Source organism: Myotis daubentonii, chromosome 3 (genome assembly GCF_963259705.1).
Source record: "Myotis daubentonii chromosome 3, mMyoDau2.1, whole genome shotgun sequence".
NCBI classification, from domain to species: domain Eukaryota; kingdom Metazoa; phylum Chordata; class Mammalia; order Chiroptera; family Vespertilionidae; genus Myotis; species Myotis daubentonii.
The window spans coordinates 6,696,430-6,836,008 of record NC_081842.1 but is presented as its reverse complement, the minus strand read 5'-3'; the positions used below and the strand labels follow the sequence as shown (position 1 = coordinate 6,836,008).

The 139,579-nt window shown below is 54.4% G+C and overlaps 2 protein-coding genes and 2 long non-coding RNA genes across 6 annotated transcripts in view; 2 read left to right on the top strand and 2 right to left on the bottom strand.

Annotated features, from left to right (window-relative positions):
• The window catches only part of PRDM15 (PR/SET domain 15), a 50,574-nt gene extending 19,669 nt beyond the window's left edge, over positions 1–30,905 (top strand). The window contains exons 5-25 of one of the 2 annotated variants that reach the window (XM_059686508.1): positions 892–1,144; positions 3,997–4,098; positions 5,635–5,871; positions 6,692–6,824; positions 8,340–8,521; positions 8,645–8,739; positions 9,128–9,215; positions 9,871–9,930; positions 13,416–13,583; positions 14,445–14,539; positions 15,551–15,682; positions 17,322–17,456; positions 18,259–18,422; positions 19,233–19,312; positions 19,656–19,775; positions 20,152–20,283; positions 21,794–21,877; positions 22,286–22,461; positions 24,457–24,537; positions 26,285–26,494; positions 27,442–30,905. In XM_059686508.1, the coding sequence (XP_059542491.1) occupies positions 892–1,144; positions 3,997–4,098; positions 5,635–5,871; positions 6,692–6,824; positions 8,340–8,521; positions 8,645–8,739; positions 9,128–9,215; positions 9,871–9,930; positions 13,416–13,583; positions 14,445–14,539; positions 15,551–15,682; positions 17,322–17,456; positions 18,259–18,422; positions 19,233–19,312; positions 19,656–19,775; positions 20,152–20,283; positions 21,794–21,877; positions 22,286–22,461; positions 24,457–24,537; positions 26,285–26,494; positions 27,442–27,921 (3,207 nt within the window). In that variant the 3' untranslated portion in view covers positions 27,922–30,905. The remainder of the gene's footprint in view (positions 1–891; positions 1,145–3,996; positions 4,099–5,634; positions 5,872–6,691; positions 6,825–8,339; positions 8,522–8,644; positions 8,740–9,127; positions 9,216–9,870; positions 9,931–13,415; positions 13,584–14,444; positions 14,540–15,550; positions 15,683–17,321; positions 17,457–18,258; positions 18,423–19,232; positions 19,313–19,655; positions 19,776–20,151; positions 20,284–21,793; positions 21,878–22,285; positions 22,462–24,456; positions 24,538–26,284; positions 26,495–27,441) is intronic. The other variant, XM_059686509.1, reaches the window with a different exon arrangement.
• Positions 30,906–46,414: 15,509 nt separating this feature from the next.
• Positions 46,415–55,164, bottom strand: LOC132229898 (uncharacterized). The gene is made up of 3 exons (XR_009451750.1): positions 55,036–55,164; positions 53,267–53,462; positions 46,415–48,458 (listed from the first exon to the last, which is right to left on the bottom strand). It is a non-coding gene; the product is annotated as an uncharacterized LOC132229898 (long non-coding RNA).
• Positions 55,040–80,269, top strand: RIPK4 (receptor interacting serine/threonine kinase 4). 2 transcript variants are annotated; one of them, XM_059686507.1, is made up of 9 exons: positions 55,139–55,277; positions 64,363–64,514; positions 64,640–64,931; positions 69,504–69,652; positions 71,915–71,964; positions 74,093–74,251; positions 75,055–75,158; positions 76,615–76,876; positions 77,892–80,269. In XM_059686507.1, the coding sequence occupies exons 3-9, from the start codon at positions 64,674–64,676 to the stop codon at positions 79,049–79,051; spliced, it is 2,142 nt and encodes a 713-aa protein (XP_059542490.1). In that variant the 5' UTR covers positions 55,139–55,277; positions 64,363–64,514; positions 64,640–64,673; the 3' UTR covers positions 79,052–80,269. The 2 variants fall into 2 exon arrangements, with proteins under 2 accessions (XP_059542489.1, XP_059542490.1); XM_059686506.1 differs by lacking the exon at positions 64,363–64,514 and having other exon boundaries at positions 55,040–55,277.
• A 33,496-nt stretch (positions 80,270–113,765) lies between these two features.
• LOC132229191 (uncharacterized) lies at positions 113,766–116,510 on the bottom strand. Its single transcript, XR_009451649.1, has 3 exons — positions 116,417–116,510; positions 115,334–115,445; positions 113,766–114,128 (listed from the first exon to the last, which is right to left on the bottom strand). It is a non-coding gene; the product is annotated as an uncharacterized LOC132229191 (long non-coding RNA).
• Positions 116,511–139,579: the final 23,069 nt, after the last annotated feature.

Sequence of the window (139,579 nt, the reverse complement as noted above, 5' to 3'; positions counted from 1 at the left end):
GGACCATGAGTAGAACCCCAGAATCCCAGTTCCTAACTGGGCCGTGGGTAGAACTCAGGTGTCCCAATGACACCTGACCCAGGTGTAGAGCGCAGGTGTTCCAGTTCCCACCTGGGCCAGGAGTAGAGCTCAGTCATTCTAATTCCCAACGAGGTCATATTTAGAACTCAGCTGTCCCGATGATGCATGGACAAGGGGTAGAGCTCAGACGCCTCAATGACATGTGTGCTAGGAGTAGAACCCAGCTGTTCTGATGACACCTGAACAAGGAATAGAACTCAGATGTCCTGATGCCACCGAGACCAAGAGAAGAACTCAGATGATTTTGCCCACTCCAGGAGTAGGCCTCAAGTAGACCTCAGATGTCCCACTTCCCTGCTCGGTCATGCAGAGACCTCAGGTCTCCTGGTAACTCTTGGCCTAGGAGTACACCTCAGGTTTCCCTGTGCCACCTGGGCCACTAATAGGACTACCCAGGAACCCACCTAGACCACAGCTCAGAATCGGGTGTTCCAGTTTCCAGCTGGGTCGTGCATAGAACTCAAGTGTCCCAGTGGCGCCTGGACCAGGTGTGGAGCTCTGGTGTTCCAGTCCCCACCTGGGCCAGGCGTAGAACTTGGCTCTCCCTATGACAACTGGATCTTTCACTGTGTCTATACCGATGCCACGAAGTTTCAATCGCACTGTACGTGTGCGCCCGCACGCGGTATTTTGTGGAAGAGCCACACTCAAGGGGCCAAAGAGCCGCATGTGGCTCGCGAGCCGCAGTTTGCTGACCACGGGTCTAGACTGCTTAGCCCCCTACCCCCCCTGCATCCCCCCCACACGCTGACACACAGACTGGTGGGTAACAGGATCCTCCTTGGCCCCTGGCGGGCGTGCTCCCCGCAGGTGTTCCAGAAGGACGGGCACCCCGTGTGCTTTGACACCTCCAACGAGGACGACTGCAACTGGATGATGCTGGTGCGGCCGGCGGTGGAGCCCGAGCACCAGAACCTGACGGCCTACCAGCACGACAACGACGTGTACTTCACCACCTCGAGGGACATCCCCCCGGGCACCGAGCTGCGCGTCTGGTACGCGGCCTTTTACGCCAAGAAGATGGACAAGCCCATGCTGAAGCAGGCCTGCTCCAGTGTCCACGGTATGTGGGAGCCGCGCCCTGGGGACCGAGGGCCTCTGGGCTGCACACAGGAACCCGGGGTTAGTGAGGAATTGTGCTGGCAGCTGGCTGTGCGTGGGGAGGACAGAGGGGGTGGTCTTGACCCCTCTTGGCCAGGTCTGTTGTTCTGCTTGTTACATATCCCAGCTGATAGACAGTTGGAGCCCACACCCGAGCCAGACACCTGCTGGCGGGAACTCGTATCTCTTATCTCTGCTGCAGTAAGCCCTTCGCGCTCTCCACACCGTGACTCGGCCTCGTCCTCTGAGGTTGCTCATTGTCCCTGGTTTGGGCAGAGGAAACCGGCGGGAGAGAGGGTGAGGAGCCTGCCCTGTCCCAGCGCAGGAGATGGAGGAATCTGCTCCCGAGTGGGGCTGTCACCTTGCAGCTCCCCCAGAATCGGGGTGTGTGCACACATGTATGTGTGTGCACACATGTATGTGTGCGCAAAGAAATACCCGTGACAGTCATCCATGTGATTGGCTCAAACCCGATGTTTCTATTGGAAAAGCAAATCAAAGTGCGTACCTGACAAACCAGGGTCCAGGAAAAATAAATAAATAAAAGTTGAGCGACTAAATAAATAAATAAAATGCCGTCTTCAACTTAAAAAATCTTTCCTGTCTTGGTGGCACAGGTCCTTTCCATGGCCCCGAGAGACCCCGTGACACGGCTGACACTGGGCACTGTTAACCCAAGGGCACCGAGCTCTTTCTGCCCTGGTTTCTTTGTGCCCGATTCCTTGTGGCTCAGGCCGCTGACGCCGTGTGTGCCTGGGAGCAGCCCGGACGGCACATCAGCATTTGGGTTGTTAGAGGCTGAGCTTGTCATTTGTGTCCTGGATGATGGCACACCCCTCACGACTTTCAAGGTCAAGCTCAGAGCAGAGCCCGGTGCCACTTACCGGTGTTACAGTTGTCCCGTGCCTTTTTACCTGCTGGAGAGTCTTTCTTTCATCTGGAGCTGATTTTGGAGACAATAGATTTTAATGAAATTAGTCCTAACCACTCTCAGTCAGGAATACGAGGTGGCTGGTTCCTCCTCTACGCTTCTGAGAATGGGGGGCACTTAATAATTATGTCAGGCCCTGACCAGTTTGTTTCAGTGGATAGAGCGTCAGCCTGCAGACTGAAAGGTCCCAGGTTCACTTCCAGTCAAGGGCATGTACCTTGGTTGTGGGCACATCCCCAGTAGGAGGTGTGCAGGAGGTAACTGATCGATGTTTCTCTCTTCATTGATATTTCTAACTCTCTATCCTCCCTTCCTCTCTGTAAAAAAAATCAATAAAATATATATTTTTAAAAATAATTATGTCAGGACAACCAGCATAAACTGGAAGGCTGGCTCACCCTAAGCAAGGCTTTGAGTTGGGAAAAGAAGTAAGCAACTTAGGTACTCTCAAATTTTAGAAATACTTTTTATGGTTTTCGGTTTTGAGACAAGTGGCAAGCAAGTATTTCTGGAAATGCATTGAAAGTTATTGCTTACTCTTACCTATTTGGTTCTTTTTTTTTTTTTTTTTAATATATTTCATTGATTTCTACAGAGAGGAAGGGAGAGAGAGAGTTAGAAACATCGATGGGAGAGAAACATCGACCAGCCGCCTCCTGCACACCCCCCACTGGGGATGTGCCCGCAACCCAGGTACATGCCCTTGACCGGAATCGAACCTGGGACCCCTCAGTCCGCAGGCCGACGCTCCATCCACTGAGCCAAACCGGCCTCGGCCTATTTGGTTCTTTGGATTCTTTATTTCTTTTCCTCCTGAGAGCACTCCCTGTTGAATGTTCATGGAGCCCTGGCAGTGCTGGTGACTCTCCCCTCCTCTGTGTGCCAGGCCGTTGGTAAACTAGTGACATAGCAGCTGCCCAGGCCCCTGCGCTGCCTCTGCCGCCTTTTCCCCGACACCGAATGCACGGCAGTCTCAACTCTGGGTGATGCAGTTAAGGGCCCAGGAGCTGCTGTGCGAGTGGCCCATGAGTGCCAACACAGGCTGTGTAGTGACAGGAGTAGACGTGGTGGGGATGGCTCATGGCCCCGGCCCAGCCCTGATGCAGCCAGGCAGGGTTAGAGAAACCAGGCCGGGCCAGACGATCAGGGCCCCAACATTGAGGTCCCACGAGAGCACCGTAATTTTTTTTAAAGGAGCTGCAGTTCCCCTCCTCAGAGCAGGGCCTCCCTCTGTCCTCCACGGAGGCTAGTCATCTTCTCCCTCCGTAGCCCCTGTGCTTCTGCAAGGAAGGACGGGAGGCACTGCCTGGACACAGCCGCCTGCCCCGGGGGGGGTGGGGGGGGGGCTGTTTCAATCCAAATTCAAATGAAATGGATGTAAGACTTCAGTTCCTCTGGGACACCCGCACGCGTGGCCGCTGTCCCGGACAGCCGGTTACAGAGTATTTCTATCGCTGCACCCAGTGGTGGACAGCGCTGGGCCGAGGCAGCGGCCACACCAGGCTCAGGGCACACTGCCTGGCTGTTTTGGGCCCCTTGTTGTGTGAGCCGATGAGAGACTGAGGAATTTGTTGTCTGTAGGATGCATGTTTTTTCTTGAGGTTGTGTGACGGGTGGGCCTGGTCCCACTAGGCTGGCTTCTTGGAGGAAGACACGTGTCTGACTGGAGACAGACCCTGCATCAGGCGGCGGTGGCTCTGGGAGCGCCGTGTCCTCATGTGTGAAATGAGGACATTCCGAGAACAGAATGGAGCCTGGACCATTGGAAGTGGTCCATGAGCGATCGCTGTTGTCAGTGTCACCTGTAGGACAGGTGCATTCTCGGCTGGCTGGGCCTTCGTGGACAGATGAACTGCCGTGGGTCACCTTGTCTCTCTTTGAAGCTGCAGGCACCCCGGAGAACAGCACCCCGGTGGAGTCAGAGCCGAGCCAGTGGGTGTGTAAAGTGTGTTCCGCCGCTTTCCTGGAGCTGCAGCTCCTGAATGGTAAGGCGGGGCAGGCGGGGGCAGGTTGTTGAGTCAGTTTTGAAAGCCCTCTGTTGCGGTCACTGTGATTTGGGTTCTCCTGCACACCATCCTTTTGGACAGCAAACCGCATGGCCATCTGAGGCTCCCGGCTTCAGTGAGCTGCTCGGCTCTGAAGCCTTTCTCCCAGACCTGCGTGCCTGCGGAACAAGCCCCGCCCAGTGCCTTCGCGCCCCCGCGGCCCCCCCCCCCGCGCCCCGCCCCCCCCCCCCCCCCCCGCCGACCCAGTGCCTCCCCCAGCCCAGTGCCTCCGCCCCCCCACCCCTGCCGACCCAGTGCCTCCCACACCCCCACCCAGTACCTCCCCAGGCTCAGTGACTCCCCCACCCCCACCCAGTGTCTCCCCCAGCTCAGTGCCTCCCCCTGCCCAGTGCCTCCCCCTGCCCAGTGCCCCCCACACCCAGTACCTCCCTTAGCCCAGTGCCCCCCCAGCCCAGTGCCTCCCCCAGCCCAGTGCCTCCCCCAGCTCGTGCTTTTACACTTTGGCTTGATCCCGTCTGCGTATCTGGCATCACGAGGTCTTCTCACTCTTAAGCTCAGCAGTGTATGGGGGGCGGGGCGGGGGAGGAGAAGTCTGTATTTTATCTAGTCTTTCCAGTGTTTGCAGCCAGTGCGTTCGTTGTTACCTTGTTCTGCTGTGCGGCTGAACTGCCAAACCCTTCCTGTGACGTGTCGCACAACATGGTGTTTGCTGTGTGATTTTCTTTTCTCACTCGTTCTTGCGGGCACGCACCCAGCACAGCGTCCCTCCATATGGGACAAATGAAGGCGTAACGGCCACTTTGTACACAGCACCTGCGTCGACCCAGTGGCGCTTTCCAGCAGGAAGAGTCAGTCCTGGGCCCCAGTGAGCCCCCAGGTGCCTCTGTCATCTGCGTGCGTTAGTCCCGTCCTCCCACCGTCCTCCCTCCTTCCTGCTGCCCCGCGGGCCAGCGGGTCTGTGCCGGACTCACCTTCACTGGGACTGGGGCCGCTCTCGTCCAGCTTTCTTGTCCTGGGAGGCCCCTGAGGGCTTCTTCCGTTGAAAATAAAGCACAGTTTCTGTTCTTTTGCTTTTATGCAGTGTTTTTAGACAGTTTATCACAAATTGAATATTTCTCTTTTCCTCTTAGAGGTTACATTTGTAAGTAATCGTGTTAGGTATTTATTGTGGAAAATTAGAAAATGCAAATAAGCTTACAGACAAAAATCACAGTTGCCTGACTGTTGCCATCGAGAGAGAGCACGTGGGTGTGGCCTCCCACAGTCCTCTTCGCACGTCGTGTGGCGCAGGCTTTATCTGTACAGAACGGCCCTGCCTTTAGCACCTGACTGACTGAAATAGTCCTCTGTTTGGTGCGTGGGAATGCTTTCTTCTCAGAAGCAGTGGGAACACGGTTTACCTCTGCAGAGGGCGCGCTATCAGCAAATAAAATTGAAAACGAACGAGCAGTGGGGGAGGGAGCGGACGCTGACCGGCTCCCCGCGCCCCGGTGCACCTGCCTCCCTCTCCTGCAGAGCATCTGTTGGGTCACTTGGAACAAGCCAAAAGCCTCCCCCCGGCCGGCCAGCAGGAGGGGGCTCCAGAGAAGGAACCTGACGGGTCTCAGGGGGAGCCTCCCGCAGTCCCCAAGAGCATCAGTGCCGCCAAAGAGCAGAAGAAAAAGCCTCGAAGGGGGAGAAAACCCAAAGCCTCGAAACCAGAACAGAAACCAGAGCAGCCCCTGGTCGTCATTGAAGACAAGGAGCCCGCAGGTGAGGGCTGGCCCTGGGGGCGGAGCCAGCAGGTGAGGGCTGGCCCTGGGGGCGGAGCCAGCAGGTGAGGGCTGGCCCTGGGGGCGGAGCCCGCAGGTGAGGGCTGGCTCTGGGGGGCAGAGCCAGCAGGTGAGGGCTGGCCCTGGGGGCGGGGCCAGCAGGGTGTGCTCTGTGGCCCTGACAGGGCCTGAGGGGTTAGACTTCCTGCACAGTTTCCCTTCCCTAAACAGGCCAGGCCAGTGAAGGGGCAGGAGCCTCTTCAGTGATAGGTCCACTAGTGGTCAGTTGCATGAGGAAGGCATGTGGGAGGCAAGTGGGAGGACCGGTGCTAATTTGTGTGTGACCTTCCCGTGTTTCATTTGTGCAGAGGTTCAGACCTGGGTCCCTGTTACTGTGGTTATGTCGTGTTTGACTCTTGTGCTTGCCGTTATTTGCTTTTGAACATACTCACGGTGGCTTGTCTAATAACAAAATTAATATTTCTGAGTCTCTGTCACCATAATTTAATAAATTTTAAGATCCCAATATATATGAAAATGTTGTGGTTTGGGTTGGTATGCTGAGGGATTGAAATAGTGCTAGGACTGTCGTGGTTTTAAAGAAGCATCACAATTTATAACTAGTTTTGAGTTATGAATATCACTTTGATTTTCTATATATACAGATAAATATGTAGGTTCTAAAATACTGCTAGTTTTCCTTTCTTTCCTTGTTAACCGTGTAAACCTGTCCCGGCTGTGTCCCCTGGGCGTGCCGTCTTGGCTGGCTGTGTTCTGCCCCTGCCCGGCTGTGACGTGGCTGTCCCGTTCTTTCTGCACAGAGCAAGTGGCCGAGATCATCACCGAGGTGCCCCCGGACGAGCCCGTGTCTGCGGCGCCGGACGAGCACATCATGGAGCTGGTCTTGGGGAAGCTGGCCACCACCACCACCAGCGAGGCCCCTTCAGTGCCCAAGTGAGTCCTGCCACAGCGCTCGGGGCAGGCAGCGGGGGGGGGGGGGGGCGCAGCGGCTTCGTGGGGGGCGGGGGAGGGCCTGACGAGTGGGGGTTTGCTTCTCATGGTGGAAGCGGATGAGTGTGTTTCTGAACAAGCAGCAGGAACACTCTGGACCCAGGAGCTTAATGGGGCGTCCACTGTGAAAACAGTTTGAAAAATATTTTTATTGTGGTAAAGTAGACCTAACATGAAATTTACCATCATCATAATTTTTAAGAGTACAGGTCAGTGGTTTTAAATACATTCACATACATTCACCATCATCCATCTCCATAACTTCTTTATCTTCCTTGAACTGAAACTCCATATTATTTTTTTTTAAATATATTTTATTGATTTTTTACAGAGAGGAAGGGAGAGGGGTAGAGAGTTAGAAACATCGATGAGAGAGAAACATCGATCAGCTGTCTCCTGCACACCCCCCACCGGGGATGTGCCCACAACCAAGGTACATGCCCTTGACCAGAATCGAACCCGGGACCCCTGAGTCGGCAGGCCAACGCTGTATCCACTGAGCCAAACCAGTCAGGGCTCCATATTATTTAATAATTATTCCTTAGCCCATCCCCAGCCCCGTCTGTGAATCTGAACAGCCTAGGTGCCCGTGTAAGGGGGATCACACAGGAGTGGTCCTTCTGTGACGGGCTTGCTCCACTCAGCATGCTGCTCTCCAGGCCCATCCAAGTGCAGCCTAGGTCAGAATGTCCTCCCTCTTCAGGCTGCGTGACGGTCGCTGTGGGTGGGCCACGTTGGCTTGTCCATTCCTGCTTCCGTGGCGCTTGGGCTGCCCCCCTCCTGCCTGTTATGAATATTGCTGCTGTGATAAAGCAGTTTTGTATTGGAATTTCTATAAATAGCTTTCCTTACTTTGTGTTTTCCTTTTTCTTTCAGTGACCAAGGAAAATGTTTGCATTTTGTTGTCATTCTTGGGAAATTATTGTCCTGAAGCTGAATAAGCTGGTGGCAATTTTTTCTCCACTGGCTCTTTTTGGGGTTCCCCTTTCTATTGTCAAAGTGCACCTGGTCCTTCGTAGGCTGGGAACCTGTGGAAATACTGAAACCAAAGGCATGTCAGAAATGCTGTTACCTGTTTATTTATTTACAATCTGAGTGCCCGGAGAGTTTCCATGGAAACAGTCAGAAACACACAAGCAGATGAGATTTTAAAAACCCGGTTCAGGGAGAATATAAAGCCGAGAGGCCGTACCCGTGAGGAGAGCTCAGGGCCCTGGCTGCTCTAGGTGAAGCGCGCATTGTGTGTGACGCTTCCCGGTGGCCAGAGGTCAACGCAGTGAGACGTGCGGCTGGTCCGCTCACGGTGCCTCTCCTCTGGGTGCCCCTGGCCCTGGGTGATGCCGAGCTTGGCCCCTTTCTCCCATCGAGCAGGGCTGATTTGGGAAGACCCTTTCCGAGATGACTGTAACCTTGAACTCAGCCTCCCACCTGTCCTCCCGTCCCCTGTCCACCTGGCAGGTTCCCGCATCATCAGAGCGGCAGCATCGCCCTCAAGAGGAGTCTGATTCTCTCCACCCGGCATGGCATCCGGCGGAAGCTGGTCCGGCAGCTGGGGGAGCACCGGCGGGTGTACCAGTGCGGCACTTGCAGCAAGGTCTTCCAGAACAGCAGCAACCTGAGCCGGCACGTGCGCTCGCATGGTGAGTCCCAGCCTGTCTGTGGGCAGCGTGCCCAGGGGCTGCCCGCCCGCGTGGAGGGCCAGGGCGCGCATGTCTCCGGCCGCGCTGCAGTCCTGGACCGGCTTGTTCTTGTTGGCTCCGTAGGTGATAAGCTGTTCAAGTGTGAGGAGTGTGCGAAGCTGTTCAGCCGAAAGGAGAGTCTAAAGCAGCATGTCTCCTACAAGCACAGCCGGAACGAGGTGGGTGCAGCCACGGTTGTCCTCCCAGCTACAGGAGAAGCAGGCCACGGACCAAACAGTCCGAGGGGGAGAGAAGTTAGAGTCAGGGGAGAGGAGAGAACCACAGCGGCCGAGCCCGGCGGTTCTGGACACATCCAGGTGGCCTGGCCTGGCGGGAGCAGGTGGCCCTGGGGGCTGTGCAGGTGCCTGAGTATGGGGTGCTCTTTCTAGTGGAATTGGGCGGGAAGAGTGAAAATTCTTCATGTTCCTAAGCTGAGTAGGAGAGTAGTAGAGAAACGTCGTAAACCACACACACATGGAAGTTGCTAGAACATTTCCTCAGGGAGGCTCGTTCTGCTTGAGCCTCCCCTGGGCTCCTCCTCTCACTGACGTGCTGCCCTCTGCCCAGGTGGACAGCGAGTACAGGTACCGGTGTGGCACCTGTGAGAAGACCTTCCGCATCGAGAGCGCGCTGGAATTTCACAACTGCAGGACAGGTGAGCGGGCCGGCCAGCGTCGAGTCCCAGGGGACGGGGTGGGAGCTGGGGAACGTCAGAGGGGGTAAAGGTAGGGTTAACAACCCCACCACGCATTTTGCTTCCGAGCAGTCATTAGCTGGTCTAGAGACAGACGGAGACATCCCGGGTCTAAAGGAACTTATGTTCCCACTTCCTGTTACACATGCCCCCCATTTGAGTTCCCACACATGCCATCCTTGCCAAGTGTGGCGGGCAGCGGTGTCGGGTTTGCGCTAGGACCATGTGCGAAAGAGTGGTGGGTGGTGCCTGCAGGGGTGTGTCTCTCACTTGTCGGAAGGGGCTTCCGGAACCATTAGCCTCCCTTCTACATGGAGCTGCCAGTGTCCAGACCATGTTGTTCTGAGTCCACTTCTGTCCACCCATCTCCAAAAGTGACAGGAACCTCATTTCCTCATGCTGCCACGAGCCCGTGCTGACGGGGCCTCTCTGGGTCTGGGCAAGCATGCCAGGCACTGTCTCTGGCAAACTGGCAGCTGGCAAGCACGCGTGCTACAGACATCCTCGTGGACAGCAGGAGGCAGTGGCTTAGGAGCCCAGCCCCTGGAGGAAGCCCCGCCCTGTCCCCACTGCTCCTCCTGTGCACCGGGGTGACTTGCATTCTCCCTCTCTCCAGGAACCCTAGCTCACCCGGGAGAGGGGGGGACCAGTGGCAGTCGGCTTAGCGACCTACCAGGTTAGCCTTTGATACCGACCCTTTCCTGTTGGCCCTCTGTGTGCGTCACTGTATCTCTGTGGGGGTCTTGGTCAGGTGGGTCTCCGGGGAGCCTTAACCGGCTTAGCTAAGTCTCCACAGCCCCTCCCTCCGCAGCCAGCGCCTGCCCGGAAGCGCCCACTGTAACCCTTGCTTGGCTTGTGTGTTTGTTTGTCGTGTTGGAGGGTCCTGTCTGGAAGCTGGCATGTCTCGCCCATGGCGCCTTGCTCCCGTGGCGGGACTGTTCCGAGTGGCAGACGAGCCCTGTTTCACCTGAGCTCCAGCTGCTCCGCAGCATCTGAGTCTGTGGCTTTAAGTGGCCTTGGCAGCTTTCGGACGAACTTCCTGTGTGCCGCACACCTGCACCCTGAGCCCTGCACCCAGGTGCTCCCCAGATCTGGGGCAGGTCCCCCAGCAGTCTCCATGCTGCACCAGCTGCAGCCGGCCTTAGCCTGGGCTGTTCTGAGCCGGAAGACGCTCGTGTGGCCACTGGCAGGTCTGCGTGCCTGCAGGGATGGGGCGGGCTGTCGGTGTCAGGAACATGAGTGGCACCTGTGCAGTGTTTGGTGAGTGACTCAGGGTCCAGGAAGAGGAGGTGTCCTCTGTAGCTGTCTCTCTGGACAAGGTGAAGCAGAAAGTAACAGAAGTCAGAGCCCCGGGTGCTACTCGTGGGTCAAAGTTCTGACAAAGCAGACCTTCCCTTTGTCACATGGAAGTAACAGCAGCAGCTGAAATGCACCTTCTCTTTTCCCAAGATGCTCTTTCAAAGGGTAGAAGTTGTGGATGGAAAATAAAGGTTAAGCCTGGATGTGAGCTCATTTGCAAAATGCAGTATTTGCATACTGTTACGCTTTTTTATGTGTTCACATAAGAAAATGTGTGTCTTCCATAAACCATTAAGCCAAGAATTTGTCCAATGTGAGGGAGAAGCTTTGAAACGTGTAGTCTGCTGGGTTTTTCTCATCCTTCCACTTAGCAGGGCCGGCCCTGGGTGTGACAGGTGTTGGTGTAACTCTTCTGAGTGGTCCCTGAACTGCCCTTGACCATCAGACTGCGCTAGTGAATAGCAAAGGTTCACGTCCAGGCTCCCATGCAGGTCGGCTCCACTGGAAATCTGCTGTCTTATCTCTGGGTGACCCTGCACCCACCCCCTCACCAGAACCCAACTGATAGGCATCTGTTTTCAGTCGCTGCATTTTATTAAAACATTAGAGGCCTGGTGCACGAATTCATGCATGGGTGAGGTCCCTCAGCCTGGATGGTGATCGGGGCCACGGGAGGTTGGCTGGCCAGGGGGAGGGACTGCGGGAGGTTGGCTGGCTAAGGGAGCACACTGACCACCAGGGGGCAGCTCCTGCATTGAGCGTCTGCCCCCTGGTGGTCAGTGTGCATCATAGCAACTGGTCAACCTGTTGTTTGGTCATTTGGTCACTTAGGCTTTTATATATGTAGATAAATGTAGACCTCAAAGGCACCAGGGTTATTGGTGGGAGAAAGTTATTTTTGGAGCCAGACGCCCATCTGCATTCCTAAACTGGTCATTAGATGCCACACAGGAAATGCACCCTGAGTGAGGGACGTCCCGAAAGCCCTGCCCGCTCCTGCCTGGGCAGGGCAGCCACCCTGAGTGAGGGACGTCCCGACAGCCCTGCTCACTCCCTCTACCCAAGCAGAGGCCACAAATGAGTCAGGAATAGTTACAGGTGATTTCTCACCATATGCTGGAGGGACTCCTGAGAGAGAAAGCTAAAGCCATGGGCACACTGTACCTTCCACGCTAGTGGGGTGCCTGCCCATGAGGGCAGCCCACCTGTGCTGTTAGCACCTGCCCAGGAGGGCGGCTCACCTGTGCTGTTAGCACCTGCCCAGGAGGGCAGCCCACCTGTGCTGTTAGCACCTGCCCAGGAGGGTGGCTCACCTGTGCTGTTAGCACCTGCCCAGGAGGGCGGCTCACCTGTGCTGTTAGCACCTGCCCAGGAGGGCGGCTCACCTGGGTGGTTTTGCAAGCCTGGGGTGGGTGGGGGTCTCTGTGATCTGATGGGACAGCTCAGTAATGGTGTGGCCTCCACAAAGCAGATGCAGATGCCCTTGGTCTGGTGGTCCCATCCCTAAGAAGCCATGCTCAGGGGATTCAGCAGAGGCCCCTGGTGACACGAGCCCAGCGTCCACGCCCCGGCCACACTGAGGGAGGGGAGGGGCCTCGGGCTGGAGGCCGGGGCGAGGGACACTGGCGTTGTTGCAGGCGAGCTGAGGGACCCCCCCGCCCCCATGCACAAATTTCGTGCACTGGGCCTCTAGTAAAAAATAATGCAGTAAATTGTGGTAAAGGAACCAGGTGGACTAATACATAGCCTCTGAAATGAGCATACTAAGCACACATACTGCATACATGTGTGTGTAGGGGATCATGTAGATGCACCTGGGCTGCACACTGAGGTCACCTAACCCCCTGCCTGGACATTTTGGTTGTCACACTGGCTGTGTGTGTGTGGTGGGGGGTGCTGCAGGACATCCACAGCACCAGGTCGGCCCCCACAGAGGACGATGTGGCCCACGTGTTGCCAGGGCCCAGTCTGAGACCCTGGGTGTGTGTGGGGGGGCAGGGGGTACTTAAACGCACCTCGGGCTCCGTGTACAGCAGAGTGAGAACCATCAGATTCACGGTAGGAAACAGCAGGACTATGTGCAGCCTCAGGGACATGTGTGTTTGGCAAACGTTTGTTGACTCCAGGAGCAGGTCAGCGGGCTGGGGCCCAGGCCCAGAAACAAGGATGACACAGTGTGTCCTGAGGCCTCCCTCTGAAGGAGGATGCCCCTGTGACCCACCTGCAGGGGGACCCGGCGTGGGCTGGTGCTCCAGGAGGGCTGTGGGCAGTGAGGGCTGCCTTCAGGGCTTGTGTGGAGGACAGACCCCTGGATGGGGGTGGGGTGAGGGGCAGAGCACAGAACAGCACAGAGAGGGTCGGGGCCTGTGCTGGGCATGAGGCCCTGGGATCCCTGAGCCAAGGGGGGAGTCCAGGTGGTCCAGGAAAGACAGACAGCTGGAGGGGTGCTAGCGCCATGCAGGTGCCCCACGCCCGCTGCCTGTGCTCACCCAGGGCAGGCCTTCAGGGGACGTCCTGGCGCCTGGAGGGAGAGCGCAGTGGCCCAGAGGGAGCGGGTGGGGACTGTCCAGTTCCCGGTGGAGCACTGGGGTTCCTTGGGCGGAATCGTTGAATACCGTGGGGGAGAGGAGGTGGCGGAGGATGCGGGCTGGGCTGGTGGCGAGAGGAGGCGAGCTAAATCTTGGGAACCAGCCCTCCAGCCTGTGCTTGGACAGTAGCACAGGTGACCGGCTTCCTGGCCGCGTGGGCCTCACGCATCTCCACCCTTCACCTGCGCCCTTGCCATTCCCACGGCCTCACCATGGAGCCTGCATCCGATGCCGTTGACCTAAAAGCTGCTGTGTCTGCTTGCTTTCTGGACAGATGACAAGACGTTCCAATGTGAGATGTGTTTCAGATTCTTCTCCACCAACAGCAACCTCTCCAAGCACAAGAAGAAGCACGGGGACAAGAAGTTTGCTTGTGAAGTCTGCAGCAAGATGTTCTACCGCAAGGACGTCATGCTGGACCACCAGCGGAGGCACCTGGAGGGTGAGCGCCCTGCGCAGGGCAGGCCTGAGGGAGGGGAGGAGTGGGCCCGTCCTTGCCACCACCCGATGGAGTCATCGAGCTGTGGGGATTCAGCTCATGCAAAGGGAGGAATCCGTAGTGTCAGGTGGGAACTACAGGGACAGTTGGGAATGTCCTAAGTATTCAGGAGGGAAAGAGTTAAGGAAACCAGGCTCTCTGTAGGATTGAATGGTAGGCAGTCATTAAAAGCTTTTCAAAGAGTTTTTGAGTATTATGGCAAAATGCTACCCATGATAGAGAGTAGGAAGAAAACTGTGAAACTGACGCAGTGAGCTCTCCGCATGTGTGTGGAGCATGTTCCAGACAGAGGCATTGGGGAGCCCCTGACTGGTTTTCCCTGGCTCCTCCTCTGTGTACCCCGAGAGGCCCCCAATGCCTGAAAGCCGTAAGGATTTTGTTATCAGCTGACCTTGCACCCTGGCCCTAATTCAGCTGGTTTAATTTGAGGGATGAGTATTAGCCTCTTTTTAATAAAAAGCCTGCCTTTTCCCTGAGCCTTTCCATCGGGCACAGACACCTCTAGGTCGTTCGTTATAACCTTCCACGCTGTAAAGTGGGAAACATCGCTGCCCTCGTATTTCCAGATGTTTCAGATGCAAGAACCCTGTCACCGGGCCCATGGGTGCTGCAGTCTCCTCTCCCCTGGGGGCCCGTAGGAGCAGCGGTTAGCGCTGATGCTCACATCACGCCCAGGGACACCCGCTCACTCATATGTCTCCCCACTGTGGGCAGCCGTCTCCGTCCTCTGAAATGACACTGGGCTGCAGCAGAGCTGGCTAATATCATGTATTTACCCTCTCGCTTGGGCGGTGGGCCTTTCAGGCATCAGGCGAGTGAAGAGAGAAGACCTGGAGACCAGCGGGGAAAGCCTGGTCCGCTACAAGAAGGAGCCTTCGGGGTGCCCCGTGTGTGGCAAGGTAACGCCGCGCTGCCCCGCAGTCTAACGCACAGCTCACCCCTTCCCGCGGTGACGAGTCGGAGCTCTGCCCACTGCAGGTCCGGAGAAGGTCCCGGGGACATGGACACTCGGGGTGTCCTAAGCTGCAGTGTCCACTCACTCGTGGCCTTGTCATTGTGATCTTTTGCTGTCGAGCCGGGTCTCCAGGGAGGGAGCTGAGGATGAGCGTTTGCTCTGTCAGAGCCTTTTTCCTCGTTGGCCACCATCTCCACCTGCGTGCACCCGAGCTCACGCTCTCTCTCTCCGCAGCGTCTCTGTGACCTGTCCCTCTGGCAGAGGTGGGAGCCGGTCACCGGGGAAGTGGGAGGTCCTGGGGCTTAGTTCTGCCTGCTGGTGCTGCTCTCCCCTGTGGCATCTCTGAGTGACAGCACCCACAACCGCGTGGCTACGGCGGTTCCTGGCATGTTCCCCGAGTGAGCGAAGTGTGACGTCAGCCTTATGAGCAGATCCCTTCAGGGAGTGTCAGGCGACTCCTTAGCTTGACCTTAAATGTCCAGCAGTGCACTGCCCATCAGAGCCCCGGGGTGCTGTCAGCCCGTGCGGGGGCCACAGAAGTGGGGTGTTCTTCGTGAATGAGCTCCAGGCCTTGGCCCTCCTCAGACTCGCCTCCCAGGACGAGATTGTGCAGAGGCCACTGTGTGCCCAGGCTAGAGAGCGTGTCCCTCTCGGATGCAGAGCACTTGCTGCGGGGGCCCAGGGGGACTCCCAAGGGGGCTCCTCGCCCCCACAAGCTGGGGTTGTCGGGGACAGAACCACCAGCCTGGGCTTGGGTAGTTGCTGGGTCTCAGCCACACGCAGTTCTGTGAGCCGCTGCCAGGCCCGGACAGTGGGGAGCGATGGCCGCAGGTGACAGCCAGTGGCAGCACTGCCAGCGTTGTTGCCTTTGCAAGAGGAAACGGAAACTGTGGTTATGGTTTACGCGAAGCTGGTGTTGGGAGCGGCGCCTCCATGTCCGCCTCTTCGCCCGCAGGTGTTCTCCTGCAGGAGCAACATGAACAAGCACCTGCTGACCCATGGCGACAAGAAGTACACCTGCGAGATCTGCGGCCGCAAGTTCTTCCGTGTGGACGTGCTCAGGGACCACATCCACGTCCACTTCAAGGTGCCCGCCGTGCGCGCTGTCCCGGTAGCTCACTCGGGGCATGGGGGCCTCCGGCCAGCGTTCTGATCACTGGTCCGCTTGGCTGCACGCCTCTTGTCAGATGCGGCCTCATGACCGTTTGCTGGTCTCGGGCAGCCCCGCTGCAGGGCTCCCAGTCCGGTGCCTCCCGCGGGTGGATGGGGTGCTGGTGTTTGCTCCCCTTCTCCCTGCCTCGAGGAAAGTGAGGAGTTGGCCGGAGCTGGGGAGGCAGCGAGGACTCGGGGCCATGGGGGCAGGAGAAGTGCAGATCCGGGGAAAACAAAGGGATGGCAGGTGCTGAGGCCCCGATGAAGCTGCGCTCACCCTCGTCACCTCCCTGCCTGCAGCTCAGTGACGGGCAGTTCCCAGCTCCGGTGCAGGTTGGGCTTTCCCTGGGCAGATGCTGGGGAAAGTGGGGGCGAGGCACGAGTGTGGGAGGCTCCCAGTGCAGGTGCAGAGCCATGTGGACCAAGCTGGGGAGGAAGGAAGGGCCCCAGGAGGGCGAAGAGCCTCGAGGAGAAGGGCTTGGACCTCCCGGGACCTGCGGGTACCAGTTCTGCCACCCCTCTGAGCCTCCACATTTCCCTCTGTAAAACGGGGCCCCGAGCCCTGCCATGGAGAGTGGGTTTCCATGAGCATTAAATTAGACCCGACAGGTGACGGGCCCAGCGGGTCTGAGTGCCCATGCCTGTGGTCTGTAAACAGGTGCTAGTCCTCCTCGGGCAGTTCTCCTCTGAAAGAGGGGTGCCCTTCTTTGCTGACGGAAACTAGGGGTTCAGTTTGAGTCGATGTGAGAGCCGACAGTAGAAGAAACGGAACGGCGGCCCTTGTTGAAACCTCGTGCTTCAGCCGAGGGCGCGGAGGGAGGGGGCGCGAGCTCTCCAAAGGAGCCCATCCCCTCTGGGTTCCAAGTTTGCTCACTGAGGAAACGTGGCCCTCAGCGCCACGCGGCCGGCAGCCTCTGCCTGAGGATGGGCAGTGGCAGGGAAAGGGGCAGCGCCCTCTGCGGCCGCTGGAAGGAGCTGCTAGACAGGGAGCCGGCCACCAGCCTGGCGAGCCCTCCTCCCTCCCAGTGGTGGCTGCTGGCTCCTGCCACGCTGCTCCCTCAGCTCCGGGCTCGCCCCCGGGCTGCTCATCCCTAGTGTTTCTGCCTGCGAGTGACTGCTGGAGTGATCCTTGCAGTCTTTTGCAGAAAAGTAAGTGGAACTTCAGAAACTTCAGGGAAAGCCCGGTCACGTCCACAGGAGGAGGCCTTAGAGACCACTGACCCCACCCCACTGACAGAAGCCACCATCGAGGCCGGGACGTTAGGTGTTCCCAGGTTCAGGCAGCACCAGGCTCACACCAGGCCCGCGGGAGGGAGCCTGCTGCTCCCTGCCCACCCCGCGGGGCCGGTGCTGTGCATTGCAGAATTATCTGAGTGTGAGCAGGGCCTGGTGGGTTTCCCGTCGGGAGTGGGGTGTGCAGGGGGCCCACACAGGACGCAGCAGGCGGGAGCTCCTAGGACGTCCTACCCCGCAGAGGCGCTGCCTCTCCGCGTGGGTGAGCCCCTGCCGCCGTGGATAAGGAGCCGGTTAACGCTTTGCCACGCGCGTTAGAAGTCGGGCTCCGGCTCTTCCAGGACATCGCGCTGATGGATGACCACCAAAGGGAAGAGTTCATTGGCAAGATCGGGATCTCCTCCGAGGAGAACGATGACAATTCTGACGAGAGCGCGGACTCGGAGCCTCACAAGTACAGCTGCAAGAGGTGCCAGGTAACCTGCCGCTCAGAGCGTCGGGGAAGGGGGCTCGGAACAGGCTGCCGACCGACGGGCCGGGCTCGGTGAGCGGAGCCCCAGGCGGTGGCCCACTTGCAGACACAGCTGTCCCGCTGGCTGCCCCAGGTCACTTGGGTTCTCGGGGAGGATGCCTGGTCTCACTGTGTCACACGGACCATCCTCGCGGAACCAGTCTCCCGACTGGCTGGCGTACGTCTGTGTGGCTCACCCGGTGGGATCTGGCTCCCTGGAGGTCGGCCGCATGAGGGGCCTCCCTCCCGCCCTCGGACCAGTGGCTCTTCACCACAGCCTGCCCCGTGCGTGGAAGGGGGGCGTGCTCAGAGGGGGTGGTTCTGTCCTCAAAGGGCCCAGGCTCAGCAGCGTGCTGTGTGAAGGCGGTCCCTGCACTGGGTCCCCTGCCTGGGAAAGCGCAGTTCACTCCTGTTGAGTGCAGGTGCCATGTTCTCCGCGAGCACCAGCCCGTGTGCCCATCCTGGCACCTGCCGTGCGCCTGTCAGGACCCTTGGGTGTGAGGGAGGTCAGGGAGGTCAGTGGGTGGAGAGGAGGCAGTCAGGCCTGAAGAGGAGTCCGGAGGCCCGGGAGGAGCTGGGGTCCACTCCTCACATCCCCCCCCGCTGCACAGTTTTGCCGGCACTGCCCCTGCCCCTGCCCTAGGAGTGCCCTCCTCACCTGCCAGGGTGAGGGGCTCTCACCAGCGTCCCTGCCCCGTGGTGCGCGGCAGTGCGTGCTGAGCTGCAGCGCCGAGCTGGGCGAGTGGTGAGCGTGTACCTGTCCGCAGCTCACCTTCGGCCGTGGGAAGGAGTACCTGAAGCACATCATGGAGGTGCACAAGGAGAAGGGCTACGGCTGCAGCACCTGCAACCGGCGCTTCGCCCTGAAGGCCACCTACCACGCCCACATGGTCATCCACCGCGAGAACCTGCCCGACCCCAACGTGCAGAAGTGAGGCTCCCGGGGCTGCGGGCTCAGCGCTGGGTGGTGCCTGAGGGAGGTGCCCGAGGGAGGTGCAGAGAAGCGATGCTTGAAGGGGCAAGTCCCTCTGCTCTGTGAGCCCCACTGGGGCCTGGGGAAGTACCTGTCCTCCACCGGTCCTGCCTCGGCCCCACCCCCTGCCAGGACTCAGCATGAGCAGCGCATCACAGGCCTGGGGAGCCACCGGGAGCCCTTTCCCCAGTGATCAGGGTCCCTGAAGGCCAGCTCCTGTCGGGCTGCAGCCGGAACCAGTGCTCTGAGCCTGTGCGAGGGTGGATGGTTGTGGCTGCAGTGGCTGCAGTGGCCAGCTCGGTCGCCCGAACAGAGTGCACAGGCCGGAGGTCCGAGATGAAGGTGTCTCAGGGCTGCCTCCGACTGTGAGAGCATCTGCCCCAGGCCCCTCTCCTTGGCGTACAGATGGCCTCATCTCCCCGTGTCTGCATGGTTGTCCCGCTACCCGGGCCTCTGTGCCCACACGTCCCCTTTTCATAAGGACACCAGTCATACTGGCTCAGGGCCCATCCAGAGACCTCGTTCCAACTTCATCACTTGTTAAGCCCTGATCTCCAATACAGTCACGTTGTGGGGAACTGGGGATCAGGGCTTAAGCGTGGATTTGAACTGGGGGCACATTAAGTTCACGACAGCCTACAGTCCGTCTTCTGTCATCTCCATTACACCTTTTGGTCTCATCTCTTGGTCTCTCGGTGCCTAGGAAAGGTGTGCCCCCTGCAGGGTCCCCCCATGTGGGGCCGCCCTGAGGCTTCTGTCTGGTTGCAGGTACATCCACCCCTGCGAGATCTGCGGCCGGATCTTCAACAGCATCGGGAACCTGGAGCGGCATAAACTCATCCACACGGGTAGGTGTCCTGTCGGGCACAGGGCCCCGGGCTGACGGGGGTGGACCGCCTTCTCTGTGGGCTTCGTGCGCAGAGCAGTCACGCATCGTCCCCCTCAGTGCATTCCTTGGTCCCGCTTCTCGTGTCCTGGCCACGGCGTCCGCTCCCAGCACGTCCCTGCCCCATCACCCGCTCCAGGTCCTCGGAGCCTGCCACCCAGCCCAGAGGAAGCCCTGAGGCGGTGGAGGGAGGGGTGCCCGTGCTTCCGGCTGTGGGGAGGCCGCTTTCCTCCCAGTTACTGCCTTGCCGCCTTCCCCACGCCTGCGGATCTTCCAGGAGTGACATGGGGGTGCCTTGTTGGTAGGTGTGAAGAGCCACGCCTGTGAGCAGTGTGGGAAGTCCTTCGCCAGGAAGGACATGCTGAAGGAGCACATGCGTGTGCACGACAACATCCGGGAGTACCTGTGCGCCGAGTGCGGGAAAGGTGCGGTCCCGGGCGCGCCCACATGGTGCTGGGACCGGCCTTCAGGGGTGCAGCTGCTCCCCGTTGCGGGGAGAGCCTTTCAGAGCGGAGCCCGCCTTCTCTCCCCCTTTCCGCAGTCCCTGACACCTGTGCCTGCCCAAGGGTTGGGGTGTGGGCACTGGAGGGGGGTCGGGCACAGGTGCTGGGGGATCCAGGGCACCAGGGTAGTTAGGGGGATCCAGGGCACCGGGGTGGTTAGGGGGATCCAGGGCACCGGGGTGGTGAGGGGGATCCTGGGCATGCGGAGACAGGTCCAGGGCACGGTCGCTGTAGGGGGGCCCAGGGTGCGGCCCGGAGGCGCGGGGCGAGGCGGGCGCCCACCTGCCGCTGTCCGCAGGCATGAAGACCAAGCACGCGCTGCGCCACCACATGAAGCTGCACAAGGGCATCAAGGAGTACGAGTGCAAGGAGTGCCACCGCAAGTTCGCGCAGAAGGTCAACATGCTCAAGCACTACAAGCGGCACGTCGGTGAGTCCTGCCGGCGGCGGCTGCGGGCAGCCGCTGGGCCTGCTGCCGAAATGGCCGTAAGCGCCTCTGGAGGCTTCTCACTGTCCTTGGCTCCCCGCGGGGCCGGGTCCGAGCAAGCTCTGCTCTGGGAGGTGCGGGGCAGCAGCGGGCATCCGGGAAGCGTCCCGTCCCCCAGGCGCCCCGGTTTATGTCACTGCGCATGCGCACAGGAGTCCAGGCGCTGCCAGTTCTGCAGGGCCCTCGCCCTGCTCAGCCATTCCCCGTGGGAGTGTGTGCCTAGGAAGGGAGCAGGCAGGGTCCCAGAGGTTGTACAGCTGACCTCAGATCCTGGGACGTCTTAAGTGTCCGTCGGCAGGGCAATGGCTAAGTCGTGCAGCCATTAAAAAGAACGCAGCTGTCAGAAGCGATGCGATTCTCGGTAGTTTACATAGAGCTCATGAAGGAAAACATCTGCAACATCACAATGAGCCCCTGTTTGGAAACATGGACCTGTGGGTCGACGTGGGCGTGTGAGGGGGCGTTCAGGTGGACACCAGAACCGAAGGGAGCTGGCCCCTGGTGATGGGATTTGCCTGAGCCGGACATTCCTGGCAGGAGCCTCTCTACCGTGTTCCCTGTTCTCGCTACGATGGCCTTGGCTCCTGCCACTGCCTGGCCCAGCTTCTCTGTGTGCCTCAGCTGTCTGTCCAGGCCACCATGCAGGTCGGCTTGGGTCCCCACGCACTGGGCTTGCACAGTGTGCTGCCCTTGTCTGCCTGGGAAGCGCGCCCATTATCTGCCTCACCTTCTCCGGGAAGCTTTCTTGCTCCCCCAGGACTGGGTCCTGACCCACCTCTAGTGCTGCAAACTGTACCGTTCCACAGTACTGCTCTGCTGTACCAGCCTCCACACTCCACCTGCTGCAGCACCCACTCCCCCTTCGACCCCTCCTCCAGCCACGATGAGCCCAGGCCCTGTGCCTCCTGGGGGCTCTGTATGTACTCACAGCACCCAGTTGGTGGGCCCTTCACTCACTTGTCTTGTTCCATTTTGGAGGAACCTTTGTTTAAGAGGCTTTCTCGGGTCCACATTCTTGCCAGTTTGGGGAATACATCTGTCTTGCTCACCCGATGCCTGCTCCCCAGGTTGCAGGCAAGCAGGATGATCGCCCCCGACTGATGGCCTGTGGGGGCACTGGGGTAACGTAACCACCTGTTTCATAATGGCGTCTGCCTTCCCTTGTCATGAGCTAATGCAGAATAAAGCTCATTGAGTCGGATTCTGTTCATTGGGAATGACTGGCAGTCCCGTGGCCCCGGGCTGAAACTGACCTGCCAGCCTTCCTGAGGAAGCACCTTGCGAAGCCACCTGCAGAGGGCAGAGTTTCCAAGCCTCAGCTCAGTGCCCGTCTCCTGGCAGCCTCCCTTCCCGCAGCCTCTCCCAGTTCCGACCTGTGTCAGGGACAGGACTCCCGCTGCGTGTGGTTGAAGCACTGCGAACCATCTGAAGCTAAGTGTGCCTTTTTCTGCAGGGATTAAAGATTTCATGTGTGAATTGTGCGGAAAGACTTTTAGTGAGAGAAACACCATGGAGACCCACAAGCTCATCCACACAGGTAAGCAGGGTGCGGCCTGGGGCGGGGGCGGCTGTGTGACCCGGCATTGCAGACTGTTTGAGAGTATCGAGTGCCGTCCTGCCTCAGTGGTGGCCCGTTGCCTCCTAAAAATCAGCCCAGTACAACTTTCAAATATCTATTCTTAAATTTTCAATTATTGGAGCAATGATGTGGCTCCACACTCAGCGAGGGAGGAAGCCACTGTCCTGCTCACCTCAGGCGGTGCTTGTCCCTTTGGCCTGACCAAGGGCCGGTCCCAGCAGCACGTGCAGAGGGTGAGGCGCCCTCCTGCCTACCCTGCAGGCTGTGGGACAACCTTGCTCATGACCTGTGTTTGTCTTTTCCTCTGTGTGTGTGTGCGTGTGCGTGTGTGCATGTGTGTGCATGTGTGTGCATGTGTGTGTGTAGTGGGCAAGCAGTGGACCTGCTCCGTGTGTGACAAGAAGTACGTCACCGAGTACATGCTGCAGAAGCACGTGCAGCTCACACATGACAAGGTCGAGGCACAGAGCTGCCAGCTGTGCGGGACCAAGGTGTCCACCAGGGCCTCCATGAGCAGACACATGCGACGCAAGCACCCGGAGGTGAGCATCCTCCCTGCTCCCCCCCCCACCCCCGCCGGCCTGGTCCCTCTGCCCTCCGCCTGGTGCGAGCTTCTTTTGACCTGAGACCCCACCACCCTGGCTCAGGGGTCTGTCTCCCTTTGCAGACCTGGAATTCCTCGAGGCCGGGCCTGGGTCTTAGGTTCCCTCTGCACTGCAGCGCCTGCATGTGGGAGGGAGGCACTGAATGAACAGAGAGAAGAGCCTTGCTTGTTATTTGCTAAGGTTATAGGTTAATTTTCACTGGAATCACAGCAAGATGAAAGTACAAGCCTGCCCCTTGCCCCACTCTTTCCTTTGAGTGGCTAAGAAAATGTGCAGAGCAGGGCGTATCTGGGTGGTGTTGGGGGCGATCAGGGTGGCATTGAGGACCCAGAGGGAGAACTTGTGGAAGCAAGAAGACTTGGCTCATCTGGAAGCCTGTTCCAGAGGAAGGTCCAGGGCTTTAATAACTCATTGTGCTTCAAAAAGAAGCAAACTGGAAAGCAAAACTGGCAACCAGCTCTCAGATCACCAGAGGGAAAGGCTCTAAGCAGAAGAACAACAAAAGGTGTCACGAGCAAAAGCCTCAGACTTGACTACGTAAGCAACATGACACTTAGAAGTGACGTAGTTAATGAGCAAGCAAGCTGGCAGGTGCGTGTGAGATATTACCGTCGTTCACAGACACTGACTTTACTATCAGAGACGATAAGCATTCAGTGTGCACGTGAGAGGCAGTTCTGGAGAGGACCTGCCTCTGGTTAAAGCACAGGAAAAAGCACTCCCCTTCACTGAATCCCAGAGATGCAGGCACTAATGTACAGGGGCCCCTCCATCCACGAGTGAGCCAGGAGGTTTTAGATTCAGAGCGAGCGTGCGGGCGGGCCCTGCGTGGCTGCGCTGTGGAAGGCAGCGGGGCCGTGTCTCCAGTGCTTTATGAATGATTCTTCGGACGCCTCCATGTCAAGCCAGGGGATGGGTTAAATTAGTGATGGTTAACAATGTGCTTGGCTCTATAAACGGAGTTCTAAATAAGATTGTAAAGAAGCAGGATGCGCTGTGAGCACTGCAGCGACGTCCAGCGCGCTGTACGTGTGTCTGCAATACTCGCCTTTATCATGTAAAGGAGACGGGTGAGGAAAGGAAGGCAGGAAACAGTCCAGAGTGGTTTTCTCCTGGGGGCGAAGTTATGGTCGTTTCTCTACGTGTTTCTCCATTTTTAATCCTTGCCTTTAATGAACGTGGGGCCTCCCGCAGTGCCGGGGTCACCAGCTGTTTGGATGAGGAACACTTACAGACAGGCTTTTACAGTTTCCCCTGATCATGTCTAGTGTTTCTACAGGGAATTCCCTTTGTTAGTAGCTCGCCTTCCTTACACCTTTCTGGAGTGTGCATTCACTCTCTGCATGCGTGTTCCATTGTCTCACATCTGACTTGATTTGCTTACGTAACCACAGTCCAGGGGCAACCGGCAGAGGCAGGCTCACGGGCGAGGACCCACAGCTGGTGGAAGGGACGTGTGGGCCCCGGGAGGGAGTGAGCATGGCGTGGGGGCTGCAGTCAGGGCCAGGCAGCGTGGCTCACGGAGAGAAGGTGGGGGAGGTGGTACCCACCTTGGGGCAGGTTAAAAAGTAGTGTTTAAGGCACAAATGTCTTGTTCTTGGTAATTCCGTATGGGACATGGATATGAAATAACACGATTCATTGAAATGTCACTTGCTGAAAGCACGTTAGTAAACAAAAAAGGGAGGAAAGAGAGTGTCCCCCTCGGGCATGGGTGGGTGGACATGAAGTGATGCCCAGACGGGCCAGGGGCACCCTCCATGCGCAAGTTCATTGCAGACACTGGAGGTGAGGGCACATGGCGTGAGGGCAGGACAGGAGTGGGTGGGATTCTGGAAGCAGGCTTCCAGGGTCACTGCTGATGGACACATGGATGATGCCCATGACGGAGGAAGGAGAGTCATCCGGCTCACTGCCCCGGCTCTCCTGCAGGTCCTGGCCGTGAGGATCGACGACCTGGACCACCTCCCGGAGACCACCACCATTGACGCCTCCTCCATCGGCATTGTGCAGGTGAGCACAGAGCGGCCCTGTGTTTGGGGGGGAGGGTGTATGGGGACTTCCAGGTACGCAGACACCCTCGGGTGTGGCCTCCAGAACCCAGGCAGCAGTCGGGAGCACTCTGGGAAGCCCCGTGGTCCATGCTTTGTGTCTCACCTTCGTTTCATGCTCCATCTTTTTGGTCAGTCATCTCTCCAAGAGCCTTTTATTTTCTGTAAGTTTCTAGAACTTTAAGGAATCACTGATGTGACATGGAGACTGGTAGGTTTGAAATCTGCAGGGTAGAGGGCAGACTGGAGACCCAGGGCAGGGTTTATGTTGCAACTCGAGTCTGAAGGCCAATGGAGGCAGAATTCCCTATTCCTCCAGGGCCCTCAGCCTTTCTCCTGGGGCCTTCACCTGATTGGCTGAGGCCCCCACAACATAGAGCAAGTCTGCTTTACTCAGTATCCACTGACTTAAATGTTTTTTGTTTTTTTGTTTTTTTTATATATTTTATTGATTTTTTACAGAGAGAAAGGGAGAGAGATAGAGAGTTAGAAACATCGATGAGAGAGAAACATCGATCAGCCGCCTCCTGCACATCTCCCACTGGGGATGTGCCCCTCCTGCACATCTCCTACTGGGGATGTGCCCGCAACCCAGGTACATGCCCCCGACCGGAATCGAACCTGGGACCTTTCAGTCCGCAGGCCGACGCTCTATCCACTGAGCCAAACCGGTTTTGGCGACTTAAATGTTTATGTCATCTAAAGAGTACCTTCCCAGCAGCATCTGGACCGTGTTTGACCACACAATTGGCCCCCTACCCCAGCCAAGTTGGCACTTAAAATTAACCATCACAGGTAGTTTCCAGGAAAGCTTAGCATAATTAGTTTACATACGAAAATTCACTTTAAATGTATTAGATGAACCTACTTTTTAAAGGAGTTTTTAGGCAATACCTTCATAAAAATTTCTTCTATTATAAAGAGAACATGTCACACTCTGAGCTATTTTAAAGGCCTATTTCTACCTCTTTTTTTCTGAAATGGTGTTTTGAGCACAGTGCTCAGGTGCCAGGTTGGACTGAGTGAGCGTGAGAACGCCTTATTGCCCCCGAGGTCCACGCCCACCGTGTGAGGGCAGTGCCATGGTGACCAGGCCTGGCAGGTTCCTCTGGGCGTCTCTGCCACTGGAGCGGACCACGTCTCATGGGGTGGCCCCAGAGGTCCAGGAGGGTGGAGGGCCGGAGTGGAGTTCCTGGCTGGACAGCCCTGCCCAGGGCCTCAGTGACCGGCCGCGGCGCACCAGCTCCCAGAGAAGCATGTGGGGCTCCATCTGGGTCGCCGTGATGGCTGGGCCTGCTGGCTGTCCCCCGAGGAGAGGACCGGCTTGTTCCTGTGGTCAGACCTGTTTTGATCCAAGACATTCTGGGGATGAGAACCTGATGTGAAAACATTTGCAGCCTCAGGCTGAGCTCATCAGGACTGAATCAGTGGCTTAAAAATTCTGTTTTTTATGTTTTTGTTTATATTTCACCCCAAAGTGTAGCTTTTTAAAATATGACTTGTATGTAATTTCCTCCACTTAACAAAAAACCCTGAAACTTGCCTCAATCTTTAGAAATAAAGTGATCAGACTGTGGCCACTGTGTTTCCTGCGGCAGCTGAAGGCCCGAGAGCCTCAGCGCTGACCCTGGATGTGTCCCCGGCCCACACTGGCCACCTGGGCTCACAACCCATTGACCTGCAAGTGGCTGAAACTTCTTTTCCCGCAGCCTGAGCTGAGTCTGGAGCAGGAAGATTTAGCAGAAGGGAAGCCCGTGAAAGCCGCCAGGAGAAGTCACAAGAGGAAGCAGAAGCCGGAGGAGGAGGCAGGGGCCCCGGTGCCGGAGGACGCAGCCTTCAGCGAGTACTCGGAGAAGGAGCCCCCGTTCACGGGCGCCGTGGGCGACGAGACTGACTCTGCCGTGCAGAGCATCCAGCAGGTGCTGCTTCCTGTGCCGGAGCTGGGGCCCAGTCACTGTGCGGGGGGCAGCTGCCCTGGGCGCCGGGGGCAGGGGGAGAGGGAGATTGAGGCGGGTGGGGGCCCACATGTACCCGCTCCCCTCCCTGTCTGTCACGCCTGTGGGCGCCGTTTTTCACCTAAGCTCTCCCACCTAAGCATTTCCCAGTGTAGACCTAGAATTCACACTTGTCCTTGTGAATAGCAGCAGGACACCCCGGATGGTGGGAGAGCCGGCTCCCCTGGTTGGGCACCGGGGGTGTCTGAGAGTGTCTCTTCGTTGTGGAAATGGCCCAGTGCACCTGCCGCCCACTCAGGGAGAGTGGACCCTGCAAACCGAAGGAGCCGTCCAGCGGGTTGGAGGCTGCAGGTGGCCAGCCAATCTGCTGCCTGCAATAGAATCTTCCATTTGCTCATCCTCCCCGCTTTGGCTTGAGGCCCTGAATCTCGCGTCAGTGTGTCTGGTGCTGCGCGGACACGTTTCCGTGGCCTTCCGTCCCTCTGCACGAGGAAGAAAGCTGCTGTCTTGTGATCTGTTAGCTGCTGCTCCCGCAGACTTGTTCGCTGCCCTTTTGGCTTTCTAGTTGGGCTTTTCACTGCCCACCAACAAGGCCCTTTAGAGGGCGAATATACAGTGATCTGTCTTTCTCATTATTACTTTTCTCCATTATTTTCTAGCCTGTGGAATCATTTGCTTCTCAGTTCGACCTAATGGCGTCTATGCTATGTCTGTATCTTTTTTTCTCCTTTTCACCAGAGTTATTGTTTCAGGACAAAATTAACTTGATTTAACCTTTTACCCAAAGATGCTTCGCTCTCTCCTTTGGGCCTGTGCTTATTCCAGCATGATGACCCGCCTGTCACCGTGCGGAGAGGGAACCTGTGTCCTGCCCTGTTCAGGGACTCACTGTTTAATGTTGGCTCTTCCAGGTGGTGGTGACTCTGGGGGACCCGAACGTGACCACTCCATCGAGCTCGGTTGGCTTGACCAACATCACCGTGACGCCCATCACCACGGCAGCCGGGACTCAGTTTACCAACCTCCAGCCGGTGGCCGTTGGGCACCTAACCACCCCGGAACGTCAGCTGCAGCTGGACAACTCGATCCTGACCGTGACCTTTGACACTGTCAGTGGCTCCGCCATGTTACACAACCGCCAGAATGACATCCAGCTGCACCCCCAGCCGGAAACCTCGAACCCGCAGTCCGTGGCCCACTTCATCAACCTGACCACGCTGGTCAACTCCATCACGCCCCTGGGAAACCAGCTCAGTGACCAGCACCCGCTCACGTGGCGGGCAGTGCCCCAGACTGACGTGCTGCCGGCCCCGCAGCCGCAGGCCGCCCCTCAGCCGGCGGCGCAGCCCCAGGTGCAGGCCGAGCAGCAGCAGCAGATGTACAGCTACTGAGGCGGCTGGCGGAGGACTTGCAAGGGAACCTCAGATGGGCTTCCTTGTGTGTTGTTGAGATTTGTTTGCTGGATACCAAACAGAAAAAAGAATCATCCATTGCCATGTAAGTAAGGTTGATTAGCTTTTGCAGACGTGTCTCCAAATCCCCCAGCAACCATCACGGTCTCCCAGTTTGGCTACAGCAGGTGGCTGTAGCCCCAGGCAGGTTGCAGGCACTGCCTTAGCCGGACTGCTGGGTGGGCTGTGGCCACGCCTCCAGCCTTCCCCAGCAAAAGTGGGTCTGGTGGACACTGCTCCAGAAAGCCACACTTCAAGAGAAGCAGGACCCCAGGAGGCGAGTGCTATGTTATTGGGAGCATAAGGGGTTTGTTTTATTTTTCCTCTGGAACTCAGTTACTGTATCAAAACGTGGACAGTCCCACGTGTGGCAACAAGCTGCAGTGACATGCAGCTTTCTCCTTGCTCCTGGATATCTTTTGCAAGTGAGCAAGTAGAAGTTCAAGTAACACTGAGTCTCCACTTTGAAATCTGAGTTGAGCCGAATTTGTTTCACAACTTTGGGCTGAAACCATGTATGAGAAGATGGCTGCGAGAGCACAGGGCCCCCTCTGGCTTCAGGTTCATCCCAGGCCAGGGGTCATGAGGTCGCTGACTCAGGCATAAAGGCCTCTTCCTAATTTAATTGATTTTTAGGATCAGTTTTTCTTTTTTTACTTTATTTCAAGCATATATTATGTATTCAAAACTCAGTTGTGGCCATGTTTCTTTGTTTTTTATTTTAACATGCAAACGTCATTTGCACTGTAGGACGGTTGGTCCATGTCCAGCCTGCACAGCTGCCCCAATGCAAAGGGGCGCACAGTTGTGGGCAACAAGGAAGCCTCGTGCTCCCCTGCTGGTGGCCCCTTTGGGAATGACTTCCCTGCCACCACATGTATTTATCATGACGGTGGCTCAGCCAAAACCCCCTGAACTGAAGAACAGGGAAGAAATTCATGTGTTTTCTTCTGTTTAAACTTTAATTCTAAAGGTTGATGTGGTTCAAGATCAGTTTTCTCTACAAATGTGGAGTAGGATTGGAAAGCAGAGGTTTTTGTAAGACACAGTGATACTGCTGTTTCCTGCCAGGCAGTGAGGAAAGCAGAGGTTAGTTCAGCAGTGGAGCCACTAATGCGCCCATGAGCGTGCTGAGTAGCGACCAGATCTGCTTCCCAGGACACGCCCTCCATCCGTGCACCCATCCCAGGTGGTGGGCGAGGCCGAGGCCCACCGCAGCCCGCCCTCCTGCCTCAGCCAGAGAAACAGAACTAAGTTTGATTTTTACTCTCCTAATATTTTTAACGCTGTCCAAAATGAAATGATAAATTTGCCTTATCTGTCCTTGCTCACTCTGCCCCAGACCCTGTATGATTTGGGAGATCCTCTTGAAGAAAGACTGAATAGGAGGCGGCAGGAGCTAAATGATATTGCCGGTGAGGCTGAGGACGATTTGCTACGCAAAATGAATTTTCTCAGCACTTCGCTTTGTTCCGCATGGCGAGAGTCTGAGGACAGGGCTAGAGTTTGTTTTGTGCAATACACGCCTTCACGAACTGAGGAGACTCCTCGCCCGGTGGCCGTGGAAGGGCCTGTAGAGACCCCTTCCTCCACACAGCTCACGCATACACTCCCAGCTCTCGCTCGGACGGTTGAAGAAATTGTGGGAGATTGTTTGACTTTTTAATTTATGATCGTTATTTTTATGTTATTTATGTATATAACTACCTGCTTTTTACATAATAGTTTCATCAAAGGAATTTGGGTGAGGGGTGATAGATTTTCTAAAATATTGTCTCCTTTCTCCAAATGTAAGGGGTCCAGGTACCCACGGAATTGCCCAGAATGCCAGGGTTCCTAAGTATCACCAACACACTGACAATTTCTTTTTGCATTTGCAGAATATAAAGGGCAAATGACCAAGTAAAGAAAACAAAACAGACATGATCAAACGTCTGCTAGCATTTCCCTTTTACTCCTCTTCCTTGTGAAGCAAAGGCCTTTTAAATCACAGTTTTATTTTTTTAAAGAAGTTGTGTTTGTGCCTAGAGTAAGAATGCACCGGATGTTCTTGAAGAGCCTAACGTAGGTTGTGTGGCCTGGTGTCCTACCACTGTTCATTTAAATAACGGACGAATAATAACACGTCTTGTTGTAATAAGTGAGAACTCCACATAAAAGTGAGGTGGAGTCCTGAGTTTCCCGTGGATGGATTTGGTCTTCATAGGGTTGCTGTCTGAGGCAGAATGGGTTCAGGTGTCTTAAGACAGTTGCTCTCTGAGTGCATGTGAAAGCTGGGGAGCTAGAACCCCGAGTTCTGCTCAGCCCCGAGTCATTGACTGTAGATTGTTCTGCACCTGTATCACTGATCACTGGCAGGAATGTTTCATTTTTTAACCGATCCCAGTTGCACAGCTGTAGCCATAAAAGCAAATTGGCTCCAGCCCTTGTGGCCACCAGGCTCTGTGAATCCATCTCGGTTGTTCTAAATTAATAAATCATGAGAATTTATTTGGGGGCCTCTGGATTTGTAATGTTGTGTCATTCTGGGCCACAAGATGGCGCGAACCTTGGGGAGTTGGACCCCAATTCTGACTCCTGAGTTCTGAGCCCGGCAGCAGGAAGGGACTGAGCCTCTGGATCGGCCGTCTGCTGGGACCTGTTCTCTGCAGGCGCCACCTCTGGGTCCCACAGGAAACCGCTTTGGAGAATCCGGGCGTGGCAGGCAGAGTCACGGACTGCACACATGTTTCCCGAGCTACACGTGTGTTTCCCCAGCTACCGTGTCCAAAGGTGTAAGGCTCCTGCTTCCCACCTGGAGGCGCTGTCGGGACATTGCCGTTGGTTTTGAAGTTCATTAAGACTGTTTGGAGAAGTTAGTGTATTTTATGTCCCATCAGTTTGTTTAATGAAAAATAAAAGGTGCTGTGACCTGTGTTTTTCAATCGCTGGCCCTCTCTCAAATCCCTGTTCCAAGTAGTGGGCGCATCCTATCTAATAAAGAGGGGATATGCAAATTGACTGTAACTCCGCCACAAAGATGGCGGGGCCCACAGCGGAGGCAGGGGTTTCTGTAACACAAGATGGCCACATGCACAGTGGAGGCCGAGTTCCCATAACGAGCCTTAATGAGCAATCAGCAGGGACCTGAGGCTGCATCCCCCCTCCTCCCATGGGGCTTGACAGAGGTGTGCCCCCCTGCCCCAGTGCTGGGCCAGGGGAACTCAGGCTGCTCCCCTCGCCCCGGGCCAGCGGACCTCAGGCCGCACCCCCTGCCCAGCAGGGCTTGACGGGGGACCTGAAGCTGCACCCCCCCCTCAGGCTGTGTCCCCCACCTGGCAGCTTCACAGGGAACCTCAAGGTGTGTGCCCCGGCCCAGGCTGGGGTACCTCAAGCCGCCCCCCTCCCCTGGTGCTGGGCCAGGGGACCTGAGGCTGTGCCCCCCCGCCTGGCGGGGCTTGACAAGGGTGGGACCAGCCGGGTCTGGATCTAGCCCAATGTGGGGGTGCCAGCTGGGTCTGGGTCTCACGCGATTTTGAGACACACGTGGGTGGGCGGGGACTTGACTCCAGGTCCCATGGTGTGCCCCAGACTCTGACAGGAGGAAGATTTTCATATACATTTTACTAATTTCCTTTCATCTCTGACACTTATATTATAGAGAAATGGCAAATAGCAATATTAAAATATTTCCTCTAATTAATCCCCTTTTAATGTGCACAAATTTCGTGCACAAGACCACTAGTTTGATATATTTGGAGAACAGTTGTTTTCCTGCTGCCGAAGACAGTTTGATTTCTCTGCAGCCTGGAACCTGTAGAACGTTTGGATTACTTGAAATGTTCTGTGAGGTCTCAGAGGCTTTCCCAGGGGTTAAAAAAGGCCAACAGAGAAGGTGCAGGTAGCATTTCTTGCAAAACTTAGATTAGCAAACAGACACAAAAAAGATGAGGAGCCAGAGAGGGGAAAACTTCATCCAGGCATTTTTTGGGGGGCTGCTGGTCTGGAACAATCCCTCATCCGTCAAATATTAAATTATATATCCTGCTCTGGCTGGTGTGATTCAGTGTTTAGAGCGTCAACCTGCACATCACACATCAATGTTTCTCTCTCTCTTTCTCCCCCCTCCCTCCCTCCCTTCCATTCTCTCTAAAAATCAATGGAGAGAATATCCTTGGAGCAGGATTAACAATTATATATTGTGATTGGAGGGGTGGTCATTGTAAAGTTATGCACCACCTGACATGTCATCCAGTCTTCTAAGGATTTGAACTCAGAAATGTCCTACACACTTGAGTCATATGTGTGATATATAGGGTAGCAGTTCATTTGGCCAGTGAAGGGCTCATTCTTTTAACCGTCAGCAAATTCTGAGCACCTTCTTGTTTGCACCAGGCCTGCCGGTCCTGCTCACGGTCGACCTTTCAGAGCATCCCTGGGCAGTGGCGGTGGCAGGCGCTGTTCGTCACTCTCAGTTCATCCATGCCCTGTGTTTCTTGGTGAAGTCAGATTACCAAGTGGCGCTTGGCTCCACTAACAGCCGTGGGACAGACTCACCTGCAAACAATCCTTTCACTGCATTCAGAACAGATGCTGGGACCAGCCATCATGGCTCAGTGGTTGAGCGTCAACCTATGAACCAGGAGGCCATGGTTTGCTTTCTGATCAGGCCACATGCCTGGGTGGCAGGCTCGATCGCCACTGTGGGGCATGCGGGAGGAGATGATCAATGATTCTCTCTCATCATTGATGTTTCTATCTCTCCCTCTCCCTCTCTGAAATCAATAAAAAAAAGATTTAAAAACAAACAAACACAACAACAGATGCTGGCAGAAAGGGGGAGATGGCTGGACCACTGGCTGCCTCCTCCTCAGTTTTTTGGTTTTTTTTTAAAGTATATTTTATTGATTTTTTACAGAGAGGAAGGGAGAGGGATAGAGAGTTAGAAACATCGATGAGAGAGAAACACTGATCAGCTGCCTCTTGCACACCCCCCACTGGGGATGTGCCCGCAACCAAGGTACATGCCCTTGACCGGAATCGAACCTGGGACCCTTGAGTCCGCAGGCTGACGCTCTATCCACTGAGCCAAACCAGTCAGGGCTCCTCAGTTTTTATGTCTTGCTTGAGTACATCAGCATCAAGGGGTCCTTGCTTTCAGTGGCAGGGCCGGATGATCGTACTTGGGTGGTGATGCAGTCAGCGCAGTTACCAGACATGGCCCTGAGCTGCCTGGACAGAGCTGGCTGGACCTGCCCTCCCACCTGCGCCCTGCTCCCCACAGAGCTGAGGCTCCCCCTCCTGGGCCCCACCATCCCAGGTGCAGGCGCCGGCACTCCCAGAGACACCTGAAGGTGGCACTCCACACCCACGCCGCCTCGGAGCCGCACAGCCCGCTCTCTCCCCATTGACGGGTCTGCTTCCCATCGTTGCTCCAGAAAAAAGGGTGAGACCCCCAGGGGCAGGTGCCCCTCCAATGCGGCCTGGACCCCCCTGTGCCTTCACAGAGAGCCTGGCCCAGCACACTTCCCCAGGGAGAGGGAGGATGGAGGACCTGGGATTTCGCTGGACTCGGCCTGTTCCGCGCAGGGGGACCCAGATCGTCAGGAATGCCAGTGTGTCGTCCCCTTACGTGACAGCTGGAGCGTGGCCTGAGCCAGAGTTTCACCCACAAAGGTAGGGCCTCTGGGAGGTGGTCAGGCCGTGAGGGCGGCCCTCAGGAATGGATCATTGTTCTCTGAAAGAGACCCCAGAGACCCCCATGAGGGGACAGCGGGAAGGCACGTCTGTGAACCAGGAGTGGGCCCTTGCCAGACACCAAATCTGCCGGCACCTTGATCTGGGACTTCCAGCCTCCGGAGCCGTGAGAGGTACATTTCTGGGGTTTTTATATGCTGCCCAGTCGGTGGTATTCTGTTACAGCAACCGAGGGACAGTGTGCGTGTGTGTGTGTGTGTGTGTGTGTGTGTGTGTGTGAAATGCTGTACAAGTTCATCACTTGTGGTTTGTGTATCATCACCGTCAGTATACTAAGTATGTTGTTTTTTTAGATTGGCTTTTTAAAAACTACATGTTTTCATTGATTTCAGAGAGGAAGGGAGAGGGGGAGAGAGAGAGAAACATCAGTGATGAGAGGAAATAATTGACCGCTGCCTCCTGCACGCCCCTCCTGGGGATGGAGAAGACTGGCTGTTTTTCACTGCGTCACACCCTGGAGAGCTACCCGAGAGCCTTGTTCCCTTCTGTTGCTGAGTCTGTTGTGTGGATGTGCAGTTCGTTCAGCCCGTCCCCCACTGAAGGACTTTCTGAGTTGTTTCCGGTTTGGGCCTCTGAAGATAAAAGGTGCTGTGAACACCGGTGTGCTCATAGTTGTGTGTGCACACGTTTGCATTTCTGTCGGATGACGCCAGGAGTGCGATGGCCAGACTGTAAGGTGGTGCATAGACTCACCTGGGGAACGGTGTGGGACTGCCTGTGAGCCGGCGCCAGGTCGTTTCACGTGTGGCTGTGTTAGCGGGGGAACCAGTGTTCTAGGTGCAGAGGCGGTAAGAACCACGTGTGCTGTATCCTAACAGCAAAACCTGAAATCTGAGACCGTGGTTTTGGGAAATGAGAAGAAGAGTTTGCCCAGCCCAGATGCCTTGTGGAAAGGAGGGACTCAGCCCTTTTACTTGAGCCTGTGGGAAGGTGTGCCCCTAAGTGCGAGGGAAAACATACTCTCTTGACTGCCAAAGCTTTGAAACATTAAAAAACACCGGAATTTATTATATCCAGTTGGAATTATCACGTGAAATTTCTATGTCTTCACAGACTTTCGGAAGCCCGGACTTCCATGTGGATCGCCCCCACACATCCTCGTCTTTGCTACACAGCTCTCCAGGACCCCCCTGTGCCGGCCCGTGAGAGCCTCCTGATGGAGGCAATAAAAGAACAGCGGACCCAGCCGGTGTGGCTCAGGGGTTGGACATTGACCCATGTACCAGGAGGTTGCCAGTTCGATTCCCAGTCAGGCACATGCCTGGGTTTCAGGCTCGATCCCCAGTGGGGAAGTGGGCAGGAGGTGGCCATTCCGGGATGTTTCTCTCTCATTGATGTTTCTCTCTCGGCGGTGTTTCTATCTCTCTCTCTTCCTCTCCCTGTCTCTCTCTAAAATCAATACAAATATATTTTTTAAAAGGAACAGTGGAAATTTCCCAAAAGTACCATAGTGGAAAAAATTACTGGTGCCTTGTGTTCTTAGAATCATGGTGTCCCTAGCAAAGATCTTGTTTTGTACTTGGTTATCTTTCTGGTCGGTTGGACAGTGATTTTTCCAGTTCCTTAGAATGTGAGAGCTGAACTGTGTGTGGCTAGAGTTTCAGCTCTTAGACACATCTTAAAAGCAGCAGTAAAAATATGTAACTGAAACAAATCGTACTTCAATGAATAGCACGCCAGGTTAGAATCAGAACAATAGCTCTGGCAGGGCCTGTACCTGCATTAGCTCCGAGATGGCGTCACTCATTGTGGGGTGAGGGGGTTCCCAACACCCCGGGTGCAATAGGACCATCACAAAGCTTGGTCTTCATGAATCAGCCATGTCCTGTGTGTGGAGTCGGGTCTCTTGTGTTGAAAACAGTGTGAGAACTTTTAGAGAAATTGTGGACTTCGACTTTTTTTTTTTTTTTTAACTAGAGGCCTATACTTTTTCCTTTTTCACTTAAAAGGCAACAACAAAAACAGTAAATGACTTTACGGGGCTCCTAACTGACTGTGTCATCTGTGGCTCCATGGGGAGCTCTGGCTATAATTACCCCCCACCCCACACCTGCCTTCAAGTGGGGTCGGAGCCGGGATGATTTAACCCATTATTCACCAGCCACAGTCAGACTTCTGACTCTGCGGGGCTTGCGGCACCTCACCTCGAGGCCGCAGGGCAAATGGCTGGGAGAACGTCCACTTGGGCTCCGGTGACTCAGCTGAGTGAGGCGCCCTTTTCTTCAGCTTGGGACCAACTCCAGCCTCATAGCCTTCGGCTGTGACTTGGTGCCTTTACTCCAAACCAAGAACAGAAACATCGTGTGCCTTCCCCAGACCTGATTGATTTTGTTACTAGTGCGGCGAGTGGAAGAGATTTTCCAGCATTACACGGTCATCGAAGGGTCCCCGTCCAGGAACACAGTCACGTAAGATGATGCAGGATATGCCTTCCTGTTCTGCGCGTGCTAAAAAATAAGTAAATGAAAAGATGAAGAAGAGCTGATGCTAGCCTTCTGTCTAACAGTCTTTCACTTTGTAAACCCACGCGCTAAGCCCTGGGCCAGCCCTGGTCCTTCAGCACCTTCTCCAGACACTTCCTCCTCGGTGTCAACCTCCGAGGGCTCCACCAATGGGCTGCAGACCCCGAGGTCCGGTGTCACTATGCACATTCCAGCGAAGGCTCCGTGTGCGACTGAAGTCCCGTGACTTAGAAACTCCAAAATCACCTCACCTCGCATTGTGACTTGGGTACGTAGAGATTTTCTAGAATGTGTTGACTGTCGTACTGTCTTCGGGGATAAAGTTCCCAGAACGTCACTGGGATGGCGGCCTTTTAAAACTCCTTGCTTTCCCGGGATGGATAAAACGACGACGTGTCTAAATCCCTTTCCTGTGACCTGAGGAAGGAACACGTGTGTCTAGTCATGCAGCGGCCTGTGTCTGTCACAGGAACAAAGGGTGGCTCCTGGGACAATGCACGATGGCCCCCCCCCCAAAGGTCCTGCACAAAGGACATTGCCCGAAACAGAGCCCTTGCACGCTTCTGAGCCGCGAGCACAGCGAGGGGGAGGCGCCTGCTGCTCCCTGCGGGCTCTGTTCTTAATGCACATCAGCACCATGCCTGTCTGTGTGCGGTCCACGCCATCTCTTGTTCTTGTGCAAAAACAGGGCAACTCTGTGGTTTCATTTTCTATCTCAGCATATAATAAACGTTGAACTTAATTTCTTTAATGATCAGTTTTTCAGAGGAATGTAAAATTGCCAGGAGCCGGTCCATCCTTGCTGTTTCAAGGGACCTGGCATATATGGCATACGGTTCTTAATATGTTTGCTCACCTTCTTGGCGCTGTGTTTTAACCAAGGTCACCTCTCCGAGAAAGGTTGAATCCCCAGGTAGGGATTTCCCCCTGAAGTTAGGGAGGGAATAAAACCCCTCAACTAAGTGCCAGGCGGGTAATTAATCACTTTAACTATGAACAATCATGCTTAAACTACATAATCTTTACTCCCTGGAATGGAGATAAGAAACGCCCTAACCTTTGTAATAGAGATTGATAGGATTGAATCAACTGGTATAAATACAGATGTAACAAGACAGCAACACACACAACTTAGGAGTCAGAATTCAGAAGACAGAACCTACACGGAGCCTGGAGACAGAAGAACTTCGCTGGAGAGAACATGGCAATAGATCCTGGACTGAACCTGACTACAGAAATTGGCAGGAGAGCCTGACTAGAACCTGGTGACTGAACCTGACTGGAGAACCTGAGCAGAACCTCTCTGGAGATCCAGACCAGAACTTGTCTAGAGATCCTGGCTAGGCTGCTGATCAACTGAAGGCTGTCTCCGTGTCATTCCTTCTTCGCCGACTCCGTCTACACCTTTGGGGACCCCTGGACCTGCTGGGGTTGGACCCCGGCATAAAATGTTAACCTATCTGGCATCCAAAAGCATCAAGTCTGAGTGATTCTACAACTTTAAGTACTGAGCTGATCTTGGACCTGTCACATGCTGCACATTTTTCTTAGTCTTTTAAGGTTCTTTTATTTTTATTATTGTTATTTTTTGTTAATCCTCACCTGAGGACATTTTTTCCATTGCTTTTCAGAGAGAGGGTAGAAGGGAAGGAGGGAAGGGGAGAAAGAGAGAGAGAGAGAGAGAGAGAGAGAGAGAGAGAGAGAGAGAGAGAGAGAGAAACATTGATGTGAGACATATTGATTGGTTGCCTCCCACACGGGCCCATCAGGGGCGGGTTGTGAACCCACATCCCAGGTATGTGCCTTTGACCAGGAATCAAACCCTTTGGTGCACCAGCAGACACTCTAACCATTGAGCAGCACCAGCCAGGGCTTTTCTGGTTCTTTAGAAGAGCGTGTGCCAGCAGTGACCCATCCTGTCATTACAGTCCCATCATCACTAGACGGTAAGTGACACCTTCGGGATCCCACAGTCTTCCATGTGTGCTTTCCATTTCTCGTCCTGTTGGGCTGCTGTGAATACAGGGCTCCAGGAGACAGACTGTAAATACTGCTACGTTAATCATCCGTCTTCCACGTTGGGGCGGCCTTGCAAATAGCAACATCGCCTCTATCCCACGGCCCAGCTGAAGGAGCCTTTTATAATCTGCAAGGACGCGCCCTCAGGGTCGGGCCAGGGACACACCCTCGGGACAAGGTTGCGGCTTGCCCTTCTTGCCCAGGAATGCTTTCCAAAAATATAAGTTTTTGATCTTGTGAAACAATAAGTTCCAGAAGGCAGTAAGTCGATTACTTTTTTTTTTTTGTAACGAATGAAATATTCTTGCATTATCATTTTTTCTGTGGTCGGATTCCATTAGGACATTAAAAGCCTGACGTTTTGAAGGTTTTTGAATCATAGTCAATGCTATAAACCGGTCCTTCCTTTGGAGTCTGAAGTTAGGGGATGACTCTGTGCATGGATATTGGACATACGACTGTTCCAGACAGGCTGGCAGGTAATTACTCAATCTTTGCAGTTTAGTCTTTAATAACTTCTATTAGAGTCGAACTGAATTGACAAGACTGTGACACCAACATCGTCGTGTCATTATGCAATGAAGTCTCATACTGAGGACTTTACCGCTGACGTCAAGTGGGCTCGGAGCCCGGGCAGATGCCCTCGCCTGCTGCACGCATAGCTCGCTGTCCTCCCAGCTGCCACTGTGACAGCACGTTCTGCAAGGTGCTAGAAGGGCTTTTCCAAATTATTCTATTTTGATGTACAAAGCAAAGAGTTGAGCGCAGATGGGAGGAATTTAATAATTTAATAATTATTCTATTCTATTCTTTTAAGGTTTAGAATGTGCATTACTTATTGTAGGATAGGGGAAATGGAAGTTCAGAAATTGAAGGTTTTAGAAAGGCTTAGAATTTTTTAAAGAGAATGGCGTATTTTTTTATGGGTTTTGTTTTGCATTTGTTTAAAGAAATAGATTTTTTTTCTTTAGCAATCTAATGTGTGTACTTTTGGATAACCTCCCAATGAATAGCTTCATCCTAGATTAAAAATTCCTTGGCACCTTTATGCTATGGAAGTTCTTATTCTGGATATAGGGATGAGGAAAGGCATTTACCAAAAAATCTAAGATGCCTTTATAGGCATTTGTCTTTCATATCTTATAGCTTTGGGTGATTATGGGTCACAAATTGCTTTTGTATTGACAAATCTGGGGCAGTCTCAGATTATGTAAGGAATCAGGGTGGCATTGGGCTCTCGGGGTACAGTAGCAAGAAAAGAATTTCGCACTATTCTGAAGCATCAACTTAGAAACCTTCCTAATTTTATACTGATGTGGGAGGCTTGTGGCCCTTTCTCATCCTATATAATCAAGAGGTAATATGCAAATTAACCCTCACACCCTCACAAGATGGCTGCCTATGACCAGGCCAGCAGGGGGGTTAGTGAGAGACGACCAAACAACTGAACAAGCAGGCTGTGTGGGGCAACCAGGCTGGCGGGGGGGCCATGAGGGGCGACCAGGCCAGCGGGGGGTGGGGGGCAGTTGGGGGCAACCAGGCTGGCAGAGGGGGGCAGTTAGGGGCGATCAGGCCAGCACGCAGAGGCAGTGAGGGGCAATCAGGCCGGCAGGGGGGCAGTTAGGGGTGACCAGGCAGGCAGGCAGGTGAGCGATTAGGAGCCAGGGGTCCAGGATTGTGAGAGGGGTCCCGGATTAGAGAGGGTGCAGGCTGGGCTGAGGGCCCCCCTCCCCATGCACGAATTTTGTGTACCGGGCCTCTAGTAAACTATAAGCTGCTTTGTTCCAAATATCTCTATTGCATCAGAAAGAATCAGAATGTCCTTGATTTCTTCATTTCTAAATGGGAAGAATGCAGGTGTGGCACATTTTAAGATCAGGCAGGACATGGCTTGACTCTCATGACCTATAATAAAATCCACCCAATTCTGCTTTCCAAGTGGGGGCCTGTGCATAGGAAGCTTCTTCCATAGAAAACATCAGTAATTAAGAAAATATTTTCTTCTATGCAGCTCTATCTCATATGCATAATCTCACACATTCTCTCCTCCCCCCCCCCCACACACACACCTCAACTTCAAGATTTTCAGTTAGCAATTTCAGAATAATTTTTTATCTTTAATATTCACTTAATTTGTCTTTGCAAATAAATGTTTAACATTAGTACGTAGAGTATAAGCAGGCATATCTTCTGAAATATACTTGCTGATTATTATTGCGATTTTGTATTTAAATTGCAGGGTTTATTTATTTGTTTATTTACTTTCTTAATTGCAGTTTTTATTGCAATTTTACTTTATTTAATTTCCTCCCATCTGTGCTCAACTCCTTGCTTTGTACATGGCCTTCATTGTTATTTACTTTTATCTCTTACAGATTTCCAGGGAATATATGAATTCTATTAAGAATCTTTCATTAAGCCATACTTACCTATGAGTTTATGTTTAATTGTAGGGCATGTACTATCAGTACTGCAGCAAATACTTTGCCAGTAAGAGTTTGCTTTGGAGCTGGGCCAGAAAGCATGCCAAGTTAGTTCCTTGTACTTTTCCTATAAGCGCAGATCACGTAGGGAGACTTTAGACTTAAAAATATGTCATTGTATAACTATGTAGTAGTCTACTCTGAAAAGGGCAAGAATAAGTCAAAATTTATGCTTTGGTTAATTAAAGTCTACGTAGCCGAGGAAAGAAAAACAGATGAATCCCTAGAAAAGTTGAAGAATTCATCTTTTTTAAAAAAATTAACTCTTAATATTCTGAATTTCCTTGTAATGAGGTGTTTTGTTTTCATTTGTTGGCACATGGCCTGTGATTTGATGCTGAACAGTTTAGCATAGAAAAATGGAAGGTTTTCATAACAATCACAATTTCTCTCTCTCCCTGCCTCTGACCTTGTGCCCAGCCACGGTGTGGGGGGCACTGCATTCTCCCATACATTTGAGTGGCCAGGGAGAGCTCCTGCTGGCTGGGGCTGCCCATCCTGGCAGGCCGTCCCTCATCAGTGCTGGGTAGGGCAGAGGAAGCCAGCTCAGCAGGGCCACGCACTCACCCCTGACCACTGTCCTGGAAGCCGGCCCATTTGGGCTGTAGGCTCAAATATTTCACACTTTCAATAAGTAATACTACTACAAATGTTACAGTGTCTGCTTGCAGAGGCTTTTGATTTGTTTTGCAAATCAAAGAGTTAAAATCCTGAGTAAAAACAACAACATATTGTTTTAACGTTTCCACTGATCTATTTGTTAGCCACACGAGGTGCCCAGTGTTTCCCGGGTCCGTGTAAATGTCTCCCCTCTGAGGTGCACGGCCTTCCCTCCGTCATGGCTTCTGTGATAACAGGTAAGAGACACAGATGAGAAGACGGACAGAGATCCTGGCGGTGGGCTTTAGCCAGGGAACATTGGTAGTAACCCTGTAAAACATGCGTGTGCCAGGTGTTGAGTACTTAACTACAACATGAGTCTTTTACTGACATGAAGAAAAGCACACGGGTAGTTTTATGTAATAGATCCAAAAGAACCTCCGGCAGGCGTACAGAATCCCCTGGCCCCACAGGCAGGCGTGTCTCCTTGAACTCTGCGCCTGGAGCAGCAGGGCTGGGGGACTGCACCCACGTGCCCGGCTCCTCAGGGACTGCCCTGTCAATATTTACCCAGGTCGGTGCGCTCGCTCCTTCTCACGCACGCACCTCTGCCTGTTCTGCACGCTGTGGAGCTGTACGCAGGTACCAGCTAGTTGCAGAAAAAATTATTTCCACTGAAAGTGAAAGTCTTTACGTAGAAGCATAGAACAGACTGGGGAATCTCAGAGGGAAGGCAGGGGAGGGTGGTAGGTGGGAAGAGATCAACCCAAGACCTTGTATGTATATATGCATAACCCATGGACACAGACAAGGGGGTGGTAAAGGCCTGGGGTGGGGGGTGGGGGGCAGGGACGGAAGGGGGTGGGCTAGAAGGGGTCAATGGGGGCAAAAAGGGGACATATGTAATACTTTCAACAATAAAGATTTCATTTTTAAAAAAGTGAAAGTCTTTAAAAATTGATCTAAAGATGTGGAGAAAGGGAAGCTTTTTAAAAAGTCAGTCAATGTTTAATTCATTTAAATGTTAATGTTAATTTACTCAATTTAAATGTTAATTTTAAGTTATTAGTTTATAACAATTTATCAATATTGGTTTGTAAATTATAACAAAATACCACAGTAATAATGTTAATAATAGGGAAAACTGTGGCGGGGCTGAAGGGCCTGGGAGAGGAGGGGTTTATGGAAGTTCTGGCCCTTCTGTGTAATTTTTCTGTAAGCCTAAAACAGCTCTAAAAAATGAAGTCTTTAATTTTCTTAAAAACAATTATATGTATATGTATATATTATTTATATGTAATATGTATATATGTATATGAATATATAAAATATATACTATATATAATTAAATGTGTATATATTTATATAAAATAATTGCCTTTAAACAAAGTTAATATATGTAGGTGTATTTGTGTATGTATATATGTGTATTAATATGTATGTATATATTTATGTATGTGTGTATTTGTATATATGTATATGCGTGTGCTCACTGTGTATTTGTATATGTGTGTATATGTGTATGTATGCATGTGTGCATAGTGTATATTCATGTATACATGTATGTATGTATGCATGTGTATATACGTATACATAGGTGTTCGTGTGTGTCTGTGTAGAGATATACAGCAAGCACTGGAGGGAGATTGAAATGATTAGGCTTCCTTAGAGAGCTGTTTGTCAGTATCTTGTAAAGTTAACATACCTCTTCCCCACAGTTTAGTCCTGCTCCTAGAGTGCCTTACGGCAGATGCACCCACCGGGTGCGGGATGAGGGTGTGAGAAGATGGGGTGCATTACTGCCTTCCCTCCCTGTTTTCTTTCTTACAGTTTCCACTTTCATCGCCATGATACACGTGCGGTGTGAGCGAAGGGCGTGGGGCACAGCTGGTGGGCCTGCCCTGGGGGCATCTGGTGCAGCTGAGTGGGGGGCCTCTGCTTCGTGCACATGCGCACACGAGGTAAAGCAAAGCGCGTTAGCCTTAGGAGGGGGGCGATCTGAGGATCACGTGTCATGGAAATGAATTCATTTTTTCCTTATTCTACAGCCACACCTTTGATGTTTTCCTGCTTCCCACTAGATCGGTCTTATATTTGAGCCATATTCTTTAATAATAAATATTGACTTTGCCTTCAACACATGAAAAACGAGTGTTTACATAATGGATCATTTGTTTAAGCTTTAAATTACAGATGCAATGAGTAGTCACAAAGCGGAGATGTGTTTGAAAATAATGTAAAGATTACATTAATTAAAGTCGCTTTCATCTGAGTTCCTCCAGCTTGGGAACCGTGTGTGCTCCGTAAGCAAGCACAGGGGAGGTCACCTGGCCTACCTGCTGGGATGCGGCAGGTGACTTCCCGCACGCACCTTCCAGAATCCAATGGGGAGTCAGACTGAGGCTCTTGCTATAACATGAAAACCCTGGCTTCTGCAGAACCTATTTTATTAGTTCCATGTATAACTTTGACCCACTGCTCCATAACTTTAAAATGATACGTGACTATGGAAAAGTGAATATGTTTTACTGACCTTGGAAATTAGTAGTAAAAAACCCCAAGAAATCATGATAATCTCACTGTTGCTTATGGAGGGAAGTAACTGATCAGTTTGCTGGGGTCCAACCCCAGCAGGTCCAGGGGTTCCCAAAGGCGTAGACAGAGTTGGTGAAGAAGGAAGGACACAGAGACAGTGTTCAGTTGATCATCAGCCTAGCCAGGATCTCCAGCCAAGTTCTGGTCTGGATCTCCAGAGAGGTTCTGCTTAGGATCTCCAGCCAGGTTCTGTGGCCATGTTCCCTCGCTAGGTTCTCCAGCCAGGTTCTGTCTGAGATCTCCAGCCAGGTTCAGTCACCAGGTTCTAGTCAGGTTCTCTTGCCAATTTCTGTAGTCAGGTTCAGTCCAGGATCTTTTGCCATGTTCTCTCCAGCGAAGTTCTTCTGTCTCTAGAGAACGTTCTGTGTAGGTTCTGTGCCTAGGTTCTGTCTCTCTTGGTTCTCTTCTAAGTTCTGTGTTCTAAGTTCTGTCTTGTTACATCTGTATTTATACCAGTTGATTCAATCCTATCAATCTCTATTACAAAGGTTAGGGCGTTTCTTATCTCCATTCCAGGGAGAAAAGATTATGTAGCTTAAGCATGATTGTTCGGAGTTAAAGTGATTAATTACCCACCTGGCACTTAGTTGAGGGGTTTTATTCCCTCCCTAACTTCAGGGGAAAATCCCTACCTGGGGAAACAACCTTTCTCAGAGACCTTGGTTAAAACACATAGTGCCAAGAAGGTGAGCAAACATATTAAGAACAGTATGCCATATATGCCAGGTCCCTTGAAACAGCAAGCATGGACCGGCTCCCGGCATCAGTTGGGGAGGCAGTTGGCATTTTAAGAAACTGTAAGTAAACTTTGAACAATATATCTCACCTTTTGTTCTTAGAACGGCCTAGACCAGGGGTGGGCAACCCCTGGCACGCGTGCCAAACATGGCACGCCAGTAACTTTTGCTGACACGCGAAACCCTCTCTTATAATCTTCCATTTACAATTTTTTTCTTAATATCGACTTTTTTATTTTTCAGATAAATTCAGTGTAGGTGCATCTTAGATAAATAAATAATTTTACATAACATGTATACATTAAAAAATAAATGTATTTTTCATCATCATATACTGTGTTTTTGTCGCTCGAATGAATTTTATTATTTCTTCAAGGTTATTCACATATGTACACCTTAAGAGATATCAAGTAGGTGTAACATGTTCTCAAAAAATTAGGGTTGGCACGCAGAAGAATTTTGAGTCAGAGATTTGCTGGTTTTGGCACACACTCATGAAAAGGTTGCCCACCCCTGCCCTAGACTTTGGCTGCATTAAACAATACATGCCATTTTGCTAGAAATGGGGCTGTTGTGTTTACAGAAAATCGGTTGGCAGGAGGTACAGAGGAGGAAGAGAGAGCTGTCTCCCCCCCCCCATATGTATTTAGATGACGATGAAGAGTAGCCCATTTACAGCGTGTCTGCGTTATGCATTTTTCTTAATTTTTGCTGGCTATTCTGTGCCAATAGTTCCCTTTCAAGTTCAGAGCTCCTCACACCAAAGCTCTCCACTCCCCAGAACACAGGTAATGACAGACCCTGAAAATCACACTTACACTGCAGTCCCAAATAATGGCACCCACAGCGTGGTCCCTGGAAAAGCTCTAAGGCGGTGGTTCTCAACCTTCTGGCCCTTTAAATACAGTTCCTCATGTTGTGACCCAACCATACAATTATTTTCGTGGCTACTTCATAACTGTAATGTTGCTACTGTGATGAATCATCATGTAAATATCTGATATGCAGGATGGTCTTAGGCGAGCCCTGTGAAAGGGTCGTTCGACTGCCAAAGGGACCGCGACCCACAGGTTGAGAACCGCTGCTCTAAGGCATCCTTTCATTTTTGTAGTTCTTTTTGTCCTCAGCGTGTTTCCCACAAGGGGTGACTTTCAAATGCCCACTCTTTAAAGCCACTTGGAATAGCTCTGGTTGGCCAGGCCGTCCACTGGATACACATTTGGTTCTTTTGTCTTATTTTATTTCTGGTATTTAAGGATTGCTTTTTAAAAGTCAACTCGTTTTACAAGTAAGCAGAATATTTGCATGGTTCCATTCTATACAACAAAGGTGTGTTTCTATTCCAGGTCCTTCTACTCTCCATCCCCACAGGTACCCTTCAAAATACTTATGGCTGCCCTAGCTGGTGTGGCTCAGTGGATAGAGCATTGGACTGCGGACTGGAAGGTCCCGGGTTCGATTCCAGTCAAGGACACGTGCTCGGGTTATGGGCTCAATCTCCAGTAGGGGGCATGCAGGAGGCAGCTGATCAATGATACTCTCTCATCATTGATGCTTCTGTCTCTCCCTCTCCCTTCCTCTCCGAAATCAATAAAAATATATTTTTAAAAAAGAAAACAAACACTTGAAAAAAAAAAAGCCCCACCAAAATACTTATGGCTTAGTCTCTAAATGCTTACTTTTCAAATAGAAGCAGCCTAGATAGATAGATAGACAGATGGATATAAATATAGAGATAGATAGTATATAGATGAGAGACAGAAAGACACAGAGAGCTGGCTGCCTTCCCAGTTCTCGCCTGTCTTGGATAAACAATAATGTGCACGTGAGCTCTCCTCCACCTTACTCTGCTCACAGGGGCCTCTGTGATCGCTGCAGAGATTGTGCTCTTGTTCATGGCTGCATAGTATTCCTTCATGATGGTGAATGGTGGTAACTCACTCAGTGCCCCATCAATGGGGATTTGGGTTGCTTCCAATCTTCTGCTTTTACAAGTTTGTATAACATTTTAACAGAAATGGAGCTCCTTTATGTACTTGCCTATAACTTGCTCTTTTGTGAATATAATTTGATGTTATTATATTTGTCCACTTTGGTAGGAAAATACAGCAGATGGGATTACTGGCAGATTAGATGTTTTCAGTGCCTCACTGAGAGCCCCAGAAAGTAGCCCGGACTGAAGGAAGAAGACAGAGCGGACACGCACGGAGGACACATGCAGGCACTGCTCAGAGGACACAGGACCTTATCCCCACAGCTCTGTGAAGCAGAACGGAGGAGAAACTGAGGCAAGAGAGCCCAGGGATGCCCCGGGCAGCCCTGGCTGCTGCACCCTGCTGTCTGCTCCCAGCAGGCTGAGGCCCGGGGCTTTCACTGAGGCCTGGACTGAGAGGCGCAGGAGGGCAGGGCCATCGGTGACGAGGGCTGTGCCTGGCACAGAGCAGGTGCGCCACAAATATCTATCAAGTGACCGCGTGGTGGGGGCTCGGCTGGCTCACTTGTCGGGCCATCCTGATTCCCCAGTGGCCACGGCTGCAGTTTCCACACTCAGCCCACAGATGGCAGGTGGCCACCCCGTGGGGCCGCTCCCTTGAGAATCTGGCAAAGCCACCAGGGTGTGTGTGAGAAGTACCCAACGAGAATTCCTTTCCAAATAGACATCTTGGGAAGAAAAGTCTTGGCTGGCGATGTGAGATGTGGAGCAGTGATAAGAAGGACCCCGCTGGCAGAGCAACAGGCAGGCAAGATGCCCAGCCCTGAGTGGGGGTGGGGGCCCTGTGGGGGGACGGAGAGGGGAGGAAGGGGGGCCGGCCTTGTCTGGTGGGGTGGGAAGAGGAAGCGGTGAAAGCTGAGCCCGCCACACGCACCCCACCGACCTTCACACGCCTTGTTTTAAGATCATTTTAATTCAGCCCGTTCAGCTGCAGAGAGAGAAAACCTCATTTCTCTACTTGCTGTTGTCAGAGGACCTGTCCAGACAGGGCAAGGCTCCTGCCCTAACTGTGCATTCACTGGCCTTGAATAGCAGCATCAGCCTTCATTGTAGTGGCTTCGAAAGGGCTTTTTAAAAAGAAAACAAAATGTAATATAAACTACAGGACAGCCTGCAAAAAAGGCAAGTCTACCAGCTTTGCCAATAAAACGACTGGCTGCTTTAGAACAGGGTTAAGGTGAAGCAGGGAGCTGTTAAGGCCCTGAATGAGACAGGGCTCTCCAGAGAAACGGAACCGATAGGATGTGCGTGTGCTTATTTGTTTGTTTATTGTAAGGAATTCACTCATGTGGTTTTGGAGGCTGACAAGTCAAACCAGAGACCTCGAGGCCAGCGTTTCAGTGGGACGGCCATCAGGCGGGCGGTGACACGTGAAGTTAACCAACACAGACCCCACATGAGCGCATGGGTCAGCTGCAGGCAGCAGGCCCGTGGTCCGAGCGGACACGGAGAAAGCCGGTCTCCTGCTTTTGGATAAAATAAGGGTCCTCGCCACCGTGACAGTGATTGGTCCAGGGGGTATACTAGTTTCCCGGGGCTGCGCAGCCAAGTGCCACTAACTGGGTGGCTTAAACCAACAAGAGCGGAATGTCCCACGACTCTAGAGGCCGGAAGTGTGAGATCCAGGTGTGGGCAGGGCCGTGCTCCCTCTGGGGGCTCCAGGGGAGAGCCCTGCCTGCCTCTCCCGGCTTCTGGCCGCTGCTGTCAGTCCTGGCGTTCTGTGTTTTGTAGCTGCGTCACTCCGGAGCCCGGGGATGGGGATCTGCCATCGCCACCACTCACCTCCCGGCCAGGGAGGGTAGCCAGCTGTTCCCAGTGGGCACTTCAAGTGGTCAGATCTTCCCCAGATGTCCTGTAAAGATAAACCAGGCCTCAGATAGTTTGGGTCAGTGGGTAGAGCATCGGCCTCTAGTCTATAACAATAAAAGCATAGTATGCTAATTAGACCAAACGACCTTCTAGATGAAGCCAGGGCTGGGAGGGAAGCCCGGGTCCTGGGTGCCAGAGGGAAGCCGGTGCCAGCAGCCAGGGGAAGGAAGGCCTACTCTTGCACAAATTTCGTGCATCGGGCCTCTAGTATGGTAATGCTATGCTTAACTTTTTGAGGAAGTGCTGACTGTTTTCCCATAAACACTTTTTAAGTTGTTTAATCCTAACTAACTCAATAAAGGAAACTGTTGGGCATTCCTTTGGGCCTAGGGACGCTGTGGGAAGATTACTGACATACCAAGGGTGCCCTGTGTGGGAGGGGGCGTTTGGAAACCACTTAGGGATCACTTGCTGTACCACCCAGGCACCACGGGGGCGCTCTGGAGGCAACGCAAGCAGGCCTCTCCCTGGAGTAACTGAACCACCAGTGATTTTAGGTGTCAGCAGAGAGGGGGTGGCATGGAGGTGGAGTGGATCGGTGCTGCTTTAGACAAGTCACCTGGGAAGCCAAGGTGAGGCAGTGACATTGAACAGAAAGAGGGAAAGGCGGGTGGGACCTGCAGAGGAGTAGGGCCAGTGTCCCAGGAGGAAGAGCCGCGCGTGCAGAGGGTCTGAGAAGGAATATGCTTGGGTTTTGGAAGAACCAAAAGGCCAGTGTGGCTGGAACAGGGAAGGGGTGGGGGTGGCCAGTGATGAAGCTGGACAGGTGGGTGGGGTGGGGTCATACAAGCACCTCTGCCCCCAGGGGGCCCAGAGTGGAGGAGCCAGGTATTAATTAGCAGCCCCCCAATGAACATGATGATACAACAAGCACATGCTCCTGGGCCTGTAACAGAGGAATTTGACTGAGTCTGAGACTTCGGGGGGAGACAGAGAGATGGGCTGAGTGGAAGCCGATCATCAGCTAAACTTTCCAGTCAGACAGGACAGCTTGTGCAAAGGCCCTGGGGAGCCTGAGTCAGAGGACCTGGGGGAAGCAGAGTCGGGAGGGGCGGCCCGGAAACCTACAGCAGCAGAGACGAGGGGATGAAGGTCGGGAGACAGGCCCATTTCATCCTGAATACGGTCAGATCTGTGTTTGAACCAGGCTGGAAATGACTGTGACTTAGGCCAAGGCCAGGAATGTGAGATGGAATCCAGAGAGAGATTCCAAGGAGGGAAGAGCTAGTGTCTTGGTGACCAGACCGGTGACATTTCTGCCAGGGAAGGGTACAAATTGAGGCCAACGTGCCACATGTCTAAATGGTTGAAAGTTCTAAATCAAGTTTTTATATAATAAAAGCACAGTGTGCAAATTACCCCCTCGTCTGGGAGGTCACCTGGGCATTTGACCAGGGGGTGAGGCCAGCCGGGGGAAGTGAGGGAGGCCCCAACCAGCGGTGGTGGCAGGTGGCTGGGGAAGGGAGGGAGTACCCAGCCTGCAGCCAGCAGCTGTGAGGGACCCTGCCAGTGCATGAATTTCATGCACTGAGCCTCTAGTGTTAAATAAAATGCATTCTGTCCTCCTGTTTTGATATACACAACCTCACAACAACTTGGGAGCCAGATTCCAACTGGAATTCTCTGACTCCAGGTCCACTGGTGGGTATCCCAGCGCCATGTGGCAGCGCCACCCAGGTCCCCTGCAAACGGCTTCCTCTGGCCACACCTCGGGCCTTGGGGTACTCACCCCAGCAGTGGGGTCACTGGATGACGAACCCATCAAGGGGTTGGAAGTTGGGCTGGGAATCCCAAGGTCACAGGTACCTAGAGCTTGATCCAGGACAGTGAGCACCTCTGGGCCCTGTGTGGCTGGGTAGGACTAGACTGGAGCCCTTTGGAGAGTGGCCAGGGCAGACCTGCCTCTTGTCCAGGTCTGGGTGGGGCTGTTGGCTGTAGACTGGATCTCATGAGATGGAGTGTTTATGAGATACTGCAGATGCTTTGGGGTTCCTGGCCTTCAGGCTAGAAGATGGTCTATGCACAAAGATGGGGGGGTCTCTGGAAAGAAATAGTTTGAGGGTAAAAAGTATAGCCTCCTCTCACACATGCTAAGGGCCCGTTGAGACATCCATGTTGAATTTTGGGGTCTGGTGCTCAGAGGAGAGATCAGACCTGGAGATATAAATGTGGAGTCTTCGTTGAGTAGATGGAAACTGAGGCAGTGGCCTGGACAAGATCACTTGGGGGCAGAGAGGAAAGCAGCAGGAGGGAGCAGGGGGCCTGGATTCAACACTCACAGACCAGGGCATGCAGATAGGGGCAGAGGACCTGTAGAGCTGAGTACCACTCGGCAAGCACCGCTGAATGCTCCTGTGCAGCGCTATTGTAAATGTAATTCAACAAGCTCTGCTCAGTGCCACGCTGCCCGAGGCCCGAGCTTCCAGACGGGCGTCTCCAGGGCAGGGAGCAAGTGACCTTACAGGAGACACCCAGGGGGGGCAGACAGGGGGCCGCTGGGGCCCGAGAAGTGACGGTGAAAAGGAAGGCTTGTGTTAAATATTTGCTTGAGAAAAGCAGAAGGTGGAGCCAGTCCTCCCAACCCCCCCACCCCCACCCCACATCCTTGCTCTCCCAATACCAGGGGTGTTTCTGGAAATCTCGGCCAGGGACCAGGCTCCTGGTGCCCTGTTCTCCCAAGTCACTTTTTTCAGAATTAATGAGTGCAGACTCGCAGCACTGAACAAGGCATGTCCTTTGAGCAAATAATATTCAAATCATGCAGGAATTTCTCAAAAGCAGCCTAGCGAGTTGCAGCAGGAGCAGTCCTTCGAGGAGAGGGCTGGACCTGGAGGAGCGGAGGGCAGGAAGGGGCGAGGCCTGATGATGGGCGTGGCCCGAGGGGGCGTGGCCTGAGGAGGGGGCGGGCGCGAGCAGGCCGGCCTCACCGCGCAGTCGGGTGGGCTGATCCAGCGGGAGGACCAGGACACAGTTGGTCGGTCCTGGACTGGTTGCAGGACCTACGTGACCATCCGCCCGGGGGACGCGCTGCTCCGGGAACCCTGAAGAGGACAGATGGGTTTCCGCTTCACCAGCAGCACACCCACCACAAGTGACAGATAACCCGCACTATTATCCCCGGGTGCACGCAAAGCGCGCTGTCTCCTCGGAGCCCACGCCATCCTGAGCAGGGACCCCAGGCCCCCCATTTCAGGGGACCCCCCCCCAGGAGGGTCCTCGCTCCTGCCTTCTCCGTGGCCTGCGGGGTCGGTCGGGTCCCCACGCGGGGCGTAGGGGCTGCTCCCGCCTCGCTGGGCTCACAGGGCCAGCGCGCGCGCGGTGCTAGATGCTGCGTGGAAAGGGGCCATCCGCCGCAGCCGGCACGCCCGGAGGCTCGGACAACACGGCGCCCATCGCGATGCGCTGTCCACAGGGCGCGAGGCCGGAGGAAGCGGATTTAGAAGTTTTTAGGGAAAATGCCCGCAGAAGCCCCGGGGCTGGCATTTCCCCCTGCCGGGCCTCCCCTCCTCGCCCGCGCACCCCGCGGGGTAGCTGTCTCTCCTCTGAGCGTCTGGCCCCAACCCGCCTGGCCTCGAGCCCCTTTGGTGTCCCCATCTGTCCAACTACCTTGCACCGTCCACCCTGCACTTGTCAGACGTGGTCGCATTCATTCATCCTCACGATGGCCACCTCCCTCATCCGGGATTCAAAACTGGCACTATTATTCATCTAATGTTTTTCTTTAACTGGGTCAACTTTTGTTTTTACCCAAAATGTATTAAAAGTGAAATTATGCTTTGATTAAAGGTTTCCATTAACACTAGTGAGCTCAATTATTTCAGAGAATATGAATGTTTACAAAATTATGTATAAGTTTCTTTGTTTATTAAGAAAATTGCTACAGCCTAGCTGCTTTGGCTCAGTGGATAGAGTGTCGGCCTGTGGACTGAAGGGCCCCAAGTTCGATTCCAGTCAAGGGCATGTACCTTGGTTGCCGGCACATCCCCAGTAGGGGCTGTGCAGGAGGCAGCTGATCCATGTTTCTAACTCTCTATCCCTCTCCCTTCCTCTCTGTAAAAAATCAATAAAATATATCTTTAAAAAAAAGAAAATTGCTACAGCTTATTAAGATGGAAAATTCAATTTAATATCCAGTTTGTTTTATTTAGTATTCTGATAAGATTTATTGTATTTTAAAGCTAACATTGAAAGCTTTAAATTGTAATTTGTGTGTGCATAATCTCATACATAAACTGCTGTTAAGGTTTATTTTTTTAAAAGGTTACAAATAATAAAACATCTTCACTTCAAAAATGACAGACCTTGATATTTTGTGTCTTTTAAATTATTTCAACAAAGTTATTTGCTGTGTTCATTTTAAATCTTTTCACCTAGTGTGTCACTGCTGCTTGCTATGCTTTTATTATGTTAAATATTTGCACAACAAAATAAGACTAAATCTTTTCTTCTCGTTTGACACTTTAATCTCATAAATTAACTTAACACCAAGTGTTCTCTGTCAACAATGGGCAGACATCTTCTATCTCTCCCTTGGGGTTTCTTAGATGGCCATGGAGTAACCATGAAAATTTAACCCCTGGAATTATAAAATAAATAATGCTAAAATAGTCATTAACATATTACCACTGGAAGTTACTTTTATACTTGGAAAATATACCTTACCTGCAATGACCATTAAACATTAGCATAAATAACATGGACTCTGCTATAATCCCAGAGGGTTTAGAACCCTGCTTGTCTTCACAGTCCCTGCAAGGACTTCCTTTTCCTCTGAGAGATTAGAAAACTGACCTTCACAGTGGGCTGAGTGGTCCCGGTGAGGAACATGGCCAAGTCTGGAGGAGGGAGGGGCCTGGCCAGTCCACCCAGCCCTGACCGTGATCTTTGTCCGGTGACCTTTGGCCCCTCTCCGATTGCAGCTGGGGGCTGGCTCTGGAGGCCTCCGGATGTATATCTGGTTCCCTGGCCTCGGAGCCCATTGCTGAGCCTACAACACATAATTCATAAATAGTTTGTCAAGTGAAGCAGGCAGATGGTTAAATAAACGGAATTGGTGTGTCTTATTACGAGGCTGGAGTGCACTGTTAGTCACCTATGCTTCTGAGACTGTGGAGTCTACAGGGAGTCTAGAGAAAAGTGCCCCGAGCTGAATCCAGGAAACAGTTCAAGTGACTCATTTTCTAGTCAATTCATTTCCCCCCACCGAAATAATGACGTTTACTGTCAAGTTAGTTTTATATACTCAAAATCCCGATGATTTTTAAAATGTTGGTTTAAATGTTGGTCCCATGTGCTACAAACAAGCTTGAAATAACCATCGGGCACTACAGTCTCAAGGAGATCCATTTTGATACCCTGATTATGCGGAAAAGGATGTGGCAGCCTGTTCTTCCTGAAAGGCCTGGGAGCAAGCCCTGCCCTGTTCCCACCAATGAGTACTCTCCAAAGGGAAGCCCCGTGGGGGTGGGGAGGTCCGGCTGTGTACAGAGCAGAAATGGGGCTCCATTATTGGCTGTGAAATAAGATGATCATGTGCCCCGTGGAAGGTAAGGGCTAGGACCAACCTCTGCTTTTCAGGTGATTAACGCAAAAATACAGTCAATATCATTAGAATGCTCCCTCTTTTACCGCCCCATCCTGCCCTCATTATTCATCTCTGTTGACTAAGAATAAGCCTTTGCTCACCCTACAGTCCTACAGGAATGAGTGGTTTTTAGCTGTGAAAGTTTGCAATCACACTTCTCGACCTCTGACCCAGATATCTTTTCAAGAGTGGGGTATATTCAGGCTGAGATCCCCCCCCCACCACCAAAGGTGGAAAAACATCTTTCCTTCTCAAGCGATTTGTTGTGCGTAAAAAAGACACCGTTTTCTAGGAAAGGATGGGGAACTCCTGCTGTCTTTGGAACATTAGATTTGCTGATGGGGTAATTAAAAAAAAAAGTTACTTCCAAAGTGGAAACTCCGGCGTAAAAAAAAAAAAAAAAAAAAAAAAAAGCAACACATGATTCCCCACGAATTCTGCTGAGTGGAAAAAGCCAATTCCCCAAGATCCCTCACTAGATGACTTCGGTGTGCAAACGCAACATATTTTAAAATAATCACATTTTTAGAAATAGAGGAAAGATTAGTGAGAGCTAGGGCTTGGGAGTTCGGTTATAAAGGGACCACCGGGGGTCCTTGCCTGATGGAATGTTCTTTGTAAAGACACGAACCTACTACGCAGGCGCTAACATTGAATAGAAGTTAATACACACAAAGGAGGACGGGGAAATTTGGGGAAATTTTATTAAGATCGGTGGGTTGTATCAAAGTCAATATCTTGGTTATAATATACTTTTCCCCCTTTTTTGCAGTTTTGCGAAGTGATAGCACGGGGGGGAAACACGGCAACTGAATTATTTCCCACCTCTGCCTGAACGATCTAAAAAGTGACAGTCCCTAGAGTGCGCCCACCCTTTGCCCACGTCCCGCGGTGGGTCTGCGGGGCCCGGCTGCAGGGGCGGGGCCGGCGAGGGCGGGGCGCGCGGCGGAAGTGACGTCAGGGGCGGGGCACGCACCTGAGCACCTGGGCAGCGGCCGCGGCTGGGGCGGCTCAGCTTGGAGGCGAGAGGCGAGCGATGGAGGGCGACAGCGAGAGCCCTTGGGCCCTGGGGCTGCTGCGCACCTTCGACGCGGGCGAGTTCGCGGGCTGGGAGAAGGTCGGCTCGGGCGGCTTCGGGCAGGTGTACAAGGTGCGCCACGTCCACTGGAAGACGTGGCTCGCCATCAAGTGCTCGCCGAGTCTGCACGTCGACGACAGGTCAGCGGCCCAGGCGGGGGCGCCGCGGCGCCGGGGCGGGCGCCGGGGCCGGACTGGGGTGGGGGTGCTTGGGTTCCAGGGGTCCCCTTCTCTCCACCTGCGTCGCTGACGGAGCAGCCTCGGATGGGAAAGCCGAGCGCCGGGCGAAGCCGTAACGCCCCGCGGTGTCCGCGCGGTTTGCCTGCCCAAAGTGGGCAGGTTTGCGGAGGTCCGGTCTAATCACGCGCGCCGGGCCCCGAGCTGCGGCTGCTGGGAGCGACCTCCTGGGCCCGCGTTTGCTCGAAACGGCGTGAAGTGCCCGGTGGCGCTACCTGGCGTCCCGCGAAGCGCCCGATTTTTAGGGTCGGGAGCGCCACTTGCGCCGGGACCCGCGTCCCTCGGCGGCGCGTCCGGCCCTCCCGGAGCCCCTGGCGCTGCGGTCTGCGCCCGGCTTAGCAAAATTGCCGTGTGGGGATCTGGGCTTTGTGAGTGAGTTAGACTCCGTTTGACTCACGTACTAATTTACGTTGGAGCACAAATTGGTGTAAGTCGGTAATTATTTCGGTCGGAAGCACCGGCTTGGCTGGGTCGGGCTTCCTGGGCGCCTGGGCACTTGCGCGTCGGCGCTGGGGCCTGGCGGTGCGGCCGCCCCAGTTACATTTGCTGTGTCCGTTGCGGTCTGCAGAATTTGGGGGCGTAGGGGTGGGAGGAGGAGGGTCTTGAGAAGCAGCTCGTTTGTTTTATTTTTTTTTCCTCTCCACTTGCGTGTGCATTTTAATAATTTATACGCAGGCTCCCACTGCGTCCATTTAAATAAATGACTTAACCTTGTGTTGCCGGTGCGCGCAGTAGGTCCTTTTGCTGCGGTGAAGTTTGCATTCTCTGTGGAAGTTGTGTTTGTATTGTGTGTGGAGATCCCCCTTAGACAGTAAGCCGGGGACCGAGCAGGCGCAGAAAAGCAGCTCCTTTTAACCCCCGCCTCGCCTTTGCCGGCTCAGAGGCCTGGCTTCTGGTCCTCCGCTTACTGGGTGATGGGGCCACTTTTCACCTTAGGATGGTGGTGAGGTTCCAGGTGACTGTGTCACAGGACTAAGGGACATAGAAAGACTGTAGCGTGTGCTTCCCCAGAGCCCAGTGCAAGATGAAAGACGTTGTGTTTTCATCCTGGCCTAGGAGATAATACAGTAGATTGGTGGCCTTTTGCTGAACACCTCTAACGCAGTGTTTTCTGGAAACTTCAGTAGAGGGGTGACATAAAAATATCTAACTGGGGGGGGGGGGGTCAGAGGCTTGTGAGGCTGTGCACGCTCTTTCCCCCTCACTGGGCTGCAGTCCTGGGAACTGCTCAGGCCGGGAGGGGCGCTGTGGTTATTTTGATGAAATGCAAACCCCACTTTGAATACCAGCCAATGGTTAGATGTGAGAGCCAAGGCCCTCTCTGCTCCCTCAGGGTGTTTGTACCGGCTTGGGGGCATTTGTCTGATGGCCTCTTCTGGTGGAAGTGTTTCATTCATCAGCGAAGGTTTTACCACCGGCTTCTTGTATTGGAAGAGGAGAGTAAACAAGCCGGTGGGTGCCCAGGCAGATGAGTCAGCCTGCATCCTAGAATCTGTTGTTTCCAGCGACTGGCCCTTGTGTCTTGGGTGGCCCTGCGGGAGGTGGGGTTTCTCCACTTGAGGCGGGTCACCTAGGATCTTGCATAGCCTGGCTGAAAAGTGTTTTGTCCTTTAACTGGAAGCCTTTCCTGCCCTGCCCTAACCAGGCAGGTGGTGGCATGTCCAGGTCAGCATCGCCCGACAGGAAGCATTCATCTGCTGCACTGAGCAGTCTGCAGTCTGACTTTGCAGCAGAGGTTGAGTTCTCCAATTGAGGAGATGCTCAGACCCTTGCTCTTGGCCAAGAAAATTCTGGCTGAATTTACTGGATTCAGCTTGAGCTTCTCCTTGGCGTTTGTGTCTCTCGTGCTGCAGTGCAGCTCCAAGGGTGGGGGGCCTTTCTCCTGCCAAGGGCCATTTGGGTATTTATAACATCATTCCAGAGCCATACAAAATTATCAACTTAAAAATTAGCCTGATTAGCCTGCTACATTTGGTCAAACATTTAATTATCTCACCCCTAATGCCTTGGCAGGGCCAGACCAAATGATACATGGCCCACAGGCCAGACATTCCCCTCCCCTGAGCTAGACCTTCAGATTGTTTACTTATGATTGGCAGGTTGTCCTCATTGCCTTTTAAAAATATTTATTTATTTGTTTGTTTGTTTGTTTTTTGTTAATCCTCACCTTAGGATATTTTCCCTTTAATTTTTAGAGAGAGTGGAAGGGAGAGAGACAGAGCGAAACATCGATGTGTAAGAGAGACACATTGATTGTTTGCCTTCCACTCGTACCCCGATCGTGGCCAAAGATTGAGCCTGCAATCGAGGTACCTGCCCTTGACCAGGAATTGAACCCTCAACCCTTCAGTCCTCAGACATTATTGCCTTTATTTTAAATATATATTTTTGTTGATTTCAGAGAGGAAGGGAGGAGAGAGCGATAGAACATCAGTGATGAGAGAGAATCATTGATCGGCTACCTGCTGCATGCCCCCCACCCGCATGCGGGGATTGAACCCATATCCGGGGCATGTGCTCTCACGGGAATAGAACCATGACCTCCTGGTTCACAGGTCCACGCTCAGCTATTGAGCCACACCGGCCGGGCCTCATTGCCTTTTCGATGAGCTGCCTCCCATCCCCACCCTGCTATTTGCAAGCTCTTCCCTACTAGGAAATAGGATTTTCCTGGGTGCAGCCCCAGCCCTGTATTCCTCTGGGCTAAGTCTTTACTCGCCTGTTTGAAGGGCAGCACCTCTCACTTCTGCCAAGGGAGCCTGGGTGCTGGGTTGCAACCCCCTCAGGAGCGTCCCACGTACAATCTAAAATTGGCCCCGTACGTGGAGGGCAGGGAGAGACTGGAGGGAAAAGGTAGACCCCTGCAGATGGGGCAGGGCCAGGTTTAATAAACAAGGGACATAGCTTGTCTGGGGTGACTTCAAGACAAGTCGTTTCCAGCTCCTGCCCAGCCAATCTTAACAGTGAAGGCAGAGGCCTTACTGGAGTCAGTCAGGAGCCCTGGTCTTGACGACCTCTCCTAGCCCTGGGCCTTTCCTACCCCCTCCACTTGTTCCATCAGGACCCGCCACAGGTACAGGTGTGGGCCAGGCCGGTTTTCATTGGCTGCTTGTACCTTCAGGCAGGTGGGGGTCTCCTGGCTGCAGCCTTCATGCCACCCCTTAGCACAGCAGGGCCTGGTCCCCTGCAGCGCCCTGGGCTCCACAGAGCAGCAGGCGGCCCAGTCCTGTGAGCCTGCACTTCATTACGGGAAGGTGGGGGCTGCCCAGACGCAGACACCCCTCTGCGGGGGGGGCGGGGGGGGCAGGTGGCGCATCCTTGATCCGTGTTTCCTGCTCCTTATGGCTGACCGTCTTTAGGGGGGCCTGGGCGCCTGGATGGGGGTGTTACCATTAGGCCAGAACTGGTGACTCCAGGGGCCCCCTTCCTCCAGCCCAGCCCTGAGGCTAAGAGGAAGCCCTGAGTAAGTGAGCGCCTGGCTGGGCACCGGCCCAGCAGCTAATGCTCCATGGGCACCGGCTCGTCAGGACGAGCCCGAGCAACCCCCGGGTCTGTAAGTACAGGGCTGACAATCCGACAAGCCCGTTTCTTGTCAGTTTTAAAAATAGCAGTGTGGGAACCCTGGCAGGCTCCCTGGGAAAGTAATTGGGTTGGTGCGAGGCGAGAAAGCTGTGCTGGGAGCATCCGCTAACGAGGGATTACACCATTTTCCCGCTGCCTTTTCCCAAACCTGGTTCCAGATTTCCCCCTCTGAGGAGCGCTTTGTTAGGGAAACACTTTTCACCTCCCCCATCCTGGCCGTCTTCCCAGAGCCTTTACTGCTTCTCCGCCTGTGTAGGACCCGGGGCCGCCCCTTCCCCTTTTCCAGAGTAAGCGTTTCCAGGAAGGGAGGAAAGCCGCAGGAGGCCTTTGGTCTTGGGGATCCCTGAGTGCCAGGCTTCTCCAGCCAGTGTCTTAGAAATGATCCGCCTGATATTACTGCTATTTCTCTCCACCCAATTCCCTTCTTGGGATTGGTGGTGGTGGTGGTGGGATACGCTTTGACTAACTCTAAATGAGAGAAAAAAATGGAATTAATGTAATTGCTGTTGAGAAAGGATCTTTAACCAGTTGAAGCTCAACTGGGTCCTGTTAATACCCAGAGATTTTCCATCCAGGACCAGGGGGGACGATGGGGTGGGACCCTTTCCCCATTCCTGCTGGGAAATGGAAGTTGCAATCCTTCCCCAAAGGAGGAGATGTTTTGAAATGATTACGGGAGAGAAATATGACGCCAGCCCTACTGAGCTGTGCCTAACTGTAGCTACACGTTTAGCGCAGCACAGTATTTGGGGGGTTTTAAGTGAGATTGATGTCAGTGGATTTGGGTGGCGCGGAACTTCACTCCCAACAGTGAAGAATGGGGTGGCCCTGACCGAGGCTTGGCACCGTGAAGGTTGGGGCACTCCTCGGCCCCACCGGCATTGGGGTTTAGGGACTGTTCTGAAAAATCTCTTTGGGTCCTAAAATAATAGTAATAATAACAATATTGCTGCGGTCAATGTTGTCTACATAAACCCGAAGCAATGCTTTGAGGAAAAGTGTTTAAAAAAATAATTGCCGTCGACAGGAAACAATTGGCGGTTTCTTTCCGTTGGAGGGTCACTTTTTCCGTCTTTTCCTGCGGCTCCCCAGGGCCCCTTTCAGGCTATTGAATTGCAAATGTCGCTTAGACACCGGATCCGATGCGGGAAGGGCTGGTGGTGGCTCTTGGGGCTTCCCAGCAGGGGTGGGGTGCCCCAGGAGCAACTGAAGAAAGTCCTAGAGCCTGGGGCCCTTTGGGTTTGGGTTGGTAGTTGCTGAAATATAAACGGGTGAACTTTTTTTTGTGCTGACCCTTTAGGGCAGTGGTTCTCAACCTTCTGGCCCTTTAAATACAGTTCCTCATGTTGTGACCCAACCATAAAATTATTTTCGTTGCTACTTCATAACTGCAATGTTGCTACTGTTATGAATCGTAATGTAAATATCTGATATGCAGGATGGTCTTAGGCGACCCCTGTGAAAGGGTCGTTCGACCGCCAAAGGGGTCGTGACCCCCAGGTTGAGAACCGCTGCTTTAGGGGGTGCTGGCCAACCCCACTCCCGGGCCTGTGCCACCTGGCCGGCCTCCGAGTCCCCGTGAACCTGCTGCTGGGCATTCCCAGGCTCCCCTTCCTCTGCTGTGAGGCTGCCCCGGGAAGGTGGTCTGTGCCTGGAAACTGACTTCGTTTCCAGGAGACCTGGTTTCTCTGCAGAAGTGTCCCGTGTCATCTGTGCCCTGATTCCAAAGAGGAGACAGGCTCCCTCAGAACGTCCGAGCTCTGATCAGCTTTCTGGGGCAAACCAGCAGTGGCTCTTTTTATTTGAGTTTTTGAGTTTTATTTGAGGGAAACGGGGTCTCTGTTTGGTGGAAGGGCCCCGGGCTGGGGCGAGAGCCACGAACTGGCTGAACTCGAGGTGGGAGGGGAGGAGTGATGTGTTAATGAGCTCAGCGATCAGAAGTCACCCGGGTTTTATGTGTTAAGCCCTTTGGGCAAATGGAAGAAATCTTCATTTGCAGCGTGGCTGGGAGCTTTTGCTTCATAAGATCTTCAGCGTTCGGATGATGGGGTTGTTATCAGTCAGGTTTGGCAGAGAGGACTCGTTTAAGAATGTCTGTTATGGTGGGGAATGGTCCTCTTCAGGGCCAGCCTGCAGACACCTGCGCTCCAGGCCCGCGCGCCTGCCCTGGAAGCGGGTCTCCGCATCCTGCAGCGGGTTGCATGCCAGTGCCTGTGGGCGCGGCGCCCCAGGAAGGGCACACAGCGCATGCTGACCCCCATCTGCACAGCAGGGCGTGCCTGTTGTGTAGATAACAAACCAGGCCTCCCCGGAGGAGAAGGAGCCGGCTCAGGGGTGTCATTTTCTCCCTCCTTCTTAAGTGACCAGCTTCGTTTTAACGATGCTTGACCTTCGCACCAGTCCCTTCCCCTTTCCGATGGCACAGGGTGAGGGTTGGTGTCTGTGTCGTCCCCAAGCCTGGCTCCGTGCTAGGCTGCAGGGAGGGGCTGGCCAGCCTGGGCCAGGCAGGGAACCTACAGAGGTCCTGCCAAAGTGGGGGAGCAGCTCACAGCCCTGCCCGGGGCTCCACAAAGCTGGCAGGGCCCTCTGTGGACGTCTTGCTTTGCATGAACTGGCTGTGTCTGTGAGCAGAGCGCTAAGGAAGCAAGTCAGGCTGCGCTCGGTTCTGTTTTGTGGTGATGTCATGGTTCACTCCCGATCTGTGCTTCACTTGTTTCTAAGGCCAGTGGGATTCTTCCTCACTCCTGAGCCTGTTAAACACCAAACTCTTGACCACTCTCCCCCCGGCCCCCTTGGCTGCTGCATCATAAATGGGGAACCCCAGGAGATCAGGGTGGTCCTTGCTGTCTCTCCCCTCCACATCCAGTCAGTCATGGAGTCTGAAGGATTCTCCCCGGCCTGGGCCTCGAGCAGGTCTCCGCCCCTCTGTGAGTCCCCCATGAGCCTCGCTGCCCTTTCCCCGCTCGGGTCAGGGGCCACCTTTATAACGTCTCTCCTAGGCCCCTGTGCCTCCTCTTCACAGTACTCCGCTTTTCAGCTACGCTTCTTGATCTGGTGTAACTTCCCATCTTCTCCCCTGGAAGGTGAACCTGGTGAAGGCAGGGAAGGGCTCTGTTTATCATCAATTCTAATACAGAGGAGGTGTTCAGTAATTACTTGTCTGTAAGTGACTTTTAATTAGATCCGGATTAAAATTCAAGGAAATGCTGGGCGTGTTTAAGTGGGTGATTCCAGACTAGTGGTTTATTTTAAATTTGGCTGAAAACACATTGCCTTGGTCTGTTGCGGGGGTTCTCAGACTTGGCGCCGTTGGCACTGTGTCTTGGGGGCTGCCGTGTGCCTTGCAGGGTGTGGAGCAGCATCCCTGGCCTGCACCCACTGGATGCCAGGAGCAGCCCCCATTCTGACAACCAGAGGTCTCCAGGGAGTGCCCGTTGTCCCCTGGGGGCGAGGTCGTCCCTAGGTGAGTGTCACTGGTCTGCACACAGGGATCCTTGGCTGCCCCCACTGCACTCACATGGGGCTCGGCTCCCAGTGGGTTGGACAGGTGGGTGGGCAGAGGGCTGAGCTCCTGCCGAGCCCCCGGGCCTGAATGGGAGTGTCCCCAGTGAGCGCTGAGTGCAGGCTGAGCTTGGGTGCTGCAGCCTTTGGTAAACAGTGTAATCCTGGCCCCTCCTTGCTGGCCGCCTCCTCCCTGGCAGTGTTTTCCTAACTGTCGGGGACGCCTGGGAGCGTGTTGTGTCCCAAAGGGGAGGCAGGTCAATAGGAAACGGACTCTCCGGCAGGACCCTGTAGTAGGCCAGGGAGTGGGAGCGGGTGCAGGTGGCGCGCAGGTGCATCCAAGCTCTGGAAGACCCTGTGGTGGGAACTAGCCGGTTTTGGGTTAGGCGCAGTCTGCATTCTGGGGGTGGGGGGTCCTCGAGGCCGCCCCAGCCTGTTGCCTGAGTGTTCCCAGCTCCACGTGACACGTCTGGGCTTGTGGTTCTGGGCTTTTTCCCTAGGAGCATATCGGGAAGGCAGGTTCCCCAGCTCCCACCCAGAACCCATTCTCCAGGAGCTGGGCTTGGGAACCGCCAACCTCATCACCCGTGGTCAAGCCCTGTCCTCATAGGATTTGGCCTTTTTCCCGAATGCGCTCCAAGACTTTAGTCTAAAATGCTAACACCGACCAAAGTCCTGGGATCTAGTCTGCAAATCCACAGGCTGCTCCAGGAAGTGACCTTAGACTCGGGTTGCACACCTTCTTGAAGGGCTAGAGAGTAAATATTTCAGGCTGTGTAGGCCGGAGGGTCTATGTTGCAACTACTCATCTCTGCCTGGAGTGTGAATGCAGCCACAGCCACAGGAATGGGTGAGACTGTCTTCTGGGAAGACGGGCAGGCTGTGGACAACTGTTTGGCAGATTCTCAAAAGGCTAAACATAGAACTGTCACATGACCCAGCAGTTCACTCCTAGATGTATATCCCAAGTGAAAGCAGGCCCTGGAACAGATACTGTGTACCATGCATTCCCAGCAGCATTAGTCACTCTGGCCCAGGGGTAGGGAATCGTCTCCTGCCAGGGGCCATGTGGGTATTTATAGCATCATTCCCAGGCCATACAAAATTACCAACCTAAAAATAAGCCTGCTGTGTTTGGTCAAACATTTAATTAACTCACCCTCAATGCCTTGGCAGGGCCAGACCAAATGGTTTCGCAGGCCTCATACGGCCCGGGGGCCTGATGTTCCCCATCCCTGCAATAGCCAAAAGGTGGAAACAACACAGGTGTCCATCAGTAGGTGAGTGGATAAACGCAATGTGGTGTGTTCCTGCGATGGAATATCATGCAGCCATGAAAAGAGTGGCGTTTTGGCATGTGCCACAACACAGATGGACCTCAATTGAAAGCATTGTGATTAGTGAAACAGGCCCAGTTACTGAAACACTATATGATTCCACTTCTGTGAGGCCCCTAGAGAAGGCAACTCCTAGAGCCAGAAAGTAGGGAAGTGGTTGGTGGGGTGGGTGCTGGGAGGAAGTGTTAGGTGGGATGGGTGCAGAATTTCTGTTGGGGATAATGCAAAACTTTTGCGTGTAGGTAGTGTTGATAGTTGTACAACGTTGCTACTGTATGTAATGCCTTTGAATTGCACACATATGAATGGTTAAAATGACACAGAGTATATTATGTATATTTCACTATAGATTAAAAAATGGTTGACAAAAAGTGGTTCTCAGGCAGCATTCTGCAGCCCCTGCATTAGACGAATGTGCCATTGATTTAACTTTGGGGTTGGACTTAGGCATAACTGGGCCACCTAAATTGTTGGCCTTAACAAAAAAAAAAAGGTGGGTTAGATTCTTCATGTGGATAATTTGTTACAACTTTCAGTGGGACCTCAACTTCTCCTCCCTCATCCAACAGAAGGGATTCCCAGCATCTACCTCCTCCCCTGGTCCCTGAGCAGGATTTGGCTCCGTGCTGCCTGTGGCTTTTCAGATAGTAACTGGGTGTGCTTGGATAGCTGTGGGACTGAAGATCGGGGGCAGCCCAGAATTCAATTGCGCCGCATTAAAGTGAGCCCTGGGTGTGTTTTAGTAATTTTGTCGGCTCTGTGGACCGGCTTATCTCTTTGGCCGCGGTGCTTTGTGTTGTGGCCAGGTGACCCATGTGCGTTGCTCACGCCGTTGACCTTTTGCAGGGAGCGCTTGGAGCTTTTGGAAGAAGCCAAGAAGATGGAGATGGCCAAGTTCCGATACATCCTGCCTGTGTATGGCATTTGCCGCGACCCTGTTGGCCTGGTCATGGAGTTCATGGAGACGGGCTCCCTGGAGAAGCTGCTGGCCTCCGAGCCGTTGCCGTGGGACCTGCGCTTCCGCATCATCCACGAGACGGCGGTGGGCATGAACTTCCTGCACTGCATGTCCCCACCGCTGCTGCACCTGGACCTCAAGCCCGCAAACATCCTGCTGGACGCGCACTACCACGTCAAGGTAGGGCCTCCCGTGGGGCCGGGGGTGGGGCGGTGAGTGCCGCGAGAGCGCAGGGGAACTCAGGGTTCAGGGGAACCTTCAGGCAGGGTGGACAAGGGTGGACGAGGATGTGGTCCTCATGGAAGAGAGCTTGAGCAGAGAGGCCTCTCTTAAGCCTGAGGATGTCTGGAATCCCCTTGTCTTGTCATGGTTGGTGTGAGTGGACTCTGAACGCAGGTCACACCCCCAAATCCTGGAACCTGGCTCTAAATTCTGCGCACCCCGGCAAAAGATTGTGGATTTGCAGATCTGGTCTTAGTGGATGTCCTAGGAAATGACCTGAGAGATCAGGCGGGGGTTGGCCGTCTCGGTGTGAGACATAGTTTTGGGCTGTACCCCTTGCTGGTTGCAGGGGCTGGCAGAGGGGATGTGGGGTGCTCTGAGATGGAGGTGCAGTCCTGGCATGGGGCTCTAATGGGGCTCATTCTGTTCCAGTGATGTGAGGCCTGTGAGGGCTGCTCTTTCTTACTCTGTTTCTGGTAAGTTTATAAAACAAAAGTATGAAGAAGAACAGAACTAAAACGCAGATGCCAGCCACCTGGAGTTGGTAGTCAGGTGCGTTGTCAGGTTGGTGTGTCTGTGAATGTGTCTCTGGCAGGCCTTCGTGTGCTGGGTTCTAAATGGTTTTTCCCCACATGGGGGTGCTCACCTTCTTGAGGGGCCCTTTCCCTTCATCCTGCATGAGTGAGAAGGATTCCATCCACACTGGCCTGAGTCCTCTGGTTCACGTTGGGCCAGGCGAAGGGACTCAACCTGTGTGCTCTGACACTTGGCTGATCTACTGCACTCGCAGGACCCCTGCCTGCTGGCCTGAGGAGGAGGGACCCCATTTCAGTCCCGCCCTGCCCCTGGCACCCTCATCTTTCTCACCTGTGACAGGTCAGTGGCACTGGGTGGCCCACACACAAGGCCGCTCCCTGTGCCAGTCTACATAGCAGGCACTTCTCCTGGCTGAGCCAGCCTGAGGCCATGGGGAAATGCTGTTTTCACTTTGCACACTAATTACAAGTTGTCCCTTAAATAGGTGTCACTCATAACAAGGTTTTAGCTGCGGATGGAAGCTGTCCTCTCCTGTTTCCTTGTGGTCAGTGGCGCTGCCTGCACATACGGACATGACAGTTCTCACCAGCGTGTGCGATCCCATGGGCGCCAGTGCAGATGAAACCTTAGCTCACAAACTTGACTGCAGACAGGAAAGGGAAGGTGGTGACCGGCCCCCGCTGTGTGCCAGAGGCCCTGCCTGCGGGAGCTGCCCCGATGGTCAAAGCGGGGGACCGAGTGGGCGGTGGCCCCCAGCTCCCGCTGAGCTGAGGCTCAGAGGGTTAAATCATGGCCAGGCTCACCCAGCGTGGGGTGGGGGCCGAGTCTTCATAGAGCACCAGACTTTCCTGCTGTCAGCAGTGGGGTGCAGGCAGAAGAGCCTTTAGGTGGAGGAAGCCGCCCAGGAAAAATCGGAAATGCTGGGTTTTGGGGGAACAGGAGGAGTAGGGGGGTTAGGGAGGCCTTTCCCTCACCCGGCGTTAATGACTGCTGCCTGGTGTTGTGAGAGAGGCTGCTGGGAACATGCTTTTCTGAGGCTGGCGGGTGGGCACCAGGCACTCAGACAGATGTGTCTGCAGCAGGTGCCTTTGAGGTGGCCCCAGCGTCACGGGCCCTAACTGGCCTGGCTGGGCTTTCATATCAACCCATTCCCTTCCCACTCTCCTAACAGTCGTGTGGAATGTGTGGGGCATCCCTAGACAGCCCCAGTGACACCTTCCTTCCGAGGGTCCTCTGCGGGCTGTCCCCTGGCGGTGGGGTCATACTTCCCTGTTGTTGTGAGGGGTCAGTCACAAGTGCTTGGCCAGTGGAGGTGCTCATGAGGGTTGGTGTCCTTGGTGTTGGCACTTTGGGGGCCAGGAAATAGTCATCTTCCCACGTCTGGGCTGTTGACATATATCTAGGGAAGGTCCCCACGCAGGGTCTACGGCAGGCACCTAACACTGGCTCGGTAAGGAGCTGAGTGTGGTATCTGTGTCTGACACCGTGGCCTTGCTGTCCTCGTAGGTCATTTCTGCACTGGCTCTCGCGGGGCCTGTGTGAACTTCCCTCTCTCTCCATATAAGCACCTGCCAGTTTAATAGGTGAGTGAGGATTCCTTAAAGAGTGGGGCCTTATTAAGGAGCCTAGGATGGCTGAGCCATGAGAGGGGAGGAGCCTGCATGGACCTGTCTCGGTGACAGGGAGCGAGGTGTCGCTGCTGCTTCCACGCCCAGGGCACCCCGAAAGGCCCGAGTGGCAGCTTTTCTGTGACTCCTGCTTAATCAGGCACATTAGTCACCTTGCACAGCCCCAAACAAACAGAAAATGTACTTACATAACTCGCATCTTGCATTCTCAGAAATCGCTAATGGGTGTGGGAGGGCATGGGGCCTTGTTGAGGTTCTAAGTCATTGATTGGCCAATTGGGCACTTTGCATTCGGTGGCAATTTGGAGCAATAAACCTTTATTCTAGAATCCTGAAATGAGATAAGGTGTCAGCCTGCCCTTGGGCCCTGAAGGCGACCTTTTGTCCACAGATAGGGTGCTCTGAGCAGGAGATCTCACGGCAGCCATCTGCTTTGCAAAGTGTATTAGAGACAATGTTCAGTGAATACTTGATAGTAATGTCAACATACTAAATAATATAAAATGCTGTTTTTAATGTGTGAGTAGTAGACCCATTTCAAGCTGAAGATGAAATAACTTTGTTTAAAAATCTCAGACTCACCTGCGCCCCAGTTTGCCTAGACGAGACTATATCCCGGGACATTCCGAGGGCCCTGGCCCTCTTGGTCTACAGGCGCCTTTCTCTCTCAGGCAGCACAGCCCTGGCCATGCCCTGAATTGGGCCGGTCCTGCTGGACGGGCGTTGGCCATTCCCAGGGATGGCCCCAGTCCTGCTGTTGAGGAAGCAGGGCGTGGGTGGGGGAGCACAGGCCAGGCAGGCCCTGCAGGGCAGGTGGGAAAGGGCTGGAGGGGAGGAGGAGAACTCTGCAGGCGGAGGGTCAGCGGCCATCAGGGAATTCTGATTTCTGAGTCTGCATTTTGATATCAGAGCTTTTAACATAGAATTTATGCTAATTTTCCTTCACCGAGTACATTTAAAGCTGTTGGCTATGTCGGAAAGTGGCAGAAATGAAGGGAAAAAGCTGCCCATGAGGTGGGGCGGTGGGTGCCAAGATGCCGGCATGGCCGTGAGCTTTCTGGATCTGCAGGGTCGGGTGATGGGTTCATTCTGGGGAGCTGGCGCCTTCCTTTCCAGAGTGGGGAGTCCCTTGAAGGCCAGGGAACGGACAGCTGCCAGGGGCCCAGAAGTGCCCAGGCTGGCTGCCCTTGTGGACCCATGCCTGGCACAGCCTGGCCACAGAAGCCAGGGCAGGTCCACTCTGGCAGGCTTTCTTCCCATCACTTCCCTGCAGAGGTGGTCAGAGGCCCCTGAAGGATCTGGCCGCCAGTCCTGGCTTCTCCCTGCCTTCAGCGGTGATGATGACATCGGGACATTGGCTCACCCGTGAGCTGGCACAGTGAGCCCAGAGTGAAGTCCTGGCTCAGCCCCAGTTCCTTCACTCCTCAGGCGTGTTTGAGGAGGAGCCTAGAGCTGATTGGCAGGCTTAAAGGAATCCATCAGCCTCGAAGGAGAATATAAAGGGGCTCTTTTCCACGTGGATTCTGAGCCCCTTAATGCCAGCGCCTGTGGCCTAGTCCCACACACAGCGCTTCAGCGGCTTCCGAGGATGTGGGGGGCCTGAGGGGCAGCGAGGATCCCCCCAGGAGTCTGTGTGGCTTTCACTTCCTCCCGTGGGGGGTCTGGGAGCTGTCAGGACACCTTTGTGCAAAGGAGACGAGGAGGTGGAGGTCGGCCGAGTGGCTGGGCTCCAGGCGCCCCTCCAGGCTGGTAGCCCCTGGGACAGAGGAGATGTGTTTCCGCCCTTGATTTGGGTGCCATGTTTAGTGGAGGAGTCAGCAAGCGTCTGTTGATCACAGAACGTTCCAGGTGGAGGAGGAGGTTGTGTGGTGTGTGTTTTGCTCGCTTTAAAGGGCTTCTGAAGGTGCAGTTCCCTTTAAAGAGCCTGCTGCCACTTGCCCGCCTGCCCAGCGGGCCCGGTTGCGGAACTGGATTGCTGAGCACCAACCTGGTCAGCCTCGCTTTCATGTGTCGTCTGACAACCCGGAAACGCTAAGCGTTGCCTTTTGCCCTCATGCCGACGTGGGCTGTGGACAGAGGCAGGTGACAGTTCTCCTGGTTTCTTGCTCCCGGTGAATTCCTTCCTTAAAGTGTTACTTCCCCCCATCCATCAGCTCCGAATGGCTTCAGACTGGTCTTCCTAAGCCTCCGTGCTCGCCTGCCCGCATGCCTAGGGAGAGGAGTCATGGCTCGCTCTCGGGTGTCAGGGACCCGTACCGTCAGACGTGGCGGGATGTTGACCAGGCCCCTGAAGTGGCAGCTGCAGTGCGGTGCCCGGCACAGCACCCCAGCGCCTGCTGAGCCGCCCCTGCCCGCTCTGTTGCAGATTTCTGACTTTGGGCTGGCCAAGTGCAACGGGCTGTCCCACTCACACGACCTCAGCATGGACGGCCTGTTCGGGACCATCGCCTACCTGCCTCCAGAGCGCATCCGAGAGAAGAGCCGGCTCTTTGACACCAAGCATGACGTGTACAGGTGTGTACAGCTGTGCAGCCCCTGGGCCCCTGCGTGTCAGGCCCGCAGGGTCTCTCTACCCCAATTCTTCATTCTCTGAAGGGCAGTTTTCCCAGAGACTCTTTGCTACCGTCAGATACAAGGTTCAGTCTAAATGAAAGGGTTTGGGGTTGTTAGCCGGTGGGTATAGGCTGCCCCAGGTATACAGACTCTCCTTGGCACACAGGATGTGCCTGCTGCTGGCCATGGGTGGAGGATGTGAATGGCTGGTGCCATTAGGGCCAGTTACATAACAGACTGACAACTTGCGCACTGTAAACTCGCTTTAAACCGTGGGTCGTGTATCTTGTCTGTGGAAAGAAGCTGCTGCTGTAAGTGTCTGTGATTCAGGCTCTCCTACACCCAGTCCCCTGGGGCCCGGCAGCCTGTACCTCCTATCGTCACTTACCTTCGACGGGAGCACAGACAGCCACAGCCTGTTTGTAGGTGAGCGTTGTGCACTAGAGCAGCGATTTTCAGCCTTTCTCCTCCGTGGCACAGATACTCGTTACTAGAATTCTGCGGCACACCAAAAAATAGATTTTTTTGGCAGTCTGACAAAAAATGGGTATAGTTTTGATTCATTCACACCGAATGGCTATTGTTGCATTGGCTGTTGTCATTTCTTAATTTGACAGTCAAAGGAAGAAGAGGTCAGTGTCCCTGACCAAATAGGCAGGTACTGCATGTTTTAAACATTCTTGTGCGCACAGGTCCCGAGTCGTTGGGGCCTTCCTTTTCCAAATTGTAAAGGTCCTGATGACAAAGATTCTGGGAGGAGAAAAGAGGGAGGGAGGCTGCACGCAGGCCCTTAAGCCCCTCATTGTGGCTGCTGTCTGACGCAAGGGGACTGTGGCCCTAGGCCCCGGAGGGAGCACCCGAGCTTTCCCTTTTGTCCCTGTCCCTGCCTGAGTCCTGGCGGACTGGTTTGACAATAAAACCATTGTGCGTGTGCTGAGCAGGCTTGGAGCTGCAGGCTGCTGGCGAATGGCACTGGGGTGCTTGTCACAGCTTGCAGGGTTCAGGGGAATCTGATTATTTATGTTAGAGCGGAGAGTTTAAAAGCCTGAATGCATAAATTTTCATTAATATTCAATGGAGACTTCTTGTCAACAGCTGCTGTCAACTCAGGGCAGGGTGGGGCTCAGTGTTTGGATTCCTGTTTTTTTTATATTTTACTAGAGGCTGGTGCATGAAATTCGGGATCCCTGTGGGATTGGGCCTAAACTGGCAGTCAGACATCCCTCTCGCAGTATGGGACCGCTGACTACTAACTGCTCGCCTGCCTGTCTGCCTCATCACCCCTAACCACTCTGCCTGCCTGCCTCATCACCCCTAAGCACTCACCTGCCTGCCTGATTGCCCCAACCACTCGCCTGCCTGCCCCATTGCCCCTAACTGCTCACCTGCCTGCCTACCTGATCACCCCTAACGGCTCTCCTGCCTGCCTGATTGCCCCAACCCCTCGCCTGCCTGCCTCATCGCCCCTAACCGCCTCTGCCTCGCCCCCACCACTGTGGCTTCATCTGGAAGGACATCCGGAAGGTCGTTCGGCTGTCCAGTCTAATTAGCATATTGTGCTTTTATTATTATAGAATTTTTAAAAAATTTATCAGATTGAGCTATTTGTTGGTGTATCCACAGTAATTTTCTATATTATGTATACAGGGTGGGGCAAAAATAGGCTTACTGTTGTTTTTATAGAAAATAATACAATGATTAATAAATAATAATACAAGAATAAACTGTTCTGCCAACTCACAACTGTAAACCTTTTGCCACACCTGGTACATAATTTCCAGCAACCAGGAAGGGCTCAGGAAGGCTCATCTGGTTGCCAGCATGTTTTCCGTGCACTTTCTCAGCCCTTGATGGACTCTCAGTGGGCAAGTTATGCCAGGCCCAGAGCTGCAGTCAGCATGGGGTGCCCAGTGTTTGAGGGAGGTCATGTGAACTCAGCCATCATGGCCCCTCTGCCCACGAGCTGACAGTGTCAGCCGTTTCGGGGTTCCCGCGTGGTGGTGGAACTTACAGCTTCGCTGGCAAGGTGTGGTCCATTGTTTAACACCTGAGCCACCAATGGGACATGTGCCCCAATCATGTGCCTGTTTAAAAAAAAATCATGAGAAACGTTTTGGTGTCATTTCTCTGTTTTGAAGGCCGGAGGGGCTTTCTTCACACATGCTGCTTTGAGTGAGCACTTTTGCTGTATTCACAGACACTAACCTGCCGATTTCCCTCCAGCTTCGCCATCGTGATCTGGGGCGTGCTGACGCAGAAGAAGCCATTTGCAGGTGAGTGGACGTACCTTCGGGGGCTGTGCCCCTGTCTCCCCCGGGACAGTGGCGGGCATGCTGTGCGGCTGCCCTGAGGGAGCGGGGCTGCTCTGTCCTGTCCACCAAGTTGGCACGAGACCCACGGCAGGTGGTCCTGTGTGCCCATGGCATGTTCTTGAGGTGTCATTCATGTACAGGAGGAGGCACAGACCCGAGGGCTCTGCTCAGTGGAGTTTTCAGGTGCCAGCTAATTCTTTTGCATGTGTGATGTAATACACAAACATAAAATTGATCATTATAGCCATTTAAAGTGCACAGTTCAGTGGCATTTATTAGCGCATTCACAGTGTTGTACAGTCACCACTACTCTCTAGTTCCAGAACATTCTTATCCCCCCCAAAGGAACCCTGTGCCCATTAAGCAGTCACTCCACCGCCCCCACCCCAGCCCCCAGCGCCTGCTAATCTGCTTTCTGCCTGTGCATTGGCCTGTTGTGGTTACTCCCAGCCAGTTCTTTTCCTTTTTTACATTTTCTAAGTTTTAATTGTGATTTTAATTATGTTACACATAACGTGACATTGACCACCTTAACCATTTTTAAGTGTACAGTTTGCTCATGTAAAGTCCACTCATAGTGCTGGGCCCCCAGTGCCAGTGATTCTGACACAAATGGGTGACCCAGGTCACCAGCACCCGCTCCAGAGCTGAAGTACTTCTCCCCCTTTCGTCAAACGCTGTTCTGGTTTCTGCCTCGACTTGGTACTACACTTACTGTAAAAGTCAGGCACTTTTTTGCCTTGTTGGAGAGTTTCTTTTCCTCTGTAAGCATATCTGGGCCACTTGTAATATTGTGGCCTGACCAGTAATACCCAAAATGCAGGTCACAGTCAACCTGGGGCCCCAGGTCCTGGAGCCTTTGCCGCTTGAGACGCAGATGAGGCCGTTGTAGGGTCCTGTCCATATTGTCCTTCCACCCGGCACCCGGTTTCCTAACCCCCCTCCTCTGTGAGGTCCATGGTCTGGATTACGTCTGCGTGGCAGCGAGCTAGTCTGGCATGACATTATCTGGTGGACGCGACACCCAAGGCCAGGTGCCTGGTGTTGACACCGGGAGGCCAGGCCCGCGTGCTCTATTGCTTGGTAGATAGGCGAGTTCAAGGTGCGGGAGCAGAAGGCGTCTGGTGGACTTTTCCCATCTGCGTGGGAGCAGGACATCCTCCAGGTGTTTAGTGTACGTTGGGTTTTTGGAAGTCTGAGTGCTCATGGAAATAATGTGTCGATACCTGAGATAGTTATTGCACAAGATTTAACGGGGAAGTGGAACAACACATCAGAGCCGGATCCTAGCAGCGGTCAGGGACTTTGGGCCAATTTTCCACACCTGCTGATCTGCCCGGATGCAGACTCCTGCGCTCCGTGGGAAAGCAGAGAGCTGCGGGGGTGGGAGGTCTGGTGGGAGCAAGATTCTTGGAATCTAGCTTCACGGACAATGTGGTGTCAGCTGAGCAGAGAGAGGAGTCTGGCCCACTGAGGGTGCCCTGGGTCCCCTTAGCCTGTGGCCAGGATGATGATGATGGTGATGATATGCTAATGAGCCCAGGTGTATCTCTGAAGGATGTTGGAAAGGAGGACAGGTGGGGCCCCATGTGATGAATTTTGGGGGGAAAGGCCCCTATTTGCACACCCCAGACCTGAGCAATGCAAAGGCCAGCCGGGGGTCTGCACTTGGGTGGGGATAGGACTTGGAATTTAGGAAGACTGGTGTCATCCCAGGGAGACGTGGGTGCACCTGGGGGCTGGGCCATGCCACCCCAGGATGGATACGGGTGCCTCCCCTGGTGGGCACGGCCACTCGGAACATGTCTCGTCAGATACTTTGAACCTGGTTTCCTTTGCGTTGGCTGCCCAGAAAGATTTCCCTTGTGATACAGCATGAGGATCCCACTGGGAGCTGCTAGGTCGTTTCTAAAGCCTGGGAGGGGAGAACAGACGTGCCCTGTGAACATAAGGTTAATGGAAGCCCTGTGCTTTCGGAAGAACCAGTGGTCTCCAGGCCAGACATGCCCCTCGGCGCTTCCCCGCAGCTGTGTCTCCTCCGGAGATAAGGGGCCAGCTCTGCCCTGACTCGTGTGCCTTTCCCTTGCAGATGAGAAAAACATCCTGCACATCATGGTGAAGGTGGTGAAGGGCCACCGCCCGGAGCTGCCGCCCGTCTGCAGAGCCAGGCCACGGGCCTGCAGCCACCTGCTGCGCCTCATGCAGAGATGCTGGCACGGCGACCCCCGCGAGCGGCCCACCTTCCAAGGTGAGACCGGAGACGGCGCTGGCGCAGTGCTCCCAAGTGTGGCTGCTCGGTGTCCCAGGCGAGATGACCAGGACGGGGCTGGGGAGAGGGCCAGAGGAGGAGGCCGTGAGAGACGGTGTCCCCAGCCAGGCCTGCAGGATCGGCTTGGCCCCGGCACCTGCCCACGGCCCTCGGTGACAGGGCCAGGTGGGCAGCTGGAACTGGAAGGTCAGCTCTAGCCGCCCACCCGCGCTGCAGCCAGGGCTGGGCCTGCTGCCCAGAGGAGCCTGTGCTTGGTGGTTCAGGTTCCCATACAGCGAGGCCTCCTTGAGGGTTGGTGTGACGCCCGGCCTGAGGCTTCCTTTGCCTTTTTCTCGGGGTCTTGTCCCCGTGGAACGGGTGTGTGGTTTGGTTGGGAAGAGATCCTGGTGGCATTGAAACTGACCATTGCATTTAAAGCACAGGGGGACACACGAACGGGGGCTCATGTGCCGGGTGCTGGTGGGCTTGCACTCTCCCCGCCCTACTCCTGAGGGCTTCTTTGGGAATCTGGAACACCTTGACTCCTACTGGAGTCAGGTGAGACCTGCAGAAGTTGCTGACGGGAGGCCCCGGTTTGGTCCCTGTGGGGGATGGTGGTGATCTGCGAGCTCAGCTGGGGCCAGCCGTGGAGAGACTGGTGCTGCCCGGGTCCCTGAGTTATGGGTGCTTTGGGGTGTCACTGCCTTTGTCCCTGTTCCATCCTTGAGGTGGCACATTCGTATGGGGCGTATGCGGAGGTCATTGTCCAAGTGACGAGCCCTTCTTTGTTTTCTCCCCAAAAGAAATCACTTCGGAGACGGAGGACCTGTGTGAGAAACCCGACGATGAGGTGAAAGAGGCAACTCAGGACCTGGATGTGAAAGACCCTCCGGAGCCCAAGACGGAGGTACGGGGACTCCCGAGGCGGCCTTTGTGCTGCGTGGAGATTGAGTTTTCCAACCCCAGGCCCCTTTTCCACAAACTCCCCCGCCAGCCTGGGTCCTCGTGCCCTTGTTCTGCGGCCCAGCCTGCCCTGGGAGCCCCACTCACATCAGTTGGTCACGGGAGTCCTGTGCCCAGGACAGGACGGCGGGTCCCCTGGCAGGCTCGGTGGCCCCAGATGTTTCCTGTCCCCACCACCTGTCTGGTTACGAATGAACAGTGACATGGAAAGCTAATGCCGCCAGGTGGATGTCCTTTGAACCAGCCCTGCCAGGCCCTGTTGGGGGGCGGGGGGGGGCGCACCTGGGCCCTGGGGTTTGCCTGTCATGAACGATTTGTTCTGTGAGTGCCACACGGGTGATGTAAGGTGTGATAAGAAACTCCAAGGGTAGGCCACACTAAGTACACTCAGGTGCTGGACCTGTAAGGCGAAGCCCGGTGATCACTAACCTCACAGCACGTTATCTGCTGTTGGGCGGTGCGCCCCGGGCCGCTGGTGTGAGGCTGGGGTGACGGGAGCATTTATGGTGTGTGTTTCCACTGCTGAACAGCATGTGCGTGAGGTTGGGGAGCAAAGGTGTCCCGGGCAGGCAGCCAGGCCTCCCCACCCCCCAAGGAAAAGAAAGGCATCCAACAAGTGGGTGTGACTCTGCGCCCCAAACACCAACTCAGAGCAGATGAGCAATTCCCAGAAGAGGGAGGGTTTGGGGTCACATGGGCCCGATGGGGGAAGAGTCCTGAGTCGCCTCAGACTTCGATCACTCACCAGGAATCTGCCTCCGTCCCTGTTAGAGGAGGCCCTATAGAGCAGCGGTCGCCAACCGGTGGTTCACGGACCACTGGTGGTCCGCAAGGTCCGAAAGGTTGGCAGCTGCTGCTATAGAGGGTGGGTCACAGCGTTGTCACTGTAGCTGGGCCCTGCCCTGCCCTTGTCCAAACCGGGCCCCAAGCCAGACGTGCACAGCTCGAAGGAGAGGTGGCAGGTTGCAGACAATGTGGGGAGGGCAGGGGAGCCCCAGTCCCGGTAGCCCCAGTCCCACCTCTTTTCTTCGTTTCTTACCAGCACTGACCTGTTCTGATAGACACGGCCCAGCAACCAGCTTCATGCTTTTGCAGCCTGTCCACAGGCCCGCCCTCCGGCTTTTGTCCAAGTAATGCTGTGTGCCATACCCTGTGCGGATGGGGTCCAGGGCAGCCTGGTCCTGGGCTTCCCGCTTTTTTGTCAAGCCCGTCTGTCCTTACCTGGTCTTCCCACCCAATGGGCCAGTGCGGTGTCATTGGGCTCCAGGGTGCCATGCGTATGACAGCAGGCGTTACGTTCCAGCGTGACAAACCAGGACTGCATTTTCCGCTCCCCTCCTCTGCCTTCCCCCTGGGGTGGCGGACGGAGCCTCATCCACCTCCTTGTGTGGTCCTCACAGGCGCCTGTGTCCACGCCCCTCAAGCGAGCCTCGGCCCCGGCCTTCGACAAGGACTACAGCCTCTCCGAGCTGCTGTCCCAGCTGGACTCTGGCATCTCCCAGACGCTCGAGGGCCCGGACGAGCTCAGCCGCAGCTCCTCCGAATCCAAACTCCCATCGGCGGACAGCGGCAAGCGGCTGTCGGGCGTGTCCTCGGTCGATTCTGCCTTCTCCTCCAGAGGGTCCTTGTCCCTGTCTTTCGAGCGGGAGCCTTCCACGGGCGGTGAGTGGGGGCCCTGTGCCCTGGGAAATAGCGTGATTATGGGGCTGGCGGCGGGCAGGCTGTGGTGATGTCCCTGAGCGTCTGCAAGAATGAGGCGTCCTGGTTCCTGACTTGACAGTAATTCTTTGTTTTCTCCACTGATTGGTTCTGGGTGTCCGTGGCATGGTCGGCTCACTGAGCCCAAATCCAGAGGTGGGCGCTGGCCCAACTGGTGCCCCTTAGTGTGGATTGATGGGCCACACACCTGGCCGAGCAGGAGGGTCTTACCTGGGCCGGCACCAGTGCAGGGGCAGACCTCAGGTTTCCACATGGAAAACCCCGAGTTGCATCCAGCCAGACCAGTAGACGAATCGAACCCCACACCCTGGATCTCTCTTGTGGAGGCCAGACCTGTGCGCTTTCCTAGTGCTGGGTAAACACCCCATCCTTCTTGTTCACGGGCTCCCCACTCACTGTGGCCACGTGTTATAATGAATGAGTTATCCTCGGAGGTTAGAACACCTGCCTGTCGGAGGGTGCGTCTCAGCTCATCTTATCTTTTGATGTTAATTTTGATGGGGTTTTGTTTTAGAAGGCGCTTTTCCCTGCTCCGGGTGCTGGTTTGTGGGTGTTGGGGCTGGTCTGTTGCTCCCTCACTGTCCCTCCCTCCCTCCCTCCCTCCCTCCCTCCCTCCCTCCCTCCCTCCCTCCCTCCCTCCCTCCTGTTAGCAATCACTGCCATTTCTGACAGCCAGCGGGGGCCTGAGTTTTACATCCTTTGTCTAAGCCGCGTGGCTAGAACGATGTTCATTTTGCAAATCGACATGAGCCCCTTGGGGCCGTTAATTGACCTGCGCAGGGTCTGCCCACTAGATCTAAAATCAAACCAGCAGGGACAACACGACACTTAAGCAGTTTCAGGTAACAAGCCACCTGGAGGCTGTGGGGAGGAGTGGGCGGCATCAGGACAGCAGCCCAGCTTCGAGAAGCCTGCGGGCAGCGGCCTCGTCTGACCCCCGCACCCGCTTTCCCCGCAGATCTTGGCACGACCGACGTCCAGAAGAGGAAGCTGGTGGAGGCCATCGTGACCGGGGACACCAGCCGGCTGATGAAGATCCTGCAGCCGCAGGACGTGGACCTGGTGCTGGAGGGCGGCGCCAGCCTGCTGCACCTGGCCGTGGAGGCCGGGCAGGAGGAGTGCGTCAAGTGGCTGCTCCTCAACAACGCCAACCCCAACCTGACCAACAGGAAGGGCTCCACCCCGCTGCACCTGGCCGTGGAGAAGCGGGTGCGGGGCGTCGTGGAGCTCCTGCTGGCCCGGAAGATCAGCGTCAACGCCACAGACGAGGACCAGTGGACGGCCCTGCACTTCGCGGCCCAGAACGGGGACGAGTGCAGCACGCGGCTGCTGCTGGAGAAGAACGCCTCCATCAACGAGGCCGACTGCGAGGGCCGCACGCCCATGCACGTGGCCTGCCAGCACGGCCAGGAGAGCGTCGTGCGCATCCTGCTGCGCCGGGGTGTCGACGTGGGCCTGCAGGGGAAGGACGCCTGGTTGCCGCTGCACTACGCCGCCTGGCAGGGCCACCTGCCCATCGTCAAGCTGCTGGCCAAGCAGCCGGGGGTGAGCGTGAACGCCCAGACGCTGGACGGGAGGACGCCCCTGCACCTGGCCGCCCAGCGCGGGCACTACCGCGTGGCCCGCATCCTCATCGACCTGCGCTCCGACGTCAACCTCTGCAACCTGCTCCAGCAGACGCCCCTGCACGTCGCCGCGGAGACCGGGCACACGAGCACCGCCAGGCTGCTCTTGCACCGGGGGGCCAGCAGGGAGGCCGTGACCGCGGAGGGCTGCACTGCCCTGCACCTGGCTTCTCGGAACGGGCACCTGGCGACCGTCAAGCTGCTGGTGGAGGAGAAGGCCGATGTGCTGGCTCGGGGGCCCCGGAACCAGACGGCGCTGCACCTGGCTGCCGCCAGCGGGCACTCGGAGGTGGTGGAGGAGCTGGTCAGTGCCGACGTGCTCAACCTGTCCGATGAGCAGGGGCTCAGCGCCTTGCACCTGGCCGCCCGGGGCAGACACGCCAAGACGGTGGAGACGCTGCTCAAGCACGGGGCGCACGTCAACCTGCAGAGCCTCAAGTTCCAGGGCAGCCACAGCCCCGCCGCCACGCTGCTCCGCCGAAGCAAGACCTAGTTTGCTGGCCCCGGAGACCGGGGCCCCGTGCGGGGTTTCTGTGCCGTTGTCGTGTCCCGCGGTGGAGACAGGCTGATGCTGTGCATGCGGGTCAGCAACCCTCACCTGTTGATGGGCTGGCGGCACTTTGACCGAACAGGCCATCATGAAGCGGCTGACTCTGGATTCGTGCCGGAGTCAGTGTGGGCGGGTTACCCTCCAAGTGAAGGTGTTCGAAGGTGCTGACCCATCCGCCCATCCGTGTGCCGGTGTCAGGGGGACGATGGGTTGAAATCATTTCGTTGTACTCTTGCTCGGGAGGTCGGCCAGCCTCAGGATGAGGGGCGGGAGGAGCCGTGTCTTCCATCTTCATTGGCAGCGGCGGACGAGGCCGCCTGTTTCAGAAGGCTTTCGTGGAATCCTTGTTTTATGGGACATGGTCACGAGATAACACAGTGTCAACTGTTGCTTTAAACCTTTGAAAAAACGTTCATGTCCTTAGGTGGTCCGGTCTGTGAGCAATGTGTGCGAAGTGATAAGGCTGGTGTTGAACAGCACCGTGGCCGTGCCCGCTCTGCCCGGCTCAGGCGGGCCTTGTGGCGACCGCATGCCTCCCAGCAGCTGATGGCTCTCATTCATTTCCTGTTGCATAAAGTGTGTTTCGAACTCTAGAGCCAAATGGGCAAGAGTCATTTAAAAATTCACTTGTAACCTCAGTTTCGGACTCTAAACAGTATTACCTGGTTGGAGGGACCACCGAGCTCGTCGGCCCCTTTCCAGCTCTGGTGTTCGGTCAGGTGGTCGTCTGTGGGGAGCGCTGCTGTTTTGGGGTCTCAGAGGGGCCTTCTGACCCTTTACAAACCTCTGAGCTGTGTAACCCCCAGGGCGGCTCCAGGAGACCCCCAGGCCCTCGTGGCTATAAAGGATGTGGTTATCTGGCCTCTCGGTCATTGTCCTGTGTGTGCCACGTGCTCCCCCCCACCCCCCAATACTGTTATTAGAGTGAATTTGCTGCAGGAGGTGGTCCTGTGTGCAAACGTGCCTGTGTTGTGTGATACAGAGATTGATATTAATATACCATGTATGTTAATGTGAATCTGGGGGCTGGATAATTCTTTTCTATGACAGGAACTATCCAGACTGCTCCAAGCTGGCTATGTTTTAATATGCCTCGTGCTTTTACTGTACTGTTTGTGCTCCTGTTGTCCTGATGTAAATAAAGCTAAGTTCTTTTCTGCTTTTGTTGAAGTCGGTGAGACTGCTTTCTCTTATCCACAAGCTCGAATAGTCTGATTTCTGAAAACCAGAGGTTGAGGCGGCCGTGTGTGTGCCCGTGGGCGGGCAGTGACTTAGCCAGGGACATGCAGGGATGAAGGAGGGGAAGGCAGACAGGCGTCCTGCCTCCGGCCTGGGCCCTGCCACCTGTGTGTGAACCGGCAGCGAGATGATCTAGTCTTGATAGAAGCAGCTCCTTTTCAGTGTTTAGAATCCTTGTTTTCATTTGTTCACATGATGTTCTGAACTAATTTTAAAGTCTAGGGCAGTTAGGAGACTAGTACAAAGAACTCGGGTGTACCCTTCACCTAGATTCCCCATTCCTTTACATTTCAGCTCATTTGCTCCATCTGTCCGTCCAATCACCCCACCCACCCACCTACCCGTCCACCCGTCTGTTTAGGCTGTAGACACTGTGCCCATGACCCCAAACACTTGTGTGTATTTCCTAAAAACAAGGACTTTCCACTATATAGCCATTGTGTACCCATCAAAATCAAGAAATTAACATAGAGATCATACTACCATCTAATCCACAAATCCATTTTAAATTTTTTACTGTCTCAAAATGTCCTGTATAGGAAAAAACCACCACCAGCAGTAACAGCTGATGACCGTTCCTCCTCCCTGACCCAGGACCTACTGTGCGCAGTCCAGGAGGCTCAGCCCCCGTCCCTCAGTCTTCTCTTTCATACCTTGCCTTTTTTGTAGGAAGTACTGGCAGTTATTTTGCAGAATGGCCTTGAGATGTGTCTTAACTCTGCCCAGGATTTGATTTAGGTTATGTACTTTGGGCAGAAATACCACAGAAGTGATAATGTATAAAAATACAGCTCTCCCTTCTCCCCTTTAAGTTATTTATTTTGTGTACCTGGTTTTACAGTGCTTCACAGAAGGGAAGTGTCATGCCCCTCCCGTGTGCCCTGGGCTGGGGCCAGGAGGGACGCGCGGAGGGGGTGCTGAGGGGCCCGTGGGACTCACTTTTCTTTCCTCCCAGGAAAAAAGAGACAGCTTTGACCTAAAGTGGAAGGTCTGAGAGAAAAGCTCATGCAGTCCTTAAACCAGAAGGTGCTCTTGAACGAAAACGCATTGGAGTAGGGGTCCGCGGGAAAAGAGGAAACGCACATTTCCTGGGGAGTGAAGAAAAACGGTGACGTGTTAACCTATTGCTGTCCCCAGGCAGAAAGGGAAACGAGGGAGGTGCCAGTGGAAGACGGGGACCTTAAGCCAAGTGGCAGCTCCGGGTCCTGCCAAGCGCAGGGATTGGGGGCCCGTACTTCCGAAGGCCCTGTGGCGCAGAGGGCAGTGCCAGCCAGCCTCCGGGCTCTCGCCTTGACACCGGGCAGCACGTGACCTGTGTACTCGGGCTTCCTCGGCAAACAGCTGGTTCACCACGTGGCCACCGCTCTCCCAGCGCCCATGAGCCAAGAGTTGCCATCTTCCAGGTCGCTGAACCCGATCCCTTGGTTTGCCACGGGCATTTCGCGGTGCCAAGCATTAGCTACTTCAGAGACATGGGTGTGGTGGGCGGTGTCACCGAGGCCGCCCGCAGCAGGAAGGGAGCAGGCATTTTGGGAGTTGCCATCAGAGGAGAGAATCCTTGGCCCTGAGTTTCCATTATGGCGGCTGGTTCGGGAGGCCTTGGACCCCTCGTCCTGGACAGTTTCCTCTCTGCTCACTCTCCCTTCCTGCCCTCCCTCCACTCCCCTTCTGCCCTCCCTCCACTCCCCCGCTGCCCTCCCTCCACTCCCCCGCTGCCCTCCCTCCACCCCTTCCTGCCCTCCCTCCACTCCCCTCCTGCCCTCCCTCCACCCCTTCCTGCCCTCCCTCCACTTCCCTCCTGCCCTCCCTCCACCCCCCCTGCCCTCCCTCCACCCCTTCCTGCCCTCCCTCCACCCCTTCCTGCCCTCCCTCCACCCCCCCCTGCCCTCTCTCTACCCCCTTCCTCTCCTCCTTCCACCCCTTTCTGCCCTCTCTATACCCCCTGCTGTCCTCCCTCCACTCCCCTCTCTTCTCTCTCTTCCATGTCCCTCCTCCCTGATTAGCTACCATGTGAATCAGGGGTGCAGCACTCCATCGTCCAAGGCCCTGTGCCCACATTCTCAGGTGCCAGAGCTCCAGGCCTTCTGCTGTGTCTGTGCACCTGCGTGGGGCCAGGGGGACAGTGGCACAGGGGGACTGAGGAAGGACGCTAGATGAGAGCCTACCCCACGCAGTGATCCTAGTCACTGCTTTAGGCCCCGTGGCAAAGAAAATGCACAGTGTCAGGAACGGCTGGATCTAGGCACTCACACGTCACCTGTCCTGGGTGTTGGTTTCACTAATGGACAGACCCCTAGCGAAATGGCCTTGACATCTCCAAGCTTACGTAGCCTCAGCTGGAGGATCCCGGCAGAAAGAGAGCTCCCCCTTTTCCCAAACCCCAAATTAAACATAATTCATAAATTTTTAGACTCTTTTCTTCCCGTGTTTTTATAGCTCTGAGAGTCATGGCTTCTTTCCATCGAAATGGGCATCATTTTTTCGCTCTTGAAGAGGCTTTAGGTAACAATGCATTTCATAACTCACGGCATCTCTGAACTGATGCAGTGTGGTTGCCTGTCTGCCTGGCTGTGCCCATTCCCAAACCATTTGTGGGAAGAGAATGTTCTGGTCGGCCAGGCTGGGGAGGCCAGTGGGTTCACCCCTGAATGTGGAGGGTGGCCGTTTCCTAAAGGAACATTGGATTGCTCTTCCTGGAAAGGGGGAGAAGGGGTGGGGAGGTGAGAGCCCAGCTGTTCTCACACGGGGCCCTCGGTGGGGCGCCCACAGGGGAGCTGGGACAACGGAAACAACCTGGAGGTGCGTGTGGACTGTGTGTCCGCATTTTCTCAGGAAAACAGACAGAGGGCCCCTCTTGGACCCTGGGAGAGGGCGGTGGGTGTTCTGGAAGCACCACCTGTCAGCCCCGCGTGGAGACGTTGCCAGGGGCTTTGGAGACACAGTGGGTGGGTCAGAGTGAGAATCTGGGGGCCCGGCTAGAGGCAGTAGCACTGGGAGGACCTGCTCCAGGCTCAGGGAAGCCCCAGACCAACTCTGGAGCAAGGAAGAGAGTCATGTCCAATCACTGAGTGGCCCCTGAAAGAGGAGGCACAGAGCCAGGGTCCCCCAAAATTCCAGGGTCCCCACAGATCCAGGGTCCTCCATAGAGACAGGGTCCCCACAGACCCAGCGTCCTCACAGAGTCAGGGTCCCCACAGAGCCAGGGTCCCCCACAGAGTCAGGGTCCCCACAGACCCAGGGTCCTTCATAGAGACAGGGTCCTCCACAGACCCAGGGTCCCCACAGACCCAGGGTCCTCACAGAGCCAGGGTCCCCCACAGACCCAGGGTGCCCCACAGAGTCAGGGTCCCCACAGACCCAGGGTCCCCACAGAGTCAGGGTCTCCACAGAGCCAGGATCCCCACAGAGTCAGTGGTCCCCACAGACCCAGGGTCCCCACAGGCCCAGGGTCCCCACAGACCCAGGGTACCCCACAGAGTCAGGGTCCCCACAGACCCAGGGTCCCCACAGAGTCAGGGTCTCCACAGAGCCAGGATCCCCACAGAGTCAGGGTCCTCACAGAGCCAGGGTCCCCCACAGACCCAGGGTGCCCCACAGAGTCAGGGTCCCCACAGACCCAGGGTCCCCACAGAGTCAGGGTCTCCACAGAGCCAGGATCCCCACAGAGTCAGTGGTCCCCACAGACCCAGGGTCCCCACAGGCCCAGGGTCCCCACAGACCCAGGGTACCCCACAGAGTCAGGGTCCCCACAGACCCAGGGTCCCCACAGAGTCAGGGTCTCCACAGAGCCAGGATCCCCACAGAGTCAGGGTCCCCACAGACCCAGGGTCCCCACAGACCCAGGGTACCCCACAGAGTCAGGGTCCCCACAGACCCAGGGTCCCCACAGACCCAGGGTACCCCACAGAGTCAGGGTCCCCACAGACCCAGGGTCCCCACAGAGTCAGGGTCTCCACAGAGCCAGGATCCCCACAGAGTCAGGGTCCCCACAGACCCAGGGTCCCCACAGGCCCAGGGTCCCCACAGACCCAGGGTCCCCACAGAGTCAGGGTCTCCACAGAGCCAGGATCCCCACAGAGTCAGTGGTCCCCACAGACCCAGGGTCCCCACAGACCCAGGGTACCCCACAGAGTCAGGGTCCCCACAGACCCAGGGTCCCCACAGAGTCAGGGTCTCCACAGAGCCAGGATCCCCACAGAGTCAGGGTCCCCACAGACCCAGGGTCCCCACAGGCCCAGGGTCCCCACAGACCCAGGGTGCCCCACAGAGTCAGGGTCCCCACAGACCCAGGGTCCCCACAGAGTCAGGGTCTCCACAGAGCCAGGATCCCCACAGAGTCAGTGGTCCCCACCGAGCCAGGGTCCCCACAGACCCAGGGTTCCCCACAGGCCCATGGTCCCCACAGAGTCAGGGTCCCCACAGAGCCAGGGTCCCTACCAAGGAGAGTGGGGGCACCTGTGTGTTCTAAGCCACAAGGGACCTAAGAAAGCACCCACTTAATTGAAGGGGACGAAGCCACCGATAATGGGAAAACTTGCGGAAAGTCCCCTCGCTGGGTGGCCACTCAGCTGACTGCAGGCGGGGAACGCTCTGGAGCTGCCCAGGTGCCTGGGTGAAGAAAGAGGCCAGCAGAGAGGACGTTGTCGCCCTGGCTAATGGAAAGTGCTAGAATCTTTAGTACAGATGTTCGCACTGCAAGAAGCAAGCTCAACGGTTAAAGAATGTGTTCAGACGCTGGGTTCGGTGAGGAAAACTGCAGTGGGAGGTCAGCAGCCGGCAGGCCTGGAGGCGTCTGCCTCTGCTCCCCACGCGGGACTGTGCGTGGGTCAAGGCTGAGGACACAGGGCGTGGAGCTCTTCAGTGAGACACTCCCCAGGCGTGTGGGCCCGGGGTGCTGGGGGACCTGCTTTTTCTATAACAAGATCCGGGTTGGATGCTGCCGCTTGGAACAGAGCCTGGAGGTCTCCACAAGCCTCTGACCCTCTGTGGCAACTACAAAGAATTCGGTCTCCCTGCGGTGTCTTCCCTGCTTGAGTCACTGCCTGGACCCAGCGGTGCCACCGGAAAAACGAGCCCCGGGTGAGGTGGCACCTGCGGGACCGTGAGGAGGCCGGTGGGGAGGTGGCCTGGCTGGAGAAAGCTGACCGGGGCGGCAGCTGCCTCCTCCCGGTGGCCAGGGGACCGCCTGTCTCGCTGTCTCCTGGGGGGCTGAGGGCAATGAGCCGTGCAGTGAGCGCCCCGGAATGAAGGGAGGCCCGCCTGCTGCCCGCTGCCCGCTGCCCGGGAGGAGGCTTCTCCCGGCCTCTGCCTCTCTGCGCCTCCCAGGAACACAGCCCATGGAGGATGCAAGACGCGCCATGGGAGGGCTGCCCGGGGGCACGGGGAAGGGCACAGAGCACCGTGAGACCCCATCTTGGCCTTTGGGGGAAAGGGGGAGGCAAATGATGTTGGATGACGCCGGAGGACCCCGTGACGTGACCAACACGAGGTGCCCAACCAGGAGGCGTGGTCTGAGCTGGTCTTTCCAGGGTGGACGGGAAGGGTCAATGGAGGAGCAAAGCCCGTCATCCTGAAGGAAGGACCTGGGGAGGGAGGAGAGGGGGCGGGCACCGAGGGTGTCCCAAGGAGGGACTGACAAGCACCCTTCACAGGGACGGAGAGGCGGGCGTCTGGGGTCCCCTCCATCCAGTGACGGGCCAGGGGTGTGTTGTGAGGAGGCCACCTGGCCCAGGTCATGTGCGGAGGTGGTTCTCAGCCTGACGGGCAGTTTCTGGAAGTTGTCACCCATGGGCCAGCCGCGGCCTGGCTGACACTTACGTGGAGAGACGTGTGACGGCCATGTGGTCGGTGCTGTTTGTTCCTGGTCCCCAACGAGAGAAGCTCAAACACTGAGAACAAGCACTTGGCACATGGATGGCCGTTAGATAGAGCAGTGCATGGTGGTTGAATCTGACAATAATGATGTGGCTCTTCGGGGGTGAAGGCACCAGACTCTGAAGGGAGAAGAGGAGATGGGAGGGAAATGGGACCGCTGAGCGTCTCCACCAGGAGCAGGGAGACCAGGCCTCTCCCCCGCTGCCTCTCCCTGGCTGGGCCTCCCGCCCTGCCCCCACTCCATCAAAGCCGGTCACGTGTGAATCAGCCAGGCTGGACTTGGTGACTGCAGGCCTGGGGTTGGAAGGAGCTCAGTAGGAGGAATGAGGTTGATTCTATGTACTTGAAGGTGAGAACTGAGCCACCCCCACCCTGCAGCCTCTCTCCCTTCTCTCAGCACCCAGCACCTCCAAGCAGGAAGACATCTGCAGCCCTGACACTTAGTCCTGCCCGCATTATCCTGCAGTAACACCCATTGATGAGCCTCACCCATGCACACGGGATTTCCAATCGTCTGCCACTAACTCGAGGCTGGAAAAGGAACAGTGAGCCCACTAGACACAGGGAATGCCCCTCCCATGAAAGACCAAGACACTGTCCCCAACCAACCCAACGAGCAGAGTTAAAAACAGAGAAAGCAAACAAAGTATGGGTCAGGCCAGGAGAAAACTTTTAAAAATTTACAGTGATCTCAGAGAAATAAAAGGAGATTTTAAATAAATGGGAACCAGAACCGGAGTGAGTGAGTGAGTGAGTGTGTGTGTGTGTGTGAACATTTAGAGAATAGAAATTGAAAAAAAAATTTAATATGAGAGAAATAAAACTTTTAAAAGATGGGAAGAAGGTCAGAATCATTCCAGGAGCCCAACATCCCAACGCTGGGAGTTCCAGGAGCAGAAGAAGACATCCTCAAGCGAAGGGACACAAGTCTCGGTTGTGTGCGATGACTGGAGGACAGTGCCCTGGAACGTCAGAACGGGTATGGAGAGGTGACATTAAAGCTTCCAGGGGGTGGCGGGGGACTCAGTCGGAGGCTGCACACTCAGCACAGCCAAGGAGAAGCTGGAAGGCCAGAGAATGACGCCATCCCTCGGAGAAAGTGATTTTTCATCTAGAGCTCCTTTTCATCTTCTCTTTCAATTCTCAGCTTCCTGTAGATTCCCATCTGTTTACCTCCCCGGGCTACTTTCTGCATAATCGACCCGACACGGGAGCTATGTCTGCTAGTTGCTGAGTGGAGCTGACTGTGGGACACCAGGGCTGCCTCTACTTGTACTTAACGTACGGTCCAGATTGTTACTTCACTCGCTATTGTTTTCCTTTCTAAAATCTTCACTTCATTGCTTCTGAATCGGCCTGTTTGCCCCCAGCAGTGTCTGTGTTCAATTCCTTGTTTTACATCTATGATCATTTTAAACAGCCCGTTTAAGCCATAACCTGATAGTCCTGTTACCTGAGGTTCTTAGGGGCCTCATTTCTCTGTTTATTGGGTCTGCTGGGGGATTGTTCCCTCGTGTTTTATAGTTTTGGATTGGGAGCTCATTTTCAGCAGGGTTCTACCGGTGGGAATCTTTCGTGTCCGGGCTGAGGATATGCCTTTACTGTGAGAGTTTGGGTTTGGAAGATTTCCGGCTGCATTGCCAGCCTCTCATCACTTTCATGCTGGTTTCTGGGTTGTGTGGTGCAGGACTACAGACTAAGTGGGTTGTATACATTATAATCCCATACCTGAAGACGATGGGTCAATCACTACAAATTTCTCAAGGGTTTTATTTTTATTTTTCCAGCCGTGGCCCAGGCTGAGATAGACACTCTTTTGGGTCTTCTGTTTTTTTTGCTGGTAGGCGGCTATATTCCCTCTGGGGACCCTTCAGCCCCACATAGCCCCAGCCTTCTGTCCTGCCCCTGGGATGTTCAACCCAAGCTCCGCTGGTAGAGACCGGGGCAGTCTCACCGTCTGAAGCACGGTATTTCCCAGGCTGGCCTTCTGTTCTCTCTTCTCTGTTGGCCCCTGGAGATTTCGTCCCCACTCTTCCCGGTGTGTTTAGCTAGTCATTTAAAAGAATTCTCACATTTTATGCGACGTTTCTAGCTGTGTAGTAGGAAAGTTTTCACTTCAGTGCACACAGGCAAGGGGTGGGTCTGATCATGCTGACCTAGTCAGAGTGATGTATATTATAAACAGTGAATTTTTATTTCATTGTCAACGATGGCATAACTCTGCTGGTGGCTGTGGGTGTGGGCGGGGTCATTGTGAAAGAGCTACGTCTCCACCTTCCACTGCCGGAAATGAATACCTGAAGCAGGCAGACCGCAGGGCAGGCACGTGCTGGGTGAACACGAGGGGCAAGGGCTGCAAGCTCTGAGTGTGGCTGCCCTGCGGGGGGAGAGCTGGATGAGGAGGTGGGCAACCAGGTCTGGCTTCTTGACTTTTCGTCGTTTTACACCAGCGGTTCTCAACCTGTGGGTCGCGACCCCTTTGGCGGTCGAAGGATTCTTTCACAGGGGTCGCCTAAGACAGTGATGGTGAACCTTTTGAGCTCGGCGTGTCAGCATTTTGAAAAACCCTAACTTAACTCTGGTGCCGTGTCACATATAGAAATTTTTTTAAAATTGCAACCATAGTAAAACAAAGATTTATATTTTTGATATTTATTTTATATATTTAAATGCCATTTAACAAAGAAAAATCAACCGAAAAAACGAGTTCGTGTGTCACCTCTGACACACGTGTCATAGGTTCGCCATCACTGGCCTAAGACCATCCTGCATATCAGATATTTATTTACATTATGATTCATAACAGTAGAAACATTACAGTTATGAATTAGCAACGAAAATAATTTTATGGTTGGGTCACAACATGAGGAACTGTCTTTAAAGGGCCAGAAGGTTGAGAACCACTGCTTTACACGGTGAATTCTCGCTGATGTAATTAAAAAGCAAGCACATCAATGTAAGAAAGACTGAAAATGCTGCCAACGTTTGGCTGCTGATGGGATGGAAAAGGAGGGACAGGGAGGGTGTGATGGCGGGAGACCCTTCTCTCGATGGATCCCAAGTTACAGGAATCACAGGGCTCTGCCGTGGCCTTTTAGGGCAGCTGCCCTGAGTTTCATCATCAGTTCATCATTCTACGGCAGCTGACTGGGCTGGGTGCGGAGAACTGTATGGCTTGATGCACGACTTCCCTGACCCCGAAGACCTGCTCCATTGATTTAGAACCGAAGGGTTGGCTTGGGAATTACTCCACACCGATTTCTCTTTCCACGCAGATAAACAGCAGAGGCCCATGGCGGCTTCTTGGGAAGGCAGCGTAACCAGGGAACGTTCCTTCTCGTTCCTTTAGCCCCGAGTGGGAATAATCCATGTTTGCTTGGCGCTGAGTAACTGGGTGGGGCCTCCCTAATGAGCTTGTTCCTCCTGCTCGCTGCCCTCCACCCAGACTCCGGATTAGCCTCCCAAGGAAGCGAAGGCCTCCGCCTCTGACCACAGGAGGCCTGAAGCCTGGTCTCTCTCTGAGGCCCTGACCAGGTTTCCTCCAGCTGCCCCCATGTAACCAGGCAAACCCAGCTCTGTCCGGTGGCCGTGTTGGGCAGTGGGAGGCGATTGGCAATGCTGCCTGAAAACTGGCCTGGTGGGTGGTGCCCAACCTGCTAAGGTGAATGGACCACACCTTCCATTTCCTTCCATGGGACCTTTATCATCATAGAGAGATCTGAGCCTCAGGTCTGGCCTGTTTGCACCCTCCTCCCAGGACGGTCACCCAGTGGCCACGTGCGCCCTGACTTTCCAGGCTGGGAGCTCTAGGCCTTCTCCCTGTCACTCTCCTCGAGGCCGGCTCCCTCCGTCACCCACCATCCTTCATAGAGGCACAGAGAAGGCGGTGGACCTGGGGGCACGGTCCTTTATAAACAAGGGGACAGGAAATGACCAACACTGCTTGGCGGGAACATGGCCCTGTGCAATAAACATCATTCAAAACATGGAGGAAATGAATGAATAAACGAATGAATGCCTTAGTCTGACTCCTTCATACCCCATAGCTGCGTTCCATGACTTTACTACATCCACAAGAGTAACTGGCAAGCTCTGGCTGGTGTGGCTCAGTTGGTTGGGTGGCATCCCGTACACCAAGATGTTGCTTGTTCAGTTCCTGGTCAGGGCACATGCCCAGGTCGTGAGCTCAACCCCCTGGAGAGGGTGTGCAGGAGGCAGCCGATGGATGTATTACTTTCACATTGCTGTTTCTCTCCCTCTCCCTTACTCTCTCCAAAAAGCAATAAAAATATTGTTTATGAAACAACTGGCAAATCAAAACACAAGAAAAACTCAGTGTGAAAAGTGGGCTGGTTTCCCACTTACACCCCCCCCCCCCACACACACACACACTACTTTGTTGGTGGGACTGTGAGAGTAAACAAGCAGCTGTTTGCTTGTGTTACTTCAGGTCCTGGCAGCCAGAGGACTTGCTTCTGTTGGGGAATCAATTAAAACACACACACAACGTATTGAGGTGAGACGCACACAATAGGAAATAAGCCGTTGTCAGAGCACAACCAGAGCATGTGTCACATTTGCAAAGCTGTTGACCACCTCTCTCTAGTTCCTCAGCATTTCCACTGCCCCCCCCTCTCCCCACCCCCAACCAGTCTGCCTCATGGATGTGCCTGTCCTGACATTTCATGTAAATGAAGTCATGCAGTGGGTGACCTGTGTGTCGTCTTTCCCTGAGCATAGCGACTGAGAGGTCCGCCCACGCTGTAGGAGGCACCAGTGCCGCCTGCCTTTTCATGGCTGAATACTGTTCCACGGCCGGCTGGACCACACGTGTTTGTCCATTCGTGCCGTGATGGGCACTGGGTTGCTTTCACTCTGGGCTGTTGTGAATGGTGCTGCTATGAGCACGGTGTGCAGGTGCTTATTCCAATCCCTGCGTGCACAGCTTTTGGGGTATATACCACTGATGCTTTTGTAGTTCATAGAACTTTGGACTCCTTCAATTTCCAGGCATCGTGACCTGACCAAGGGCAGCGCGGCAGGAGCTGCTTCACTAGAAGTGCAATGTTTTACGTGTTAACCTCATCCAAAGCACCCGCATAGCAACTTCAGAATAACGTCTGACAAACGTCTGGGCGCCAAGGCCCGGCCGAGCTGACACGCAGCTAACCACCCCCTTGCCCTTTCCCGACCAAGAGCCGTGGGTGCTGTGGACTCACAGGGTCACTGAATCACCCCACGCAGGCTCCCATTGAGCTCCTCCTGCTGTTGGGGCGAGTGTCATGGACCCCACTTAGCACCCAGGTACGCCCAGGGGACGCAGAGGACCAGCTGCCCCGGGACACAGGGTTGGGGTCCCGTGGGTGCTGGCCGGGCTTCTGATCCGAGGAGGAAACGTTGGGAGGGACGGAGTTAACGCAGCCACACAGCGCTGAGGCTGCCCAGTCACCAGAACCGCTTCTACTCATCCGGGCACATTTTTCCTTCATTCATCAAAGCCAGCAGCAGCCTGTTGGGACCTGCCACAGGAAACCGTCACCTGGGCCGACCCGAGCGCGGCCTTCCTGGGCCTGGAGGCCTCCACCGTGCAGGTGGCCTCCTTCTGCCTTCACAGCTGCCTCTCCTTCCACCGTCAGCCCAGGGGAAGCTCCCGGGCCTGCTGGAGCCGGGGGCGATGTGCCCTGACCTTGTTCCTCAAAACCGAGCCAATGCCGCCACTCCCGGTGATCAGGAGGAGGCGGGCATCGCATCCGTGTTTGCTGAAGAGCAGGGGCAGCGCTGGGAGCAGGGCCGTGGCTTCTTCCCGCACATGAGCAGAGGCATTCATCACCTTACAGGGCTGCTCAGGAGTCTGAAATGGCCTCGCTGGGGTGAACTTAGGGTGCCAGTGCGGCTGGTGCCCCCAGAGTCTAAAGATGAATTCTTCCCTTGCATTTCCCAGCTTTAGAGGCCTCGTACATCCCTTGGCTATCAGCCCCTTCCTCCATCTTCAAAGCCAGCAATTGCATCATTTCGACCTCTGCTTTCATGTGGTCCCCCCCCTCCTTCCCTGACTCGCTCCCTCCCTCTAGTAAGGACCCTGTGATGACATCAGCCCCATGGGGATCTTATAGGATAATCTCACCAGCTCAAGATCCTTAAAGGAACCATAGAGTAAGACACACAGATTCCCAGTGTTGGGTGTCATCCTCCCTGGGGCCCCTATTCTGCCCACCACCTGTGAGCAGAGAAATGGCACATGGAAGGTGCCTGCTCTCTGGAAAAGGACTGCTAACCAAGACGTTCTTCAAGGCCGAGGCTGACCAGAGATGCCTTTCAGTCCACAGGGAGTTCTCCTGTGATTCTTTCAGAGTTTGAGAAGGCTTCTCAGGAGCTAGGCACACATCACCTTATTCCCTGTCTCTTCTCCCCCATTTTCTCGGGGGAATATGTCTGCATATTAGAGACATGGAAAAAAATGACCTATTCTCCTTTTCTCTCTCCTCATGTAGGGATTTCACAATTGAACTACAGGGGGCCTGTAGAATTCTTTCTCTCTCAGTGATCAACAAGAGGCAAATGTGAGTGCTTTAACCTCAACAAGTGGTTTTAGTTGAATCTACCAAAAAAAAGAAGGTGATTGAAACCCTCTACTTCAGGCCCTAAAAAAAAAGAGAGGAGAAGAGTGCAGATTGGTTTGGCTCAGTGGATTGAGCACCGGCCCTGGGATTGAAGGGTTTGCGGTTCGAATACAGCCAAGGACGAGGGAGAGAGAGGGAGGGAGAAGGAGGGGGAGGGAGAGAGAGGAGGGTAGCCCCTGGCAGGCCTGTCTCCCCGCCACTAGGTAAAAAGTTCCTGACTGGACTGCTGTGTGTGAATGAGTACAATGAGGCCATTAAAGAGAAGGCCCTGTGAATCTGCCTCCCCCCCTCTCCCCACCTCCAGGACCGGACCTTGGACCCCACAGAAAGCTCCGCCTCCACTGCAGGTGTCCTGGTCTCCGTGGAAACCAGGAATCATCTCACAAACAGAAGGTTATGGCCCCTGGGAATGGGGAGAGGAGGACATTTCAAGGGGCAAAGTTTTCATTTATAGCAGCTTGGTCTGCAGGTGTCAGGTCGGGTCTCAAAGCCAAATTCTATGCAGAATGACGAAGTGCAGAGAGCGAGAACACACAATCTGGCCTCCTGGCTTTTTGCCATCAGCAGAATGGCTCTGGCCATAGAGTGCTGTGCTTAGGATCCTTTTGGCCACAAATAACAGAATTTCTGTCTCTCAGGGGTTGAAAAAATATCATATATATAACTGATTTGAGAGAGAGAGAGAGAGAGAGAGAGAGAGAGAGAGAGGCATTGATGTGAGAGAGATACATTGATCAGTTGCCTCTGGCATGCATCCCAAAAGGAGACTGAACACGCAACTTGGGTATGTGCCCTGACTGGGAATTGAACCCACCACTACTGGTGTACGGGACGAAGCTCCAACCAACTGAGCCACGTCGGCCAGGGCAGAAACAATATTTTTAATTTCCTCATAAAGTCTGAAGGCAGGGCATTGAATGGTGAGGTTTTCCTGGCTTTCCCCACGGTGGCAACATCCTTCCAGGACAATCCAACGCAGGAAGAAGGGGCAGGCGGCCAAGGGGCTTCCCTTATCACAGCTCCTCATCACAGAATGCTACCGTGTCCAGAAGCCCTCGGCGACGTCCCCTTACTTCTTATCGGCCGGGCTGAGTCTCACAGCCACTCCTGCACACCCACCTCCCGGTTGAAGGGAAGGGTTTTGGCCAGGACCGAGGGCCAAGATACCCTCCACCCACACATTCCAAAAAGACAGAGCAGGAGGACTGTTTGGTGGGGGCGGAGCTCGAGGCCATGGGGCAGTGACTGCAGTGCTGTAGGTAGATGCCGCCCCAAGCAGAGAGCTTCTCCCTTCTGCCCTCCAGCTGGCCAGCGCCTCCCGCCTCCCTTGTCCCAGCCCTGCCACAGCCAGCCGAGGGGCTGCCTGGGAGACGCAGGGTGCAGGGCTCAGCCCCTGTGATGAGCGGCAAGGGCGGCTTCAAAGACAGACACAGCGCAAACCTGCCAGTCAAGTCCACGCGCCGTGAGCCCTACACCTTCTCTGAGCTGCAGCATTTAGAAGTTGTACATGATGGCGGAGTATGTTGAACTGTGAAGCTCTCGGCCACTCCAGGAGTGTGTGCTCAGGACCCCCTTTTGGGGACGGTTTTGGTGGGTTTGTGCACAGTCTGTTATCATTCACGCACAGTGGTTCATCCTGCGCACAGGCCCCGCCCTTAACCTCGAGTGAACACTCCCCACTCCGCACTCCCCTGGGAAGGGCGCCGACCTCGGGGTTGCCGGCTCTCCACGTGCTGGGGAGTCCGTCCATCAGCCAACACTGCTATTCCAGGGTCAGGGACCCACCTAGAACTTGGCCCAGACAGAGAGGTGGCTGGACTGAGGTTAGCTCCCAGTTGCCGCACAAACAAATCTCAGAAAGGTGTCTCCTGCACTTAACACTTTGGCCGCTGCCGTTTGGCACGGCCGTGATGGCGTGCCCTCGCTCTGCACGTTAATGCCCTGTGCTCTGTCTGCCGGCGTGTTTTATTGGCTCACACCACAGAAATGAACCGGGCGGGCCCGCCTTCCTACTGCTCTCGCCCCCTCTGCTCCCCTCTGCTCCCCACTGGGAACTGGGCAGTGCTATGGGTTGAGTTATGTGCCCCCTAAAAGATCCGTTAGGAACTGATCCCCGAACCTCAGAATGTGATCTTGTTTGGAGACAGAGTCTTTACAGAGGTGACGAAATGAAAATGAAGTCCATAGGGTGGTCCTCACCCAATACGATTTGCATTCTTATAAAAAGGGGAAAAGTGGACAGAGGCAGACGTGCACAGAGGGGGCTGATGGGAAGGAAAGCACAGGGAAGATGGCAGTCATGTGACTGCAGTCCCATCTGCAAGCTGAGGGTGCATGAAGAGGCAAGGCAGGGCGCCCCAAAGCTCTCAGGGAGCGTCTGGCCCTGCCGGCACCCTGGTTTGGGAGTTCTGGTCTCTAGATCTGAGGGTAAATTTCTGTGGGCTAAGCTCCCAGTTTGGGCCCTTATTAAAGCAGCTCTGGGAAACGAACCCGGGGGAGTTAATGCCCCAGGCGTGGAGAATGGCTTTCAAATACCACCTCGAATAGGGATAGTATCTGTCTAACTTATCTGTCTAGTTTATGAGCCAGTGGCTCGTCCATCCAAATTTTGAGAAACTGAGTATATTCTCAGGACTCAAAAGGTTAGCCTGCTGAGAATTTGTCTTACAAATAAAGAAGCCCTTTGTAGACCATGTTCATAGACTTACTTTACCTATTTGTTGTTGACTTGTTTGTTGTTGATTTGAAACAACAAACACATGAATTTCAGAGCTATGCGTTTTAAAACACGCATTGGGTTAGCTCCTCTCCTGGGCCTGAGCTGTGACCACGGGTCAGCCCTCCTGCCACGGGCAAGTGTTTGGAAGCCGTGGTGGGAATTCCAGCAGCCACATCCAGCGTTGAGAGCTTCCCTCTGCCCATGGAAGGCTGCGTGGGGGAGATCGTGGCAGTGAATGATTCCATTGTCCACGGTGCTGATACCTGGTGTGGAAGGGATGATGGTATTGATTCTGGCTGCGGGCCGGAACTATTTTTAGCAGCTGCACTGGCCAGCCCAAGCCCTCAGGGCTGTCTCCATGTGGAGTGGGGCCGGGGGGAGGTGCAGGGTCTCCCCTGGAGGCCTCCAGCAAGGAAAGAGCACCCACACGTTGGCTGGCACCTTCCTTGGCAGCTGGAACGCGTGTGAGCATTTCCCGTGGGGGCTGAGTCACCCCCTAACTGTGTTTGGAAGGGCGTTGAAGTGGGACGTGAACACGGGCTGATACCACTGGGCAAGTGGTCCTGTCCTGTCTGGTCCTGGGCCCTCACCGGGACCTTGACCCTGAACTTGGCCAGCGGAGGGGCTGAAGGCAGTACCAGTATGTTGGAAGCCTGGCTTTGCCACCTCACTACGCATGGAGATGACGTCACAGCTCCTTGAGGGGGGCCTTGTGAAATAGACACATGCTACTTAGCCCACAAGTGACCAGCCAGTGTTCCCTCTATGCTGATGATCAGGGTCCCCTGGCTGGCATCGGCTCTGAGCGTAGGGCCAGCACTGTCCCCAGGGAGCTCTGTGCCCCTCCCTTTAAGAGAGCTGCCCTTCCCCAGTGGGTGTGGTCCCACAGGTGGCCTGCCCTCCTTCCCCGTGTCCTGGGCTGGAGAAGACCTGAGTCAGTACATGAAAGTGGTAGAGGAGGCGGCCCTCCACAAAGAAACTGAAGTAACAAGGCCAATAACCACTTCCTGGAGCCAGCCATCCAGACACCACCAGGAGAACCCAGGGCTCCGGAACGGATCTCTCCATGGGAAAAATAAACAACAGAACAAAATGGAAAATGAATGATGACTTGATGTGTTTGACTTTTGATGAATTTTCCAGCTTTGTCAGATAATTTGGGGAATAATTGCTCGGTGGTATATAAAAATGTATGTGTATGAAAAAGTGAGGCAATTGTCAACTCCAGAAAAAAACAAAAAGTTGCACAAGAAAGGAAAGATAATCTTAGGGCCCTAAGTGGCTTAGTTGCAAGAGCATTTAAGGAGTCATAATGATGTCAACATTAAACATTGATTTGGCCAAAGATTTGATGTGAGTAAATTGTGAAAATGGTGGGTACAGTGAAAGAGGCAGGGGGTGGGGGGGGGTGGCACATGACCTAAAAAAATACCCAGAACAATAGGATAATTATATTAGTTTAAATGAGGAGGTAATGATTAAACAACAAATAAGAGGCTTGAAAGCAGGTGGCTGCAGGGAGAGGGAATTAGAGGTAGGAAGGGGTGCAGTGATAGGCTCTTTATCACAAGCCTTGCAGCACTATTTGATTTTTTAAACAATATTATCAAATTGGATTTAAAAAGGAAGACATAATAGTCTGAAAGTGACAGTCCCTCCTCTCAGGAGAAATGCAGCACAAGCACAAGTGATTGCGGAGTTGGCTTTAGAAAGGCAAGCCCAGTGAGCGCGCCTGGGCAGGCACCCCAGGGGCGGAGCGCTCCCCGCTGCTGTGTCCGGCGGCCCCGTGCCCTGGTCACTGAGCAGGCTCAAGTCTGAGCACGGGCGGACGTGACTAAGGCGGAATCATCTCCTGCCTTTGGCAGGTTTATGAGTCGGTACAGGTGGATTTATTGCTGCACAGCCAGCCACCAATTACCGAGTGAGGGGTTCCAACAGGCCGGAGTGGCGACAGACAGTGGGGGAGATGGAGACTGCCTCTGGCCCCGATCTCTTCCTGCTGTCTTCTTCAGACGCGTTTTCTTTCCCAGTGGAACCAAATGCCGGCGTTTAAGCAGCAAAGGAGCTTGGGAGCTTTCTCCCGCCATAAGCTGGGTCCCGCCCATCACTCACTGTCCTGCTCACACACCGCAACATGCCTCCTTCTGTGTGGATGGGGTTCTCCTGCAGCCAGGCCCCCACGGGGACCCCCAGGGCCCCGCTGCTCCGGAGGGAGTGTGGAGGGCAGGGTGGCCTGCTCTAGGCAGACTCACCCCTGGGCTCAACCACAGGACACAGCCCTTTGTGTCCAACTCCCAGCTGTTGTTACCCTCTGCCTTGGCGCACTGTGGCTGTCACAACAAATTCTGCCACCCGGGAGGCTTCAACAACGGCAACTTTATTTGCTCACAGTCTGGAGGCAGAAATAAAAACTGAGGCATGAGCAGGGCTGTGCTCCTTCTGAAGGATCTGGGGGAACCTTCAGGCCTCACCCCCAATGTCTGGGTTGCCGGCACTCCTTGGCTCATAGCCGGCTCCGGCACCTCTGTCCCTGTCTCCACCGGGCCTTCTCCCTGGACGTCTCCTTACATCCTCCCACCTCTGTGCGTGTCTGTGTCAAATCTCCCTTCTCACGGACGGGCACCAGTCGCACTGGATTCAGGGCCCACACTCAATCCCAACTGATGACATCTGTGAAGACCCAAGGTCGCACCCAGGTGCTGGAGGTCAGGAGACGGGCAGGTATTTAGAGGACAAAATTTAATACCCTCCTGGCTGGTCCCACCCGCAGGCCGCCAGGCGGTCCACACCCAGAGAGCCGGCCTGGAAGCTGTGCTCCTGGCATTGTCTGTCCTCTCGCCACCAATCTCGTCTCTGCTTTCCCATCAGCACCATCCACCCTATGCTGCTTTCTCCACGGTCCCTGAGCTCCTTTCCTCACGTGTGGTTCTTCTCACAGCTGTGACTGTGAGACGGTTGCCATGTCAGAAACCCTCATCCCTGGCTTTGCTACACTCCTGCACCCCACCTGGCGCACTCTCCCGCCTCAGTGTGGCCCCGCCTCCTGCCGGTGGCTTCTCCCGGGGGCAGGCAGCTCTGTGTCCCCTGCAGTGCTCAGCCAGGGACGGACAGACCACAGACCAGACCACAGACGACCTGATCTAAGTCAACCCAATGCTTCCGGAGCCATGGTTTGGGGTAGGGACTCCCACTGGGTCAGAAGGCGCCGCCACTCTCACAAGCATCTCGGAGTCTCTGATTGAGCTTTGCTCCCAGAGCCAGTGTAGGAACTACGCTGACAGCCCTGGCCCCTTGCTAGAACGGCTCGTGTGTGTGTGTGTGTGTGTGTGTGTGTGTGTGTGTGTGTGTGTGCGCACCCTCACCTGAGGATATTTTTTCCATTGAGTTTTAGAGTGGAAGGTATGGGGGCCGGGGGGAGAGAGTGAAACATTGATGAGAGACACGATTGGTTGCCTCCCACATGCACCCCGACTGGGCTGGGGATTGAACCTGCAACCCAGGTATGTGCCCTTGACCGGAATCAAAACCACAACCCTCTGGTGTGTGGGCCGATGCTCTAACCACTGAGGAATGCTGGCCAGGGCACATCTCACTTTTTTGTTGTTGCGCTTTTTAACTCACAACAATATCATGAAGCTGGCTCACCCACTTGCCTTGGCTCTGAAGAGCTTTTGTGTACAGTGGGGCCTTGACTTACGAGGTTAATTCGTTGGGAGACCGAGCTCGTTAAGGAGCTCGTTAAGGAGTTCGTTAACTCAAATTACTCTATCAACTCAATGCAAAAGATCTGCGGAGAGACAGCTGGTATCTCAAAAAACTTGTTAGTGGGGACACTCGTAAGTCAAGGCCCACTGTACTTCCAAAACCTATGGCACCTTCAAAGGGCAGAGGTCGAACCATTGTGTTAGAGACTGAGGAGGGGCCCCGGGGCGGGCCTTCCCACCAGCTGACTGGTGCTGGTGGGTCACATGACCCTTTGAGACCTCAGCCTTCTCACCTGGGAAGTGGGGTGGTGGTGTCCTCACCGGGAGGCTGTGGAAAGGAAAGATCACCAGTAGAGTACGTGCAGTGCAGACACATAATAAGAGCTCAATAAATAATAACTATAATGATTCATTGGGTTTAGCTTTCCAATGAGCACTGGCCTCGCGCGGTGTCCCTGTGAGCTCTGCGGTGTGTGTTCTGGGTCAGTTCCTGAGCTGACAGGCACGCCTGCCATGACTCAGGTTCTGCAGGGCTATTTCAGGAACCTGTGTAAGTGGAATCGCACAGAATTGGTTTTATTTCACTCAGCATAATGTCCTCGAGGTTCCTTCATGTTGTAGCCTGTGTCAGAAAGTCCTTCCTCTTTATGGCTGAATCATACCCATTGTGTGTAGATGCCGCCTCTGTTTACCCGCGCACCTGCTGATGGCACTGGGGCGGCTTCCACCTCTGGGCTGTTGTGAACAACTGCTATGGAGGTGGGTGTGCGGATATCTGTTCCAGGCTCTGCTCTCCGTTGTTCTGAGCATGTCCGCGGAGGTGACAGTGCTGGATATGGCCATCCGTGTTTAATTTCTTTGAGGAATGACGAATGTTGTATTTTAAATCAGGGGTTTGAGGATACAGTGTCAAAAGTCAGCCCCATCAGGCAGAATGGGAAAAGCACCCGATCGTGTCAACCCAGACAGACCGGCTGGAGTCCTCACTGTTTGTGCTGACCACCGAGTTACCTCGCTCTTCAGAGCCTCGGTTTTCTGGCCTGTGAAATGGGAGTGATACCGTCCATCTCACATCTGCGGGGTTTTGAGACGATCTGACTTAACTCGGAAAGTGCCAAAGCTAGTGGCTTAGAGCCAGCGGAAGTCACCCCTGCACCTGGTTTGTGCCCCCGAGAGCCAGACACAATTTTTGTATTTTTCAAGCGCTGTGAAAGGGCAAGGATGGCGGAGGCAGGTGTGGCTGCAGAGCCTAGTCCTTCATGGGAGGATGCTTGCGAGGCCTCTTCACTTGTGCGGACGGTGGGCCCTGTGGTCAGAATACTTGGGTGCAAGAGCCTGGTAACCTTGGCACATCTGTGCCTCGGTCTCCCCCTTTATTAAGTGGCATGATACCCCCCCCCCCCCATGGCTCGTGGTCTAACCGCCCTGAGCTTCTGCTCATCACGGCCACACGGGCTGCTTCTAGCACATTCCGCAGGGGCAGGGATTTTATACGCTTTGTTTGCTGCTGTTGCCTGTGTGCTTGGAACCGAACTTCGCAGAGAGCAGGCACTCAGTACATTTTTGCTGAGCAAATTCAGACCTCACTGGGTTAGGTGAGAACCACATGCGTTGATACAGGAAATTCACTGAGACGGTGCCGGGACAGGTGACTGCCGTGTGCAGTTGCTGCCGAGGGGGCAGGAGGCCCACAGGGCATGTTCTCGGGGGCATCTGCTCTGCACACCGCCTGTGCCCAGTGTAACATGTGGATAAGATGGTCGGAGACACAGCAGAACAGGCCAGTGAGCCTCCCGGAGGCTGACACACGGGGTGTGGTGCCAGCAGGCTGTGGACCAGCTGGTGATCCAAGGCAAAGAGCCAGCTTCCTGGGGACCTGCCCGACTGGTCCCCACACCTACCTGAGCATCCCCAGCAGGTGGCCACAGGTGGCCACAGGCGGAGAAATGGCAGGTTCTGCTTGGTGCAGTGTGTTCTGGGAACAGAGCCACCCTCTGCAGAAGCCGTTTCCCCATCAAGACCCCTCTGCCCTGTGGCCCTGATGGTAACGCCCAGGGAAGGAGTCCTCCCCGTTTCATAGGCAAAGGCGCTGAGGCGCTCACTCAGCTCACTGTTACCATGGAGTGCTGCCAGGCCCTGACCCCAGGCAGGTGACCATGGGGGCTCCTGCTGTGCAGAGAATGGGGGCCTTGAAGATGCTGGAGGACCCAAGGATGGGGGGTTCTTCTCAAGCTGAGGCCCAAGGCGGGGGCAGGGCTGGGGGGGGGCGGGGCTGACTTTCTGCTGTGGAGATGGCTCTGCTCTGCTGCCTGCACTGTGGGTGCTCCTCCTCCTGCCCCGGGGACAGAGGGCTTTAGATGTCAAACCCCAAAGCTTTAAAGAGCTTGTTTACTGAGCTCCATGAATCCCCAGGGCCTTAGCTCTGGGCCACTCAGGGGCCGGCTCCACCTCGCAAATGTGCTGACCTGATTTTTGTCCCACGTGTTCCCAGCACAGAGCCCGCGGCTGGGCTGCAGGGTGGAGGGAAGGGGCGGGCGGAGGTGGGTGGAGGAGCAGGTATGCGTGGCTTTGTTGACAGGAAAGTGAAATGATGTCATGGAGCAAGTGTCTCCCTCAACAAGAAACGCGAGTTGAGCGGCATGCCCGCAGCGCGAGGACTGCCAGCAACCCGCTAAGAGGCTAACAGACCGGCGTCCAGGCGGCCGAGGAGGTGGGAGGAGGTGGGAGACACCGCCTCCGGCAGGCGAAGAAGCGGCAGGTGGACTCTGTGAGGGACAGAGGGACATGCGGAGAGCCCTGTGGACGGGAACCCCAGGCCCGCACACCTTCCGCGCCCACGCAGAGAAGAGGGCAGTTACCGGAAAAGGAGGGGCTGGGAACAGGCTCCTCTACCTGCCAAGAAGACACAGCCTGTCGTGACCTCGGACTTTCCCCTCGGTCACCTGGCAAGACAAGTCAATGGGAATTACGATTTTTTTTTTTTCAGATAAGGAATTCTAAACCTGCAGGAATGGAACTGGAAAGTCAGCAGCCCAGCCGGTGAGCAGCAGCGTAGAGAGGGCTGGGTGGGCTCTGCGTGCCAGGCCACACTGCCTTACCCTCACGGGCATTGCCGGTTAAATAATGGAGGATGCAAGAGACCTTTGCACACTGGCCACTTGGAAGGAAGGAAAGAAACCCCACGTGGAAAGAGCTGGCTTACTGAGCATGTGCGTACAGGTCCGGCGTCCACTGGGTCCTGTGGGTGCGCTGTCTCAGTCCATGTTCCTCCGGACCCTGAGCCGGAGCTCCCGTGGCCCAATTTAATATTTTTATTGATTTCAGAGAGAGGAAGGGAGAGGGAGAGAGAGGGAAAAAAGCATCAATAATGAGAGAGAACCATTGATCAGCTGCCTCCTGCACACCCTTCCTCTCCTCCCCGCTGGAGATGGAGCCCACAACCCAGATATATGCCCCGACCGGGAATTGAACCGTGACCTCCTGGTTCATAGGTCGATGCTCAACCACTGAGCAACGCCGGCCTGGCTTGTGGCCCAATTTAGACACGAGGAAGTTAGAAGCTGCTCCGTGTGGCAGTGAGGGGCTGACAGGGGACCCCATATCTGCTGCCTGAAGCCGAAGCTGCTCCATGCTGTCCAGAGAGGCTGAAATATGGGCGATTTCCAATTTGCTTTGGGTTCTGAGACCAGGCGCCTGCAGTGCTGACAGGCGGGTGGCAGGTCATGGAGATGAGCCCTCAGCCCTTAGCTGCTGCAAGTCTCATTCTTCTGCAGAGAAGGCTCAGAGTGGGGACTGACAGCAGGCATGGCCCACCCATTACTAACGGACCTGGCCATGGCTGCTGGAGGAGCTGGTCAGTGACAGGAGCCCCAGGTCCCCCTCCGGCCACCTCAGAGGAACCCCAGCCAGTGGCCCTTGCAGCTTGGGGGTCCTGGGCTAACTTGGGAGTAAGCGGAAGGCCCAGGTACAGCAGGCATGCCACTTGGGTGCTCCCTCTGCAGGGGCCCAAGGCCACAGGGAGGCTTTGTACGAGGAACAGGGTGACCCGGAGAGAAGAGGAAGGGACAACTGGGAGGGATTTTGGCGAAAGAGAAAGAGCAGCCCACCCTGGCCAAAGGCAATGACTGCGGTGTTTGGAAAGAATGCGATTGCACTGCTTTGTGCTGTGTGCAGCCCCAGCGAGCTGGGAGCAGTGATGAGGACGGGGTACCTGTATGGCAGCCGTGGGCAAACTACGGCCCGCGGGCCGGATCCGGCCCGTTTGAAATGAATAAAACTAAAAAAAAAAAAGACCGTACCCTTTTATGTAATGATGTTTACTTTGAATTTATATGAGTTCACACAAACACTCCATCCATGCTTTTGTTCCGGCCCTCCGGTCCAGTTTAAGAACCCATTATGGCCCTCGAGTCAAAAAGTTTGCCCACCCCTGCTGTATGGAGTGTGCAGTCAGCACCACGGGATTCTTCAACTCTGCGTCCTCCTATGGGGCCCCAGTGGGCGGCTGACTGTCAGATCCCAGGCTCATCTCTTACGTTGGCACTAGTCTGCCCCTCCTCTCCTCTCCCTGCTCTATCCAGGTAGGCCCATCCACCTTTCATCGGCCCTTGCTTTGGCTAAGCTGGTCTCCTCAGCCCTTCACTGGCCTCATCCCAGCTCTGACCTTGGGCAAGTTACTGAGACTCCAGCTGATGTGTCAGTTTCCTCGTTGGGTGGGGATGAGGCTTGGGTGAGTCAGCACGTGCTGAGGGCTTTGATCAGAGCCCCGCACACAGTAAACACCAAACACAGATTGGCCACTTTTATGGTTCCTGTTGTTCTTCCTGCCAGCAAAGCTCCTTAAAAACATACCTAATCACGTCACCTCCTGCTCTTAAATCCATAAAGAAGAATTATTATCCAAATGGTGTTGTGAACAGATTGGGTTAGATCCTTCCTACCAACTGAAACCAAAATAGTTTGGCTGTGAATATAAGAGATAAACCTAAGAATCAAAATTAGTTTTTAAAAATGGATAAGCCAGTCAATAAAGGAAAAATACCACATGATCTCACTCATTCATGGACAATAGAGACCATTATAAACTTTTGAACAATAATAGATACAGAGGCAGAGCTGCCTCAAACAGATTGTCAAACCGCAGCGGGAAGGCCGGGGAGGGTTGGGGGGCAGGAGGTAGGGGGGTAAGAGATCAACTAAAGGACTTGTATGCATGCATATAAGCATAACCAATGGACATAAGACACTGAGGGATAGGGGAGGCTAGGGGACTGTCTAGGGCGGGTGGATAAAATGGACACATATGTAATACCCTTTGTAATACTTTAAGCAATAAAAAAAAATTAGTTTTTAAAAATGGAGAGAAAAGTATTTAACTGCTCTCAGTATTTAATTGTTGGCATAAAATTACTGGATGTAATCATAAACATAGGAGTATGTTTGTCCACATAAAATAAAAATCTCCTGGAGTAAAAATAATGCAAGGTAAAAATAAGTGGTAAACGTAAAAAAAATCAGCATAATTATGGGCAAGCAAAGGGATGAACCTCTTAATATATAAAAGAGCTCTTATAAATTAATGTGAAAAATACACTCCAGTAGAAAAAATGCTCAGTTACAGTAAAGGTTGACCTTGTCAGGGAAGATACAGGCCTAGGAGGTGACTACCCACCATAACTGCTTTTAGTTACAGTTTAATTTCAGACCATCTTTTGTGGTTACTTTAGGTCTCTGAGTTTGCAAGACCGCCATGCAGGCCTCCCCTGAGCTTGTCAGGTCAGCATGTGGCCCCTTTCATCCACAAAGGCTACTGTCAGGAAGCAGAAATATGATCAAAGATTGTGAATGAGAAAGCTTAGGAAAACATCATCTTATCTAATAAAGAGGGAATATGCTAATTGACCCTCAACCATCACAAAGATGGCAGAGCCCACAGCCAATAAGGAGGGAATATGCTAATCAACTGCCCCACCCTCAAGATGGCAGTGCCCACAGCCAATAAGGAGGGAATAAGCTAATTAACTGCCATGCCCTCAAGGATGGTGGTGCCCACAGCCATAAGATGGCCGTCAGGGGAGAGCAGTTCTGGGCGATCAGGCCAGCAGGGGAGGGCAGTTGTGGGGACCAGGCCTGCAGGGGAGGGCAGTTGGGGGGGACCAGGCCTGCAGGGGAGGGCAGTTGGGGGGCAACCAGGCTGGCAGGGGAGGGTAGTTAGGGGTGACTGGGCTGGCAGGGGAGGGCAATTGGGGGGGACCAGGCTGGCAGGGGAGCAGTTAGGCATCGATCAGGCTGGCAGGGGAGTGGTTAGGGGGTGATCAGGTTGGCAGGCAGAAGCGGTTAGGGGCAGGCAGGCAGGCAGGCAGGCGAGCACGGTTGGGAGCCAGTAGTCCCAGATTGTGAGAGGGATGTCTGACTGCCGGTTTAAACCCGATCCAGTGCATGAATTTCGTGTACCGGACCTCTAGTTTACAATATAATACCAATGGTGGACACATAGATCGTGGCCAGAACATATATGGCGAGAGAACGACCCGCAACCTCTGCAGCTTACAGTGGCCGGGACTTGGTCAATGAGTGCCAGCTTTGCTAATTTTTATTCTCTCTGCTGAGGACTAACCAGAAGCAGTCAAATATGCTCCCCTAACCAATGACAGAGGACGGCCCACGTCCGTGAGCCTGCCCCAGCTTCCCGGGGAGGACGCCTCCCCAGGGTATGCCTGCAGCCTTCCTGGTTTCCCCCCACAAAGCGTTCCCAGTCGCTGCCTGCCTGTGAGTCTGCACCAGCACAAGTGATGGGGACGACGCCCCTTGTATAACATACTCCACGGGCACAACCCTGGCTCTTTTTCGTTTGCGTGGTCCTTGTTCACTCCCACAGTGGGGGGACCAGTCGCTTCATCCGTGTCAGGCTCTGCACGGTCACTGCTGTCCTGCTTTGGAGCAGAGACTTATCAAAGTCTCCTCCTGTGCCCACAAGGAGCTGGAGACAATTTGGAAGATGTAAACATCCCTGTACCTGCCGTTTCCATCGGCGACCGCTCAGCCGAGACAAGCTGAGGAGCAGGGCAAGGACTTGCTGCGCCTGGGAGCAGAAGGAGCCAGCAGTTTGGCAGCGAGACACAGGGAAGCTTCCACAGGCCGGGCTCTGGATTCGGAGCTGGGTCCAGTCTCAGCCGTGCCCATCGGGCCTGGTACCAGCGCCCGGTCCCCCAGGACCCCTGTGGACTAGGAGGTGGCGCAGGCTGAGTGAGACCTGGAGGGCTGAGTCAGGCAGGCAGCTGTCACTCGCTGTTCCTCTCGCCCATCACCCTCCCTGGCAAGGCCATGGCTCCGGGTGAGGGCTGAGCCTGGGAAAGGCATTTCGAAAGTGGCTCCTGAGTGAAGTGGGCGCTTTGGGGAGTGAATATCAATAGTGATTGTCTGCCCACGTGGGGAAGGGAAGGAAGCTGCCAGGTCTTGCCGCAGGGAAGAGATAGGGGGCAAGTGGGAAAGGTCTGGAAGGCTCAAGACCCCCAACCCCCAGCCTCACCTCCGGCTGCATGTTAGCATGTGGCCCCTTTCGTCCACCAAGGCCACTGGGACCTCCTGGGAGGGCCTGGGTGGGTCTCCAGGACTGGGAGCTCCTGCTGCTTTCGTGTCCTGAGGCTGCTCCCTGGTTCTGACACCTGTCGGTGGCCTGGCCACACACAGAGCTTCTCTGGACCCCTCTCCCTTCCCCTGTGAGAGGAGGGGCCCCTGCGGCCAGCCCTGCCGCCCTCCAGTGAGCAGGTGGGTGAAGAGTGAGGGAAACGTGTGAAAATGGCTTGCGGGTGTGAAACTCTTGCCCTCAGGTGCGGTGAGGCTGTTGGAGGGTGAGGCCTGAGGCGTTCTGCTGCCCGGATTGGAGGGGCTCACATGGGTTCTGCCCCTTCTTGGGTTCCCTTTGCTTTTAGCAAAACTCCCTTTGGGGGAGGCATCTGTTTAGCACTGAGCAGGCACCTCCACGCTCTATGTGAATTTTTCTCCTGCCAGAAGCTGCTGAGCAGGTACCGCTATTGCACAGCATCGTAGGTGAGGGTCCCCGGGTGGGAGGGGCTCGGTTACTGTGTCTACGACTTTGCTGTCACCCAGGGGGAAGGAAGGTTTCAAAGCTGATGGAGAGGACTCCATCTCCCTTCAGCCCTCACTTGCCCGTGGATGAAACTCTCCAGCTGCCCCTGCTAAACCTCGGTGCTCAGGGGGGGACGCCAGCTGGGTTCCTTTCCTGTGGCTGCTCTCACCAAATGCCGCAGCACATATGTATTCTCTGAAAACAGCACACGCTTATTCTCTCAGAGTCTGCAAGTCAGAAGGCCAAACCGTCTTAGCACAGCCACTGCTGGGTGCGGAGCGCTGGTCTCCGGACGCTCCCGGGGAGATCGCCTTTTCCAGCTCCCAGAGGCTCGTGGCTGCACCACCCCAGTCCCTGCTCCGCGGCCACGTTGCCTTCTTGTAACCCAAGAATGGGCACGCGGTTTGGCCCCGGAACTGGCGTGCAAACGCGAGGGCCCACGGCCTGGGAATCCGTTGGACTGTTGAAAGCATCGAATGCCCTTTTCCTCCCCTTCTGGGAAGCAGCCATGACCGCTGGCCGACAAGGTGGTGGTTAGGTTCAGGGAAGTGGCTGCACCTGTACAGCCTCCCACCTGCCGGCTGCTAATTACAGAGGAGAGGGCCAGACAGCTACCCCGTCCCCGCTCCGGGCTCTGCGGGCCTGAGCCGGCGTCCCCAGGTGCTGGCTGACAGCTGGGAGCACAGGACCGGCTCTCGTTGGGAAGATCCGCACTGTTGCTCCTGTCCTGAGGGCCGAGGCCAGTCCCCGTAGATGAGCGAGTAGCCAGCGGGCAGATACTCCCCACAGTCTTCCTGCCCACGAGCCACCCTCGCATTGGGGCCCAGAAGCCCACGAGCTCCCATCCCCATCTCCCCTCCCGCTCCTGAGGTGAGCTTAGCCAGGGCTGTGTGTTAGCCCGCTGGTGGGTCCCAGGTCCCACCGAGACGCCAGGCGTGTAGAAGGAGTGTCCAGGTGCAGAAGAGTGGAAGATGCTGGGGCAGCCCTGTGGTTGGCAACGTGGGGTCCCAGGGAGATGTTGGGGGGCCATCCTGGCAGCTGCCAAAGCGAGAAGCTGGGCCAGCGTGTGGAGGGCAATAGGAGATGTTGGGGAGCAGGCAGGAAGGAGTTGTCGTCTGGGAGGTGTGCTGGGAAGAGGGAAAAATTCCACAGGCCTGGCGCTCATGGCCGGCCCCACTACCTAGAAAGGCTTAAAGCATCTGGTGAGTACTGGGGGACCAGGGAGTCTAGGTCTGGAAAAGCATCGGTTCCTGGCAGGGTTTCAGGCACGGGGAACACCTGTGGGGGTGCGTGCGAGGTCACGTATCAGGTGGGGCTTCTTAAGAAGAAGGTGGGTCAGGACTGAATGCTCAGTTGATGTGGCGCTGCTGGGCTCGGCCTAGGAGCCCTTAACTCCCCCCTCCTACCCCAACTCAGGGGTGGTCCCTGTGTTCGGCTGAACAATGGCCCCCAAAGACAACCTCATCATAACTTCTGGAACCTGTGAATAGGACCTTGTATGGCAAAAAAGGACTTTGCGCATGGGTCACATTGCAGATCTTGAAAGGGCTGATGACCCTGCATTATCCAGGTGGGCCCCAGTGCCACCACGAGGGTCCTCGTCAGAGGGTAGCAGATGACGAGGCAGCCATGTGACAGGGAGGCAAAGACTGGAGTGATGTGGCTGCAAGCCGAGGCACACGGCCGCCACCAGAGGCTGGATGAGGACCCAAGGACGCTCCCCTAATGTCTCCAGAAGGAGCCGTCCCCGCTGTCACTCTGATTTTAGCGCCTCGAGACGCATTTTGCACTTCTGGTCTCTCAAACTGCAAGAGAACACATTTGTGTTGTTCTGAACCACTGAGTTCGTGGTATTTGTTACAGCAGCCACGGGAAACTCATACAGTCCCAGGCGGAGAGCTGCGGGCTCCCGGAGGGGCTTGGGGACCCCAAGTTGCGTCAGAGTGACTGGAGCTGAAAGTCAGGCCTGTGGCCCCTGTTAGCTCAGAGCAGAGATTATATGGGCAACACCGAGGGGCTGGGGCGGGGAGAGTGTCTTTCTTTTGTACCTTCCTGTACTGATTGTCTTCTACCACTAAATGTCTTTATTTTTTTTTAAATGCCGTTAGGAGTTATCAGTGAGGGGAGATTTTGTGTTTCCTTGTTTGTACTTGTCTAAGGTAGAAGAAGAATGCTCACAACCACCACCTAGATGTTCTGGATTCGGTTACTCTCTCCTGGGGAATCTGCCTCGTGAGTCCCTCCTGGCTGCTCCCTCCCCCTCCTCCCCTCTCCCCTGCCCCCTGCCACTCAGCTGACCAGTTCTTGTCTGGAGAACTGCTCTCTTGTCTACGGGCATCCAGGTCCTCAGGTGCCTTTTTAAGGGTGTATTTTCCTAAATAAAGGTGACCCGGCCCAGCTGGCGTGACTCAGTGGTTGAGCATTGACCTATGAACCACGAGGTCACCGTTCGATTCCCCGTCAGGGAATATGCCCAGGTTACGGGCTTGATTCCCCAGTAGGGGGTGTACAGGAGGCAGCAGATCCATGATTCTCTCTCATCATTGATGTTTCTCTCTCTCTCCCTCTCCCTTCCTCTCTGAAATCAATAAAAATAATTTTTTTAAGATGATCCGTTTCTTACCCGAGTGCCCTGTCCCCTGGCCACTTGGCGTGTTCTCACCTCGTTGCCCACATTTGTTGCACACTCATTCCAGACCATGCAGTGTGTTCAGGGCTTAAACATTAGTCCTATCTTCACGGTCATTTCATAAAGTGACTGGTAGTTCCCGGTTTTAAAGATGAGAGAACTGTGCGAAGTTTGGAGACAGGCCCGAATCAACACAGCCAGTCCTGGCTGACCAGGGCTGCTCTTAAGGTCACCATATCCAGGCAGACGCTGACTGCGGAGGAAGATGTGGGCAGCTGGCCCACACCCCTGGGGCTCTGGGGTGGCTGAAACACTCGAGGGGGGTCTCCCTCTACTCCTCCCCCCGTTCCCTCAGCGGGGCACAGACGGAGGCCAGAACCATCTCTGGGGCAGGCACTAGCCGGTTCTGATGGGCACGGCATATGCACAGGGTTGGCGTCTCCGGTTTTAGAGACTGACCTTGGGCAAGGACAGCTCCCGTTTAGCCCCAGATTTCACTTCCCCTGCAGCGTAACACCATTCTTCTCTCTTGCCCGCAGAATCAGAGGTGGAGAGCACTGGGTCTCCTCCGTCACTGTGGTCTGTGGTTTCTGAGTGTAGGGGGCACGTGCGGACTGGTGCTCACGTGCACACGTATGGGCCACGAGTTACCATGAGTTTTGCACTCCTGAGCCTGAACTAACCTCCGTTGTGTGAAAACTTGAAGCAAAAAAGACAAAACCTAGGATGCTTGTGGTTTGGGCTTATAACATGTGTGTGTGCCCCCGTGTGTGTGTGTGCCCGTGTGTGTGTGTGTGTGTGTGCCTGTGTGTATTTTACGTGCGTGTGTGCACACATATGCCTGTGTGTGGTGCACGTTTGTGCATGTGTATATATGTGTTAGATATGTCTGTGGGCTGTTTGATCTCTGCTCCCAAATACAGTTCCTGAGCCTCACAGCGTGAGCGGGGCCACAGCAGCCCTTGGACGGATGCAGGATGTCGCCCTGTAACTCAGGTGAGCAGTCAGGTAGATGGTTTCCGATTTCCCCCGTCTCCAACAGGCCCATTTTTTTCTCAGTCCCCTGACAAGCATTGGATGCCTTCTGAAGAAAACACAGGGGAGGAGGGTGACAAGTGAGAGGTGTCCTGACCCAGCCCTGGTCACCAAGAAGAAAAACAGACCCATGTCAGCCACCCTCAGGTCAAACTACTGGACCCAGGCCTATCTGAGTGGCGCCTGCCTCCTCGGCAGCCTGGACATGTCAGACCTAAGGTGTTAGCACATCCAAACCAAGAACAGTCGAGTCTGGAGGGCAGGTCCAGATGCCTCCCAACGAGAAGTCGAGAGAAAGGAATGTTCTAGAACAGATGCAGAAAGCACTGGCTGGGGAGGGGCCTATGGAAATGCATGGTCTGACCGTCCTCCCTGCGCTTTGGCTTCAGATACGTTTCCTGTCTGTCGAAGTCGTGAGTAGGTCGCCCTCTAGGCCGCCTGGTGTGTGGTTTATCTAATTCCCCAAAGCTGAGCTCTATTTATGCCCCGGTCTCTGGTGGGCGTGCCTGTGCCTGGCTCCTCTTACTCCTCTGAGTCAGAGGTTTTAGACCCATTTTGCAGATAAGGGATCAGAGGCTCTGAGAGGTGAACTCACTTGTCTCAGCTCGTTGGTGAAGCTGGAATGGGTGCAGGTGGTCAGAGCCCAGAGCCCATCTCGCGAGCAGCGAGCAGTGAGCAGCGTGTGAGCGAGTTGCCCAAATCTGATGAGGCTCGAGTTTCAGAGCCGGGCTCTGTGGGGAACAGAGGGCTCATTGTGGAGGCTTCTGCTCCCAGGGGCTCAGTGAGGGAGCCAGACATGTGAGCAGGGACTGTCTAAACTAGGGCCAGGGACTGTGAGCAGGGACTGTCTAAACTAGGGCCAGGGTGCAGTTATATAAGCAGCAGTGGACGCAACACAGGGTGGTAGCTGAGAGATGAGTTTGGCCATCAGAATTCTTAAAGCAGGCTCACTGGGAGGCTGGCCTGGGCGTTTGCAGGTGGACAGGTGCAGAAGGGAACAGCAGGTGCGAAGGCTTGGAGGTGGGCCGCACCCGGATGTGTGATGGCCCCAAAGGAGAGGGAGATGGGGACGGAGTGGTGTGGGAGGGTGGGGCTGGCTTATGAGGAGCCAGGTGGGGAGCCCTGAACACTGATGATGATGGCTACGGGATCTCGGTTCCAGGGAGTTCTCCAGCTGCTCTGGTGGGATTGGGGGAGAAAGGAAGGATGAAGGGAGAGAGATGTACAGGAAAGCTCTGGGTCCCAGGCTGGAGAGAAGCACCAAGCACACAAGAAAGGGCTTCATTTCTCCAGGGGGATCACCGGGCAGCAAAGTGGGTGCAGCTATCCCCACGGGAGGTTGACCACCTGGCCTTGCCCTGGACCCTGCTCCCCAGAGCAGAGACTTCCGGGAGGGTGGCCAAGGGAGTGTGCAGTTGATGGGGGAAAGGCATAGGTGTGGGACCCTCGACTCTCTTGCAAACAGATCAAGTGTGCTCCGTGCCACCTTCTTACGGCTGCCCTGGGCTCGCTCAAATTCCTGCCCTCCCCCTTTCAGGCCCCAGCCTTCATCTTGCACCCAGAGGAACTGGCTCTCCCGGTTCTGTAAGTGCAGGTGAGTGAGGCCCTGGCCTAGGAATCTCAACTTGACCTTGAGATCTTCTTCCTGGGGAAGCGAGAGCCTGTGCCCATGGCGTAGGGCTGGGGCCCACTCCCTCCAGCCCAGCAGGTGAGGAAGGACATGCAGGGAGGTGGCCGGGTCCGCGTTTTCTTTTCTCTCCCCCCGTTCCTCAAGTGCAATAAGTTACACTTGGGTAATAAGTTACTAATGGTGTTGCCACGTGGGGTAGGTGTTGTTATTCTCTCAGTTTCACAGGCGGGGAAACTGAGGCAGAGGGGCCAAATAGCTTGTCCCCCACTGTGAGCCACACTGCACAGCCAGGCTGTCTGGCACCAGAAACACACTTTCATCCACCAAACGGAGGTTCTCCAAGTGGGGTCCCCAGCCACCAGCATCAGCGGCACCTGGACCTTGTGGGGATGCACATTCTCAGGCCCCCCTCCGAGCCCATCGACGGGGCGGGCTCGGCAGTCTGGGCTCCGACCGGGGCGCTCTGGAGCTCGCTCAGGGGTTTCCTTAATGGGCACCCGCTTACTGCACAAGCCGTAGCCTCTCCGCAAAGGCCTCGTCTGTGGCTGCGCGGTTTCCCTGTGTTCTTTGCAGAAGAGGAGGGAGCGGGAGCCCTGCAGGCTGCCCCACGTGAGCCCACAGAGCTCCTGCCATTTGCAGACGAGACCTCCAGGGACCCCGGGCTGCTGAGCGGGCCTGTGAACAGTCCCAGTTATGTTCTATGCAGGGACCTGGTTGTCAAATGTAAAGACCAGTAGGAGATTCTCAATGGGGGCTTTGTGGACCGTGTGTTTTTGCTTCAATGTTTTGGCTACGAGATGATTTTAAGGACCCAATAGAACTCTCTGATGGCCCATAGCCTGACGCCCGGCTCTAGGCTGGGAGCTGCTTCGAGCCGAGAAATCCAGGCCCTGGAGCTGGGCTCGGAGGCTCCCACTCCTCTCACCTCCCAAGACCTTGGCTACGCCAGCCCTCCCCCCCCCCCCCAAATATAAAATGAAAGCATCTTTTGTGCAAAAAGTAGGGAGATAACCTAAAAACAAACCAAGCAAACAGCCTGGAAACACCCCAAGCCCCCTTTTAATAAAGACATTGAGTGAAGGCCTAACCCCAACCCCAACCCCAAATTCCTCTGCAGACTTAGTAACCCAAGGACACCTGTGGGGCAGGTGCCCCCCAGACCAGAACTCAGTCCCCAGGAACATGATGCCTTCACGTCTCTGAAGAGCCCTCTGCCCTTCCAGGGGGCACCCCCATGTGGGAAGAGTGTGTCCGACCTTTGGCCTCGGACGGTCCTGCGGCCTGAGCCCTCTGGCCTCTGCCACTTACTCGCTGGGCCGGTTGCAGCACTCCTCTGGGCTCGGCCATTTTGCATCCTGCCAGCAGAAGCAGCTGGGCTCAGGTTGGCACCGTGGCACTTGTGTGGCATCCATTGGCCGGGGGAGTCCCAGGCCCGCCCGGATGCCAGGCGCGTGGAACAGACTCCGCCTCTGGAAGAGGAGCTGCAAAGTCACATTGCACAGGGGCGTGCGTGGGTCAGAGAGCGGGACAGTGGGGGCTGTTTCTACAAATAACTGCCCTGGGATGGCTGCATTTAATCCTCACAGCAACCCTCTGGCCTGAGGGGGAAACTGAGGCACAGAGAGGTTCAGGCCCTTGTCTCGGCCAGGAATCGCAGCCTAAACCCAGAGCCTGAGCTCTCTCGCTCTCTGAACTCGGGCCTGGGCTGTGTGCTGGGGGCTGGAGACAGACTCATGCCCTGTTCTTGCCCCCGGTGCTCACCGCCCTCACCTCCATGACTGCAGTCATGCTTAGGCACCTGGAAACGGTGGGAGGCAGGAGTGGATTGCTCGGGCCACCTCTGTGCTGCCCCAGAGAAGCGTCTCTCCAATCCCTCCTACCCCCTCCTCTTCCTCTCCCAAGAAAGCCTTTGGCCTTCTTCCCAGGCCCTCGCACCCCATTCTCAGGCGTGGGGTTGCAGACAGGCTGTCCCCTCGGTGGCCTTCGTCAGACCCCACCGGTGTGTACACTGGGCTCATAAATAATTCAGGCTGGCAGGTCTCCAGGGAGGAAGCAAACACCCAGTGCTTACAGCGGGCAGGCTGCAACAAGCGCCGGTGAGTCACTGCAGCTGGGGCAGCAGGAGGCTCCCAGAGGCCCAGGTGGGCTCGGGGCTCGGGGCTCGGAGCTCGGAGCATGGGACCACGCTTGTCTTGCAGAAGCTGTGCACCTGGGCCCTGCGGGTGCTCAGAGTGGCTAAGGGAGGCCTGTCTCCACCCTGGAGGACGGAGAGCTAAATGCTCGCTCACCGGGCCAGCCTCCCTCTGGACCAGCAGCTACCCTGTGACCCGGAGAAAAGAGCTGAGGCTGCTGAGCAGCGGGCTCTGGTGAGAGGGACCTCAGGCTGCCAGCACGGATATACCTCCAGGCCTCTTGTGCTGGGAGAGAGGCAGCCCCTGTTTGTTGAAGGCACTGGTGATGGGCTATTCTGTGACTTGCAGCCCAATGCATCCTAATCCATAGTGAGCCATCGGCAGGGTCTGACATGTCTTTTGCGGATTTCTGTTCACTCCAGCAGAGCCAAGCAGAAGGAGGCTGGCATGGTGAGCGAGCATTTAGCTCTCCATCCTCTGGGTGGAGACAGGCCTCCCCTAGCCACTCTGAGAACCTGCAGGGCGCAGGTGCACAGCTTCTGGTGTTCAATTACCTTCAGTTGCCCTGGATACTGCCTTCATGGTTTCCTGTCTAGTCCACTTCGTAGGCTATGAGAATTAGCCGTTTAGAAGCAGGGCTGCCTTCCTCCCATTCATCACCATTCGCTTTAAGAAAAATGGGAAAAGAGAAAAGAATAAACCTTGCGGAAGTGCCAAGTGTCAGGTGAGGCACATGAGAAACGCATTCATCTCACACACCTGACCTTTTTCACAAGGTGGTGACCGCTGTGTCAGTCTTCTCATCCTCAAGCCCAACTCAACATCAGCCTCCTCCACTGGCCAGGGACCTGCCTGTGGAGGTAACAGATTCTCCCACTCCGAATGCACCTGCCTGGCCAGTACCCTCCCTGTCACCCAGGAGCCCAGGGGTGGTGGGAGGGATGGGCTGTGGGTGGGAGCATGGAGTGCCACCACACGGACTTGGTTGACTCTGGGCAAATTACCTGGCCTCATTCACCTGCTTTCTCATTTCTATCGCAGGTGCTCACCTGGTAAAGGTGTTTGAAGTGTGTTTGTGTGGCACAGAGTACAGGCACCAGACCTGTAGATGTTACTCAACACTACAAGGTTTTCCTTCTGAAATGCCATCGCTCTGCCCCTCTTGGACAGTTACAATCCTTTCCCTTCATTGCACTCACCTGGATATTGTTTCTCTCTTCCAGTAGCAGGCAGCTAGTTCCTTGAGTAGGGTCCTTGCCCTCAGACCAGTGCCCAGAAGAGAAACACTCAATTTTGTTGACTGTATGGGCACACCTCCCTTCTCCTCTCCCTCACTTTCCTTCCTTCCTTCCTTCCTTCCTTCCTTCCTTCCTTCCTTCCTTCCTTCCTTCCTTCCTTCCTTCCTTCCTTCCTTCCTTCCTTCCTTCCTTCCTTCCTCTGGCTTATTTGTTCATTCATTAATGCAGCCATAAACTCAGAAACCCATGTTTACACCTATATATGCCAGGACACCCAACTATCTTTGATCCAGAACTCTGCCCTCCAGGCTGCTGTCCCCCGATTGCATTAGGAAGAGTCATTTGAGTCTTTGCCAAACCACCTGAGAATCACCAGCAGAATCACAAAGACGAACTCACCTTCGAACAGCTCACGCGGCCGGCTCATAATCCTTGTATTTCTGATCAAAGGGCCCCTCGGCCACGTGTGAGTGCGCCCTGGCCGCTCCCTGCCTCCCAGTCCTGAGGCCTCCAGGAACTTGTTTATGTTCCTCATCCCCCTCTGAAGGACGTGTGAACTGGGGCCTGTGCCAAGGATGACACATGATACCAGAGCCCCTTCTGGAAGACTGTCAGACACATCAAACATCCCAGCAGATCAACACAGCGGCTTTGAGATCCTTGTTTTGAGTGACTGCTGTTTCAAAGGGACAGCAGAGGCCCACAGGGGGGCCCTGCGGAGGTGCCCTACACACCCACGATGACCCTCCACTGTGACCACACACAGTCCTCACTCAGTTGCTGGGCTACTCAGGGGCTTGGTGACTGATTCTCCACATGGGGGGTACCTTCCAGCCTCCCCCCAGACAGGGCCCTGGCCCTGCTACTCTGTGACCCAGTGGACTCCTGGGCCCAGGGCTAGCTTCCCGTCAGGCCCCATTGCCTTCCCAATGACGTTGGCTCCTCTGGGGGCACATTAATGCCTAGAATTGGCATAGCGAGTTAATTACAGTAAATTATAAAATAACCCTTAAATGGGTTGCCCGCAGTTGGTTAGCCAATGGGTGAGTGAATGTTTTCTGCAGCGCTCACTTGAGAGAGAAAGTGTATGTGTGTGTGTGGGTGGGTGGGCGGGGGGGGGGGGGAGGTGAGGTGTTGGAGGGAGGGGCAGGGATGACCTCTTCAGTCTGCCTTGATCAGCTGATCAGCTCTGACAAGAATAAGCACCATTTACTGAGCTATGACTGTGGACTAGATTTTTTAAAATGTAATGATTCAATCTTTCAAATTCCTACTTAAGTTGAGGGTTATCTCCACTTTACAGAGGTGAGGGGGACCGTAGTTGTTTATCATCAGAAAATGAGAATCCTCGTTCTCCTCTGGGTCCTGGGAGGTGCCACCCCCACACCCAGAGGTGGCCAGGTGCCTCCTGGCTGATGAGTGGGAAGCCAGGAGTCCAGTCCTGTGACCCTGGACAAGCTGCTCTCCCTGGAGTACAGTGCCTTAGTCCTCAAATGAAGGAGTGGACATCTTTATTCATGACGTTACTTTTCCCCATTTGGCTAGTAAAGATCAACCCTCTCCTTGCCAGGGCCTCCCCAGTCTGAGTTTTGATGTTCCCAGACTTCTTCCTCATGTGAACACTTTACTTGGGCCGCGGTGCCCTCAAGAAATAACTGTGGAAAAGAAGAGCGTTTGAAGGACCTACAGTGCCTGACTTTGGGGTTCAGTACAAAACCACGGTAATAAATGCAGTGATATTGGCATCAGCTAGACCAGCAGACCCATGGAACAGAAGAGATAATCCAGAAACCGAGCAACACTTGTGTGGTTAGACCTCAAAACCATATCTTGAATTACATACAAATTTAACTCAAAATGGGTCATATATCTATATGTATCATATGTAAAACCTAAAGCTACTAAAAAGCTAGAAGACATAAGAGAAAATCTTAGTCACTTTGGGTTAGGCAAAGCTTTCTTAGATCAACATCAAAAGCATACCCTGTACAAGGAAACATTGATAAATTGGACTTCATCAAATTTAATAATTTCTAAAAAAAACCCCACAAGAAACAAACAAACAAAAATTTAAGAATTTCTGCTCTTGAAATACACAGCTAAGTAAATGAAAGGACAAGCCAGGACTGGAGAAAATGCTGACAAATCACATATCTGATGGAGGACTTGTATCCAGTGAACATACAAAACTATCCAAACTCAATAATAAGAAAACCAAGAACCCAATTTTTTAAAAATATATTTTTATTGATTTCAGAGAGGAAGGGAGAGGGAGAGAAAGATAGAAACATCAATGATGAGAGAGAATCATTGATTGGCTACCTCCTACATGCCCCCCACTGGAGATTGAGCCCACAACCTAGGCATGTGCCCTTGACAGGAATTGAACTGGAACCCTTCAGTCTGCAGGCCGACGCTCTATCCACTGAGCCAAACCAGCCAGGGGAAGAACCCATTTTTTTTAAAAAAAGCAAATTATTTGAATAGGTACTTCAACAAAGAAGAATGCGGAATGACAAGTAAGTTCTCAAAAAGGCGATCACCAGCAGCATCAGTCATGGAGACAATGCAAATTAGGCTTCCCATGGGCCATCACCACATACAGACACAATTAAAGAGACGGCCACACCAAGGGCTGGCAAGGATGCACAGTCATGGGAACTCCTGCGCTGCTCTCAGGAATAGGAAATGGTGCAACCACATTGGAAAACCATGTGACAGCTCCTTAAAAAGGTAAGCAAACCTACACCGGCAGTATGACCCAGTCACGCCACCGCTAGGTATTGGCCAAGAGAAACGAAAGCAGGTGTCCTTGTGGAGACTTTTGCACAGATAGTTATAGCAGCTTCCCGGGGAATAGCCGAGAATGGAAACTACCCAACTGCCCGTCAACCAGTGAGATGGACAAACACGGGGGTCTCCATTCTATAAAAGGATGGGCATGATAGTTTAACTCTCTTGATTGTGGTGATGGTTTCAATGGTGTGTGTATATGCCAAAAACATTTCAGATTGTACTTCCAACAGGTACAGATTATTATTGGCAATTATACCTCAGAGTTGTTTAAAATGATTTTTTTTAAGTGCATTCAAAATGAGTGGGCATTAGGGGCAGGGGAAAGTTTAGAGTAATGGGATAGTTCTCTGTCTAGATCAGTGGTTCCTAATGTGGGGCACACGCCCCACTGGGGGACAATTTGATTTTTAAGGAGGGCAATTCGAGAATGAGTTATTAACAGTGAATTTTTGCATTTCTTATGGTTCTAGGGGCCTCATATACAGTATATAAATATATATCCTATCTAAGAATAGACAAACATGATAATTGACCATACCTTCGCTACTCCTCCCATTGGCTAATCAGCGTGATATACAAATTAACCACCAACAAAGAGGGTGGCTAATTTGCATACTGCAGGCAGGGACAGCGCAGTCACCAGCACCAGCTGCCATTCCGGGCCGCAGGCTGGCCCCAGAAGCCGCCCAGAAGCCAGTGATCAGGGAGAAATGGGGGTCCCCTGCCCAGGCCTGACACCTCTGGTGGAGGCGTCAGGCCTGGGCAAGGCGCCCATCCGGCGATGGGAGGGTGATGGAGTTCTACACCTCTGGCCAAGGCATCAGGCCTGGGTGGGGGCGGAGCCAGCAATCAGAGGGGTCTGGGGGTCCCCTGCCCAGGCCTGACACCTGGGCCAGAGGTGTCAGGCCTGGGTGAGGGGCCGATCTGGCGATCGGAGGGAGATGGGGGTCCCCTGCCCAGGTCTTACACCTCTGGCAGAGGTGTCAGGCCTGGGTGGGGGGGCAAAGCCGGCAATCGAAGGGGTCTGGGGGGTTCCCTGCCCAGGCCTAATGCCTCTGGTGGAGGCATCAGGCCTGGGTGAGGGGCCGATCTTGCGATGGGAGGGTGATGGGGGTCGAGGCCTCTGGCTGAGGTGTCAGGCCTGGGTGAGGGTGGAGCCGGTGATTGGGGGGAGATGCGGGTCCCCTGCCCAGGCCTGAAGCCTGGGCCAGAGGCGTCAGGCCTGGTGTGTGTGTGTGGGAGGGGGGCTAAACTGGCGATTGGTGTGAACTACAGAGGAAACACCTTTTCTGACCACTCATTGGCTAAGCTCCCTGTATGCCACTGGTAATATTCTTAGTAACTTGGGTAATAAGAATCCAAAAAGGTCATCTAGGGTTTTTCACCACACTCCTGGAGAAAAAAATGAAGGTTCACTGCTGGAGGGCTAAGAAATGTCATACTCTGCCCTAGCCGGTTTGGTTCAGTGGATAATGCCTTGGCTTGACGATAGCAGGGTCTGAGTTCAATTCTGACCAAGGGCATGTACCTAGGTTGCAGGCTCCTCCCTGGCCAGGGCCCAGATCAGGGCTCATGCAGGAGGCAACCAATCAAATTGTTCCTTTCACTTTGATGTTTCTCTCTGTCTTTCCCTTTCTCTTCCACATTCTCTAAAAATCAATGGAAACATATCCTCAGGTGAGGATAAAAAAAAAATAAAGAAATTATTATTATATGAAAGACATCTTGAAAATGCCTAAAGAAAGTTGTCATTTTTTCATGGTGAAGGGACTGGAGTCTGTTGATGAAAAAACCTTGCTGGCTGCGGAGACTGGCAGTGGCTGCAGCAGTGGGGTGATGGGGCTGGTGCCTTCCCCTGATCAGCCCAGTCACTTCCCACAAAGGGAGGCCAGACTGGGGCTTAGGCCCTATCCCCAAGGGGAGCAGGAAACAGGCCTAAGCCATCACTAGGACATCTCCTGAGGGCTCCCAGTATGTGAGAGGGGGCAGGCTGGGCTGAGGGACAACCCCCCCACACCCAGTGTACGAATTTCGTGCACCGGGCCCCTAGTTGTGATATATTTATGCATTTCAGTTCTCTATATGTTTTGAAACTTTATTTGCTATTTTTTCATATCACTTCATATTATTGTTATTTTTTAAACAATTTCTTAGTGATTTCTTCCTCAGTACTTCAACTGTCCTTTCGTTATTTTATTTTTCTCTTTATGGATGCCATGTCCTTTGGAATCTTGTTTAGACCAAGTTAATGGCCTTCTAGGCTTCCTCCATGTGAATAGGAGTTCACTTTTTGAATAATAAGAATTATATTTCACAGGGAAGGGCGGGGGGGGGGGGGGTCATGATATTAGAGATGCTTAGGTGGAGCATGTCCAAAAAAAGGCTGGGAACCACTGCTTTAGATTGTGGTAGTAGCTACATGACTTAACAATTGTCCAATTCACCAAATTACATACTTAAAATGGGTGGATTTTATTGGATGTAAATTATAGCTCAATAAAGCTGGGGAAAAAGAAATTTACACTACAAAAAACCTTAGCTTATAAAGACAAGGGAAAAATACAAGGCTGTTATATAATTGTCATTCTAATAAAATGAACATTGTACTTACAGGAAAAAAAATTAAATATATTCTACATTACAAAAATAACATTAAAGCAAAAAAATAAACCAACACCATAAAACCAAAAAACCTTCTTTGCTTTACTTATGTGGCTATTGAAAGCAACTGTGAGCTGAATAATTGTTATTGATAAATGTTCACATTATGTAATCAGTTTTTAACCTTATTGGCTTTAATGCCATGTTAGTGGTATCTTCCACAAGGATGTATTATTTTCAGAATTGCCTTGCTACTTTTAACTTTTCACAAAGTTTCCCTGGGCATCTTGTTCAAGAAGGCATGTTGTGACTAAAAATTTGAGTTTGCCGATGAGTTCAATGGAACCTTCACGGTGAACCCTGATGTTATCAGGTGAGTAAACAGCCTGAGCCAATTCTGGCAAAAGAACAATCTCACGGTTTTTGTAATAAACGTATCAGTGATTCAGCCCAGGTATTTTCTCAGGTTCTGTGTTTCGGCTTCCATCCAGAGAATCTTTCTTGCATAAATGTTTTTATAAGGAGAAATGTGTCAAATAGGCGTCTTTTCACATATGGTACTTTTGAATGCTTTGTCAAGTTCATATGCTGAAAATCATAGGCCTACTCAATTTTACCACACTCTGATCCTAAATAAATATAGTATCCGTCCAATTACCGTATACGCTGTACCAAAACCCACCCCATGGAGGGAGATGTTCCAAGGAGGATGTCGGAATGCCAGTCATCCTCAGACACTGTTGGGGCAGGCATCATGCTATTTATTCAGTTCCTCCCTTTCGTTGGTAGCTACAGATTTACATAGTCTTCCTGTTTGTGCTCTTGTTTTCAATAATTGCCATAATTTGCCACAAGTTTCAAAAGAAGAAGTTTCTGGTTATCTACTGTTGACTCGTTTGAACAAAATGCAACCACCATACACACATACACACACACACACATCCAGTACCACGGTGAGTAATTCAGACTGACTCATGAAGGACTTTCTAAAGGCTCTGTGCTTCTAAGATCTGACCGATGGTAAACCTCAAAGAAAGGAAGTCTGTCCTGCCCTGGTTAAGTACTTGCTTGTAATCTACATTAGCTTCATCCCAGAAATTTTGGAGTTCAGTTACTCTAACTCCGTCCATGTAAAAATACTCATACGTTTTGATATCTGCAGCTTTTATTCAATTAGAGATAGACTGCCATTGTGAAGGCTCATTTAGAAATTATGTGTAATTACAAGTAATTACAATCCTATTTCTCCTCCATACTTTATTTATTTTTAAATATATTTTTATTGATTTCAGAGAGGAAGGGAGAGGAAGAGAGAGATAGAAACATCAATGATGAGAGAGAATCTTGATTGGCTGCCTCCTACACACCCCCTACTGGGGACCAAGCCCACAACCCAGGCATGTGCCCTTGGCTGGAATCGAGCCTGGGACCCTTCAGTCCTCAGGCTGATGCTCTATCTACTGAGCCAAACCAGCTAGGGCTCTCCTCCATACTTCCTAATTTAATGACAGCACATTTCTATGATGATGTATGTGATATCATTTGTATTTGTATTATCACCACAAAAACAAATGATATTATCAATATTAAATATTTAACCGAATTTACGTTTTGCAGTTTAAAAACATGAAATGGCACATCTTCAACAGAATAAATGTTGAAAGCATTACTTTTATTTAGTGATTTGAATAAAAATTAAATAATTATTCGAATTAACTTAATTGGCTTTTCTACTTAAAGTGTCTGATAACACGTTACACTGGCCCCTTTCACCTGTTTGTGAAAGTCATCTGCTCATGGAGCCAGCACTGCGTCTTGTAAATGCACAAGAAAACCCTGAAAATGAATGAAATTCATTAGAGTTGTCATTTGAACTAAATAAAAAGTCATTCTTCACAGAGTGCCCACCGAGCTCCGCTGTGTCCACTCTGTCTTCGGCAGTGAGGAAACCGTCACTGACTTCGCAGTAAATACTGGCTTACTGAGCAGATCCGCGTCTTCTGGTTTTCACACGATCGCGGACGTCACTGACACATAGTGGGCGATGCATTTTGACAAACATGGTGTGTAAGTTAGGCGTTCGTATCAACTTTCTTGAGAAACAGAAATCCAATGACTTACCTCTTGTTATTTCACATGTACTGTATTTCCTTTAGTTCATTGTGGCGCAAAGTGTTGATTGGAAATGAAACACACGCATTTCCAAACGATGACATCCGCGGCTGCAGAGTTGGACCGTAAAGTACTCAGTGGCCCGAGGGGCAGAGATCCGCCAGCCCTCTGTAAGGGCCAGGGCGCGACGGCACCTCCATTTCCTGCACAGATGTCCCGGCACCCCACCTAGCAATTCTGGCTGCTTTCCTCTGACCCTGCCAGCGGGGGGCCTGGCAGCTTTCTGGTTCCGGCTCAAACTGGACAGCAGGAGTGGCAGCATCAAGTAACCCCACCCCACCTACCCCCAAGACTGAAAGGGGCTCCCTGCCCGACCCAGTTGTGCCCGCGTGTGTTCTACTTTGTCGGGGCTCTTGGTGTTGTCCTCGAAAGGGAAGCTGATGGAGAAACGGTTCGTGGCTGGTCCTCTCCCTGCTGCCCCCTCCCAGCAGGAGAGTCCATGGGGAGCGCAGGAGCGCAAAGCGGAGGTCTCCCCTGGAGGTGCCAGTCCCAGGCAGTTCCCACAGGTGAGGCTACCCTTCCCGCCAACTTCCACCCAATGACGTCACCCCCAAGGCTTGTTGCGTCTCTATGACTTCATTAGGGGCAGGGAAATGGGGATTTATGATTCTATCACTCCTCTGACTTTTATCAGCTCAAATTCCCTAGAAGGAGGAACTTAGCCATTTCAACTAGGGCTATATTTCAACCCTGAAATGAAGCTCACCTGGAAAAAGTAAGATGATTACTTATTCCTTCCAATGGCTGTGCTTTGAGTAAGAGGTTGGTGTCCTGTGAGTCACATGGAGTCATGTGTCCAATGGGGTGGGTTTTGGGAGGGGATCTTTGGGAACTCAAGGGTTTATATGTTGAGTATCTTGGCCAATAGCATTTGCTTTCTTTTCAGAAACTCAGTTGACCCATCCTTGGCCAATGATGCTCCTTCCTGGTGGCCCTCCTGTCCCCCTGACCTGGGCTGGCAGTGCCCTTGCTTTCTGGCCCAACAAGATTCCGCGGGCTCAGCAGATACGGTTCTTGCTCTGGACCTGCAGTTGGCTATTCCGCCAGGAGCTCGCAGCAGCGTGTGGTGGATGAGGTTCTCCGGTCAGGGTGTGACCCCTCTGCTTGGACGCCAGATTCGTCAACTCACTTACTGAGGCCACGCGCTGGCTTGTGGGGAGCCAGTTTCCTGACCTCATACATTCAGGGACCCTTCCCCCCTGCATGTAGTTCCTGTGGCTCCCGTGTGTGAGCCCTATGGTGGCCCGTGGCAGCCTGGTGCTTGTGACGTCAGTGTGGGGCCGTGGAGAGGGCAACGGGGTGAGGGTGATGCCCGCAGGCTTGTGCTTTGGTGGGGCCAGGCTCACCTGGAGGACATGACCACATGGCCGCACCTCCTCCTTGGCAAGGAAAGGGAAGACAGCCAGGAACAGGCTGCCCACCTTTGTTTTGTAAACGTGTTGTCCAGGGTCGGAGGCAACAGGAGACCCACATGTGGCTTTGTTGCTGGAGAGGGTTTTCTCCAGGGGCCCTGCGATGCCCTTGTCAGCATCGCCTTCCGTCTGTGTCCCGGGCCCCGTGGGGCTGTGTGCTCCTCTCTTCTTGCACCTGGCAGACGCCCTGTTGCTGCTGGTGGCCTCCCGGCATAGAGAGGCCCGGCCAGGCCCCAGTGGGAGAGAGAGGCAGGACTAACACTAACGCCCCGAATGACCGCACTCCTGGCGGGTGGCCCAGCCCAGGAGTCCCCGGGGGGCCTCGGAAATGGCGTCCCGCAGCAGCCACATCTTCATTTCCCTGGCTTTCTGGGGCGGCCACCGGCACATTCCCCCACCTAGGCGTTCCCTGCCTTCTTAAAAAATGTCCGTGGGTGTTACAGCCAGCCCAGGACCAAGTACAGGACAATGAAAGCTGAGCTCCATTCTTTGGCATTAACCCCTTCCTGCCCTCAGTTACCCAGACACTAATGGCCAATTAACCCCTCCCTGCCCTGCAGCAGACCCACAGGGATTTGGCGCGAGAACTAAGGAGAGGTCTGTGTAGGGCCTGCGTTTCTTGCAGGTAGAGGCTCCATAAATCCAGGCTGTCATCACAGTAAAACCGTCCTTACAGCGAGGGCCTAATTGTAAGACCATCAGCAGTGTGAGGACAGCCCTCCGGCAGACAGGAGGTGCGTCTGGATCTTGGAGAGACAGCTGGCCGCCACCTGTGGACATCTGCCCCGCCTTACCTGGACTTGGCGTGTCCTTAAGGCTGGTCGTGGGTTCTGTGTTGGCCCAGCTGGTGCTTCCCTGGGCATATGTGTTCCCTTTAATCATGATTCCAGGCCCAGGTGCCCACCAGGCCGCCTGCCTTCCCGTGGCCTCCCCCAGTTTGGGGTGGGGATTTGATTCGACATCTTCCCATCCCCCCAAAAAAGATGGCCTTGAGGAGGAGGTGGAGGGAGTGGTCCATCAGCTGAGTCAGATATTTACTCCTGGCCACTAGGCATGTGCCCCCAGGCTCACAACAGCCGGAGGCTCAGCCTTTCCGTACAGACGGTCACATCAGCACTCCACCCAGGGAAAGGCTGGTTCTGTGGAAGGAAGGGGCCACAGGCTGACCTGACCAGCTCAGGGAGGCCTGCGCGGCGCCCTTGAGAACTCGAAGACCTGAAGTGACCCCATGGGATGGTCTGGAATTAAGACTTTAATTAAAAGCAGTGTGTGGTGGGGAGTCATGTCCTGGGGCGGAATCTTCCCTGACAAAAGTCAATCTTTACCTTATCAGAGCCTGTCTGCTATCTTTTTGCATCTGCGATAACAAATCTTTGGAAAGTGAAAGTAATTTTCCTTTTTCTGGACCCTCAAAGCACAGGCACTGCTCTGCAAAGACCACAAATCCCCTTTGTCACTCAGTTAATTGTTGACTGTTAACTATCTTGTGCCCACCCAAGTAAAAGAAGCATGTATCTATCATTTTACTTTTAATCCAATCCCTGAGGTCTCCCCCCTTTGCTTTCCCCCGCCTCCCTAATCTATCACCAGTGGATTGCATGTCACCTGCTTATGTCTCCTCTTTCGATTGTCATGTATAAAACAAAGTGCAAAACCGCCGTTCTCTGGAGCACGGTCTCAATCCGCTGAGGCTCTGCTTCCTGGCAATTGTTGGCAGTTTGGCTCAAATAAACTCACTACAGTTCTTCACGGGTTTGAATGTTTCTCAAGGTTGACAGTTCTTTTCATCAAAGACAAAATGACTTTAAGGAAACTAGACCTCTGGGAACTGCCTGCTCTCATTTCAAGGCCAATTTCAATCCTGTTTTCGTCAAGAAAGAAAAAGGAACAAAGAAGGAAAGACAAAAAATTTCACTCACAGGTGATCCCCAGCTCCTGGCCTGGGGTGCTCTGGGACCATGGGGACAGCCGCCACGCCTCTTCCTCCTCTTCGCCCGCCCTCGCCCTCGGGGTCCTGACCCGAGTCCCCACAGCCTCAGGGCTGGGGAGCAGACTGGCTCTGCTCCGCTCTTTCCTGGGTTCCCGCCCACCTCTTAGGAGGCTCTGAAAAAAGGGGTGTTGACCTTAAAATGTTGCCTTCTTTCCCTGTAACTCAGTGATGTGTTCACTTTCTCCAACTTTGTTTGGGGGAAGGGTCCTGGGTTCCTGGCTTACTGGGTTCCTGTGGGACCTGACCCACAGGTGGCAAAAGCCAGTTGCACACACACTAGGCACTAGCTGCTAGTGTGTGTGTGTGTGTGTGGGGGGGGATCATAAGATGCAACCCCCTGACCCCTGAATTTACCATTTAACTGGGGAGACCGTGAAGGCACAAAGAAAAGGGTGTTGCTATAGTTGGTTGCTTCAGACACTTCACCATCATCCAGCAGCCAGTGGCACACAGTAGGTGCTTTACAGCTCTCACTGAATGAACACAAGCGTGCTGAGGAAGAAAAGCCAGAGTGGGGGTCCCAGGGCAGGTGTCCTGCCTGAATCCCCTCCAAGCCCTCAGCTCCCAGCACAGCCTCCCTCATGCCCCACAGGCTTGGACAGGCGTTGGCTGATGCTCACAGAGAACTCCCCATGGATGAAGGCCCAGGAGGCTTCCTGGAGGAAGCAGGGGGGAGCTTTTCTTTGGAGGATGTGTAGTGTTTCCGAGGGGAGTGTAATGGGCTGAATTGTATCCTCCAAAATTCATATGTTGAAGTCCTAACCCCCAGTTCCTCAGAATGTGACTGTGTTTGGAGCTAGGGTCTTTAAAAAAGGTGATTATGTTAAAACTAGAGGCCCAGTGCACGAATTTGTGCAGGGGTGGAGTCTGGCCGGCCCAACCCCAATCAGGGTGGATCGGGGGCTGGGCCTGTTGGGAGGAGGAGATGGCGGGAGGTTGGCCGGCTGGCCCACCCTGATCAGGGCCCAATCAGGACTGGGCCAGCTGGGGGGAGGGGCCATGGGTGATTGGCAGGAGGGCCCTGCCCTTGATCGGGGTGGGGCAGCCAATCGGGGTGGGGTTGGGGGGGGAGGGCTACAGGAGGTTGGCCAGCCAGCCCTGCCCCCTGTTGGGGTGGGGGGGCGATCAGGGCAGAGCCAGCCGGAGGGAGGAGCTGCGGGAGGTTGGCTGGCTGACCCCGCTCCCTGATCGGGCAGGTTCGCTGGCCACAGTGGGAATCATAGCGACCAGTCGTTTGTTCATTATGGTGTTACAGTCACTGGCTTTTTAATGTATATAGATGGGATCATATAGGTGGACTCTAATTTAATCCAGCTGGTGTCCTTAGGAGAAGAGGAGATCAGGACACAGACACACAGAGGGCGGCCATGGGAGGACACAGGGAGAAGACAGCTGTCTCCATGCCAAGGAGAGAGGCCTCAAAGGAACCAGCGCTGCCGACACCTGGGTCCTGGACTGCCAACCCCCGAACTGTGAGAACTAAACTGTAGTTACAGCAGCACAGCCTGCGGGACTTTGTTGTGCAGCCCAAACTAATACAGGGAGGGCCCGGCCCCTGTCAGAGGACCTGCCAGGACGTCCGAGGGTCATGGCCAGTCTAGGAGGAGAGGTATTCTTCGGGGATCTCGGGAGCCTTGCTTTTCTTTCACTGATGCTTCATTGTCGTTGATGTGAGAAGTGCCTGGGAGTGACTGAAAGACGGTAGTGCAGGCCCAGCAGGTCCCAAGAGCCTCGGGGTGAGACCATCCCTCCGTGTGATCCTATGGCATTGTGGGTGGTGGTGTCATCCTGAAGGGGCTGCTTCCTCATGTCCATCCTCTTCAGATGGTGACCAATGTCCAAGGGGTGGCAGAATGTCCTTCTGCTCCTGCATGTGTCAAGGACACGGCTGGGAAGATGGGTGCGAGCTTGGTCCCCAGAACCTCATGCCGGGACCCTCGCCTGCCTGCGGGGTGGGCTGTTGTCCAGCCGAGCTCAATGCTCCCAGGCCCGCACCAGCCCGCTCAGCATCCACTGCTAAGCACAAGGAAGTTTCTGGATGGGGCTGGAAAGAACAGGTGTCTGAAAGCCCAAGGTTAGAGGGGCGCTGAGCGAACTCTCAGGGCTGAGACCTCAGTGGCTGCAGGTTCAGCCTGGGGGATGAGGCTGGTCAGCCCAGGCCGCTGGCCCTGAGGGCCCACGGGAGTCGTCAGAGGGGCCCTGCGTCCCGGCTCAGGGCTGCAGACCCACACCGGGCACTTGGCAGCATGAAGTCATTAATCCCCACACCTTCCCTGGGAAGTAGGTGCTATTATCTCCATTTCCAGGGCCCGACAAGACAAGGCAGGCTGGGTGCCCCATAAACCAGAGCACTGGGCCCCTGGCTCCGGCAGCCAGTGGGGTGGGTGTGGGGATCCATTGTGGGGGACAGCAGACGTGGTGACAGGAGCTCAGAGCCCCCCTCCTGCCCCCTGGCAGCTCCTCCCCCAGCTCCCCCTCTCTTCATGGCACCCTGAAGACTCCCATGTTCTTCCTGTGCGGCTGGGTTTGGGGGGGCTTCTTTGGGGATATGGGGTGCTCCAGGCACCACTGATCAGGGTTGGTGGGGTCTGGGGGTCTTCGAGCTGGGACTGGTGGGCCACCCAGCTGGCACTGCAGCTTCAGAGGCCATGAGGTGCCCCTCGCCTGGGCACTTCTTGTTGAAAAAAAGCTTGATGCCTTTGAAGACCCTGCCCCCCAGGAGAACGTGTTTTTCTGAAGCCGGAAGACGGCCTCACATGGCACTGGCTTCGGGCACTGTGGCCTGAGCTGGGGGCTCAGGGCCCTGTCCCTGCTGGGCCTCTGGCCGCTGGGGGCTTTGGGGGACAATGTTTATTCCCCTCGGAAACACCTGCCTGGGATCCACTCCTTCCAGTCGTTCTGGGAATGTTAACACGGGATATGACCCCAGTAGCCTCGCAGGGGACTAGACTGGGACTAGGAGCGAGGATTCTGGGGTCAAGTCGAAATTCTGCCCCCAGCCAGTCACTTTTTCATCTGGGCCTTGGGCTCCCTTGGAGGGACAAAGGGGAGGGTACAACACGGTCTCAGGAGCCCCCCACCCCACCCCTTCTTCTGCTCAAAAACTACAATTCCAGCCCTTTTCTATTTTGTTGGGGCTGCCTCCACCCCGTACCCCGACACTCAGGCCTCAGGGTCCAGATATTCTCAGTGGTTCTCACGCCCCTCACCTCGCTACAGCCACTCTTCACTTGAGGGGGGGAAATCAGGAGGAAAAAATCACACCTTATTTTTACTAACTTCTCAGTGAAATGTAGTTTCCTCCACTTTATTTGTAAACACGGATCACAGCGGCGTGAGCGGTGCCTGTGGCCACGGCCCCGCAGCAGCCACAGGCGTGTCCATGTCACCGCGCGCCTGCCTCTTCTCGGAAGCACCGCCTCCTCTCACCCACTCGCGAGGTTACCGGCCCGTGGGCTGGCCTTGCCGTCCGCTGAGCTCAGATGCGCAGATGCTGTGACATCCACCTTCTCGTTCCCATTCCGATGACCGTGAGCGAGCACCACTGGTTCCCTTAGGAACCCACCTTTGCTCCCTTCAGGCATTAGTCTGAGAAGCACTCCTAATATGGGAAAGGTCAGAACCCCCACTTTCTATCAATTCCATCTCCATCCCCCTCCCCGTGCCTCTTCTCCATGGGGCCACCCTCCCCTCTCCTTCAGTGTCTGCCTGGGCCCAGCTCTGGCCAGACCCTGCTTTTTACCAAAAACCCCTTAACCCCTGAACCTGGAGATCAAGGCCGTCTGTGAGCTGCCCTACCCCTCACACACGCTCACCCCCAGTCCGACTTACCTGGAACCTGTCCCCGGAAGGGAGGGTTCCTATAGAAGGCGTCTGGTGAATGCCTAGGAATCACATTCAAAACCAGGAGGGGGTCGGCAGTGCCTGGGAGGACCTGGGAGGCCGGTGCCCCGCTTCCCACACAGGAACCCCTCTGTGCCTCGGAGCCCTGGTTCCTGGCTCACAGGTGGTGCAGAGGTGAGCTCATCCTGGGAGCTCCCCCAGGGGGAATGGAGCCGGCCCGTGTTATTATAATCTTATCAGATCCTCTCCATGGGGTGCTGGAAGGAGCCTCCCCTCCCCACAGGAGCACGTGGAGGGGGAGCTGAGAGGGCTCAGCCCTCCGACTCCCAGGGACAGTCCAGCAGGAAGGGACGCCCGCTCCGGGTCCTGTGGGAGGTGGGCTTCCTGCCATGGTCTCCTCCGCTGGCTTGTTGCTGCTTCCTGGCATCTGGGGTGACACAGGTGGGCACCGGTGTCCAAGGGCGTCCACCTGGTGAGGCCATGCAGCATGGGGAGGCGAGCAAAGCTTGGGGGTCCATAGATCTCCTCTCCCCCTCGCAGGATGGCGGTGCTGTGGTCCGATGGGGTTACAAGTGCAGTGAACATGGAAGGACCCCATTCCCCCTCTCTCGCCCGACCCCACTGGGCCTGGCTCGGGTGGCGTTTAGTGTGGAGGCTGTCCGATAGGCCTGCGAGCTGAGGCCTCCTGGGTGCCCTGCCCAGTGGCCACACGGGACCTCCGCAGCGGGCGGCCGACTTGGGCTGGTGCTGTGGCCGTGGGATAAACAGCCCTTCTTCTCGTGGGAATGAGCCCGCCTGGGAAGTGCCCTCTCCCCTGGGTCACCTGTGGTGTTTGTAAACTCTCCCCGTCCCCCCGAGGGAGTTGGGGCTGTACTCATGGACAAGGGCAGGCTTGCTGCTGGAGCAGCCTGGGCGCCCCGGGGTGGCCACCCTGCAACCTCTGGCTGCGTGTCAACCCTCAGCAGGCCCGAAGCAGGTGTTCCTCTGATGCTAGCACACCTGCCTGGAAGCAGGCGCCTGGGCCCGGCTCCTGCATTGCCCGGACCAAGGAAGGCAGGGAGCAACCTCTCTGTAGGCTGATAAGGATTCTAGGGGCTCTTACTCAAAAGAGGGGGAAACCCTGGGGCAAGACTGCCTCATGCGATGCTGCCCCCCTCTTCCTCCCCCTCTCCCCCACACCCCATACCCCACACCCCCCTCCCTCCCCAATGCAGAGCTCTTGCTCCCAACAGTCCTGTTGTTTTGGGCAAGAAGTCACAGACAGCCCTCTCTGGGGACACTTTAAAGAGCATTGAAGCCAGAGGCCTTTACGCGGAGGAGCACAACCCTCTCTTTCTTTAGAGCGACCTGTGAAGATGCTGAATAGAGGGCCTGGGTCCCCAGCCCACTGCCCACTGCTCAGCCGTCTCGTTTGCCGGTGAGGAAAGGAGGCCCAGGCTGGCGAGATGACGCGAGGCAGTTCCCTATCGCGTCCAGGCCTGCACAGATTCCAAAGGAGCCCCTTAATCCTGTAACTGGGGTGGGCACGGCCCATTTTGTACATAAAGTTTTATTGGAACCCAGCACACCCACGTGTGCGTGTTGTCTATGACCGCTTGCTCCCAGCAGTGGGGGCTGTGGCAGAGTTGAGTTGTGATGGAGTTCCCGCAGAGATGAATATATTTACTGTCTGTCTGGCTGGTTCCAGGATCATTTGCTGCCCCGGCCGGAAGCAGACAGCACAGGGCTGGCAGGGGGTCCAGTAAGGAGAGGGCCTGGCTTGGGGTGGGCGGGGCTCACCTTGACCCAGACAGACACGGGTCTTAGGCGCAATCAATGTCGCAGGTTGGCTTCGAACATCTTTTGTCTGGGCAGTTAGTTGACTGCACACTGTGAGCCTGTGGGGCCCACGCCAGGCCCAGCACTTCCCTTTGATGAAGTCATTGCTGCCATGACGGTCAGGGCAGGGGCCACAGGGCCCTTTTGCTGGAGGAGAGAGAGTTACAGAGCAAGAGAGAGTTCAGGCCTCTCGTCACGCCCTGATGGAACACGTGCTGCCTCGCGGCAGCCTCCAGGTGAAGCGGTTAGGCCGTGGGTGAGTGCAAGCTGCCGGGAGGTGGCCGCAAGCGTTTTACCTACATTCTCGCGTCCTTGCTGGACAGACCGGCCCCGCATGGACCCCGCCTCCCAGAGTGTGGCTGCCCTTGGAGTGGGGCCTTCCCACAGGCACCACGGTTTCCAGCAGTGACCCCCGTGTTGGCCTCTGCAGATTTCAGGGAAGACGCATCAGTCCGTTTAATTAAGAGAAACCAAGTCTTCACCTTGAGCTGGAGGCGCGGGCAGGAGGACCTGGGTGTCAGCGGGCGACTCCCCGTTGGTCACACGCACACCCACCCCGTGTGCTTGTCCCTCTGCAGAAGGAAGCGGGCGTCTCCCCACACGGCCTCCCGGACCATGTTCCCTCTGTCCCGCTCTTTCCCACGATGGGGCTGGCAGGGGTGCTTCCCGCTGCTTCTGCAGGAGGCGCTGACGCGGGAAGAACACATCATGCAGGCATGAGGCGGGGAACGCGCTGCCTTCTCTGTGTGGACACTGCCCCTGACCTGCCGCAGTCCTGGCCTCAGGCCAAGGCGGTGGGTCTCTCCCTCAGTGTCAGCGGGGGCAGCCCCCCACCCCCACCCCACAGCCCTCTCACGCCTCAGCCTGGCCGAGGGCGGGCGAGCAAGGGGCCTGCCTCTGGACCGGCACCTCCTCCAGGTGGAGCTCCGGCCCCGGCCCTCATCCCGAGGAGACACCACGCGTGTGAGTGCTGTGCGGCCCCTGGATACATGGGTTCCTGACGAAGGCCAGCAGTCCTCACTGGGGAGCGGCGACAGAACAGCTCAAGGGCGGGGACACGTCTCACGAGGCTGCCTTGGAAACGGAGTGACATGTCTGAGGCGTCCGGGCGACTGCGGAGAGACGGGGGCACAGAATGGCAGGTGACAGGGCTGGAGGGCTGGCGGCCACAGGACATCCAGGCAGCTGCTGCTTCCTTCTGATAATCTCACTTCAGGGACAAGCTCTCCCCTCTCTCCCTCCGGGCCTTCCTCTCCTCGGGCGCTCCCCACGCCTCGGGTGCTGGTCCTGTTTTTATGGACACCCCCTCATTCTGAAGCTACTTTGTCAAAAAGTCCAATTCTGGTCCCGATGGGCAGATGAGGAGACTGGGGGTGAATCCTGCCTGTGGACCGGAGACTGGTATTGGCGGATTCCCACCCAGGCCTGCAGGATGCCTGCCTCCCTGACCACTGCATGCCCCCTGCCCCCAGAGACCTGGCCCTGGGGCAGCTGCTCATTCAGGCAAGAAGCTGGGGGGGGGGGGGGGACCGGAGAGGAGGGATCCCATCAGATTCCAGGAAATGGATGAAGGAGGTCAGGTCCCTGAGAAGCTCCTCTGTTGAGGGCCTGGGCCCCGGCCAGCATTCCAGGCCCGTATCAGGCTGCTGATAAGGAGATACTTTAGGTCCCTCTTTGTGCTCCGGCTTTTCTCCCGGGAGGAGGGGAGAGTTTAAAAGAAGACACGGTTGTAATCACCTTTTCCTTGGGGCTTTGGTGGCGGCCACAAGGTGCAGGCGAGGTTTCGCCGTGAGTCATGAGACTGAGGGAGAATAACAGACTGTCCCCAGTTCTGTGCACCTGGGCAGAGCCTGTTTGGCGACAGGGCCGGGGACCCTGAGAGCTAGACGGTCCGTCCTCTGCCCCTGGAAGTGAGACTCCCAGGTGGGGTACCCCACAGGGCAGCAGTGAGGACCCTGGCACAAGGGACTGGAAGGTGGCTGGCCTGGGTGGGGGAGCTCCATCTTCGCCCCGGCCAGCTGAGTAAAAACGGAGGGGTCGCGCACGGGTGAAATGCTGCCGGATATCAAGACATATGGTTACTTAAAAGACTGGACGTGGGTGGATACGGCTTCCAAAGGAAAACTGACCGTCTCAGGTCTATTAATCAGCAACTTAAAGTAAAAACTGGGAGTTGAAGGCCAGTGTGACTTTTATAGAGTCATCTCCTGGGTGACAGACCCGGAGGACCCAGCCTGTGACCTGACGGTGAGAGCATGTTGACTGGAGCTGAGGAGCAGTAGCACCGGCCAGACTGGCCCCCTGGGTGGGGACAGCTCATTCTGCGCCCTGGATCCCATTCTGACCCCAGCAGATGGGGTGAGAAGCTGCTGGTTGGAGCAAGGCCCAAAGTAAAGAGAGGCTACAGCAGGTCTAGGCCATGGTGTAAGCAACCGTGTGGCTTGAGCCATGTGACATGGCAGACCCCTTGTCACTAGAGGCGTCTGAGGTAGAGAAAGATGTCAGGTGAGACTCCAGCAAGACCCCACAGGTGACTCACAGGGAAGACCCCCAGAGTCTGAGAGCTATGTCCTCCCAGCATCCCAGAGAACTGCCCAGCTTTCAAAGGCAGCCCTGGGGGAAAGTGTCCCTGGGTGTGCTGCTGGGCCTTGGGAAAAGCAGAACATCTGTGCACAGGTCCGTGGGCCATAGCCATAGGATAGAGTAGCCATAGGATGGAGTAGCCATAGGATGGAGTAGCCATAGGGTGGAGTAGCCATAGGGTGGAGTAGCCATAGGATGGAGTAGCCATAGGGCGGAGTAGCCATAGGATGGAGTAGCCATAGGATGGAGTAGCCATAGGGAGGAGTAGCCATAGGATGGAGTAGCCATAGGATGGAGTAGCCATAGGGCGGAGTAGCCATAAGATGGAGTAGCCATAGGGTGAAGTAGCCATAGGATGGAGTAGCCATAGGATGGAGTAGCCATGGGATGGAGTAGCCATAGGATGGAGTAGCCATAGGATGGAGTAGCCATAGGATGGAGTAGCCATGGGATAGAGTAACCATGGGATGGAGTAGCCATAGGATGGAACAGCCATAGGATGGAACAGCCATAGGATGATCTAGGCATAGGATGATCTAGCCATCAATGGGCTATTATTCAGCCATAGAAAAAACTGATGCTCTGACACTTGCTACAGCATGGGTGAATCTTGAGGATGTCATGCTCAGTGAAAGAAACCAGCCACAAAAGGCCACATACTGTACAAATCCATTTATGTGGAATGTACAAACTGTAGAAATCCATATGGACAGAAAGTAGATTACTGGTTTCCTAGGCCTGCTGGGGGAGGTTGGGGGTGCAGAGTTTCTTTTCTAGGTGATGAGAAAGTTCTAAAATTGTAGTGATGGTTCCATAACTATGAATAAATTAAAAACCATTGATTGTATACTTTAAGTGGGTAATTGTATGGCTCAACTAGAGGCCTGGTGCATGGATTTGTACACTGGTAGGGTCCCTTGGCTTGGCCTGCGGGGATCGTGCTGAAACTGGCATCCAATATCCCCCAAGGGATGTAGTAGTGTGCGAAGAGGCAGGTGGCCAGAAAGGAGCCTCTCCCACTCATCCTGGCCCCGCTCATCCCGGTCAGCTGAGTGGCACTCTCACTGTGGGAGCACACTGACCACCAGGGGGCAGCTCCTATGTTGAGCATCTGCCCCCTGGAGGTCAGTGTGCATCATAGCGACCGGTCGACTGGTCGTTCAGTTGTTTGGTCGTTAGGTCATTCAGTTGCTTAGGCTTTTATATATATAGATACAGAGATAGATATAGATATAGATATAGATATAGATATAGATATAGATATAGACATAGACATAGATATAGATAATATTATTTTTAAAACATTGTATAATAAAAATAATGAAAAAAAGAAACAAATAAGAAAAACAAAACCTCCACACTAATGTGCTAATAGGTGCCAAGGACGCCTCAGGACTGGGAGACAGGCCCTAGGTCACCTCCAGCGAGTCTCTGGGGCGCAGCTGGGTCTTGTGCAGTGTCCGGCTCTGATCCTTCATGGATCCAGCTGACTCTGCTCTGCCTCAGGCCCGAGATCTAGAAGAACTGGATTCCAGCCCTGGCTCTGCTGCTGGCTGTGTGATCCTGGGTGAATTCTTGCACCTCTCTGGTTGGTCTTCTCTTTCTTCACCTGCAAATTACAGACAGCACCCTGGGTCTAAGAGCATCAGACTTGATTATAAGGTTTTAGCCTTTTATGAATTGTGCTTTGTCTGTGAATCTGTTAGGGAATAATGAGAAAGTGTTTTGAACATTTCATTTCTCTTTCTTTTTAGAATTACCCTTTTTATTAGTTAACTAGAAGCCCGTTGCACAAAGATTCATGCAATAGGCCTTCCTTCCCATGGCTGCTGGCACCGGTTTTCCTCTGGCACTCGGGACCCAGGCCTTTGGTCTGGCCGCAGCGGAGAAGCCAAGCCTCTTCAGTCTTCACTCTGGATGGAGCCTTCAGTCTTCGCTCCACGCCTGTGTATGCAAATTAACTGCCATCTTTGTTGGGTTAATTTGCATAGTCACTCTGATTGGCTGGTGGGCATAGCGGAGTGACACCAATTTGCCTGTTTCTCTTTTATTAGTGTAGATAAGATATTTACCAGTTCCCATTTGTCAAATTTCAAGGCCAGCATTGAGGAAGTGAGCAGCAGGCATCAGGGGGAGATCTTTTCTGAGACCCTCAGCTCCAGAAGATGCCCCAGGGAGAGGTTGCCCAGGCCCCTGGCCAGAGCCCCAGGCTGGGGGAGGGGTCCCCAGGATGAAGCCATGCTTGATGGATCCCTGAACTCCTCACTTCCCTCTGCCTCCACTCCCTGGCTGACACCCAGAAACCACTCACAGATTTGCTGTGGTTGTTTTGTATTCTGAGATCAACATGGAATAACCATGTTTACCCCTCGTGGGACTTCAGAAACATGTCCAGGACCATCTCAGAAGACAGGAAAGCGGTTTCTCCTTTGCTTTTTGCAAAGCAGGGTGCAACTCCCTGCCCTTTCCTGGGACTCGTAGGAAGGACGCGGGGATGAAGACAGGCCCCCCTCCACATGCTCCAAACCTGTCTCCCTACCTGCTCGATCCTCCTTCTGTTTCCTCCTTCTCCTACTCCAGGGCTTTCTTCTGAAGACAAACCTCAACCTTGCAGAGTTAATGACAAAATCGATGTGTGGGAGCCTGGCTAAAGGGGGTGGCAGGCAGGACCACCTGCTGAATTTGCAGAGCCTGATGCAGGATGAAAATACAGTGTTCCTTGTTCAAAAAGCATTGAGGAAGCCGAAACCGGTTTGGCTCAGTGGATAGAGCGTCGGCCTGCGGACTGAAAGGTCCCAGGTTCGATTCTGGTCAAGGGCATGTACCTGGGTTGCGGGCATATCCCCAGTAGGAGATGTGCGGGAGGCAGCTGATCGATGTTTCTCTCTCATCGATGTTTCTAACTCTCTATCTCTCTCCCTTCCTCTCTGTAAAAAATCAATAAAATATATTTTTTTAAAAAAAAGCATTAAGGAAGTCACAACCTTGCTAGCAGAGCTCAACCTGTGTTCACTCCCTTCCGAGCCTGGGGCCTTGGGTGTGCACCCTCTAGTGGCGGGTCATAGGAGTTGTCAGCCTGAGGAGCGGACAAGGGTGGAACCGAGGGAGACCGTGTTGGTGTTTTGCATGTCCCATGGAGATGCGTGTTTTTGCAGCTAAGCAACACCAAGGGGAGGTGCTGCACCTGTCCAAACCCCTGCTCATCCACGCTCACCCCATGGAGGAGGCAGGCACATATTGACGTAAAAATAAAAGGGTCTTTCCAATTGAGAGGCAAAGGCATTGACTCGAGATCAATAAGAAGAGCTATTTGGAGAGCAGTGATTCAGGCAGAAGCCAAATAGTGTTCCGACGAGGAGGCAAAGGCCAGGGGTATTGATGAGAAAGGGGAGGGGGACTGTTACATCCATAGAAGGCAGGCCTTGCCGTTGGTGCAGATAAGCTAATATAGTGACGCTAATTCTAAGCGACGTTTTTAATTTTCGGTGTTGTCGTCACCGGTCCAGGAGTCATCACATCTGCTTTCTTGTTATCTTTGCAAACAGTTCTTCGGGGCACAATGTTTAGCCCAACCACAGGTTACTCTGCCCAGAGGAATGGGCCTCAGACGTGCCACGCAGTTCCTCTGGCAGGGCAGCCCCTGCTCCATTTTAAAGTGGCTCTGCTTACATGATCGTTCACACACCGGGGAGGCGCCCGGCCCCAGCTCCTCACGGGAAGTTAGCATGGGGCCTGGCCACGGGGAGCAGTCAAAATCCAACGGATGAGGTTTCTATGGAGTCGCAAGCCTTTCCTGCTTGGTCTCGATGTGATAAACGTTGTAGAAAACACGGTAAAAGGGGATGTTTGTCTCTCACAGGCAGCACTGAGGTGGGGGGCGAGGAGGCAGAGGGTCCAGGTGTTCCACGAAGTGAAGCCCGGTCCTGGCGAAGCTGCAGAGTGAGCCTCGTCGCCGACCACCGCCAGCTGCGCTCACTCCCCTCTCCCTCCATCCTCAGGGGCATCCGGAGCTGGGAGGAAAGTGGTGTCAACGCACGTCACTAAACCGAGACTGGGTAACTCACTGAAGGTCAACGGGTACTAAACGATGTGTCAGGAGATGTTTGCCCGACGTTTGGAGCCTCACGAGGAGACAGTCTCCCAACCCGCAGGCGTGGCTCCTGAGGACGAGGCGCTGGAGCTCAGGGAAGGACCACCCGGGACACCTCTGCGCCTCCTGAGACCAGGAGCTGGAACGTCCTTTCCAGGGTAAAGATAACAGGTTAGTAAAACTCAGCAAGGCTTCCTGATAAGTGAGCACCTAGGGTGTCTTTCACTGAGCTATTTCTTTCTTCACACAAAGGGGGG

What these genes read in the sequence shown, in the direction of transcription:
- RIPK4 (XM_059686506.1), top strand. Translation starts at nt 55,096, where the DNA reads ATGGAGGGCGACAGCGAGAGCCCTTGGGCCCTGGGGCTGCTGCGCACC. An exon ending in AGTCTGCACGTCGACGACAG is followed by an intron (nt 55,278 to 64,639) that starts GTCAGCGGCCCA and finishes GACCTTTTGCAG; the next exon opens with GGAGCGCTTGGAGCTTTTGG. An exon ending in CTCCGGAGCCCAAGACGGAG is followed by an intron (nt 75,159 to 76,614) that starts GTACGGGGACTC and finishes TGGTCCTCACAG; the next exon opens with GCGCCTGTGTCCACGCCCCT.